This window comes from Callorhinchus milii, unplaced genomic scaffold, assembly GCF_018977255.1.
Source record: "Callorhinchus milii isolate IMCB2004 unplaced genomic scaffold, IMCB_Cmil_1.0 Scaffold32, whole genome shotgun sequence".
Taxonomy (NCBI): domain Eukaryota; kingdom Metazoa; phylum Chordata; class Chondrichthyes; order Chimaeriformes; family Callorhinchidae; genus Callorhinchus; species Callorhinchus milii.
In genome coordinates this window covers 887,257-1,031,435 of record NW_024704773.1, presented here as the reverse complement: position 1 = coordinate 1,031,435, position 144,179 = coordinate 887,257, and the positions used below count along the sequence as shown (strand labels likewise).

Genomic DNA, 144,179 nt, shown 5'->3' with positions numbered 1-144,179 from the left:
GAATACGAGCCCTAACACCGCAAGGCTCCCGACTCCACTCCTCCTCTGCTACTCATTGCATTTGTTGATCGCCCACTGTGTAAAAAACATCTTCCTGGTGTCTTCCGTAAACTTACCATTGCTGATCCTTAAGCAATGCCGGAAAGTTATGATTCCTGTAAACTGATTGTGGTGTCCTCCAACTGTTCGCCTATAAAATACAATATATCCTGTGAAGTGCTTTGAGATGTCCTCCCAACATGAAAGGTGCTATACAAATGCAAAGATGCTTTTACTTAGAATCTTACAAGACTCACTCCTGCCTTTTCTACCAGATTTTGTATTGGGTCTTTCTGTGACTTTTTCCCATAATGCACCAAATTACAAGATGTCGATTTAAATCCTAGAAGGTTTACAGCACTGTAGAAGACCATTTGATCCATCATATCTGTGGTGGTGTTAGGTCCTCCACTGGAGATGTACCTTCTGTGCACCACAGAAAACAATGTGAATTTTTAAAATGAATTTTAAATATTTGATTAATTTTGTGCAAACTTCATACAATTGGATGTATTCCATTATCAGTCTATAATTTGCGCTTTCTGTTCTGTCCCCCTGCTTCCTCTCCACCCTCCAGTGATGTGCTTCAGCTCCATGTAAGGCTTCCAAGTGGTCAAAATACCAGCTGATAAACGTTGAAAGAGTTTGTATCTGCTTGTTTTTTTTCTTTACGCTATTTCTTTTGTGCTCAAGAACTACAGAAAACTAACATTAAAGTTAAGACTGAATTTTAAAAATTGCCAAATTCTGGATGCTCTAAATTGCAAACCCCAGAGTAAGTTTAGATCCAGCTGGATTTTCTTCCCATTGTGGGTTTTCCTTCGCTCTCCATGTAAAAGCTGCTTCTCTTGTAAGATAAGTGCTTCACTGCTTGTCATCTCCATCCACTCTGTCAGGAAGCTGTTTCAGTTTCAGAAAAGTCACATTTTGATTTCAATAATGATAATAATCCTTGCATTTGATATAGCACCTTATTACGTCTTTGAGACATCTCAAAGTAATTCACAGAATATACTGTAAAGTGAATTGAATTGGCTATGTATTTTGTGGGCGAAACACAGCAGCCATTTGCACACAACAGTGTCCCACAAACAGTTGTGGATTGAGTGACCTAATTATTATTATTATTTTTTGAAGGGATTATTACTCCCAAAAAAGCAATCCACCAATCGATTAACAAGCGGGTTCCTAGTTACTGCAAGGTAAATAGAGCCATGTGGAGTAAGGAAACTTGCCTAAGATTTTGCTTTGCTCAGGAATTGAATCCAAGTCCTTTTGCTTGCAAACTGAGTGAGGGGTGAGTTGGAGAGACGCCAGGATGGATTTCCACAGAGTGGGGGGAGAGAAGTTGAAAGCATGACTGCCAATGGTGGGGTGGGCATTGAAGGGCAGGGGACATGGAGCAGACCAATGCCTGCCAAGTACAGGGAGCAGTCAGGTTGGTATGGTTTGAGATGGTCACAGAAGTAAGGTGGGGTGAAAGGGATTTAAAGGTGATCTTGAACTCAAATTTGAACACAATAATTTCAGGATTGCTGGGGGTTGGGAAGGGGTGGGATGTTTATGCAGGGAATCAAACCAGGGTTGACTATTGAAGATATCAGCTGTATGAATATTTTGAATATGAGTTTGATTACTATTGGTGTTGAGTAAGCATTTGGGAAGAATTTTCCTCTGCGGACAGAGTGAATAGCATGACATACACCTTCTTTGTGTGGCCTTTAAATGGATGGGCTTGATGGTCTTTCTTTTTCCATTTTATGTTTTCTCTGTTCCTAATTCAACCAACAGCCAAGCATCTAATATTTATTGACAAAAAGCTGATTACTTTCTATATGCAAAGATCAATCTTATGAATTTAAAAAGCACCTTGATGCTCTAATGAGGGAGGATGGTATGATGGGTGTGCTGGAAGGATTAGATTATATAGCCCCAAGGGCCTTCTTCATCTGAGCCAATCTAGTGATTTTATGAATTGAGATTCCATTTGCTATTTAGCAATTCTTTAGGGAATCAATCTCACATTTTAAGCCCCATTAAATATAATAGTGACATTTACATAGCGCCTTTTACATTGGGAGGACGTCTGAAAGCGCTTCACACTGCTGGATGGGCAACCTAGCCCAGGGTGGGAGCCAAGGCGGGGTGGGGAAAATGCAATTGGACTTCTTCATTTAATCTCTGCATCATCATAAATAAAATTTGTTTGATCAAATGTTCATTTTCCAGTGAGTTATAATCAATAATATGCCCAAACTATTCAATGCTTCTATTGCAGTATTCCAGAGCACTTTGATGGCAAACTAGTCATTTTGGCTCACTGATAGGACCTGGATGAGCAGACCAATTACTCAGGTTGGAATTCTTCACACTTGATTCCTGTTAACCCTGAAAGCCAAAACCTTAATGAGCAGAGTGGTCTTACGTAACAAGCAGCAGGGAACTTGCCAGTGTTTACACTGGCAAGCTGCATACTTTTAGTTGGTTAAACTCCAGCAAGTATGTCAAAGCTCACTCTGGTTTTTGGCTACATGGCTATTACCAACCTGAGGCAAAATTAGCCAGAATTAGGTAAACAGGATGTATCCCTCAGGGAAGAGAGTGCGCACACCATACCAGACAAATGCAAATTTCAATGCATCTGTTCACCTCTTAGTAGTAGTGGTATCTAATATCTTTCTTTTACAGGAGTGTGACAAATAACACAAATATCGTTTACACTGTTTAAACTGAAAGGCATATTGCAGGATTGATGGATAAAACTAATTTGTGGCTTAACCTTGTACAGATGTTTGGTTCAGGGTAGGTGAGCAACATTTATATTGTCCTTCACCTATTCATTCTATTAAGAAAGAGTGGTCATTTATTCCCTGATTAACAATCAGCCCATTAACAGTGCTGCTTTCGGCCTCTGCTCTCTTGTTACCTGTTCCCTCAGATCAGCTTTCAACATCCCAATTAGAATATACAGCAAACCAACCTCATACAGAAGATAGGGAACTGAAATGCCGATTTCAATTCTAAAAAGGCCTCTTAACCTTGTCATTCCCTTTGATTTTATCATTGTGCCAAGGGATGTGAGTTTGATGAATGTTAACACTAGTGTTAATTAAGGAACACATTTACACTGTTTCTTTACTCTCGTTCCTTGGGCATGTACGGAACAAATGTTAAGGACCATCACAAGTTATATCCCATATTTATCTGGGTGACTTTCAATTGGGAAGAAGTCATCATTGGATTCTAGTGACTTGAATGAGTGTATTTCTTGCATGCACGAAAATAACTGCACACAGTTGGTGTAAGAAATTGGATTTATGAGAATATTTTCCCAGGATATTTAACCCCTCTTTCACCAGAATGCTGATGTGTAATACAAGCTAAGGTGTATTCTTGAGTTATGCATTAAGTGGAATGCAGAGATTACGGTTACGTAATCCTAAATTTTGAACTACCGTATTTTCCCAAGGCTTCACACCTTACCTTATCACTAATTCCCTAGTCATTTTGCTTTGGTGTGAATTTGTTTGTACAATGGCTGCGAGGGAGAAAATTACCTTGTGTCAGAGCCCACCCCCCACCCTCTTCTTATCCAAGGAGATGTTTAATCACTGAATAAGACCATGTAATCAGAAAAAAACAAGGTGACAGCAGGGAAAATGTGCAGCACCTAATAAAAGGCTAAGGTTTTGCATTGGTGCATTGGGAATCAGCAAATACAATAGCGGGGTAAACACAACTATTTTGTAAAGAATTGCAGGTTACCGTATAATACAGCTTCTTAAAAATATACAATTTCATGTCCTGTACTATATTTCAAAAGGGAAAAGGCGTGATATTGTGCTGCAGCCACTATAGGATATCTGCATAATATTGCAGAGTGAGGACTGATATCATCACCAATAGCATTTGAGATGCCTGCAAATTATGAATGATATATGGTTGCTATTTTTAATTTATCCCTATTCAGTTCCAATAATAATAATAATAATAATCCTTGCATTTGATATAGCGCTTTTCACGTCGGGAGGATGTCCCAAAGCGCTTCACAGAACACACTGTAAAGTGAATTGACTGTATATTTGTGGGCGACGCGGCAGCCAATTGCGCACAGCAATGTCCCACAGACAGTCGTAGATTGAAAATGACCAATTTATTATTGTTTTTGGTTTTTGGAGGGATTATTATTAGGCTCTGTGTGGAGTAAGGAAACTTGCCCAAGGTTTCGCCCTGCCTGGAATTGAACTCGGGTCTCTCGCTTGCAAAGCAAGTGCTCTAACCACTGAGCTACAGGACTCCACTCCCCAATTTGTTCCCAATTCATAAAACTTGTTTTGATTAACAAGGGTAATGAAATGTGCACAAACAAACATTGAGACGTAATTATTAGTCATCACCTGAAGGAACGTGTGTGACATTTATTTATTTAAGAACAGAAAAGTTGAGATCTACAATATTAGGCTATAGTGCCCGGCGGGTAATAGTCTGGAGTCCTTCCTGTTCTTGTTACTGACTGACTCGCTATTTTGACAACCACTATCCAAAAGGATTGGCAGCACTGAAACTACAGCAATTTGATAGGTCAGCCCTTTAAATTAAATGCAGAAGGGATCACTGAAAAGCTGACATTACATAGAATTGTTGTCAAGCGAGAAATAAGTGACGCATGATACTTGTAACAAGTAGTTGTTCATGTTTAAGTTGACGGTTGTTCAATGCACTAAACCCGTAAATGACATTTCATTCACATTTCAATGGACACCTGAAGTCAGCTTGACCCATAGCCATTGGGCTGTTTGCCAAATGAGACCTCGCAATCTGCCAGCAATCCCCCAGCACTGCATTGGAGTGCAACAACAACAACAAAATGACATTTATAGCGACTTTCACATCAGGAAGATTTCCCAAGGCACTGGACAGTCCGTGTTTCGGACCTGAGCTGGGGGTCAGGATTGGGGAGGGTGGAAGGCAGAGGGGAAAGCAGGGTGATCAAAAGCACGGTCGAAGAGGAGGATCTTCAGATGGGTCTTGAAGGCGTATCAGCATTTATGAGTTCAAAGTGAGTCTTGAACCCACAATCTTCTGACTCAGTGCTGCTAACTGAGCCATACTAATGCATGAAGGGGATTTTATCAAGTGTCAGGTCAAGAATCCTCCAGATTAATCAGTCATTCACATCATGCTTGTTGGATCTTGTTGCTTGTCTGCATAAACAGTCACTACACTTGGCAGTGACTACTTTGAGATGTTATGCCTCATAAGGCATTGAAAAAAACACTGCATTTGCAGTTCCATGTCGTTGGATGTTTTTTATTCTCTTATGTTAGTCCAGTTAAATGATTGCTTTGGTTTCTTGAATATTTGTCAAATTGAGTATTCAATTAATAATCTGCTAGAAGCAGATTCTTCCCTCTCCAGAAACTATTCTCAACAGCACAATGCATTGGAATTTCAGTTCACAAATTTTATATTTTGACTGCTTCTGAAGTTAAAGGATGCTGAGATTATAATATCTTATAATAGTTTTGCTGTTTTTGCCAAGATACCAAAGTTTAAAGGTTGAACCTATTCAGTGATTGTCTGAGCCAAGATCTCAAGTGAAAAATCAGGAAGTCAGAAATAGGGGAAAGAGTGTAGAAGATACAAATAATGTTGTTTGGATCCAGGCAAAGAAAATGTCTCAATGTAAATCTACTTTGCCAGCAGTCTAAAGGTAAGACAGTGTGATCTAAAAAAAAGTTTAAAGCCAGCAATGTGTAGCATTGAATTGTACAACTCTTATTGGTATATGGTCATAAAAGGACAATGTATATTATGGGGTGAAAATATGAATATGTTGAATATGTTATGAAACATCACATTTTTCATCATTATAGAAATGTTTGAAGATGAACTCTAATGTGCTCCATCTTTTTGGTTTATTGAGTGTTACCTTTACCCCTCCCACTCGTTTGAGACCCATTGATTTGAATATATTATTGGAGGATGGGGAAAATTGAATTATTTGGCATTTTTCACCTAAATAAGCTACTAATCACATTACCCGTGCTCATTATCTATTTCCCTAACATAGATGAGATTTCTCTGCAACTTCAGAACCAAAGGTTAGCTGGTGTGCACACCCTTAGCAAACTGAAAAATTCTTGAAATTGATGTAACTGGATAAAGAACAAATATGTGCATCTTTGTTGACAGAACAGATTCTTTCAGTTATGCCTGTGCCAATGCTTCCCCTATGCAACGCATGTCATTGCTTATCCATTGTACTACATCTACCATTAATAAGAGTGCTGCCTACAATTTCATAGCAACAGCAACTTGCATTTATATAGCACCCCTCACAAGGGGCAACGTCTCAAAGCACCTAACAATGCCGTAGCCTGATGCTGAGCCGTAGTGAGGGAGGGGGTGGCCATAAGCACGGTCGAGAGGAAGCTCTTCAGTTGTAATCTAAAAGAGGGGAAGGAGGGGGTAAGGCGGAGGGAGTGAGGGAGAGAGTTCAAAGCTTTGGGGCATAGTGGCTGAAAGTGCGCCTCCGAAGGTGGAGCTGAGGGGACAAGCTGGGGGGAAAGGAGGTCAGAAAGGTAAGGAGGTGCCAGGGTGTGAAGGGATTTTTTAGACAGTTGAGAGGATCTTGAAATCGATCCGTTCTATGATTGGGAGCTAGTGGAGTCGGTAAGGTAGACACTAGTTAACTTACAACAGTTTCTCTTTTGCTAAAACATCCCATGTAGTTAGATTTCCAATAGGTTTCATAATGCAGAGATTTCCAATGAGATTCTTTAATTAAGGAACTCAAGTGGAGACGTCTTCCTGGAACCCACTTCCTTAATTAAAGAAATTGCTGTACTTTATGCCCTAATATGTATTTGAATATATCTAAACGGAAAAGAAGAAACACTAAGGTAAAATTTGCAGCACTCCATAATGCTTTCAATATGATTACAACATTTAATGGTAAAACATTGCAATTTTCAGCCCTTTTTTTTGCAAGTCTTGCATTGTTTTGCAACCTTAAATGTGTTTAAAACATTACTGATGCTTCTTAGCTTTGCCTCCTGGACTTTAAATTTCAAACATACTGAAAACACAGGAATTTTTGGAACAAAAAGAGAAACAAGTGAAAAGGACAGTGTAGAAAGTGCTGATTATTTAAATTTTAAATGATTAAATATGATCATAATTAGTATTCATAATTTGTATTTACTTTAGCCTAGTAATGATTCTTATGCCAGTGTTGGCAACTGTTTAATGTTTAAAGCAGAATGTGTTGCTTGATGGCAGCTTTATAACAGACTACCAATGACTAAATGGTTGTTCCATGTGTGAGGTTCCATGCTTCTAATCTCTGGAATTCCCTCCCACTACCTCTCCATCTCGCCCCCTCTCTAACTGCCGTTAAGTCCCACCTTAAACTCTACCTCTTCAACTGTACCTATGGTCACCTCTCCTTTCTCTCCTCTACCCAGCTCAGCAACTGACCCCGAAAGGTTTATTCAATGCGAAGGGCGCTATATAAAGACAAGTTGCTGCTGTCTTCACTTTGTCTCGACGAATGGCTTCTCCTCCACCCCCCGTACTGTCTCATGTGGTGTCCCTCAGGGCTCTGTCCTCGGTCCCCTCCTCTTCACCCTCTATATGCTCCCCCTCGGTGACATCATCCGCAGACATGGAGTTAACTTCCACATGTATGCGGATGACACCCAACTCTACCTTTCCTCCTCTACTCTCAACTCCACGACCACCGATGTCCTGACAGTCTGCCTGTCCGACATCTAGTCCTGGACGAGAGACAACTTTCTTCAGCTCAACGTGCGAAAAACCGAGGCCCTCCTGATTGGCTCACGTCAGCGCCTCCGCATCTCAGGCGCCGACACCATCAGCATCCAAGGCTGCACTCTCCACCTCTCAAAGCCAGTCAGGAACCTCGGTGTTCTGTTCGACCCTGACCTGTCCTTTCTCCCTCACATCCGCACCACAACTGGCACCGCCTTCCATCACCTCCGGAACATCGCCAGACTACGGCACTACCTCACCCCTCACGCTGCTGAAACCCTGGTTCACGCCTTTGTCACCTCAAGGCTGGACTATGGGAACTCGCTCCTCGCCGGCCTTCCCGCCACCTCCCTCCACAAGCTGCAGGTCATCCAGAACTCTGCAGCTCGTGTACTGTCCCACACCAGGAACACATCACTCCCACCCTCGCTCGCCTCCACTGGCTCCCCATCCCCCAGAGGATCGAATTCAAGATCCTCATCCTCACCTACAAGGCCATTCACGGCCTCGCTCCCTCCTACCTCTCCAACCTACTATCCCCCTACCTACCTGCCCGTACCCTCCGTTCCTCCGGCTCCGGTCTGCTCCACATCCCCCGCCCCAACCGCCCTACCATCGGTGGTCGGGCCTTCAGCCTCTCAGCCCCTAGGCTCTGGAACTCTATCCCCCAGTGCCTTCGCCGCCTCCTCCCTTTCCTCCTTCAAGGCCGGTCTCAAAACCTTTCTCTTTGACCGAGCCTTCAGCTCCCCTCTCGACTCTCTTCCTCCTCCTCGCTCCCTCCCTTCCCTCCCCTCACCCTGACCATTTCGCCCCTCCTCTCTCCCTCCCTTCCCTCCCCTCACCCTGACCATTTCCCCCCTGCTCGGGTCATGACCCAACTGTGCAGCGCCTTGGGACGTCCTCCTGACGTGAAAGGCGCTTTATAAATGGAATCTTGTTGTTGTTCTTGTTGTCTTACAACTCTGAACTTGCCGGTATCATTTTATTCGTGGTAAAAACCTGAATACTCAGATTTTCACATCATATCCTTGGCCCATATGAGGCAACTATGATTTACAATCTTATCAGCCTCATGAATTAAGTTATTTTAAAGGCTGAGGCATGCTTTTTCAAACCAATATCAGATTTGGTATCTCAGGTAAAGGTGGCTTGGAACAGGTTCATCAGATAAAACCATGGAGAAGGGTTTTGTTTGGATTTTTCTAAGCTTTGTTCCTATACTTTCTACATGGTTGTTGCAATCTAGCAATGTTTCAAACTGCTGCGCTGATTCTTATAAAATCTGTGATCTGACAGAATGCACCCAGACTTGCTCTCAGCTGACGGGCAGCGCTTAAGCACGGAAGGAATATTTTCTGACACTAAAATGTCCACGCAGCAAAATCACTGGCTAGCTTTTTACAAGATGGTACCCTGCTTGACGTACTTTCTTTAGACCCTTCCCCAGAGCAGTGAGGGTATACTTTCAGGGAGCTGTCAGCGCACCAGCCTCTCGATGTGGGTCCATAGAATCTAATCTTAAGAACAGCCGCTCTCGTTCCTGAAGAGAGATTAGAAATCAATGTATTGACCAGGATCTCCATAATCTTCCCCTTTTATCAAACTAAATGAAGCTACTCAAATCTTGGCACTTAACATGATAGGCGTTAAACAGAAAAGAGAAAGTGATTATTTAGCTTCAAAGGCAAACTTTAAAAGAAATATATTTTTTCTATGTTCAATCCCATTTGGATTTAGATATATTTCTTTCAGTTAACATTATACCATAACTTTTCAAAGAGCTTCACATGAGGAGTTATTTTGAAGTTTAGGGACACTTTTACTCATATTATTGAATATCAAAAAGCAAATGGCATGCTGTCACAAGTTAATAGGGAATGAATAGTGTAATTCAACAATCATTGGACTAACCTTATTGCTGCATTATCCTTCTTATAAGTTCCATATTTACAGTCCAAGAGAAGATACATTTTGAAGTAAAGCTTTTCATTGTTATCTGACATAACACAATCTCTTATCAAGCATTCACCTTTCCATTGCTATTTAAACGATCGATTGGGAAATTAATGTATTCTTGGAGTCAACTACACTGAAAGTGCTAGCTTAACTCAGAGCCAATAAACTACAATGATTCCTCCTACAATGAGTGTGGCGGGTTAAGGCTGTGCAATAGTGCATCTTGGTGTCCACATGCTTTACTGAAGATTATAAATAAATGCTCTCCTGTATTTTACATTTTGCTCCAGCCCTTTAAAAGCTTCTTTCCATGACTTTTCAAATTACAACAACAACTTCACATGGGGTACCGACTCGGAGCACTTAACAGTTGAGCTTGAAAATTTAGGGTGTTCATATGTCTTGAGACTTTTGTTGTGTGAAATGTTACACATCAAAAGGTGAAGAAATGTACACAGATTGTACACGCTTGTTTATTGGATATTTTTAAAAGGTATAAAGGTAACATTTTTAGTGTTTTTTGCTACATTTTTTGCATGGAGCTGGCATTAAATTAAGGTGTACATTAAGGAATGCCTCACTCCATCCCTTGCCTCCTTTTCAAGGCTCATTTCAAACCCTCCTCTTCAACCGAGCCTTCGGGTCACCTGACCACTTGCACAGATTACTGAGGGCGAGCGGGTGAGGGGCAGAAGATTCTGAGGGCGTGCGGATGAGAGGCAGAAGATTTGTAGTGAATGAATACAACATATTTTCTTTCTCTGGAACCTGAACCAAACCCAGACAGGTAGGATGAGAATTTCCTTTCTACCATTTACTGTGGATCCTCATTAAAATTGGCTTTGACCAGTCTAAATCTAGGTCCCTAGATTCACAAGTCAACAGGGAACAGGACCATAATTCAGCACTAACTGGTACTAAAACAAATACAGAGGCTATGGAGGGGTGGGGGCTTTGCAGTATATGGTATGTCTTGCCAGAGGTTTGCTAACTACATTGATGGGTGGAACTGTTTAATTCCCATGAATGTCATTTATTAAGGTAAAAATAATAGTAATCCTTGCATTTGATGTAGAGCCTATAATGTCGAAACATCTCAAAGTACTTCACAAAGCTTTCTGTAATGTAGTCTCTGTGCATTTTGTAAGCAAAATTGACAGGCAATTTGTGCACAGCAATGCCCACAAACAACCATGAAGTGAAAGGCTGACGTGAAGGGGGTCAAAGATTCACCCACAAAAAGTGATAAACAGGATTTCAGATTGCAACTCCACCTTTGAGCGACCATAGTAACAAAGCTTTATGTACCTCACGTACTTCACAGCAGTGTAACATGGAAAGTGTGAAGCTGCCACTGGCACTTAGATATCACGATATCACTGGAGTACATGATAAACTGGTGAAGAATGACTAAAATACACTTAATTCTTTCCATTCTTTAGATTACATTAACATACAGTAACATACTCTCACTGAAAAATAAAATGGACTGATTCAACCTGATATTCATAGAAAAATGCGAGTGGGCACCAAATGACCTAGTGGGTAAAGAGGCAGAACTAGTCCACACAGGTTTGAATAATGATTTTAAAACAAATAGGAAGAAGGTTGACTTTTGGAATGCCAAACATCTGCATAAAACAACACTCCAAAGCAAACTTAGAAGCAAAAAAGACTGTAATAATCCAATGGACGTTAAGATGCTGATATTTCGTTCAGCATGGAACGTTGAACGATTCTGACATGAAATGTCAAACAAGGCAGGTGGAATGGTACACCCTGCTCTGCTGCAGCTTGCTACAGTTGCTGGGAAAAGAGGAGGGAAGGTCAAAGTCCAAAATCCTCATCTCAAATGATCCTGAAAATGTCAGCTTCCAGCTGACACACCAAGCTGATACTTGGTGCCTGATGTGCTTGCATGAAGGAGCAGAGATAAGCCGATAAACCATGCCTTCTACACACATCATTTAGCTTAATGCAATGCTGAAAGGAGAAGCATTGAGGTAACTCTTCACATCCCACTGAATAAACATGAGTGGGACAGGGAGGCAGACTAGACGTTGTGACCACAACACTCAAATAAAACAACGGCCAGCTCCTTCATATTCCATCATTCATTCTATCAAAGTCTATTTGATTTATTGCAAGCATTTTCAAAATCTTCTTCAAAAGACATTAAAAATTTACTACCAGTCAATTGGATGAGATAATAAACTGAGGTGCTGTCTGCCTGTCTGGGTGGATGTTAAGGATCCTATTCGAAAAGACAAGGAGGCTTCTTAGTGTCCTGGTCACAGATCCTCCAGATAAAATTGGTCACTGGATCCATAGATGTTTGTGGGAGATTGTTGTATGTAAATTGGCTACCATGTTCGCCTACAACATATACAGATATTTCACAGTGTATCCTGTGAAGTGGTTTGAGATGTCCTCCCAATGTGAAAGCAGCCATATCAATCCCCTCCTAATAAGCTTTCAGGCCTTCCTTTCTCATGGAATAAATTAAATATTCTTCTGTTCCCTTTTGCTTTTCTTCTCCTAATTGGTTTATAACGTTATGGCAAAGGAAATCTGGTTCCACTTGCCTCCGCAAGTTGGAAACACTTAAGGATTTTTGAGGTAAGGGATTTACTGTTTATAAAGGTTCCATCCTGTCATGAGCCAAAACTATCAATATATTTTCTGTGCCCCTTTTTGTCACGTTTGCTATAGCAGTGGCTGACCCTTAACATCCAGTGAGTGCCTGAGAAAGATACATTACACTGAGAGAAGTCCTTTGTTTTATTCTCCACGCATTTGGCTAGAGAAAACGGTCTCTGCTTATTGCTTGGGATTCCATTCCTAAGTACACGTTGACAACCCTATCAGGAGCCTGAGCTGACTCCACTCTGCTCTTGTCAGGGCAGGTTGTGTGTGTGGTATGTAAGTGCAACTCTTCTGGTGGTCTTGATGCATGTGCAAATTATATGGCACCCATCAGGGCTCCACAGCAGGTCTAATGCCTGAGTGACAGCTAACAATAGGAGTTAAAAGAGGGACAGAAAATTGCTTGCTGGTATTAAGTAGAAGTTTAAACAGTGAGGTATGCTTTTAAAGCCACTGCATATAGAGAAAAAAGAGGCACAGGTTCAAATCCCATTTAGTTGAAGTATGTTGCTGTACAAAAGATATTGCAGTGTCTACAATTTTGTGCTTAGGTTTCTTAGACATGGACCATTATTCCTTTTTGATAAAATGTGTTGTACAAAAAGCAACAGAGTAGGAGCACAGCAGTCAAAAATATTATGAATATCCCTCTGCATTATGAGGCCTCGAAGCGGTAAGTTGGTTGTACCAATTCACAGACAGAAATGGAATGGCGAAAAAGTCACACTCTTTGGAGGTAGACAGTACATCTGAAAGATAACAACAAATTACATTTTTATAGTGCCTTTCACATCAGAAGCCTGTCTCAATGCGTTGGACAGTCAGAGATCCGCAGCCGAGCTGGTGTTTGGGATCAGGAGAGGTGGAGGGTGCGAAGCAGGCTGGAGCCCACTGAGCAGAAGAAGTGGACAGGTTGGTAGGGGATTAGGAGGTCACAGAGATAGGGAGGAGCAAGGCCGTGGAGGGCTTTGAAGGTGACACATCCAACAATGCAGTGCTCTCCTACTACTGCACTTGAGTGTCAGTCTAGATGTTGAGCTCAGAAGTCCTAACTTGGGGAACCTTCTGACCCACGTGAATGTTCCCAACTGAAGCAAGCTGCCATATACATGATGGAAAGTAAAATACACTTTGAATTCTTCAATACAAAAAAAAGACTTTCTGGGCAGATAGACAACCATCATTTTATCTATCTGAGCTCTTCAGCGCTCATCTTAAACAAACAATACTTGATGGTGAGCTGATGAGCAGTGTCCAAGCTTATATCCAATAGTCACAACTCTTTCAGGTAAAATGACTGATACATCATGTAATTTTTTTGATGATGGCAAAACATTGCACCACCCAGTAGGTTCAAATAACAAGTAGCCAAATGTCAGAAGGGAAATGTCACTTCTAAGCTCCCCTGACGCACTAAGGAAACAATCATGCCCCACATTGACAAACTCAGAGTGCTTCTCATTTGGGCATTCTCATTTCATGTTAGGATAATTGAAATCCATAATATCTTCAGTTCCACCTTCTTTTTCTCACATATACTCCTAATATTATTATAAAGTGATAAATCATTGTCCTTACTTTGGCCTGGAAATCTGTAGCAAATCTCAAATTTTATTCTGGCCTTTTTTCTTGGTGAAACCATCTAACCAGAAAATGTAATTCATTAGGCTACTGGAGTTTAACTAGCTAAAACCATATAGCTTGCCATTGAGAACACTGCCTCGCATTATTTTTCCAGGTAGGACCATCCTATTTGTTAGAGCTTTGATTTGAAGGATTATCAGGAGCAGAGTAAAGAATCCCTGTCCAGTGACTGGTCTGTCCCTTCAAGTCCCACCAATAAGCTGGGCTGGCTGGCCTGTCAGGAGCCATGCCCTGGAGTACCGCAGAACCACCTGGCTCAGGAACCAGATTGCCATCATCACAACAGAGGGTTGTCTTGATTCTGACCTTGCCATGTACATCATCTTCAAGGAGAACTTGCCCCTACGGAGGATAAATCTGGTTTAAATGAAACACAATTGCTGCTTTTATATCTTATCACAGTAGTTTAGCTCTCCATTTGTTAAATGTAAACTATCATTCTTAGGAATATTTTTGTCTGCTACAAAAAGGCTCCCCAGTTATCTACCTCCTCAATTTCCTCTTGCACACACAATTTTCCTAGCCAGTTACTGAAGTGATCATTCATCCTGATCATTCTTTCCAGATACTCCCAGATAATGCACTGAGCAATATGAGCAAGATAATGCACCAGAGACTAGGACCACCAGCTTCTTTAAACCTGCTCACCGGCCCCATGTTTAACTCACAGTTGAGGCTGACACAGCGATACTGTCCTGGAAGAGAATCATACAATTGTACGACATGTTCTTCAGATAACATGTTAAACCAAGGTCCAGTTTTCCTGATCAGGGAGACCTTAAACATCCCAAGGCACTGCTTGTTATGGGCAAAGTGACTGGCTTATTTGCCTACAAAATACAGTCACTACACTTCACAGTAAATCTTGTGTAGTACCTTGAGACATTGTCCAGATGTAAAAGCACTATATGAAATGTAAGGATTATTACTATTATTATTATTTATATATATTTTAGCTTCTCAGACCTTTGTCGCCAACTTATATCATTTGTACTCACAAGTGAAACAACAACTGCATTTATTCCCTCCTCCTTCACATTCTCATCTGTCTTTAACTTATTTACTTCACTTTTTTTTGCCCTTGGAAAGCAACATACAACATTATTAATGTTACCTTTACAAAACTTGATGTTATTAAAGAGTCCCGTAATACAATGACTTGTCTGACGATTACCTGCGTTGTTATCTTGTCTACTGTGACTCTACCAGATTCTGTCACATTGTCTATCTCTGTCTCTCCTTATGTCGGGTCTCCTCATATGTTTCTCTTACCTTATCCGTTGAGGTAAGTTATCCACATGTTCAGTCTCTTCCTGCACAAACAATTGTCTTTGAGTAGCTGACCATTTCCACTGTCTGCTCTTTTATGGTGAGTTTTTTTACATGTGTGTCACCATTCCTTTATACTGTAACATATTCATCAAAACACAAAATTGTCATGGAGTCCTGTAGCATAATGGTTAGAGCATTTGCCTCACAAGCGAGAAGACCCGGGTTCGATTCCCAGGCAGGGCAAAACCTTAGGCAAGTTTCCTTGCTCCACATACCTGTTTACCTAGCAGTAAGTAGGAACCCCGTTGTTAGTTGATTGGTGGTCACTAACCGGGGGCAATAATCCCTCAAAAAAAAATTTGGTCACTCAATCCACGACTGTTTGTGGGACACCTCTGCATACAATTGGCTGCCACGTTTTGCCCACAAAATAGACAGTCAATTCACTTTACAGTATATTTTGTGAAGCGCTTTGAGACGTCTCATTGACGTGATAAGGCACTATATCAAATGCAATTATTATGAGATAAGTGAAACTTCATTTTCTACTTTGAGAACTTTGATTTGACTTTTTAAAAATTGAGGTGTTCCATATGTAGAAATTTGCTTTTTTTAAAAAAAAATTAACATCCCAGTCACAACACAATCTTTCTCTATATCTGACACGAACAGATGCACGTCAGGACCTATCAGTCCAACCCCGCCCCTCCGCCCCCCACTCCCCCTTAACCACAGATAAGCATCTGCTGTTCAAGTAAATAAATTTCAGAAAAATGTGCTACCCATAGTGGTGCTCTGCATCTCAGCCATAAACTGTTTCACTTCTTGGAATCAAACAAAGCCAAGCAAAGCCAAATCTGCCTGGATAAGTGAGCTGTACAAATGCTGAACTAAATTCCATTCACAGTGAATGCACTGCTAAACTTTGATTCACGCTACATCCTATTCAACAAAGCGCATGTTTTTTTTTGTTGTATTTTTATTATTATTATTCTTTTGTCCCTGGTTTAATATGTTAATCTTGATAGCACCCCTACAATGGATCATATATCCATACATCTTCTATCTATCTTGCATCAGTTTTCATCCTTTTGACCAGTGTGTTTTATTGAGTGCAAAGCCATAAGAATTAAACCTTTAGGAGCCTGAATTATACTTTAAACAATTCACCACAAATATACCCTTCTAAGTATTTAATTAAAAATAAAACTTTAGCTGTCAATCCAGCTGTGAACTGTGCAATTGTGAATATCAAACTTCTAATTTTCAGATAAGATGCCCTTATGAGTTAGCTGAGTCAGTGCTGGAGTGAACTGGTATATATTTGGTGGTGGGGGAGGTCACATATTCTCCCACTTGATGACTTCAGGTATGATCTAAAGATGGGCAAGGTGGAGGGATTGAGGCAGAGATTTCTGTAGTTTAGGAACATAGTGCCTGAAAGCACAGTCCTTGATGATGGAGCAGGGGGGACACTGGGGATTGAACCTGACTCCTCAGTTGTGCTGGAGGCCAGAGCCATCTGAGTGGAGGTAGCGGGTAGTAAGTTGGCTGTAAAAGGTTTGGGAGGTAGGGAGGTGCCAGGGTATGAAGTGTTTTGTACATGAGTGAGGATTATGAAATCGATCCGTTCTGCAATAGGGAGGCAATGGAACCTGGTAAGGCCTGGGATCATTGGGATACAGTTTGGTGCGGATGAGGATATGGGCGGCGGACTTTTGAATTAGCTGGATTTTATGAATGGTGGAGCTGGGGAGACAAGCAAGGAGGTGATTGGAATAACTGAGGCAGAAGTGACAAATGTTTGGATAAGGATTTAGCTGTGTTGGGTGTGAGGTACAATGTGAGGTACAATGTTGCAGTTCCTTGTTCAGGGACCAGATGTGGGGGAGGAATGACACCGGGGATTGAAGATGACTCCTCAGTTGTGGATAGGTTCAGTAAGTCTGAGGAATAGGCTAGGGAGGTAAAAGAGGTCAGAGCTGCAGGTGAGATGGAATCCAAGGACTATGGCTTCTGCAACATTTAGCTGCAGAAAGTTGACACTTATCCAGGGCTCGATATCTGACAAACAAGCTGACAGAACATCAGCGGAGCTGGAGATGCAGCAGGAGAAGAGGAAGTAGATTTGAATGTTGTTGGCATACATGTGGAAGTTGATCCCATATCTGCAGATGATATCACCAAGAGGATGTAAATGAGGAAAAGAAGGGAGCCAAGGATGGAATCTTGGGATATGCCACAGGTGATTCAACAGTGGTGGGAGGAAAAAACATTGGCTGAGGCATAATGATGGCAATGGATCCAGTAGGACTTGAACCAGGAGAGTGCGAATACACTGAGGTGGATGAGAGAGTCAATTAGGATGGCAAGATCGCCTGTGTTGAAAGCAGTGGAACGGTCAAGGAGGACAAGGAAGCAAAGGGAGCCCTGGTCAGAGAGAGGCTGTCATTTGTGACTCTGATGAGTGCTGTCTGTGTGCTGTGGGCAGGGTGGAAACCGATCTGGAAGGGCTCGAGTAGAGAGTGGAAGGAGAGGTGTAAGCGAAAGTGAGGGAGAGGTGTGAGCAAAAACGTGGTATCATCTGCAGATTTAACTATCTTACACTGGCTCTGCAAATCCAAGTCATTAATACATACAATGAACAGGAAGGGTCCCAGTATTAATCAGTACTTCAGAGACGTCTGACAATTCATAACTATCACATCAATTGTGTTATGAAATTTTCATATTCTCATTTTCCTTAGAAGTGCTTTGAAGGGCAGATATTCTGTGAAAACCCACCCACTTATAAAGCTACCTGTACAATGTGGAAATGCCATTAAAGTAACTGTGGTCAAATGTACCAACTGATTTTCAACAGAGACTGTGAGATAGTGTATCAGATGGATGGTCAAAGTTGATGAAATTGTATTGGATTGATGTATTTACTACTGACACTAAACTAACGTAATATGACTTTGTCCTTTGGCATTTGAAAGAGAAAATAGTTTGATGTTTTACTATCAACGGTGGGAGTGGAGAAATCGATTACAGACCAACCAGTGCCTCAGAGTCATCAACAAAGGGACTGAGAAGCTTAAGGGATCCCTTGAGGATAACTTGCAGGTAAACCTTCTGGATAATTATTGCCCTGCCTGCCTGCCTGCCTCAGTATCTGTCTGTCCCTGCCTGCCTGCCTACCAGGAGAGATGCTTTTTTTAATAAGTTATGGTAAAAGCTGTTTACAAAAGCAGACACAAAAAGACTCCAAGATGAAGAGTAGCCAATGCATTAGGCTTTGGTTGGCCCCAATTTTTGCAAGCATCTGGAATAACGAAATATCTTTTCATGTGAAACTTGATATATATTTGTCCAAAGGAAAGTGTGATTTAAAGAGTCCTTTCCTTTGAACACAATATAATTATGCTGTTTTTTGCTTGTGCATGTTTGTTGACAGATGGGGCAAGGTTTGTTGTACTGCTAATTGGGTGACAGAACAATATTGCCAAAATAAACCAGTCCCCAATGGCAAATGATTGGTTGCCTAGTTATTAGCGTATGAAAGCGGGGGAGCTGATGGTGGAGACCATCTCTGTGATACATCAATTGCAGCAAAATTTGTGCTTACAAAAATCCCAAATTGCTTTACAATTATAAATATTCTAAATTCCATCCATTTTTACTATTTTGAGTGTCATATAAAATACGCTTATTTATGATGATGGGGCAATTATGGGCTTATTTTAGAAGATTTACATAACCTTACTTTTTACCATTGCTATGGTTGATTTTACAATATTACGTGTGTCTTAAAGGGCCAGAGGGATTGCACCAGGAGATTTTCACTGACCCATTTTCTGGAACATGGCAGAGGTTACAAGACTTATTTTTCCAAAGGATGTTGTTACAGTAAGAAACACTTTACCAAAAAAGTCTGCTCAAAACAACTTTAGAAAGGGAATTGAATAAGTATTAAATATAGCATTTAAGAATTGAGGGGAACAAACAGGAGAATGGAATGGGATGAGGTGGCACCAACACATAATTGGTGGGCTGAATGCCCTCCTTCTGTGCTGTAAACTTTCTGTGAATCAAGAAAGCACGAGTTTGGAGGGGAAGAGGTGGGAGAAAGCCAGGAGAAAGAAGTGATTTAAGATGTGATCATTTTCATACCTGATGATTAATACATCTATCTCTGGGATTTCCATGTGTAGGTGGGATGCATGGAATTCTCAGTTTGGTTTGGATACTCTTAAGCATGGGGATGGGTTTGACACCTGGCTGACCAAAAAAAGCTGCTCAAGAGTGGAGATGTCCTGTTCTTAACTCAACAATAGGCAGAAAATAGGCAGACAAAACGCACAAAAAATGTAGGACTTACGCAATTATTTCATTTTATACAGATCAGACTTGTACAAATTTTACTGTAATTGAAAGAAACAGTTTCCCTCATACACGCATTCATTACATCCAGGCTTGACTGTGCAAATTCCCTGCCTCCCAAACTCTTCCCTCCATAGGCTCCAGATCATCCAGAACTCTGTAGCTCATGTCCTTTCCCGCATCAGGCTCTGTGACTCTATCGCCCCAACCTCGCCCGACTTCACTGGTTTCCCATCACACAGAGGATACAGTTCAAGATCCTGGTCCTCACCTTCAAAGCCCTCCATGGTCTTGCTCCCCCCTACCTCTGTGACCTCCTAACCCGCTGCCAACCTGCTCGCTCCACTCAGCGGACTCCGGCCTGCTTCACCTCCCCCGCCTCGCTCGCCCCACTAATGGTAGGTGGGCCTCCTGCCACTCTGCTCCCACCCTCTGGAACTTCATCCCACAGTCTCTCCATTTCGCCCCCTCCCTCGCCTCCTTCAAGACCCACCTCAAGACCCTCCTCTTCGACCGTGCTTTCGATCTCCCTGCTTCCCCCCCCCACTGCCCTCCCCCACTCGGACCCGGACTCCAGCTCGGGTCTGAAACTCTGTCTGTTCAGTGCCTTGGGATGTCCTCCTGACGCGAAAGGCGCTTTACAAATGTCATGTGGTTGTTGTTGTTGTTGTTGTAATGTGCTTCAGGAACCTTCACCCTAAAGCTAAGAATTCAACCTAAGAAATGAATTATTTCCTTGTCAAATTCCAGTCTCCATTCAACTCGATATATAATTTGTAAAGAATTGTGTGGTAACACCACAGCAACAGTAACTTGCTGAAGACTCCTTATTCTTTATTGAAGTCGAACGGATCGCTCTTTCAGATGTTTGAGTGCAGGGATCAAGGAGCTTTTTTCGCTTAAACTGGCGCAGATGTGGCTGCTTGATCAGCCCGTTTTGCATTGCCAAATGAGAAACGTCAGGGTGAACAACATGTTTGTTTATTTTTTTTAAATAAAAGAAAACTTCTGAATAAACTGGGACGTGCTGAATCTGTAATATTTTGGTTATCACGCTGTAACATTGCTACAGTCACCTGAAAGATTGGTTCAAAAATACGACTTGATGGGATGTGTGAAAAGAAAGAATGCGTTTGGTTTATTTTACTGGCTGTGCATTTTTAGGGGTTAAATGCCTGCTTATTATATCATGCATCTATTGTTTATAGCTTCTCTGCTCTAGCTGAGCTCCAGGGTGTGATAATTGCATGTTTTATCTGTGAGACAGCATTAATAATTAAAATTGTGAATGGATGTAGTGATCTTGTGTTCATTAAAGAGCAGCTCATGCATGACAGGATTACTTCATTATAAAGATTTTTTTTATCATGTGATCTAAATAGTCTTAAGAATCGAACAGCAAGAGTTTTAGCAACTCATGTAAAACGAAATCTATAGAACATGTGGGAACCTGCACCATTTATTGTTAATGACACCCTACCTGCTGGTTAAACAAACACAGCTTAGTAAACAGTACTGGGGATTGCACTATTAAATAAAGACATTCATCTAATCCTTCCAGTTTGGTAATGTATATGTTATCCCAGAAATTTGAATCATAACGTAAATAATACATTCATAGTTTGATAAATGCAGTAAAAGGCGGTCGTATTCTAGGTGAGTATTGTACAGGTGCCAGGGTTACTATTATTCAAGTAAAGGTCTGATTATGTACCCAGCTAGTTACAGTGTCTCTAATAGTAAGAAATCATATTTTATTTAACATCAAGTGTTTTTTTTTAAGAATGCACCCAAGTTGGCAAAAACCAAAGATGGGCAAAAAGAATTGCAATGAGCCTTTTTTTTAAAAAAATATTTTAAAAAATACAGCATTCTTCAGAACAAAGTAACCGGGATTGGGTTATGAAAAGGACTATTAGTGTTTGGTAGCACCTCCGGGCTAATAATAACTGTGATGTATTCATGTTGTGCCCAGACCCGTGAAAGTGTTTGAATTCTAGTCATTTGCTGCATAAACACTATGCAGCCACGTTTAACCACGACAGAAATAACTGGCTTCAGCTCAAGGCCCGCAATTGGCATTGGTTTGGCAGCAATGAAAGCAAATGCAGCTTTGCTGTGGGACTCTGTGACCTCCAGGAATGTTCACCAGTCCCTGAAGTACTTTAGTATTATTGTTGTGAAAGCGCATCACTCTGCCTTGTCTCAATGAAGTCTTAATCCGAAAGTAGAGCTGCCAAAATATGTATTTTGCCCCCACTTTTTTTTCCAATATTTTCAATCAGTATCATAAAATGCAAAGCAATTATAACTACTGCGATTAGCACAGACGTTTTCTGTCATTTTGTGCAAAAACATGGCTGCTGCAGTCTCCAAAGTGTCAAAGCTGTGGTATCTATTTTCCTTGCTCTTTTATTGAATTGCTTTTCAGTCTATTGGAGCAATATCCAGTCTTTTTGCTGGAGGTTCTGCAATTAAATCGCGTCGATTTGGGAGCAGAGGAGGGAGGGAGAGAGGGGGGAAAACGGTTGTATTTAATTACAGTAATCTGTTGATTTAAAAGGTTTTGCCTCTGAATCAACCCGCACCGAAGAGTAATAACACCGACTGATTCATTTTACTTTTATATCAAACAAAGGATCGGCTGAAGGATCAGACACTGTAGATTCCCACAGGATGGTGATCCCTAATCATTTGACCTACCGGAGTTTGATTGAATATATTTATATATTTATGAAGAAAGAGGTCGGCGATCAAAATCATAACTGCTTCAATTCATTTTGATTAGTGTTCTGTCCAGTTTCCCATAACACACACACACACACATATATATATATCATTTGCCTGAGTTTTCTGTGCTTTCACGCACACTGACACTGACAGAAAACTCAGGAGCTTGTAGGTTATTCAAAGTAATTATTTTGTGATATTACCCTGACTGATATACAATTTATGATATACAATGTACACCATTATCATTAAATATATATGTGTGTGTGTGTGGGTGTGTGGGTTTGCCATATATAATATATATATATATATATTACAGACAGGATAAATACGATCTCATTTATTTTTGTTGGAATATATTTCCCCAACTGAAAAGATTTGTTTTAGAAATTGTGAACACTGTAAATGTTCGTTTCCAGGATTTAGACAAACACACACACACACACACAATGGCAAAACAAATACCTGCACTATCATCTTACAACAATTAATCATAGTCAAACCAAGTCCAATCAATACAAATAACACACGCACGAAATTGGTGAAAACGGGTCATTTTGAACGATGGATGTGGTTTGGTCGATTGACATCGTTTGGTTGTTTCTACAAATAAAAGAGCATCGGGTCATAAAAGCGATTGAGAAATGAAAGGACACAAACCGTTAGTTATATAGTTACTGTACAGAGTGAGAGTATTCCCTAACGCGGAATGTTGGCTGTGTGTTTGATGAATGTGGGAACAACACACTGTCCAGACTGAGACTCTGTGGAAGATTTTTTCCCCGTCTCATTTGGTCACCTTTTCAATCCACGAATACTTGCAGAATTTTATTAAATCATAAAATCTTGACTTTTATTTGTGATTGTTGTGGAATCCACGTCTCGGTTTACGAAAATCAATCGTTATTACAAATGACACATATATTATTATAACGGATTCATAGCAACTTCACACATACCAACTGCACTATGATTTACGCTTAACTTGATATGATACAAATAGTCACACGATAGAAGATTAAATCCAGGATTTATTCCAACAAACACATGCAGTCTTTATTATATAAATTCGACAATTTATATAAAAACGAATTCAATTGGACTTTGCACATTAAAAGTCCAATTTAATTCCTGTAATGTCATTGTCAAATGTATATAAATGTTTGGTTCTATTTAATATTTAACTCTTTTTTCCAAAGAAAACGAAACGAAACGAAGGATCTGCAAAACAAATCGATCACAAACACATTCAAAAAACTGTAAAATGTCAAAAGGATAACCTTGATATTCACCTGTTTATCTAAAGTATATTTACATTTTAAATATTTTAAGCTCACTTTATTTTAAATGAATTTAAGACAACACGTTAGATTTATGACAGAATTTTGCCCGTCCTATTATGAATGCAGAGAGCCTTTACCTTCATTAATCTAACAACTAATAAATAAAATAGGCAATATTCAGGAAGCGAATTCTGTTTATTTTGCTGACAGTTGGTTTTATGTTCTCACATTGAATAACACGCGCTTCCAGCCAGGATTGTGTGAACTTCACACCCGCAACTATAAAGTGAACATGATTATTCTTTTTGTTTGAAAGGAAGCATTAAAAAAATCCTTGCATTTGATACAGAGCTTTACCATAGGTCTCAAAGCACTTCCAGTAATTACGGTAAGTGTAGTGACTGTGTATTTTGTAGGCCAATACAGGAGCCAATTTGCACACAGCAATATCTCACAAACAGTCAGGAGGTTAATGATCAATGTAACTGAAGGATTGTCAGCCAACACAACAGGAAACATTCCTTTAGCAATTGTTTCATGGGCTGTTTAAGGTTCACCTGAACAGCCTGAGTAGACGTGGGTATAACGTCTCATCCTAAGGAAGGCGCTCTCAGCAATGTCACTCTCCTCTGGCACTGAAACCTGAAGCTTGAACCCACAACCTTGGTGCCTCCCATCTCCACCTCAAAGAGGTAGATCTTGAGATGAACCTTGAATGAGATGAGGGAGTGTATGAGTCGGAGGGATTCTGGGATGGAGTTCCAGAGAGTTGGGGCAAAAAGGTTTGAAGCCCGCCCACCGATAGTGGGGTACATAGGGTGGGGGACATGAAGCAGGCTTGTGCTCGCTGAGCGAAGGAGGTGGCCGGGTCAATAGGGTTTGAGGAGGTTGCAGAGGAACTGAGCGATAAATGGAGACGATGGACATGTGGATCTCAGTGTACAAACGACTACCCAAATTTCACCTAGTCTTATCATACAAAATGATTGTGTCTTAAAATTAAGATTGCAGAGTATAATGGAAAATTCTTCAATTTTTTTTAATTTGGAAGCTGGTTTCTTTTTAATAGCTCCCAAATTAAGACTCAATTTAAGAATTTTCCACAAACTGAACAAACTGATCTCACAGGTGGAATTTTAAACCTCTGTTGTCTACAAAGCACCTGGGCAGCTGGTTTAATTCCATAATTCTATCAAAATTCAACGATTAAATCCATAAGACTTCAGTTTGTATCTTTACAAGTTCCATATTATAATACTGGGGCAGTAGCTGAAGACTGCAAATCGTATCTCAATAAGAAAAAGGAAAGCCACGTCCAAGAAACTGCAGGCCAGTTTTATGTCTAAAATGGTGGTTTGATGCAATTCTCTATTGTATGAGATACAATTAATTTATGAATAAATGTATGTCAACTGGAGAAACCATTTATCTGTTCTTTGGTGCACGTGGTTATTTTGTTATAATAATACTAATAATAATCCTTGCATTTGATATAGCCCCTTGTCACATCTTCAAGATGTCTCAAAATGCTTCACAGAATATAATAATAATAATAATCCTTGCATTTGATATAGCGCTTTTCACGTCGGGAGGACGTCCCAAAGCGCTTCACAGAACACACTGTAAAATGAATTGACTGTATATTTTGTGGGTGAAACACGGCAGCCAATTGTGCACAGCAGCGTCCCGCAAACAGTCATGGATTGAGTGACCAAATTATTATGTTTTTAAAAAATATTTTTTGAAGGGATTATTACCCCCGGAAATGTGACCCGCCAATCGGCTAACAACCGGGTTCCTACTTACTTCTAGGTAAATAGAGTCATGTGGAGTAAGGAAACTTGCTTAAAGTTTCGCCCTGCCCAGGCATCAAACTCAGGTCCTCTCGCTTGTGAGGCAAGTGCTCTAACCATTAAGCTACAGGGCTCCGCAGGACTATATTGATATTGCCAGAATGATCCCAAGAATTCTACTCCAATAGTATTTACTTTGAGGTGTGCCCGAGCAAGGGCGGGCATGGCTCACGTAATTTGCAGACGGGAAGTTTCTATTTGCAAACTTCCCATTAGAAATATTGTGTTTTAAGTCCCAATATAAGGGCCAGAACGCATCTAGAAGCAACAGGTCATGTCTTTCTAACCGATTGCAACCCTATGAAGTGGTAACAAAGCGTGACCTATTGAATTTTCAGGCTTTTGACAAAGTTCTTCATGTGACTCTAATAAAGAAAGTGTGAGGCTGATGGAACAGATGGCAGATTATTATCCAGATGGATTAAAACTGGCTGAGCAATAGGAGACAGGGGGTGGGGAGATAAATGACAAATAGTGGGGATGGGAAGTAGAAAGCAATGATTTAAAATAAGGCTCTATTGTGAGACACCCGCTTCACATTCATTACACTATTTGTGAATGATGTAGAGCTGGGCTTCTTCACTAGTTTACTGATACCCTCAGAAGCTATGTCGCCAGAAAATAACAATAATAATAATAATAAAAATAGTCCTTGCATTTGGTGCAACGCTTTATCATGTCTTCGAGATATCTCAAAACGCTTCACAGAATATACTGTAAAGTGAATTGACTATATTTTGTAGGCGATAACATAGCAGTCAATTGCGTACAGCGGTGTCCCACAAACAGTCGTGGCTTGAGTGATCAAATTCTTCTTATTCTTTCTCTCTCTCTCCAATCTGGGCACTTTGGCTGCATTGTAACTTCACAGAATTGTAAGTGGGATGGACTCCTGAGCTGAGGTGCGGGAGGGTGCATTGGGAAACCCATGCAAATATCTGCTGAATTCAATATTTGCCAAACCTTTTTATTTATCCTGTAAATACAGTGGAAAGAAGCAAACGCAATTAAAGTTCCGACAATGGAGTTCATACCTATACAATTCCACCGGTGATTTCTCTCGTTGTGTAATTGAACTCCATATTACTACAATATAAATTTAATATAGAGATATATTATATAAACATATATAAACATTTAATAATCCTTGCAATTTGATATTGGGCCTTATCACATCTTCGAGACGCCTCGAAGCACTTACACCGTAGAAGCACTGCCGCCAAGTGAACTGAGTGCATATCTTACAAGAACAAAGCAAGTTGTGTGGCTGTACTGTACCGTAGGACAACGCGCTCGGGGGTGGGGGTGGGGGGGAGGGGGGGGCTCGGCTTCTGCTCCTGTTTGAGTGAGTGACTTGTGGGACCAGATCCGAAGTGTATCCAATGGAAAGGAGAGCTGCCACCAAATGGGCGGGTGGGCGCCGCGCAGATTGACGGGCACAGTGTTGCCGGGTCCGGGTATTTACCGGTGCCCTTCCCTGCCTGCCTCATCATCATCATCATCATCACCACCACCTCCTCCTCCTCCTCTTCCTCCAGCACCACCACCACCACCTCCAGCCTCGCACTGCGCGGCCACTCGCACCCGGAGTTCAAGAGCAGTCGTCTCTCTCTCTCTCTCTCTCTGTGGGATCTTAACGCACACCACCACCACCGCTCACAGCGGCGTTGACACCTCAGGAGGAGCCCAGAGACACCTTCGCTCCCGGTTTTCATGCGCTTCCCACTCACTCTGTGCCGCCGTCTCGTCTCTTCGAGGTGCCCCCGACTGCTAAAGCAGCAGTTGTTTCAGGTCAGGGTTCGGGGTGACCCCCCACTCCCCCCCCCAAAAAAATACTTATTTTACTTTTTTATATATATATACAGTACAAGAAACCAAATGTGGTTACATTGAGAGGCGTTTAAAACGTCTCTATTCTGCGCGTAATGCTCTCAGCAACTTTGTAAAAACTTCTTTTTGGGTATAAAAAAAATCTTTTTTTTTAAAAAAAAACATCAATCGGCCTCACCAGTAAATCGGTCTATTTTGTAAACGATTTTTTTTAATGGTTTATTTTGTGGTATAAAGAGGCTCTTTGTGGAAAAAAAAACCTCAATTGCCACAAACAAACAAATACATAAATAGATTTATTTGGAAACGATTTTGTCTCATATATATACAGAGAGAGAGAGAGAGAGAGGGAGAGAATCTGACGCGTGTTTTGAAGCTTTTAAAAGCATTTTTGGTTCTGTTAAATATTTTTTTTTGGGGTGTGGTGTGGTGTGGGGGTGTGGGGGTGTGGGGGGGATCATGTTTGTTGAGGTGCGGGTGGGGGGGTGTTGTGCGCCGTCCACTCTCCCGGTTCTGGCGACATTGCACAGGCTCTGCATTTGACTGGGAGTCGCGGCGCATTCCCCCCTTCCGATCGGGTCCCACAGCCCCACGTCCAAAGCCCTTCGCGCCCTCTCATTCCCAAAGCGGGGACCGGCGTTGCGACTCGCCATGGACGGCAGGTCCTCCCTCCCCTCCTCCTCCTCCTCTGCCCAGCCCGGCGGTGTGCCTCCCTGCCCTCCCTGCCCCTCGGCCGTGCCCGTGCCGGGCTCCCTGCTCCGGCCCCCGGCGCTGCTGCTCCGCGCGGCCGCCGCCGCCGCCGCGGCCGCCGCCGCCGCCGCCTCCGAGCGTTATCCGCGGACCCCCAAGTGCGCGCGTTGCCGGAACCACGGCGTGGTGTCGGCGCTCAAGGGCCACAAGCGCTTCTGCCGCTGGAGGGACTGCCTGTGCGCCAAGTGCATGCTGATCGCCGAGAGGCAGCGGGTCATGGCCGCCCAGGTGGCCCTGCGCCGGCAACAAGCCCAGGAGGAGAGCGAGGTCCGGGAGCTGCAGCTCATGTACGCGGGAGCCGGTGCCGGCGCGGCTGCAGAAGCCGGACTGGCCATGGCCGCCGGCATCGCCGCCACCGGCATCGCCACTCGGGGAGCCCCGCACTATGAGGCGTACGGAGCAGCGCGGGATGAGCAGGACCGGAAAACAGGTGAGAGTCGCGGAGGAGGAGGAGGAGGCGGCGGCTGTGCGGTGCGTGTGCGTGTGGCGCGGGGGCTCCGCTAATTCACTTTACAGTGTGTTCTGTGAAGCGCTTTGGGACGTCCTCCCGACGTGAAAAGCGCTATATCAAATGCAAGGATTATTATTATTATTATTACCCAAGAGGTTCTGGGGGGGACTGTTAGGGAGAGGGGGAGAGAGAGAGAGAGCGCCCGTAAAGGTGTGCATTCGGTCGGGGCGCGGATGGTTATTTACTCACGTCTGTTTATTTTGTTTTTATGTTTTATTTATTGACATTTATTCATTGACATTTATTTATTGACATTTATTAATTGATTGATTGATTGATTGCACGTTTATTTACTCTGGTCCCGGTGTGTGTCCGGGGGTTATAGTGGGCGGCACTCGCTCCCCAGCCTCCCCCCCCGGGACTTGAACTCGCGTCGCCCGTGCTGACCCTCCAATGCGGTGCTGGGCGGCTGCTGCATGTTCCCGGACGCTGTCCTTGGGACGAGAGGTCAAATTGTCACCGCCGCCGCCGCCGCAACGACGACAACAACAAAATTACGTTTATACCGGGGTGCCTTTCAGGTCGGGAGGACCCACGGCGCTCAGACGACTGAGGCTCGTAGACGTCGGTTAGGCGTGAGGTATCCGGGGATATTGAGCAAAGGCGGGTAAACAACAACAACAAGATTCCATTTAGAGAGCGCCTTTCACGTCGGGAGGACGTCCCAAGGCGCTGAGTTGAGATACAGAGCGGCTTTGACCCGAGTAGACTGGAAGAACGGGCTGGAGGGGGCTGAAATGCCTGGTCCTGTTCCTGCGTTCCGATTTTCCCATCTATCTGTTCTGGTGGACCTTAAAGATCCCACGGCACTATTCCAAAGGAGAAGGGAACTTCCCCCCCCCCCCAAATAAAATTGATCACTCACGCCATGGCTGTTTGCAGGACATTGCTGTGCGCAAATCAGCTGCTGCATTTGGCCACAAAATGCAGTCAATCTACTTTACATTATATCCTGTGAAGAGCTTTGAGTGAAGTGCGATATCGAAAGTAAGGACTATAAGGGATTATTATTATTTGTATCTTACCTTGGGAGGATATCTCAGAGTGCCTCAAAGAGTACTAGATGCAAGTGACCTCTGCCAAGCATATATGTTGTCAGAAGGGTCAATGTCTTGACATTGCAAATTTCAAAGTGCCGGGTAAAATCAACGTAATGATCCCGCTGTTTGTTACTGATTGTTCTGCACACGGTTAGCACCCACCCCGTTGCAGATTTCATATCGACTGCTGGCAAATCATTGTATGGGTGAAGCATCACCGGGTAGGTACATTTGCATCGATTATTTCGTGAGAGTTCTGTGGCAATTAACATAGCACTTTGCCTTCTGCGCATCTTGGAATCCAAGACTCGGTCCAATTATTTCCGTGCAGGTAACTGTAAAAAAAACACCTTTCCCGCAGAATAGGGCTCACCTCCCCTGTATTTTACACGATGGATCATTTATACAAGCACCTATTGTTAATCTGAATGACATAGTGCTGAAATGACAGTGTGACCAGTATGTAATCTTAACAGTTAATAATAATTGTTGCAGTTAATGTAATACCTTATCACGTATTCGAGACGTCTCAAAACGTTTCATTATATATATATATATATTGTAAAGTGAATTGGCTGTATATTTTGCAGGCGATCAATATCGAAATACTCATCCTAAATGGTACAAAGCATTGTCCCAACCTCATCCCTTTCATCTCAATTTGTAATTTTATTCACGTTTTTTAAAAAAAATTCTGGTTCATTGTTTGAGTAATCGTTTACATGAACTGGGCAGTACATTGTATCTTTATTTAATACATCGCCCTCAACAATGGTTGTAAAACATCCCTGGGGTCTGGCTACGTATCTCAAATGAGGTGCCAATTCTGATTGAAAGCTTTGTAGTGGACGGAGAGATACCTCGTGTAGATAGAGCAGCATTGACTTTAGTGCAAAGGATCAGCCTCAGGGTTTAGCTTTTACGTGTTTCAATCACTTTATAGGCAGCTTTACGAAGAGCCAATTAGCAGAAAGTCGGACCTTACCAGTCAACCGAAAGAGCCTAAAATTTGGTCACATCACCCCAGGCCCACCTACTCTTTCCTTGTTTCTGTAACTGTAAATAAATCAAAGGTCAGAGACTACAATCTTCAACTGCTCTCAATTCATATCTTATGAATGTATTAATTCATCCTGATAGCTGATGGGTTAAAAGATGTGTGGAGGAGGGAAATATCTTAGTAATTAATATTTGTAGCTTCAAATAAAATGTTGTTAGAATCCTAATTCTGCCCCCTTTTAAAAATAAAAATCAGGTTTATAATTTATCAGTATTTGTGTTGGGGGAGGGGGTGGGGAGGGGGTGCAAGGCAGTCTTCCTGAGACTGCATTTGATATAGCACCTTATGTTGTTGAGACGTCTGCTTCACACGGTGTACCGTAAAGTGGATTGACTGGGTATTTTGTGATAATTTTGTGATATTTTGACTTCAGTAATAATCTCGCTTTGAACAAATGTTATTCAGCAAATAATAAGTATTGTTTTGCTTGCTGTCATTTAAAGTTTATTCTTAGACAGATGTAGCAAACAGAAGTTAAAAATGTAAGCATACAAAAGTTAACATATGTGCTAAGGTGCTATATAAAATGCAACAATTATTATTAACTGTTAAGTTAAACTGTGCCGTTTCGCTTGTCTGTAGATATGTAACAATCTTTGACCAATTCATCCCCAAATGAGTGGACTTGGACTAGACTCAACGGATGCGGATCTGGGATGACAACTTTTACTAAGATTATTCATGTGATCACAATAAAAAATAAACTAGACAAATTAGACATTTATTTAAAGTTAAATAATCCAACGCAAGTCATAAGAGATTTGAAGAATGTGGTTCAAATGAATACAACAGATAATTAAAATGGCTTTGTATTTTTAAAGGCTCTAATTCAATCAGCCAACCATTGTGGTTATGTTCCTTTACATTATAAAAACCTATGCAATTTTTACTGCAGACCTAGATGTATTAATTAAGCAAATAACAGTGACAGGTTTAAATATGCAAGTGTAATAAGTTTGCATTACGTGTAATAATATTATCAAGGCTGGGTTAACTTCATCCAAAGTTTTTTTAAATATATATTCTATATATTAAGTTGCTCACTAAAGTGAATGTGGCGTCATTAACAAAAACCACCTATTTAGCTGTTAGAGTGCCATTAGAACAGCTTCAATCCTCTACATTAAATGAAGGCAGTGAAACCCTTGTACAATTAACAGCAATATCCCCTCGATGGCTTCTTGCAGAACCATTGTAAATGGATATTGTTCTAAATACTGAGAGATGTTGCCTGTGTTTGCTTGCTCGTTCATGTCATCTTTTTTGCTATTGAATGTTTTCACATTGGGGCTAATGTGGAACATATGAAATAACATTGATTTAAGCCAACTCGCTGTGGGTGTATTGTAATGCAATGTGTTTTGGTGGTTAATTGAAAGAGAGGAGGTAGATAGCGGTTAACACAGTGGTTGTGGATTTCCAAATGATAACAGGGGAAGTGGTGATAGGGAATTCCTGAAAGGGAATAAAATGCAGTTGTTTCCATTGTGTGGCCTGTTACCTTTGCAATAATGAAACAGAATATGTAATCCCCCCCATGCCCCATTGAATTTTTAACAAAAATATAGGATATATTAAATGATTTGAAAATAAATTGCAGTAATTCGCAATAACACAAGTCAGGAGAACCACTCTAATATCGGAATCTGTGGACTGAACAACATTTAGGGAGCTGAATAAAAATTGCGGAGAATTTAATTAGATAAATGGATCTCAGACTGTGAATATTCTGCCTGTGCATCCTTTTGGGGAAGGATCAGTTAAGCATTTTGAACGTTATCAAAAGTTTCACCCACAAAATATATACAGTCAATTCACTTTACTATATACAGTATTCTGTGAAACGCTATTAGAAATTTCAAAGGCGTGATAAGGTGCTATATCAAATGCACAATATTCTGCCTATTGTACACAGGCAGAATATTTAGTAAATCAGCGAAATCTGGAACGCATACGTGCATTTTAAACTGAATGATGCAAAATGAACCTTGTGTAATATTGCAAAGAGAGAAGTTCTTATTCAAGCCTTCTACAATAATGTTTTCTAACATAATAATCCTTGCATTTGATATAGCACCTTATCACGCCTTTGAAATTTCTAATAGCGTTTCACAGAATACTGTATATAGTAAAGTGAATTGACTGTATATATTTTGTGGGTGAAACTTTTGATAACGTTCAAAATGCTTAACTGATCCTTCCCCAAAAGGATGCAAAACACCAATTAAAATATAAAAAAACAAATACATTAAAACCTTTTTTTAATATTTGGTCACTCAATCCATGATTGTTTGTAGGACTGTGTGCAATTGGCTGCCACGTTTCGCCCACAAAGTATACAGTCAATTCACTTTACAGTATATCCTGCGAAGTGATTTCAGATGACTCGAAGATCCGATAAGACATATCAAATGCAAGGATTATTATTCCTCTAAACTGGAAGAAGCTTAAAATCTAAGTTTAAATTGTTGCTTTGCTGCATTACGACAGGCAGTTTTCTTCCCTGGTAGAATGAACTTTAAAAGTACATTTTTTTAATGATGCATTGTTTCGAATAAATTTTATTTTATACTTCAAAACGTGTTTGTGACAAAACAAACCAGAGCCGGATTAAAATATTTCAATTTGAACATGCTTAGGAAGCAGGGAATGCAACCCATTATTGTAGTTATCATATCAGTCTATCATGGTAACTGTGTGAATGTTTAAACTAAACCTCTAAGATTTGCTCAGAGAGTACAGATGCATTGAATAGGAAACTAACGGTGAAGGAAATAGATGGGTATGAGAGAGAGGAGGAGTGAGTGGAAACTCGTGTGGTGTACAGAAAAAGTATTCTTACATCCATCCTCCTGGTATAATTCAAACCCTTCTTTGATGCAATTAAATCAAATTGTAAACCAGAACGAAATCTGAGAAACTTTATGTGTGATGTCTAAGATCCTGCTTTTCACAAATTGCGTATGATTTAAATAAAAAAACAAATGTAACAGCTTTGTACTAAATGTAAGATGTGTTATGATACTTTTTCTAACCTCAGGTGTTTGTGCCTTGGATGTTAGTGCATCTTATTTCTTACAGTGGAGTCCCATAGCGCAGTGGTTAGTACTCCCGTAGCCTAGTGTTAGAGCACTCGCCTCACAAGCGATAGGACCCAGATTTGATTCCTTGGCGGGGCAAAACCTTAGCCAAGTTTCCTAACTCTACACGCCTCTGTTTACCTAACAGTAAGTAGGAACCTTGTTGTTGATCGATTGGTGGATAGTTTTCTGGGGTAATAATCCCTCAAAGAACAAATAAGAATTTGGTGACTGAATCCAGAACTGTTTGTGGGACACTGCTGTGTGCAATTGGCTGATGTGTTTCGCTTACAAACTACACAGTCAATCCACTTTACAATATACCCTGTGAAGCACTTTGAGACGTATCGAAGACGTGATAAGGCACTATATCAAGTGCAAGGATTATTATTATTTACATGACTTTGTCTGCCATCATTGATTTGTATGTCTATTTTGAATATTCCGTTTTCTTTTTTGCTAGAACAAAAGAATCAGAAATACCAACTCTTCTATAATGGGTTGGTGAGTCGATCTATCCTCCAGTCTTCACATCCTCTCATGTCCCCAACTCTGGTGCCTGTTATTCCGGACACAAATCTCCAGAACAATACAAGCAATTCCGATATTGTGGAAAAGGAATCTCCTTCCTCGGAACCTCCGTCAGAAAGTGCTGATAGCCCCCGGTCACTCACTCCTTCTGACATTGAATCAGGAAGTGAATGTGACAAACCTAAGGACTTGGCACAAGTCATGGCCAATCTCCCCAGCTCTTCCTCGAAGCACAGAGCACCCATTGACATCCTGACCCAAGTCTTCCCACGTCACAAACGTAACAAGTTGGATCACATTCTAGGGAACTGCAAGGGAGATGTGGTGCAAGCCATAGAGCAAGTCTTGAATGGAAAGGAACTCAAGGGGGATCCCAAACAAGCTGGGTGTACAGTGTCTGATTCTGGTGATCTTCAGCGACCTTCACACTTTACACTGCCTGGCCTTTCTGGTGGCTCTCTTGGGATGAAGTCAGCCTTCTCTCCTCTGCAATCCAACTCCTCCCCTTCGGTGCATCTACCAGCTTGTATGGGTTGAACCCCAGACTGGGCATCAATCCTCTTCGGCTGGCATACTCTGCCCCTGGCAGAGGACTCCCCACTTTCATGTCGCCTTATGTAACTTCAGGTTTGATGCCAGCGTTACCATTTCGCCCTCAGATTGACTATTCCTTTCCAGGTATCATGAGAGAGATTCCGTACTTTCAGAACAAGGAGGCACTCTGCTCCAATGGATTGTACTCGAGAGTTAATCAGGAAAATCAGTAACGGGTACCTATGAGTTAAAATTATTTGAAACAACGGACATAAATGGCACAGATTCTGAACACAAATAAATCTATGGATGCACAGAAGTTATAAAATCAAAAAGGTAGTTACACAACATCCATGAACCAATTCATCTCTTTGACACCAGACTGTTCATTTGATGTACTGTACATTGATGTTTTTTTCTATTGGGGCTAAAACATTATACTGATGTAACGGCAGAGAAACTGCATTGCTCAATTATAGGTACACCACTATAAGGATAAGCATAGACAATCTGCATTAATTTCCCAGGATATCAACTTAATATGAGAAGTTGCAAAGGACTTTAGTCGTTTAAAATGATCTCTCATCAGAAGATATTTTTGAATATTGCCACGATGAGCAATCTGTTACATTGGTGTGTCCATTATATATTTTTTTCTGCAGTGAAAATTTTCACTTGTTCTCATCACTGACTTCCAGACTAAAACATTGTATTCCTTTTTGCAAAAAGCATCAACTGAATGGATGAATATGTCCTAACCGAGGAACTAAGAACAATCCAAGAAACAGAGCGTGAAGTTCCTTGGGTGTACAGTATATTGACCCCACATTACCTTCGGTCAAACCTGAACCCAAAACACATAGTGTTGGATAAGTAGGAAAATCTCCAGATCCTTTCTGGACAAAGTGAATACATTTATGGTGCTATTCAGTCCATTAGAATCAATCTACATCTTTCATCTGATACTTTACCACAAATTGGCAGTGCATCAACTCCACACAAGACTTTACCTCAGTCCTTACTCTCTCTCTCCCCCTGCTCAATTGCTCAGTTCTATTGCATTGCTTTATGTGTTACCAGACTGCATCTTAAAATGTTTTGATTTGTTCATCCCAGGATATGGTATGGCATGGGGGAGAAATTAACTCAGGCAAATGAGTTATTATTCCCAGGGGTACATTAACATACCTCATTTCAAGGTATAGAAGTTGGGAAAGTAGGTGTTTAGTTGAGTTTAAAACCCTTTCAGGTGTCCAAACAATTTGAGGTTAGAACGAATCTGCAAATTGACAAAAGCTTTCCCCACACCATTACCTGCTGAATGTACTGAATAAAATGGAAGCTTTTAGAAGGGATTTCAAGTGGGCGTTTCAGTATGATTTACATGATCACATTGGGTGTTAGTGAACAAAGAAACAAATTCCACATTTTTTTTCAGGAAGACGGTGTTTCTTTATAACAGTTAACAGTTCTTTGAACTGTGTCCAGGTTCAACAAATGGACTGGTTAGCAATTAACAATTTTAGCAGTAATACAATACAGCACAAATTTACATTTACAACAATAACAAAATTACATTTGTATTGCGCCTTTCGTATCAGGAGAATGTCCCAAAGCGCTGGACGATCAGTGTTTCGGACCCGAGCTGGGGATCAGGATTGCAGAGGGTAGGGGGAAGGAGGGTGATCAAAGGCACGGTTGAAGAGGAGGGTCTTGAGATGGATCTTGAAGCAGGCAAGGGAGGGGCTGAGGCGGAGGGACTGCGGAATGGGGGCAGAGTGGCTGAAAGCTGGTGGGGTGGGCAAGGCAGGGGACGTGAAAGGTACTTATATAAGACCTTTCACATTGTGAGGATGTCCCAAGCAGTAAGAGCTACATATACATTAAATGTAATTCAGTCAAGTATTCCTTTGTGTAAAATGATGGAGCGGGTCACAGGGAACACATTTAAGTACCTAATCATGCCTTATGTTCTGAAGCTGGGTTGCTATTAAACAGGAAACTGTAGTACGTTTTTGTAGTCATGTTCCAAGACATATTTCAATGAGAAAAAGGGGCCTTATGATTGTTAACAAGAAATAAAATAAACCGATTTTTTTTAACAAAGCAGACTTATTTACTTTGTTCATTTATAAGATACTCTGAAGATGTCAATAAAACGTAAGACTTGTAGTTTCAGATTTACTGTTCAATGTGCAATCCTCACAGCTACAGAGAGACTGAGTAACAAATTGGTCGCAATCATTTGTGACAACATTATCATGAAACTTTCAGAAGAAAGTACTTTTTATATCTTCTTATCACGTCAGGGTGTCTGTCTTCACATACTTAGAGTCAAATGTTGGCTTTTCTAGGCAAATGAGGCACAGGGATCCATATACAAAGCTGGCTTCTCACACAACTTATGTATGAGAGACGTATGTCTGCCACATCACACCAAAAGATTAAGAATAGTTAACGTCTTATTAATTAAGGCTAGGTTGGGTATATTACCTGTATAAGATTTATTGATCAGATATCATTGATTTTTTTTAAAAAATCGGGTTTAGTATCATGTAGTATCATATAACATCAGTTTGTCTCAATAGGTTGCATTCCTGCCTGTGGGTTGGAAGGTTGTGGATTTAAGCTCAACAATCCTGGAACCCTGTTGCTCAGTGGTTAGAGCACTCGCTTTGCAAGCAAGAACCCTGGGTTCGAATCCCAGCAGGGTGAAACCTTGGGCAAGTTGCCTTACTCCACATGCCTGATAATAATCCCTCAAGAAAAAAAAACAATAATAAATTGGTTATTTCAATCCACGACTGTTTGGTTGCCACATTTCGCCCACAAATATACAGTCAATTCATTTTACAGTCTATTCTGTGAAGGGCTTTGAGACGTCTAGAAGACATGATAAGGCGCTATAGCAAATGCAAGGATTATTATTATTATTATTAACATCAGCACTTTGAGCTCCCAGTCTAGGTTAACAATCTAGCTGGTGTTGGAGGAGTTCTGCATTGTCGTAAGTGGCATCTTTCAAATTAGACATTAAATTGAGATCCTGTTTGCCTGTTCGCGTGGGACGGCCAGGGGGAGACATTAAATATCCCAAGACACGATTCGAAAAAGGGAAGGTAGTTCCTCCCAGTGTCCCGGCCAACAAACCTCCAAATAAATTGGTCGCTCTCTTCATGTCTGCTTGTAAATTGGCTGTTGGATTAGCCTTCAGATACACAGTTATTACACTTAACAGTAATTGCAGTGAAGCACTTCGAGACATTTTGTTGTTATATGTGCCCTATCAAATTTCAAGGATAATTATTTTGAAGTTTGCCTTCTCATATCGCTTCAAAATACAGAGCCATTACAGTTTGCAGCATCTTCTGGAAAGTGCTTTGAAATGTATTCCTGATAAGAAAGCTGCTGCATCAAATATAAGGATCGTTAAATTTGTTGAAGCACAGTGTTCATAACAATTCCACATGCCCAAAACTTTAGTTAATCCGCTAGCACCACAATGTGGATGTAAAACACACTGCATGTTGCACAGATCCAATAGTTCTGCAAACATTACAATTGAAGATTGGGAAGTTTGGTTTCACAACCAGAGGTACCTCACCCGAGTGTCCTTCTTCATCTATGAGTGGGAGTTTAAAGGTGATTCAACCATAGGAGTTATTCTATCTGAGACTGGTCCTGCCCTCACGCTGCAGCACACACATGCATTTTCAAGCAGGACTCACTGGACAGTGATAAGGTCCAGGAACTCTCCCTAATGCAACATTTACTAGCTCAGCATTTTAATCAGGAGCCCTGAGATTTTGACACTAACATCTCCAATGAAAGTAGTTAACAAAAGATTGGCCCTGGGAACTTTCTGGTGTATATGGCCCAGTACTATACCATTAGGATATGGCTTGCTTAGTTATAACAACAGCAACTAAATTAGGTGTGTGGAGTAAGGTTTCGCCCTGCCTGGAATTGAACCCAGGTGTCTCGCTTGCAAGGCGAGCACTCTAACCACTGAGCTACAGGATTCCATACGCCTAATAATAATCCCTCCAAAACAAAAAACAATAATAAATTGGTCATTTTCAATTCACAACTGTTTGTGGGACACTGCTGTGCGCAATTGGCTGCACGTTTCGCCCACAAATATATGGTCAATTCACTTTACAGTCCATTCTGTGAAGCGCTTTGAGACGTCTAGAAGATGTGAAAAGCGCTATATCAAATGCAAGGATTATTATTATTATTATTATTATTATTAACCAAATTGCATCTGTACTATAGTCCAGTACTGTAAGGTGAATAGGTGTCTCCTTACAATCACTTCATTTTGGTCAGCTGCAGGCTCAATCTATCACAAACTGGGCAATGATTAGGATTTTGCATTCCTAACCTGTGCACACCTACCCTAGATAAGGGACTCTTTCAAATCCTGAGTTTTAAATATAAAAATAACCCCTGCTTTTGACACAGCGCATGTAATGTCAAAATTGCTGTCAAGTATGGTGATTAGTATGGTATCAAATATAATTAATATTTACAGGAAACATGGCAGGCAATTTGCACACAGTAATGTCCCACAACCAGCCATGAAGTGAATAACCAATTATTCTGGCCAGGACACCGGGAGAGACTCCCTTCTCTTTTCAAATTGTGTCAAAGAATCTTTTAAGTCCACCTGAACAAATAGATGTGACCTTTATTCCAATGTCTCATCTGGAGAATGGGACCTCCAACAATGCAGCACACCTCTAGCTCTGCACTGTGAGCTTAAGTCCTAACTGGAACCCACAACTTTCTAACTCAGAGGTGAAATTACCATAAAAAAACAACCAAGTGAACCTATATCTATAAGGTTGTGCGTGAGCAGCCAGTGCCATCGCTTGCTGAAGACAGTCTAGGAGCAGGAACCCTGGCTGGTTTTCCCCTCTCTCGCTCTGGGAAGGTCGGAGGCCAATTTAGCTTTCCCATTCAACTCCAGCTGAGACCAGCAAACGCAGCAAAGACCAAGATTCAAGTCAGCAAGCTTCTGACCCACAAGAGAGAGCTCTATCTATTACATCAGTAGTGGCCAAAATGAATTTTCTTCATTGAATATTTCTTGATTTATGCCATAGATCAAGAAATGTTCAATCAAGAAAAAAACTGAAAACACACAATTGATTGAACACGGACTTACCTAGACTTGTGTGAATGTTCAGGGGCCACTTTTTTTATGGCCCCAGGTTGGCCACCCCTGCTTTACACATGGGGGAAGCCCACTGTTTTTGAGGATTGCTCAATAAGGAATCTGAGATGGTCAAACAGGGATTTAGCTCAGTACATTGTTTGCATGTTTAGATTGTAAAACAACAGGTAATGAGAAGAAAGTAATAAGAAACTGTTTTGACTAACTTATTGATCAGACAAAGTTCTGTCTTGTTCAGAAACCTGAGCCGGGTCAACCGTTTCTGTGAACCAGTGAAATCCAATCTGTGTGAAGAAGGACTGTTCAATAAAAAAAGGTTCTGCTCAGCCCTGGAATCCCCTGGAACTTTTCATTTGCCTTTAATTGGAAGGGTAGGTTTGTAAACATTGCTGTTGTGTTTAATCCATCACAAGCACAGACCTTGTGAAGCATTGTTCTGCCCCCACGTGAACCTTGACCCCACCTTTTGCCTGGCGGTGCCTCAGAAATGCTGCATATTTTTGCAGCCTTCACCTTGCAAACCACAATTCATTGGATTCAATGAATCCTTAAATTAATGTAAAATTATAACCTGTGTGGTTTTAGGAGGCATGCATGTGTAAGCACTCTATCCATTCCTTATCGGGGCTTTATACATGTGCAGATGTGGCTGTGTAATTATTTTGTACGGATGCTTGCATGTGTGTATATATAATATATAATAATAATAATCCTTGCATTTGATATAGCACTTTATCACATCTTTGAGACGTCTCAAAGCGCTTCAGAAAATATACTGTAAAGTTGAATTGACTGTATATTTTGTGGGTGAAACGCAGCAGCCAATTGCACACAGCAGTGTCCTACAAAAAGCCATGGATTGAGTGACCAATTGAGGGATGTCTAGAAGACTTGAAAAGCGCTATATCAAATGGAAGGATTATTATTATATCATATATATTTATCTATATGTGCATAAATTTTATATATATATAGCTTGTTAAAACATCTATGATGTTGAATTTCTAAAAGCATTTCACAGCAGTTACTTTCACATTTTATGACTTTTTGTTGGCAAATGGCACACAGCAAAGTCCCACACTCAGACATGAGACACACATAGACACACAGACATTTCACTTTATGGCTGTTTGTGGGACATTGCTGTTTGCAAATTGACTGTCGTGTTTTGCCTACAAATACACTATCACTATATTTCAATGTAAAAACTTGTTAAGCACTTTGGGATGAATCGGCAACATAGTAAGGCACTAAATCAACTGCAAGAATTATTTATTCATTCAACAATTAATCTGGAGGATTGTTGGAAGTCCCCTTCCCTTTTCAAATAATTTCACAAGATTTTTAACATCTACCTGAATAAGGACACTGGATCTTGGTTTTACATCTTATCCAAAGGAAGACATGTTCATTAAAGCAACTACCACTCTCACAGAGCGGCAACACACACTGTGAGCTCAAGTCAAACAGACGGCTTGAAAATACAACCCAGAGATAAGAGTGAGCCAAGCTAACAAATGCTTAAACGTTGCCTATGCATCCTTCTGTGTGTGGTTATATGAGTTATGGACAGGCAGTTTAACAACTATTTCAAGAAAGATATTGTCAATAATTTGGTATTTATATAATTTTGGGAAAAAAATCTCACTTTAAATCAGCTAAATAATTTATAGTCCACCTGGCAATGAAACAAAACACCAAGAAAATGGATAAATGCACTGAAATATGTAGAAGTTTAAGATTCAGCAGGTATAGATCGAAGATTTGGAAATAACGTTAATATGAAAGCTATGAAGAAGTGAAAGGATTGGAAGAAATTTTGTGATTTTGGTGGTAGAAATATTTGCCTACATGGCCACTGCCCTTTACAGTAAGTCCTTGAAGCACTTTGAGGTGTCCTCTTGATATGAAAGGAACTAAAACAAATGTAAGGATTACTGTAAGAAAGCAATAGACTGGTGCAAATCAACCTTTCAATGAGGCCGTGCTGATTTGGGGGACAAATTGTTTCAGAAAAGGTCTGGTCGTAAATTGAAACAAGCAATGCCATGACTTGGAGGGAAATAAAACATAGTATGAACAATTGAAGCCATGACCAGTCAAAGTGAAATTCTGACATATCTTTTTCTCAGTCTCATGTCGCCACTTAGTGGATGCACAGAAGATAGCTCCTAAATATATCAATGCACTAAATAACTTCTTCAATTTGATTAAAATTAAAATTTGATTAAGTGAATATCCAATAATTGAATATTTCCATTTATTGAACAGAATTTAGAAATTCCCAAACCATTTGCACACCTAATCGAATATGGAACAATTGATTGAATACTGGATATATGAATAATTTGGTTTATTGAATAATTTTTCCTGTGACCATTTGTACAAAATACAATGAATTGGAGTCAGGATAAATGCATTGTCCCAAATCACTCCATTCTACAGTGCAGTGGGAATGTCATTGGCCTCCTCTTCTCTTTCTCCCTCCCGTTCCTCGCTTCCCCAGGATGGTCGCTGATGATTTGTCGGTTGGCTAAAACATTCTCAGGAATGTTAGTTGCTTTTGTACATCCATGAGACATTTTTTTTTGCAATTTCTGAACCTGGTAGAAACATTGGAAACAATTTGTTACCACAATCTTAACTAGAATAACTTTAATAATTAGATGACTAATATTAATTATAGTAATTATTATTAATACTACAAAATGTTAATCACATGTATGTTCATTACTAATCATAATTACAGGAATTATTATTAATACCTTGGTAAACTTGTCCTTTTTCTGCTGCTGTCACTAGATGTTTCTAAGGTGTGTCATTTTTGTAAAATTATCAAATTGTTTGCAATTTGAGGTGATTTTTACAACATCATTGTGTTTTGTGTATTTTGCAGGAATGGTAATGGTTTAGAAATAATAATCATTATAATTAATAATTAATTTAATGTATTTGATATAGTGCCTTATCACATCATCGAGACGTTTCAAAGCGCTTCACAACATTTTTGTAAAGTGCATTAACTGTGTATTTTGTGGTTTCAAATATAATGCCTTTCACATTGGATAAATGTCTCGAAGCCCTTCACAGAGTCAGCAGTTAGGATGAGGCAAATCACACAGTTCAAGACATCTTACAATGTCAGGCACTTGTAACTGTATCGCTATTATGTGACTGGAGTGTTTGTACAGACACATAGATGTTATAATTGAGACTGCTCTTTCAGGTGGCATTATCAGTCGTGGCATCGTGGCACAAATTACTTAATAAAACTGCGATTGAGTAATAACAATAATTTTTGTTTTTGCATGTGACAGACCGCCAAAAATGTAATAACAATACAACTATTAGTCTGAAGGCTAGAATTATACTTTTAAACAGGTTCATGAAAAAGCCTGAGTTTAACTCCCAGGAGGCGGGGTTATGTATCAGTCTGGCCAATGTAAGAGACTTTCTGTTCTGTCACTGGTAGGCTGGGCAGAGCAGGTAAATACTGACATTGATAAGAAGAGGAACCACAAGGTTACCCCATTACTCCTCTGGGAGCCATTGTCCATGTACTTTATCCCAACATTTGATTTGAAATTGCTTCCGAGTCCTGCCACTTTGAGAAGTTGGGAGTTGTTTGCATGCTAAAAGGTACAGTTAGATCCAGTATTGTCTCTTATGTGGTTGGTATTAACCTATTTGTGATTTTCCAATTATTAGCCATTGATAGACAGACAGACAGACAGATTTACTTACTTGGTTTGGAATTGTCCGAGAATTATATTTAACAGACTATTCAAGCAGTAACATGTGGGAAATTCAGTTGTCAAGTTATATTTAAGTAGGTTGTGTGTAAAAATAATAATAATTATATTTGATATAGTGCCTTTCAAGTGGGCAGGGCGTTTCAAAGAGCAGGATTGACAATATTGTGCAATGCCTGTGTATAATAATAATAATCCTTGCATTTGATGTAGACGCCTCAAAGCACTTCACAGAATATATTTTAAAGTGACTGTATATTTTGTGCACGAAACACATGTGTATGTTGCAGTATTTAGTTATTTTTAGTAATGCACAGTATGTTTCATGTAGTATTGTTAATCCATTGCAGATTTGCATATAGATATTTAGAGTACAAAGCAGGGAACGGCAAAACTTTTGTTTTTTTAACAATGGGGACAAACAGAGAAGCATTTACAGTACCATTCATGAATTATGTTTTGCCCATAAAATGAGGTAAATTCACTTTACGGTATATTCTGTGAAGTGATTTGATACATCACAACATGGTAAAGATGCTATATCAAATGCGAGTGTTATCATTATCATACAATTATTCCAGGAAGCCGGATCACCTCGCAGTGGGAGCAACATGAAGCCTATTCTGATGGCTGGCTCCACTGTGGAGAAGGGAGTCAGGAAACCCAAGTGTGCGCGGTGCAGGAACCATGGCGTGCTGGCTTGGCTGAAGGGCCACAAGCGGCTCTGCCCTTACAGCGGTTGCGCCTGTGTCAAATGCATCCTGATCTCAGAGAGGCGGCGGGTGATGGCGGCCCAGGTCGCCCTGAGGAGGCAGCAGGCAGTGGAGGATGCCATGTCCCTAGGCTGCTTCTCTCCAGGCCCAGTGCTCCCCCAGGGAACAACAGCGCAGCACTACCAGGTCTCAGCCCGCAGCAAGCAGAGAGGAGCAGCAATGATTGCAGGTAAATAAATAGCAAAGTTTTAATGTAAGAAACTGGCTCACATACAATTTGTAAATAAATCCGTAAATAAATTTTGATTAAAATGCTAGCTACAAAAAAATTAAAATACCACTCATGTACCAAAAATAAAATAATAATGTAGAGTCCTGTAGCTCAGTGGTTAGAGTGCTTGCCTCAGAAGCGAGAGACCTGGGTTCAATTCCCAGCAGGATGAAACATTGGGCAGTTTCCTTACTCCACACGCCTCTGTTTACCTAGCAATAAATAGGAACCTGGTTGTTAGTCAATTGGCGGATCGCATTCCGAGGATAATAATCCCTTCAAAAAATAATTAATAATAATAATTTGATCATTCAATCCATGACTGTTTGTGGGACGCTGCTGTGCCCAATTGGCCGCCGTGTTTCGGCCACAACTATACAATCAATTCACTTTACAGTATATTCTGTGAAGCACTTTGGGACATCTCAAAGACATGATAAGGTGCTATATAAAATGCAAGGATTATTGTTATTATTACTCTTATTATTAGAACAAAATAACCACATGCACCAAACAACAGGTAGCTGGTTTCTCCAGTTGACATATACATTTGAATCACACCGTTTATATTATGAGCACAGAAAACAACACAATCTGCGTTTAAATATATTGGAAACATATAGATATTTAGATTCATAGATGTTAAGACTGCAACACCAACCAGGTCTCAGCCTGCAGCAAGGAGGGAGGATTGCAGGTAAATAAATAGCACAGCGAAGTTTTAATGTAAGAAATTGGCTTAGACAATTTATAAATAAATTTGCATTGTCTCTGGATCTGGGTTGAAAATAAATAAAATAAAGAACAAGCCAACTATTTGGATTGTTGATTAAAATGGTGCTCAGAAAATAAAAATAACACACATGTATCAAAAACAAAAGTAATAATAAAATAACCACAGAGGTTTCCCTGGTTGACATACACATTTCAATCAGCCTTTATATTATGGTCATAGAAAATCACACACTGCTTCAAAATTTATAGATGCTTAAATTAGGGCCATATAGATATCAGGGTTTTTCAAAATACTAATAATCCTGCACTGTAGCTCAGTGGTTAGAGCACTCACCTTGCAAGCAAGACACCTGGGTTCAATTCCAGACAGGGTGAAACCTTGGGTAAGTTTCCTTACTCCACACGCCTAATAATAATCCCTCCAAAACCAAAAACTATAATAACTTGGTCATTTTCAATCTACAACTGTTTGTGGGACACTGCTGTGCGCAATTGGCTGCTGCATTTCGCCCACAAGTATACGGTCAATTCACTTTACAGTCTATTCTGTGAAGCGCTTTGAGACGTCGAGAAGACGTAAAAAGCGCTATATCAAATGCAAGGATTATTATTATTATTAAATAATGGCACAGATATAAAGCAAATGTCAGTAACATGAGGGAAAGCAATCTTTAATTCTTAGGTGCCTACTGATTATTATACTATTATTGACTATTCCTGCTTCCCTGTCGTTGTTGCGTTGGAATACTGCAGGGTCCCTGACTCAGTCAGGCACTATAGCTTGTGAGTTAATCTTCCTCAAACCTTTTTTTTGAAGAGGAGCAAATTGTAAAGGAGATCAGGAAGTTTGGACTTGAATTAAAGACTACATTTGGTCAAATCGCATTTTGATGTTGCAAAATGTTTCTCACTTTAACTATCCACTGAAGTCAAGGGGGAATCGAGGAGCTGGTTAGTTCCCTAAAAGCAGCTCAACTAGTAAAATTGCTGTGTGTGTTTCTTTGTGTGTGCAGATGGACCCCAGCTGGAGGAGATCAAGGAGGAGGGCAAGGGAATGAAAGGGGAAAGACTGCAGAGTCAATGTGGTTGGAGGTGGCCAAGGAGTGACCTGAGCACAGACAGGTTAAGTCACTCTGAGATCCTGCAGCGCCTGTTCCCTGCTCAGCCTAGCTCAGGCCTCGAGCTTGTGCTGCAGGGCTGCAATGGAGACGTGGTGAAGGCCATTGAGCACTTTCTGTCAACCGGCGATGATGCCCGAAGGAATGTCCACTTTCTCTCAGTCATGAAAGAGGCGCGTTCTCCTATGCACAGCCCAATGAATCGGTTACATCCTCATTTGGTTAGAAAGGCATCTCTAGGCGGTACCAATTCTGCTTTCACACCACTGCAGGGTCCCCTGGCTGCCTTCACTTCAGCTGTGGGTGTCTCTGCAGACACCGTCTTCAGATCTGGATCAGGATCTGCCTGTGTTGACTCCAGAAGCTCATTCCTAGCTTCTCAGACTTTCCCTAGATTCAAATGTTCACCTTTAGGTCTTCTATTACCTCTCAGTGCCATGCCTGCTTGTTATCCAGTCACTTCCAATGACTCCTGTCTAGACAGACTATCCCAAAGTCTGTAATTCACCCACAAAATGTACAGTCAATTCACTTTACAGTATAGTCTGTGAAGAGTTTGAGATGTCTCGACGATGTGATAAGGCGTGTAACAAATGCAAGGATTATTATTATTAATTACTGCTTCATCTCTTTCAGAGACAAAAAAAATCTTAAAATGCAAAGAAGTTATGATTATTGATCAGATTTCCCAGGTAAAAATAATAGATTTAACTGTTTGAAACCAGTGCTGTGAGATAGTTTATAAAGTACACTCCTCTAATCTTTTTGAAATCCTTTATGGCTTATTGTTCTACCACCCATACTGTTAGAGTTAAACATCTGTCACCCTTTCACTGCAATACAAAGGGAAGTAATTTGGTCACTCAATCCACGACTGTTTATGGGACACTGTAAGCAATTGGCTTCCGCATTTCACCCATAAAATATTCATTCGAAGAAGTGATAAGGTGCTATATCAATTGCAAGGATTGTTCTTTTATTACAAATATGATGTCATTGTGTCCAGCATCAAGCTCTCCAAGAAACTATCCCGCGTGAAGCGATTCATATATATGCAAGTTGTTGTTGTTGTCGGGACATACACAAAAAGACCTGACCATCACCTATTTAAGACTGAGTATTACGAATCCTATCACATGGCTATCATGCTTTTACTGACTCCTCCATGTCCATTTTTAAGAAGAGAATGCAAGATGCAAAATCATTGAGTTTCGCTCCCATTATGTGGCGATACCAATTCAAGCCTGACAAGAATAGTTAACATTGCAAACAAAAATATTTCCTACCTCAAGTTTTAACATCTCAGGATACAAATGTGAACACTACAGCAAGTCTTTCGTCACTGTATTCCTTATGTAAAGAAGAAAAAGTTCTAATAAAATTCTAAGAAATTTAACTTGCTTGATGGTATGTCAAAATGATACATTTCATTTCATCGTCAAGGTTTATGCAAGAGTGGAAATGTGTTTTAAATAAATAACGCGCTGTGTTTATAAGAAAACAATATTTGCCTAGCTTATCACACATAATGAATTACTTTTAACTAGACTGTAATGTGAGCTAATCTGTACCATTCTACATATACCCATGAGATGAATGATATTTTAGCTGCGGTTTGTTTTGATGAATTTGCATGAGGAAGAGATATTGACCACGACACTGGGATCTTGAAGGGTACAGACCATTTACGGTGAGATAAGAGAGAAGCAATTTCGCTACTGTTTCTTCACAAAGTTCATTTAGTAGCATTTATGTCTATTTTCATTAAATAAACTTCAGCTTCACATGGTCATAAATCAATACAGTGGAAAGTAATGGAATGGATGCCAACTGAGATAAACTCATAGGGATGAGCAAAGCTGAAATGGCTAGACTGTGTCTGGGAAGGCATGAGTAGGAGAGTGATAATAGGCTGAGGGAGCGCCAGAAATAAAGCAAGATAGCAATACTTAGTGGTTTCAGGTTGCCTGCCTGCTGTGCTATTAAGTGGTTAATGGTTTGTGCTGCTCATTCTATTTTAATCAGTGTGGGCACCTGTTTATCGCAGCGAATTTACAATTGTGATCTAGAAATCCAAGCTCACACTACCTGTCTGGGTAGGTGTGTGTGTCAATCTGGTAGCACTCTAGCCTCTGAGTCAAAAGGTTGTGATTTGAAGCCTCATATTGGGACTTGGAATTATACAGTCTAAGCCAGGGTGGGCCAACCTTTTGGCTGCTGAGGGCCAGATTTGAGAAAAGTCCGTGGGTTGGAAGAACAATATTTTATCCTGATTGGCCAGTCCCATTGCCGAACAAAGCCTAAGTCCGTGGTACCGTCGCCTGATTGCCTCGGGGCCTGCGTGTCATTGTCTTTGTGGAGTCCTGTAGCTCAGTGGTTAGAGCACTCGCTTTGCAAGTGAGAGACCTGAGTTCAATTCCAGGCAGGTCAGGGCGAAACCTTGGGCAAGTTTCCTTACTCCACACAGAGCCTAATAATAATCCCTCCAAAAACCAAAAACAATAATAAAATTGGTCATTTTCAATCTACGACTGTTTGTGGGACATTGCTGTGCACAATTGGCTGCCGCGTTCACCCACAAATATACAGTCAATTCACTTTACAGTGTGTTCTGTGAAGCGCTTTGGGACGTCCTCCTGACGTGAAAAGCGCTATATCAAATGCAAGGATTATTATTATTATTATTATTTGTTCATTAGACAATGAAGGTGGAAATGGTTCGTGGGCTGGCTAAAATCATCCATTGGGCCGGATGCGGCCCATGGGCCACCAGTTGGACCACCCTAGTCTAAGTCAACACTCCAATGCAGTGCTGTGTGGGGGGGTGTTGCACTGTTAGAGATGCTATCCTTTGGATAAGATGTTAAAGTGAGTTTCCATCTGCCTGTTCAGATGGACATTAAAGAATCCCATGGCACTATTCAAAAAGAGAAGGGAGTTACTCCCGGTGTCCTGGCCAACAATCCCCTAAATAAAATTGGTCACTCATTCCACGGCTGTTTGTGGAACATTACTGTGCGTAACTGGCTGTTGCATTTTGCCCTCAAAATACACAGTCAATCCATTTTACAGTATACCCTGTGAAATGCTTCAAGACATCTTAACAACATGATAAGGAGTTATATCAAATGCAAGGATTATTATTATAATACACATTTCTTGGCAAATTAATTTATTAGTGCCCCCATTATACCCATAGTGGATTTTTGCAAATTGAGAGGGAAAAAAAAGGTCTGCTATAATCCATTCAAACTGACAGAAGTGGTAATTTCCTTGATGGCCAACAAATATCTGATAAAACCTTTCCGCATTTATTACTGTGACCCATGTCTCCAGGCAATTCTAGTCCTTGAGTAAAATATTTCTCTCCTTAGGTAATGACTAACTGCAGATGCTCTGGGAATGTTCGACTGAAGATGATTTATGAACTTATTCTGTTTGCACAAAGATACTTGAAAGTATTTTACCAGCCTGTGTAATATTTACTGTTTATTGCGGTATGGGGCACAAGTCTTGTTTGATTTTGTATCCATGTGAATAGAGCAAAGAAGGGGGGTTTACAGATATTATGCTGTATCTCTGAAGAAATCGAGAAAATTGGTATTGGGGAATGATGTCTCTCCCAATAAGTGGATTTTTTTTGTAAACCTTTATCATGATAATAATAATCCTTGCATATGATATAGCACCTTTTACATTGTGAGGATATCTCCAAGCACTTCACAAGATGTACTGTAAAGTGTAGTGACTATATTTTACGGGCAACTAATCTTGCAGCAATGTCCCACCAACAGCCATAAAGTTAATGATTAATGTTATTTGGAGGATCGTTGGTCATCACATCAGAAGAATCTCCCTTCCCTCCGCCCCCTGAGAAGCTGTTTTACCCTCGGATTAAAAAATACCTGAAGACAGTTGCTTAACTTACTTTCAGAGAATAGTGCCATGGGATCTTTAATGTCCACCTGAACATTGCCTCTATTAAAAATTGCCTCCTGTAATGAACCCCCTCATTGAATGTTCAGTTGGGTTTGTGAGTTTGCATACTGGTTTGTTTGCTTGCTATATTAAGCATTAACCCCTCAAACTATGCCCTCTTTATCTCTATATGGTTCAAGAGCAATGTGAATGGTAGATTAATAGGTATACTGTATATCAAGCGCTTTAGGACGTCTGAATAATTTGAAAGGAGTTATGTAATGGGATGGGATGCATCCTAGGTTGCTGAGGGAAGTAGGGTGGAAATAGCAGAGGCTCTGGCCACAATCTTTCAATCTTCCTTGGATATGGGAGTAATACCTGAGGACTAAAGGGATGCAAATGTTACACCCCTGTTCAAAAAAGGGGAAAGAGATAAACCTGGTAACTACAGGCCATTCAGCCTAACATCGGTGGTGGGGAAACTATTAGAGACCATAATCCGAGACAAAATGAATTTTCACTTGGAAAAACATAAGTTAATTAATGACAGTCAACACAGATCTGTTAAAGGCAAATCGTGTCTGACAAACTTAATTGAATTCTTTGATGAAATAACGGAGAGGATTGATGAAGATAGTGCAGTTGATGTAGGATATGTGGACTTTCAGAAGGCGTTTGATAAGGTGCCACTTAATAGACTAGTTGGCAAAATTGAAGCCCATGGGATAAAAGGGACATATAAAATTGCCTGGGAGACAGAAAGCAGAGGGTAGTGTGAATGGTTGTTTTTCAGACTGAAGGGAGATATACAGTGGTGTCCCCTAGGGGGCAGTATTATGTCCACTGCTCTTTTTGATAAATATAAATTGCTTGGACTTGAGTATAGAGAGAAAAATGTTAACGTTTGCAGATGACACACAACATGGGAGAGTAGTAAACAGTGAGGAGGATGGTAGACGACTGCAGGAGGACACAAACAGACTAGTGAAATAAGCAGACACATGACAGATGAAGTTTAATGCAGAGAAGTGTGAGGTGATGCATTTTGGGAGGAAGAACGAGGATAGGCAATATACAATAAACGGTACAGTTTTAAAGGAGGTTCGGGAGCAGAGAGACATGAGGGTTCAGGTCTCTGAAGGTGGCAGGTTGATAGAGCTGTTAAAAAAGCATATGGGATCCTTGGGTTTACAAATAGAGGCATAGAGTACAAAAGCAAGGAAGTTGCATAGCAAGGAACATTCAGCATAATTCAAAAGAAAGGAACATTCAGTATAATGTTGCTTGAAGAGGAAAAAATTGCAAGGATATGGGGAAATAACGGAGGGGTGGGACTGAGTGGGTAGCTATTCCAAAGAGTCTGCACAGCCACGATGGGCTGCATGGCCTCCTTCTGTGCTATAATATTCTATGATTCTATGATAAGTGAAAATTGCATTGTTTTGTAAATCCTTGCAAGTACTCTGCAACACACTTTAAGCACTCTGAGACGCTACCCTGCATGGAAGGCGCTATATAAGTGCAAGTTGTTGTTGTTGTTGTTGTTGTATCCTTGTGCTATGGGTGTTAATTCTCTATCTCTAACTAATACCTCACAACTTGACTTTTAGTAAAAAAAATCATTACAGTTAACAGTCTATGGGAATGTATCATTGAACTCTAGTAGATGTTACATTCCTAAGGTTTACATTGTAAAGATGAACTGCGTGCAGAATTACCAAAAAATGTTAAAGAAAGACATTCATATTCACACATTAGTATTTTTCAAATCACTTTTAAACAATCTTCTTTTGCAATACATTTAGCTTTGCAAATAGATGCACAGATTTATCAGCATCAAAATTGAGGTGTAACATAGATTGGGTTTTCCATATGAGCTGCTGTTCTTTCTAAACTGTGTGTAATCTTGTGTTAGTAGCTTCCAAGTCAATTTGCAGCAAATACAATATTAAGACAGAGTCATTTCTTGATCAGCATTTTAATATATGTAAATCCTACAGATCCACTTAAATCAATATTTAATCAATCAATAATTTGAACAAACAACAACAGAAAACATGTTTTGAATGGTTTTGCAATTAACCAAAATATATTGGTAGTGCCCTGGTTTCAAATAATTGTACTCTGAATCTGCATGCCAATTCCCCTGTTTTACACCTTTGTGGTAAATGGTGAGAAGAATAACATTAGTGTTCAGGCTGAAAGTGCAAATAAATGTAATTTGTTGTTGTTTGTTGTAATCAAACCATCCGTGTGTATGTATGGCACTTTGGGACGTTCTGCGGTGTTTCTGGTTTCAGTATAATGTTCAGTTTTGGATGCGGTGTGTGCTGGTTAAAGAGTTCGAGTCCATGTTTAGCGCAGACAAGTGCAGAAGGGTAATTATTTTTGTTTAAAATTCACAGCTGAAAATCTCACCCATAAGCCTTTATAGCAAGTTATTGTATTCCAAATGTTGATACTGAGTGATTCTGACTTAAGCAAAACTGATCAGAAACTGGCATTTCAGCAGTTAGTTCATTTGCTGTCTATGGGAGATTAAAACTTTCCTCAGAGCTACTTTAACATATGAATGTGCGTCTTTTCCCCCTTTGAAACCTAGAGCAAATCATTTGTAAATTTAACAGCTTGCTGAATAAAACGGCCTCTTCCATATCCCTTTCTTCCGAGGGTTACGTGTGGACCCAAGGCGAGGAGGATGGACGTCATCCCGAGGGAATTCCTAACACTTCTTTATTGAACTAAGAATTTGTCGGGCAAATTTTAAAGTGGCCGTGAAGTAGCTTTCAAGAGGAGCATCTTACCATGAACAGCCTCTCCAGCCCCTCAGCGTGCCAACAGTTTACTTCTGTTACAATAATACTCTCATTCAGAGGAGCCGAATGTGTAACATGCAGTATATGTGGCAATAAAGCATTTCAAGCCTGAACACTAACGTTATTCTTCTCATCATTTACCACAAAGGTGTTAGACAGGGGAAGTAGCCTGCACATCCAGATACAATTAGTGAAACAAGGGCTGCCCCAGTATATTATAGTTACAGAATTGCTAACACGTTAAAAAAAGAACAATTTTTTTGTTGTTGTTTGTTCAAATTAAAGTTTTGAATCGAGAAATAAATTAATTGTGATATAAATATCTATGCTTTTTTAATTACTTGAAACATTGCTTGCTTGGTCCTCCCGAGTGTTGAGATCATAACAACATAAGAATTGCTAGATGAAAGAAGACCAAGGTCCATCCAATTCACTTTCCACCATCCTGGCAGTCACATGCACATGACATGTCCCAAACTGTATAGTGTATGTGTTCTGAGACGTTCCTTCTATGTGATTGGTGCTGTATAAGTGCAAGTTGTTCGTGAGAGAAGAGATGCTTAAGGGGAAATCTAATAGAAGTGTTTAAAATTATAAAAGGATTTGATAAGGTTTACATGAATAGGCTGATTCCACTGGTTGAGGAGTCCATAACCAGGGAACACAAGTATAAGATAGGATCTAACAGAGAATTTAGGAGGAATAACTTCACGCAGAGGCTAGTGATATTGTGGAATTTGCTGCCTGAAGTGGTGGTTGAATCAGATAGTGTAGTGATAGCATGGTGATAGTTGGGTGATTCACATTTCTATCAGAATTCCAGCTGGTCAAAATTATTATATGTTATCTGCTAAACTACTGATCATAAACTATACCACTATGTGATAGACTCCAGCCATTCACAAGTGGCTGGAGTTGGGCTGTCAATCAATGAGGGGGCGGAGGAACAGGGAAGAACAAGAGAGGGAATGGGAGGAGTCAAATCATGATTGATTGACAGGTGGAGGCCCTTGTGAATGGGTGGAGTAGGTATCTATTCACAAGCAGCAGCATTACTATTATTATTATTAATTATTAATTATTATCAGCATGTGGGTGAAGGGATGATTTGTTGAGTTTAAAGATTGAGCGCACTCTACTGTGCCAGTAGATGCAGTAAAAATAGTGCTGCAAGATTCACATGGATACTTCCACAAGGGATAATTTATGTCTGTGACATAAATATGCAATTTTATTTTAATGACTCAGCCAAGCTCAGGTCCTGGCACTCTAGTGTCAGTGCTTTCTTGTGTTCTCTGTTGCCAAAGGTGTTGTCCTTCAGATGAGACATTAAATCGAGGTTCCATCTGGCTGTTCAGGTGGATGTTAAAGATCCCCAGGCACTATTACAAAAGAGAAGGGAGTTACTCCCAGGTGTCCTAGCCAACAAAATAAATTGGTCATTCACATCATGACTTTTCTCTTTGACCGTGCTTCTGGCTACCCTCTCCCTCCACCCTTGCCATTTCCAAGACTGAGGTGGATAGATTTTTGTTAGGTAAGGTTATCAGGGGATATGGGGAAAAGGCAGGTAATTGGAATTGAGGTACAGATCAGTCATGATTTAATAGAATAGCAGAACATGCTCGAGGGGCTGAAGGCTTACTCCTTTTCTGAAGTCAATAATAATAATGATTCTTGCATTTGAAATAGCGTCTTATCACGCCTTCAAGACGTCTCAAAGCGCTTCACAGAATATACTGTAAAGTGAATTGACTGAATATTTTGTGGGCGAATTGCGGCAGCCAATTGCACACAGCAGTGTCTCACAAACACTCGTGGATTGAGTGAACAATTTTTTTTATGTTCCTTCATGATTCCAACCCTCAGCTCGGGTGCAAACTCTTAATTGTCCAACGCCTTGGAACATCCTTCTAATGTGAAAGGCCCTATATAAATGTAATTTTGTTGTGGTGTGCAAATTGGTGTGCAAATTGGCTCTCATGTTTGTCTACAAAACACACAGTTACTAACTACACTTTATAGTAAATCCTGTGAAATACTTTGAGACATCCTCCCAACATCAATGATACTATATCAAATGCAAGATTTATTATTATTAATATTATTATTCACCTCAGGAAGTGATCACCATCACCGCGTCATTTGATTTCAGTCTGCTTCTGGAGACAGCAAGCACCTGGATAAACAGTACTGTTTGGCTGCTGCTAGATAAATTTGCTGCGTTGTTTTCAGGCCCTGGCTTAGCTTTGCTCATCTGTGTGAATGTTCCCTGGAGATTACCCAGAAAATGAGCCACAAGTCCTGGCGAAGAAAAAAACTGCCATATGTTAGTGTGTGCATGAGCACTTATTTCCACAGAGCCATTCAATTCAGTTCTGCAGTGTCAACGTGGCCGGAACGTCAGCACCAACAAGCCGCAAGTTACTTGAGAACAGTTTTGTTTAATTTATTTAGTCACTTCTCAGACTGCAAGTTAAAACTAGCAAACGTGTATCATCACAGCATCACTGCTGGGAACAAATTTCCACACACAGCGAGGTGACTGGTTTGCCAGAAAAAAGATGCTCTTTCTCCTTGCCTCACTGCTGTCAAACAATTTGCCTGGCTTGGAAACAGCTTACTGTCATCACAAAACAGCTGAGATCAGTCACTTTGGATTTGAGGAAGTTCAGACCCAAAATCGAAACAAAAACTAAAACTAATTTTGGGTGAGAGAGTTCTATTTTCAAACTGTTTTTACATTTATACAGCCTCTTTCACATAAGGAGGACGTCTCAAGCATTTCACAGTTCTGGTTGGGATCACTGAGCTGAGGCTGGGGTGGCCAAAAGCCAGTCGAAAAGAAAGGTCTTAAGGTAGACTTTAAAGATGGGGAAGGAGAGAGGTGAAGAGGTGGACCTCTAGGATGGAGTTCCAGAGAGCAGGGGTAAAATAGCTGAAATCCAGCTCATCAATGATAAAGCAAACTGGGAAGGCCACATGAAACAAACCATTGTTCACTGAGCAGAGGGAACGGCCGCTAACCACACTTCACAGGATTGCAGACATAATTGTTTTAAGATCTTTCATCCTATTCATTGATTTCTGGACTTGGGACATTAACATTAATTTAAAAACAAATCTAACTTTTCTCCAAAGTTTTTCTCACTCATTTAGCCTTTCTTAGGTGCACTTTGCTGATTGTACTTCAGGACTGTAATGTGACCTATGTTTTAGAAAAGTTGATAAAATATGTCCTTATTGTGCAAAGCAGAGGAATAAAGCAGCATTGTTCTCCGGGTCTATAAGCACAATCAAGGACTCATCACATTAATGGCAGCCTGTAATAGCAGTGCTGAACGTTTAGGGAGGAGTATGTTGTTGAGTACTTGTGGTAGTGCAATGAAAATAACAGAGCAGAGATTGTACTTTGATGTGATTCTATTCTGCACTGCACTGTACTGTGAATTGGAGCCAATAAAACAACTGAAGATGGGAAAAAGATGAGTCAGATGAGGTTAGATTACAATCTGATTCCTGGAACTTGAGCAGAACATGTCCAAGCTCATCTGTGTCATTACAGGATTCCTCAGATGCCTTTTTAAAATGTCATTTTGTTCTTTCCAGTTTATTTTCCTTTTCTCCTCTTCCTGAAGCTGCTGACTCTTGCTGGGTCTCTAGCTCCGCTACATGCCAGTGAATTCCTAGACCATTCTTCAAGAGTGAGTCTTGACAGTGAGTGTCAGCAGGTAACTTAATCTTGATAGGTATCACAGCCCAATCCTGTCTTTACCAGAAATCTGACATTTATCATAAGCCTCCCTTTTCTGCTTTATTAGACAATGTAATGGTATCACAACTTTTTGGTCACCCTGTATAATGAAATGCATTTCTTGTTGACTGAATTTTACTTTTTTTAAAACCATGTGCTTCATTTCAAGGTACATTGCAGCTATTATCTATTGCAGTTGAAAAACGTATCTCTATTCATTGGCATTTAATGCAGTTTGTAATTAATATGCAGAACTACATTTTATAAAGTTTTGGCAAACGTTTATGATTTCCATACTTGTAAAATTTAACAGGGAGGAAATAGCCTCTGAGAGTTTAATGGACCAACCTTTTCCTGATTAAAAAATGTAAAGACAAAAAGGGGTCATTAATAATAATGATTATAATACAGTAATAATATTCCTTGCATTTGGCATAGAACCTTTCACATTGGAAGAACATCTCCGAGCGCTTCACTTACAAGGTAAACCAAGCTCCGAAATCTCTATATTCCCTGACATATCTCAGATATCACATTAATACAGACATTATGCTGTTTATCATGGCGCAGCAAAATGGAGGAGAGATATGCTAAAATCTGTGTGTGCTTCAGACTGTGGGAGTAAGCCAATTTTGTGGCACTGCAAAATAATAAAATCTATCCGGCCTAATACAATTGATAACATTCTCACCTCCGAATTGGAAGGTTTATGGGTTCAAATCCTAAGTAAGGAAATGGAATTAATTCAGTCAAGGCTGCCACTGCACATTCGCTTACAAATATGCCAAAAACTCTGTGAAATTGTTTGAGAAGTTTTGACATGATATGTTGATATATGAAATACAAGAGGTATCATAATTTTTAGCAGTAAATTACCTTCAATCTTAAATGAATGGGATTTGCTTAATATTCTCATTTAATGCTGCAAGTTTTATATCAAAGTTTCTTGCTAATTTATTTTCTTTTGCTTTATTACTGTTAATCATCTTTCACTGGCAGCTGGGACAACAATAAATGACCCCTCCACAATTTAATAAAATAGATATTGTCTGCTTATTGGGAGGCTGCTTAGGATGATCTTTCTTGCTTATTGTATTACAGGACATAACAAGGGCAGATTTCACTTTCCCAAGAAAAGCATTTCATTGTTTCTCCATCTTCGCAGAACTTGGGCATCACAAATATCTAGCAAAAGAGCTTGAGGCAGTCTGTGTGTATCAATAAAATAATTAATTCGCAACTCTTTCAACAAACGGTCTGTCTTGTAAGAGAATATACAGAGATGCACTGTCATCAAGCGTTATACAATTCTTAATAGTCTCTTTAATTTTCAGTCCTGACTGCAATTGTGCATTTGGAACTTCATTTTCATTCATTGTACAATAGCGTATCAACTCCAGCAACACAATGAACATTTTGTTCAGTTGAATATGTGTTCATTGTTTATAATAATAATCGTTGCATTTGATATAGCACCTTATCATGTTGTTGAGATGTCTCAAAGCTCTTCACAGAATATATTGTAGTGAATTTGTGGGTGAAAATATTGTTTATTTGCACCGAAATTGACAATTGCAATTGAAGTGATTGCTATTGCTTCTGTTATTAGTTTTGAAATTTCCTCCCCATATTATGGATCAATATTATAAGTCACAGGCAGAAAATTCCTCCCCTCATACCTATCAGAAGTCTTAAACCCTATTTGATTTAAGTTATTATTATTTTTGTTGTTATTTTTGGGACATTTAGCGTAAAAGGCCACCTGAACAGAGAGGCGGTGATTGATGTGAAGTGGGGACCGATGGACGTGAATGGGATACTTTCTGTAAGTCAAACTGCAACTAAGTACAACTAACCCAAAGCAGCAGCTGACACCACGTATTCCAGTCAGCAGTTTGCAGCAGCTTCTGCCCATCACCTCTCCACACAGGCGGCAGGTTACCATGGGGGCGGGGCTGGTGTCAGTCAGTCAGGGCCTGGGGGCGGGGCTGGTGTCAGTCAGTCAGGGCCTGGGGGCGGGGCTGGTGTCAGTCAGTCAGGGCCTGGGGGCGGGGCTGGTGTCAGTCAGTCAGGGCCTGGGGGCGGGGCTAGTGTCAGTCAGGTCAGTCAGGGTGGGGCCGGTGTCAGTCAGTCAGGGCCTGGGGGCGGGGCTGGTGTCAGTCAGTCAGGGCCTGGGGGCGGGGCTGGTGTCAGTCAGTCAGGGCCTGGGGGCGGGGCTGGTGTCAGTCAGTCAGTCAGGGCCTGGGGGCGGGGCTGGTGTCAGTCAGTCAGTCAGGGCCTGGGGGCGGGGCTGGTGTCAGTCAGTCAGGGCCTGGGGGCGGGGCTGGTGTGTCAGTCAGTCAGGGCCTGGGGGCGGGGCTGGTGTCAGTCAGTCAGGGCCTGGGGGCGGGGCTGGTGTCAGTCAGTCAGGGCCTGGGGGCGGGGCTGGTGTCAGTCAGTCAGGGCCTGGGGGCGGGGCTGGTGTCAGTCAGTCAGGGCCTGGGGGCGGGGCTGGTGTCAGTCAGTCAGGGCCTGGGGGCGGGGCTGGTGTCAGTCAGTCAGGGCCTGGGGCGGGGCTGGTGTCAGTCAGTCAGGGCCTGGGGGCGGGGCTGGTGTCAGTCAGTCAGGGCCTGGGGGCGGGGCTGGTGTCAGTCAGTCAGGGCCTGGGGGCGGGGCTGGTGTCAGTCAGTCAGGGCCTGGGGGCGGGGCTGGTGTCAGTCAGTCAGGGCCTGGGGGCGGGGCTGGTGTCAGTCAGGGGGGGGGGGGGGGTGTCAGTAGGGCTGGGGGCGGGGCGGGACAGTAAGATGGCTGCGCGGGTCCGCGGGAAGCGCAGAGCCTGAGGCCGCCCTGAGACACACAGAGAGAGAGACCCCCCCGGCCCAGAGAGAGAGAGAAACCCCCGGCCCCGGCACAGAGAGAGACCCCCGGCCCCGGCACAGAGAGAGAGAGACCCCCTCACACACTTCATATCCGTGCAGTGGAGGAGCCGCCGCCGGTCAGTGACTACTCTGCTCTCAGTCTGTCTGCTCTGTGTGTCTGCACTGCTCTCTCTCTGCTCTCTCTCTGCTCCTCACCCCCTCCGCGCTCTCTCTTTGCTCTCTCTCTCTCTATTTGCTCTCTCTTTCTCTCTCTCTCTCTCTCTGCTCTCTCTCTGGTTTCTGCTCAAACGGCCATCCTTTTCCCTTTGATCTTGTGTCTGTTACACCCACTGCACACGCAGCACTGCGTCCTTTTCTTTTGAGGGGTTTTGGGAAAGGTTTCTGGTGACCTCGGTGTTCAGAGTGAGGTTTGTTGTTGAGCATTATTTGAGGCCATTTACCGTATTGAGTTACACTCTCAGAATTCACACCTGTTGCTTTACAACGACGGCAAAAAAAATGCAGTAGTTTCCAGGTTGTGGTGGATTGCATACAGGCTTTAAGGATTGACATGTATGTGATGCACAAATGGTATATAGCATTTTATTTTATAGGTATAGTTTGCTGTGTGTGACATTGACAGAAGAAACCCACAGATGCGCTTGAAATTACAATTTGCCAAATTCACTTTCTGTTTAACCCAATTTTGCATAGTTCTGGACGAACCTCCTTTCAGATCAGTTTTCAGATCCATGAAATATCACACATGGGTCATTTTCTGTTTGGAGTGAGCCTCTGGCCCACACCCAAGTGTGTTTAAGTTAGCTTTAAAGCATTTGGATACAACTTGAATGCACAAGTTACGCACACAACACCTGTATTTCAGGCCAATTTGTCCATGGGAAGACATTGTGAATTTATGAGAGGAAAATGTAGCAAGTTTATATCGCCGACTTATCTAAAGGTAGATTTAGAGAGTTCACTTAAAACACTCGTCTTGCTCCGTACCCATTTATACTTTCTCACAATTTGGATTTCTAGTTCTAAGAATTCAATTATTGTGCAGATCACCAGCTGTGATTGTGGGTGGGTCATCAAGAGGATAACAGGTTGCGATGTGTCAAAGATAGTTAGCTTGAGTTACTAAGAAGTTGTGAAATCTATACTGATATGCAACCCCTTAAAGAAAAGCGTACTTGTATTTGATACTTTAATGTTCTTTAATGTCGGAAGGTGATCTCAAAGCACTGCACAGTGTAATGATTCTGTATTTTGTAGGCATTTTAAATGATTTTAGACCATCTTGAGGAGATTGTTTGCCGGGACACCACGAGAAACTCTATTCTGTTTTTGAATAAAGAGGAATATTTTAACATTCACCTGAACAGGCAGACAGAATGTTTCAAAGTTTTTTTTTGAAGGACTGTACCTCCAACAATGAAGCATTGCATTGGAGCGTGAGCCTAGACTACATAAATTTCAAGTCCCAACATGGGGCTTTAATCCACAACCTTCTGACTTGGAAGCAAGAGAGATTATTTGTGCTGCAGGTGCCATACTTTTTCAAAAGCTGTTCTCATTCTGCACAAGTGACCAGAATATTTCATAATATGCCACAATGTCATTGATCCAAAACTACATTTTAGGTCATCATAAAATGTGTAATAATAATCCTTGCATTTGATATAGCACCTTATCATGAAATTTCAAAGGGCTTCAGAGTGTCTTGTAAAGAATAGTGACTGTGTATTTGTAGGCATAAGAGGTTGCCAATTTGTACACGTTTCGCCCTCAAAATATACAGTCAATTCACTTTACAGTATATTCTGTGAAGCACTTTGAGACGTCTTGAAGATGTGATAAGGCGCTGTATAAATGATCATTTTTTTCTCTGAGGAATTGTCAGATGGGACATCAAAGGAAATCTTTTCTCTTTTCAATTACTGTAGTGCTAAGGAGTCTTTAATGTTTCCACAGACAGACAGGACCTTGGTTTAACACCACTTAAGGATGGCACCTCCGACAATGCAGTACTTTTCTCTTCCTCCTCCTTTTTGGTTGGCTAACAAAGTAATAAAAATAACAAAAGAGCATAGATTTATGCCATAAATAATCAATCAAAAAACATTTATTTTGTTGGCCACTGTTGGCCTAGACTCTGGGTTCCAAGTCCCATGAGTATTGGGGACAAAAACTATTGGTTGTAATGTGTGTAATCATCTCTAGTTTACATTTAGGCTGAAAGGATTCAGTGATGCAACTGCCAAAGTGAGATTTCTCTGTACATTGACTCCATTTCAATTCAATTTGTTTAAGTTTGGAAATAAAGCACTAGTTCTTGTTACATTGAAATGTATCAGAAGTGAATTAATATACATCTGTACAGGAATTATGATGATAAATGTAATATTTTTGCTGGAAATTCTAGGTTAACTTTTGTTTTTTGATGGAGGAAAGAGCTGGCATTGCTACAGCACTTTATCATGTCAATGTTTCAAAAGTTCTTTCCAGCAACTACTGTTAATCTGAATAATGCTACAATGAGAGGATTAAATGTTCTCACTCATTTCATCCTGAGCAGGGTTGCCCACCAGGCAGCTCGCAGGAGTGCTATCCATCTAGTGAGGACCCAACCCCGTGCTTGTCGCATATCAGACAAAAAACTAGTGGCTATGTATCCTCCTTTGGGGGGTAAGCAGGGTCTTCTTAGAGTTGAACTGGCTCCAAGGTGACATGTCAGGCAACAGCAATTGGAATTGTGTCAGCCCTCTGTGGTGGTCTCAGTAGTCCAGTTCCTGAGCCAGGTGGGTCTGCCATACTCCAGGGCAATGCAGATGACAGCTCAGCAAGGCTGGCTCATTGGCAGGACATGAAGGGCAAACCAGTCACTGGGGGCAGGGAGTTATCCCACTCAGCTCCTGCTAACCTTGTAAGCTAAAGGCTGGTTAGGGTGGTCCTAGCTGGACAAGCAGTGGGAAAGCTTGCCAGACAGTGCTATCGAAGGCAAGCTGTGCGGCTTTAGCTGATTAGACTCCAGCAGTATACGAACACACATTGGGGTCCCCAAGTCTTGGCTCCTGCCAATCTGTGTCTAATGCTTTCCGGAATTAGGTAAGCAGGATGCATCCCTCCAGGGAGAGAGTGCATTCCATCTATCTCTGGAATTTCCATGTTTAAGTGGGATGCATTTATATAGACAATCAATGAAACCACAAACAACTATGAAGTAAGTGACCAATTACTCTGGAGAATTCTTGCCTAGGACATTAGTAGAAACTTATTTATTTTGAATAGTGTCATGAAATCTTTAACATCCAACTGCATAATAAGCAAATGCCTTCTCAGTTAATATCTCATTTGAAATTGAGCACTTAGAACATCGCTCCTCTCCTCCAATGCTGCATTGAATGTCAGTTTAGACTATGAGCTCAAGTGTTCGTAAATTGGGATTTGAACCCACAACCTATGTACCGTGCACAGAGGTGGAAGTGGGTTGTACAGTGTTTCTTCAGAACTTCTGTTGTTTTCTGGCTCATCTTGCCCAGCCTATGAAAAATTTTAAAAGCAAATTCAGTGTTGACCTGGTTTGCAAATACACATTTGTATTCTGTAACCATCTTCAAGCTCTAGTTTGGCAGCTAGGCTGAAAAGCTTAAATCCACGTTAACTGTTTTAACTATCATTTTGTTGGTCCAGTTAATGATAATCCTATTTTCTGTGTACTTTAATGCTGGCACTGTATATGATTCCACGAGTGTCAAGTGCACTCCTGTACTTGCAAGTGTAGGGACCTTTCACCTGTGAGCCAAGAGTGCTAGGCAATTTGACTGGAGAGGGGAAGGACCTGCTGTTAAATTGATTTTCTTTCCCGACCCCCCACCCCCCCCTCACACACACAAACACACACACACACACTTTCCATTTCTTCAATGGATGGTGATGGGACGGGAATGGGAATTCTGGTTGATTTTGCCCCCTCGCCCTCCCTCCTCGCCCACCACCAACACCACACACAAGCCCAGGAGCAATTGAATCATTTGTAATAGTTTTTGAACAATATATAGTGATATCGTACAGTCTTAATTTTTTTCAAGCTTGCCTGAGAACACAGCCTAAAACTTGCTTCAAATGCAGAATGCTTTGAAAACGCTTGGATCTCACAAGTAAATAGTTGCCAATTCCTAAATGGAGGTGCTTTTTTTCACCCTCACTGATGTAAATTTTGTAAAATGTTTATAGCCAGAGAACTCAAAAATTTCCAATGATTGTGTGTGTGAAGTAAGCGCTCTGGGATTCTACCCCGAGTGAAGGGTGCTATATAAATGCAAGTTGTTGTTGTTAAGTGGAATTTGTATTCTGTGCTTCTACTGTCAATATTAATTTAACAAAACGTTCTATTTACTGAGACTCAAAAATCTAGAAAGTAAGGGCTTGGAAAATAGTTTGTAAGAGTACAGAAATTGCTGTAAGATGTATTTGTAGTTTCATGACCAGACATGTAATCAACTTTAATATAGTTGTATTGGTGTCAGCAGTACATGAGAGTTTCATTAAGGAGGAGATTCCATAAACAGAACGAATGGAAAATATCTTCAAATGCTGCAAAGCCAGGAAAATTGTGTGGGTGGTGGTTTGTGGTTCTTAAATAAATTTTTCATTCAGCATTTTTGGAGGAATCTAAATCTGTAATGTCAAATGTGGATCCAAGTCTCATTAAAATCTGTTTTTAGCTTGGACAGTCAAGTGTCTAAAATATATACTATATGCTGTACAATATATAGAGGGTATGAAAATTATATTTACATGCTGGACCTCTAGAATTTAGCAATTCATAAAGACTACATTTGAGCTTGGCTCCAGCACTCCGTCTGGGATGCTAGGTCATGTGAAGGGCACTATATAAATGCAAGTTGTTGTATTTTTTTCATTCCCGTTTCGTGCATTGAGAGAATTCAAAATGCCACATGGAAATACCAGAGTACTACAGTGTGTAAAAGTAGTGCCAAATGATGGCGTGTGGAACACTGAGCTAAGCTCTTGATTGCAAATTGCATTCTGCTTGTTTACTTTCGTCCAAGCACTTTGATCTTTTCATGAAAAGTCAAACTCAGTTTATTTAGTACTCAGTGAGGTTGGAATTTATTTGTCCTCGGCACAGATGCTGAAAATGTTGAACCTAAACTCTCTTATGAGTTTTGGAAACTCGTATGCCTATTTGGAAATGATTGGAAAGTTAAACTTTATTTGAAACGCAATTTGAGTGGTAAAAAAAATGCGTTGCTCGATTCTGTGGCAGCCTTCTGATTTACAGTCGGTAGAGTACAAAGAAACTTTGTTGCCATGGTGTTTTGAAGTTGAATGCTTTTTTTGGAGTATGTTATTGTGTTGGCTTGAGATAACATCTCACAGAAGAATCCCCCGTAGAAGGCAATAGCAGTACGCATTCAAAGTTGACATTTTCAGTTTCAAACTTAAAACATATATATATTCACGAGCCAAGTGATGTTATGGTCGAGCAGTAGCAGTATGCCTTGCAAAATAGAGAGGCTTCTGTTTACATGTTCTGATTTTCTTATCCCCGTAAACTGAATTTAAATTTTGTTTGCTTAGTATGATCTAACATCCCGGAAAGCTCACAAAGTTCAGGTTTCAAATCCTGGTAGGCTTACTCGGCCCTTCACCCATTAGAGGTTGATTTTTTTTTAAACCTACGTCCTCAGGGAGTAGAATAGAGATTGGAGAGCAAGATAGACAAAATCTCCCTGGATTTGAACAGACTCCAGGGAGCAAAGTCATGCAGGATTACACTAAATGGGTTGTTTTTAATAGTGTACCAATGAAACTTGGAGATGTAAATTTACTCAAACCTGCAAGCTACCACGTGAGTAGGTAGGACAGTTCCAGCTGAACAAGTATTGTGAAAGTTCCTGGTGCAGATGAGCTGCATGTTGAGCTACAATTAGTGTTTGTTTCAACAGAAAAGACATTCTGTGTGAATTCTGTATGAAAATGTTAACAGTTCAAGAAATCATTACTTGTAGTCTGTGGTGAAGCTCTCACAGATTATAAAGTACTTCTGAAGTGTTAGCTTCACGTCCCCCGCCTCGCCTGCCCCACCATTGGTGGGCCTTCAGCCACTCTGCCCCCACCCTCTGGACCTCCGCCCCGAGTCCCTCCGCCTCGCTCCCTCTTTCAAGACCCATCTCAAGACCCTCCTCTTTGACTGTGCCTTCGAAAACCCCCCTTCCCTCCCCACTGTCCTCAATCCAACCTGATCCCTACCCCCAGCTTGGGTCCGAAACACTGAGTGCCTTGGGATGTCCTTAATGACATGAAAGGCGCTATACAGATGTAATTGTTGTTGTTTTTGTTTTGTTTGTATGTGTTGCTGTGTTTCCTGTTTGTGAGGAGTTTTCTCATGGCAGTGTGGTTTAACCATTGTTTCAAGGGCTCTGAGACACTGCCCTGCTTGAAGGACAGTGTATAAATGCAAGTTGTTGGGGGAGATGGGGGTTGGAGGGGGTCTTGAACATTGCGGGTTAAAATTCCTGAACTGTTCTTGAGCCCAGTCTTTGGATTGCAAAATTGTTTCATGGCTAAGAATAGACTGAGACAAGCATTGCGATTTAATCCCTCATTCCGTTTGAAGGGGAAAAGAGTTACTTTTCCAAATTGAAACAGTCTTTAATGTTGTACAGTCTTCTATCAAATAATATTAATTCTATTGTAGCCAAATCATCAAAGTTGTCCTTCTGCACATCAATCCACTGGGATCTTGTGACTGAGGGTATCTTTTATTAAGTAATTGGTGGTAATTAGCAGCAACCTTGTTTATGTATAATCCATGAATGAAGCAGTGTATGTGTTCTTGATGGAGACAAACTGTTAAACTAACTTAATAATGATAATAACTTGAGATAATACTGCAGCGCTTCAATTTTACATGCGAATGCCTCGTCCCCCTCCAAATGCACTGCCTTGTTCAAAATGTATTACTTGCAAAAAACAAAGTTCTGAAGGTTGTGGAGATGAATCATCAATGGGATTGCCATAGTTCAGAAATTATCTGGGAATAAATGCAGAATTGAAGTCTTTGTGAATAATTGCATTGTACTGTAGAAGAACATCTTCAGCTGAAAGGGAGGCAGCAATAATAGGCGTTTCCCTTTAGGCTATTTGCACTTGGTGGAAGAAACCACATATCCATGGTTGCATGCCTAAACCTCAAATATCCTTACGAAGGGATAGGGGCTTCAAATTTATCCACATTTGTGAAGCTATTGCACATATTTAATTACTGTATTTGTTTTGTGGCAAATCTACATATACTCTAGCAATTTTAATTGTGCTTTTTCTTTCTCTTGAGATCTTAGATTTCAATTGGGCAGGATAGAAGAGATTCCTACCTATATTGGCTGTTGTAAATCACTGTCTGGCTTCAGCTTGTTTTCCCTGTTGATTTATTGCCTCTGAAATCCCCCCCCTCATTGTGGTTGGGTTGGGAGATTCCACATTACCCAGTGGTGTTCCCAGTTCTTGTCAGAAGTAAAATACCCTCTATTCAAATCAGAATGGAATTGCTTGCATAGGTGTCTTAGCCAGGTACGTGTGTGTGTGTGTGTGTGTGTGTTGGGGGAGGGAGGAGGAGGTGAAATTGGGAGGCAATGCCTCATTTGTAGCTTGTTTAAATTGTTAGACCCTTTTAATAACAATAATAATCCTTGCGTTTGATTTTGCACCTTATCACATTATTGAGATGTCTCAAAGCGCTTCACGATTATATTGTGAAGTACATTGACTGTATTTTGTGAATGAAACGGTTGCATTGAAGGAATTGGCATTAGGATGACAAATGTGAGATAGCTACTTATCTATATATGATATGTGGTGACCGATTGAATTGTGAAGTGTCAAATATGCTCATAGTCAGTTGTACACTACAGTGCCCTGTTGCTGCAGTAGATGCAGCTGTAGAAAAGTTGCTAATGTATGTAATCTATTTCCAGTGTTCCCAGTAGGTAACTGATCATACAGTTGTTTGTGCACACGGCTTGTCTTTAATTTAATTCTAAAGTTAGGCCAAGACTAGGAACTGTTGTGAAGAAGTTGGTTTCCTGGACTTTGGTCTCCATGTTGCATCAAGATGTTTGTAAAGATTTCTCTTATAATTGTATTTATGTATTTTAATGCAATTAACGTTGATTGCGTTTACAACCGTGGGTATTTTGGGGATATTGCTAGTGCAGTTAGGCTGCTGCATTTGCCAATATAACATTCACTTACAACGAATTAGTTTGTTGGACACTGCTGTGTGCAATTGGCTGCCACAAAAATACGCAGTCAACAATAACTTGTATTTACTTGCACTTACATAGTGCCCTGCACTCAGGGAGGTCTCAGAGCGTTTAAAATTCAGTCAATGCATTTTAGAATATATTCTGTGAAGTGCTCTGAGATGTATTAACAATGTGATAAGGCACTATATCAAATGCAAGGATTATTGTTATTATAAAGTATTTAGTTGTTTATCTACATCAAAGATGTGATATGACTGCAAATTATCATTACACATTTAATATAACTTGTTCAGTCTTCTAAGGGGGGAAAATACTCCGCAGGCAGATAGGTCTTTAGAGCAATGGAAAATTTTTCACTCCGGAAACCATTGTCAGTAGCACAATTTTGTATAGGTAGATAGGTCTTGTGCAATACTGTGAAAGCTAAGAGGGTGGAGGGAAATGTAAACTGATCTTGTTCAACGTAGATTTGAAGCTTTTTGTCTAATGGTTAAAATAAAGTATTGAATATTAATGAATTACACACTGTAACAAAGGGCTGAACCAACAACTTTCTGACTCGGAGGCTGAGCCAGACTTTCACCTGGACTTGCATTCATGTCCTTGTACTCTATAAAATTGCCTGAGGTGGTAAAGAATGCTCATAACACGATTCCGGTTATAAAAATTGTGGTGATGCACTATTTGGGAATACTATTTTCTTTACTAAAATTAATTAATTTTGACACCAAAATGGAGGAAGTTAAGTAGGTCCACTGGTTTTCAATTTAATAAGAACTGATAACTTTTTTTGAAAATAATTCAACACACTTTTTACTTCTCAAAGGAACTATTGCAAGAACATGGTTTACAGGAAGTGAAACGTGCACATAGCGTTTTCAACTTGTAGAATATCTGATTTTCAGAATAGGGAGACACAACAGCAATTTTGCCAACTTTGTTTAACCATCTTAACTGTGGAAGAAAATGATTCCTGCAGTTGATGTGGGGAAGAAATCTCTAAGTGCTTCACTGGATTTACGATGATGTATATATGTATCCACATGTATGCGGATGACACCCAACTCTACCTTTCCTCCTCTGCCCTCAACTCCACGACCACCGATGTCCTGACAGCTGTCTGTCTGACACCGAGTCCTGGACGAGAGACAACTTTCTTCAGCTCAACGTGCGAAAAACCGAGGCCCTCCTGATTGGCTCACGTCAGCGCCTCCGCACCTCAGGCGCTGACACCATCAGCATCCAAGGCTGCACTCTCCACCTCGCAAAGCCAGTCAGGAACCTCGGCGTTTTGTTCGACCCTGAGCTGTCCTTTCTCCCTCACATCCGCACCACAACTGGCACCGCCTTCCATCACCTCCGGAACATCGCCAGACTACGGCATTACCTCACCCCTCACGCTGCTGAAACCCTGGTCCACGCCTTTATCACCTCAAGGCTGGACTATGGGAACTCTCTCCTCGCCGGCCTTCCCGCCCTCCCTCCACAAGCTGCAGGTCATTCAGAACTCTGCAGCTCGTGTACTGTCCCGCACCAGGACCACATCACTCCCACCCTCGCTCGCCTCCACTGGCTCCCCATCCCCAGAGCATCGAATTCAAGATCCTCATCCTCACCTACAAGGCCATTCACGGCCTTGCTCCCTCCTACCTCTCTAACCTACTATCCCCTACCTACCCCCGTACCCTCCGTTCCTCTGGCTCCGGTCTGCTCCACATCCCCCGCCCCAACCGCCCTACCATCGGTGGCCGGGCCTTCAGCCTCTCAGCCCCGAGGCTCTGGAACTCTATCCCCCAGTGCCTTCGCCGCCTCCTCCCTTTCCTCCTTCAAGGCCGGTCTCAAGACCTTTCTCTTTGACCGTGTCTTCAGCTCCCCTCTCGACTCTCTACCCCTCCTCGCTCCCTCCCTTCCCTCCCCTCACCCTGACCATTCTCCCCCCAAGGCTCGGGTCCCACCCAACTGTCCAGCGCCTTGGGACGTCCTCCCGACGTGAAAGGCGCTCTATAAATACAATCTTGTTGTTGTAGTGACTGTATTTTGAAGGCAAACAATATAATACAAAAATTACATTTGGACACTGCCTTTCACGAGGGGAGGACATGGCGAGTGGGGAAGGAGGAAGGCGAAAGGAATGTGGGATGGAGTTCCAAAGTGTGGGGGCAGAGAGGCTGAAGGCCCGATGCTGCGACGGGTTGGGGGTGTGGAGCCGGAGCCTGCTGAGCGGAGGGAGAGGACAGGTTGATATGGGATTAGCAGATCACATATACAGTACGTAATTTAAGCAATGTTGAATACAGAAATAACATTATATTAACTTTTCAATATTGACTTTCTTCTTGCTGACCAGCAAGGCTACATCATTGATGTTAGGCAAATGCTTAATTTTTAACAGCCTAAATTGAAGAACCTGTTTTGTTCATTAAGATTGCCAAAGATAAATATTTTGTAGAAATGTATTTGTCCTTTAAACACACAAACATCTTATGAATAGGTAGAACAGTACAAATTATATTAAAAGGAGTTATACAAATGTAATTTTGTTGTGGTTGTTACATACAATAGAAATTTACATTTAACTATCACCTATCACATTGGGAGGACAATGATTTTTTTCACAGGAGGAGCTTAAATCAAGGAGCGCTTCAGTCCAATTTTAGCAGATTACAATCTGATTTTTGCAGAATAGAATACAAATCCTACCATCTTTGTTGAAATATTTGAGTTGCTTAATATTACGATGTGTGTGTATTGCATCTATCCTTTCATCAAAAGTTTATTTAATCCAAGTCTCTTGGCTTTAAGATTGGCTCCCATTTTTCCTCTTTAACTCCCCTCCCCTCCCCTCAATAAATTGAAGATTCTGGCAATTAACAGATAACAATATAAAGGTAGTGTTTCAGTTCGTAGATGGTGTAGTATTTTCAATTTTCAAATCTGTCTCTAAAAACCATACATATGCATCTGTTCAGAAACGTCAAAAAGAAAGTCACTTTCTGTACCCATTCTTTCATGACAGTATGACTGAGTGACCGCATGACTAAATTTATTTTATACCACCGTGAACTTACTCAGTGCTATTGTGCTAGTGATCTGCATGACTGACTGGATAAGATTTCCTGGAACAAATCGCACCTTGCTTGCACTTTAACAATAAAACATGCAGAGCCTCGAGACTTTGAAATGTTGCTCCAACACAAAGCAGTGTGTTCTGTTGATTTAATTTCATCCAGAGGCGTGGCAGTGACTTCATGCTGTTGCTATGTACCTGGGTTTTTGTGTGCGTGTAACCATAGCTTAGCGCAGGTGTTTTGGTAGCAAAAATTGTAAATGCTTTGCATAATGTTTAAAGCAGTGATTTCAACATTATTAAATGTTTTCCATCGGAAGTGTATCCTGCCTAAAATGGTGTTTTATAGGGATCATTTTACCTATCATTTTGTATGGATTTTGTCTCTGCAATGGGATCCTGCTGAGAAAACTGTAGCGTGAAGAGCAACTTTGGTGTTAAAGGTGCACACTTAAATTTTTAAAATTATATCATTGTATTTTACAGGTAATGAATGTAATATTCCTTGCATAGCGTTTTATCACGTCATTGAGACGTCTCAAAGCGCTTTACAGAATATATTGTAAAGTGTATATTTGGTGGGTGAATTGTGGTGTGAATATACTCTATTATAACAAGGCACATAAGTGCGCTGGTATTTAATCAAATCTTGTATAAAAATGTCAAAGCATTTGGTGGCGTAGGGTGCAGAGAGGAAGGGAAAAAGGGGATGTGCTCTTTATTGCGTGTTTTTTTTTGGGTGTCTAGAAGATAGCTATATTGATCCAGATTTCTGTGTTGAACCAAGAGACGTAGGTAAAAGTGGGTGAAGAAAAATTTTCAAAGTTGCATAAGCAAATCTAGTTAATTTAAAAAATTGTTTTGCACAGTTTTCTTGCCAATTCCCCCCACCCCGATGTTTGACTACTACTCCTCCTTTGGGATTATGATTCCATGATTGCTGCACTCCCAATACCTCACCCAAGTAGCCATGTGTGAAATTTCATGCTCTGCTTGTTGGCATGCATTGAACCCTAAGGGGCAATGTAGAGAATCAACAACAAATTGCATTTATACAGTGCCTCTGTGTTGGGAAGGCGACCCAAAGCTACAGTTGTTCACTTGGGGAGTTGAATAACATTTGATGCTCGGTATACGCCATTCTGCCTGCTGTACCGAGAACATTGCTCGAGCAAACTTGCTGATGCTTTTCGCATCATTCCGTGTGCAACTCCAGTTTTAAACTTTCAAAAATCCATTTATTTTTCAGGTTAGCTTCTGTGAGTGTGCAGAATCGACAATATTTTGGCACATCCTGTACTGTAGTAGTTTCTGGTCCCTTGAATGCATAGTTGCCGGCCTGGCTCAGGCAGGAGCGCTCTCAACTCCTGAGCCAGAGGTTGTGGGTTCAAGCCCCGCATTAGGACTTTGAGTACCTTGTCTTGGCTGACACGAGAATGCAGTGCTGGAGGAGCATGGCATTTGTACCAGTTCAATGAATAAACCAGCGACAACAATGTTAATCTAACCAAATCACTGACCAACAGGAGGCCCTTTCAAATGGAGTTATTTGTGCCCTGAGATGAAATGCCCTTCCTCTGTACTGCTCCATTGCTGACCACAGTTGAACTGCCGAAAAGCCTCTTAAACAACCTACAGAGTTGTCGCAAACCTGAACATTGATTCATGATTACTTGAGTTAGTCAATTGCTTGGCTACAAAGTTGCATTTGTTGAGATACAAATTATAAATCAATATTGTAACTTCTGCTTGGCATCTTCCCAGAAGCTTGTGACGAAAACACACACATGGTGTTGCAGTGAGAGAACCTCGTCGTGCTCATCTGTAAGAAAGGCTGTCATGAAACAATTCTCGTTCTGTGATACAGCTGCCCAAATAGTGTTTATATTAACTATTGCATTAAGCAATTAAAATTAAATTTGAAATTGAATTTTTTAAGAAAAAATAAGCTCAACTCTGAGTTCCCTTCCTGAGAGCAAGCAACTATTATAAAAAGTGGCCTTCTGACAACCACATCCGCTAGCTAGCGTGTGACTGATTTCCCATCTAAAAGAAAAGTGACAACTCTATTATTGCAGCCTGAATACAACTGAACAGTGTAGCATTGATGAGCTTTTTTTCTAATTCTCTCAAGAAAGGTGCAACCTCTACCTCATAAAGTATTTTAAGTACCTGATGGGAACAAACAATATGGAAAGCTTAGGCAAGCAACAGAGAAAGCTCTCTGACTGGACTGTCACAGTCCAAAGGCAGAGGTGACTACCTGTTCCATGTTTAGGTCCTTCCCCCTATAACATTGAAGACGTGTAATTAGTTGGTGTGACTACCACAGGAAGATCGCAGGAGTTGCTTACAGTTAAACAAAATCTTCAATGTTTACACCAGAAACACAACTGCCTTGAGCAGTGGCTCCTGAAACAATCCCAAATCTTCATATCAAAATACTACCAGAAAAGCTTCACATATTGCTTTTGGAACTATTTGAGCCAGGGTTGGGGTTCTGGAGAATACGCTTGACCGAGAATTTGTAGTATATTTGTACTCTAGTACAACTTCTCCATCTTTCAACAATCAAAGGCAATGTTCTGTTTGGCAGCAGCTGTATACTGCCATAATAATAATAATAATCCTTGCATTTGATATAGTGCCTTATTTCTAATCTTGCACATTAATTTAGCTGCCCCTCACTTTGTATTTTTATATAAATGCAATTCTAGGATTGCTGTTTTGACTGATTGCCTGTCAGATATCAAGTCTTGGACAAGTTTCAACCTTCTACAGCTCACTGCCTACAAGACTGAGGCTCTCCTGCTCAGTTCCCGTCAATGCCTTCCTAACTCGGGTGCTGACTTCATTGATCTGCAAGAATTCTCACACAAGTTTTGTGAAACCTTAGTGTCTTGTTTGATTGCCACCATTCCATTATATCTTTATCGAGGCTCTCACCCACCCTGATTTCTCTCATCAGAGCAACATTGCCTGCCTCCAACTTTCTCTGCCTTCCTCGGGCTGCTGAAACCCTCGTCCATGTCTCTCCTTCATCACCTTTAGGTTTGACTAATTTAACACTTTGTTTGCTGGTCTTCCTAGCACCTCGTTCCAAAAGCTGCTGACTATTCACAATTCCAGAGCCCTTGCTCTCTACCCCACCTGACTATGACTCCATCCTCGCTCAGCTCTACAACTCCATTCTTGATTGACTCCCCATTCCCACTTCCAGCATATCGAATTCAGGATTCACATCCTCACTTTCAAATGCCTTTATGTCATTTCTCTTTCAAATGTCTTTATGCCTTCTTCTCACGCCACTCCCCTCACGAACCCCTCCAATCGGGTTTCTGTGCCACCCATAGTACAAAAACAGCTTTGATCAAAGAGACAAATTACATTTTGTCTGTTCTGTGAGCAGGGCTCCCTCTGCCTCCTCGTTCACCTTGACCTCTCTGCAGCCTTCGATACCGTTGACCACTCTATCCTCCTCCACCGCCTCTCCTCACCTCAAACTTCATGGTTTTGTCCTTGAATGGTTCAGATCCTACCTCTCACGCTACCTCCACTTCATCTCCACAAACGACTTCTCCTTTAGCCCCTTGCACCATCTCGTGGGGGTTCCTCAGGGCTCTGTCTTTGGTCCCCTCCTCTTCAATATCTACATGCTCCCTCTTGGTTACATCATCCGCAGACATGGGGTCAACTTCCACATGATTGTGGATGACACCCAACTCTATCTCTCGGCCTCTACCCTCGACTCCAGGACCACTGCTTCCTGACACAATATCTGTCAGACATCAAGTCCTGGATGAGAGCTAACTTTTTACAGTTGAACGTCAACAAAACCGAGGCTCTCCTGATTGGCTCCTGTCAGCACCTCCGCACCTCAGGCACCGACAACATCATCTCCAGGTTGCACACTCCACCTCACTGAGCCAGTCCGGAACCTTGACGTCTTGTTTGACCTTCAACTATCCTTTCTACTCCACATCCGTACCATGACCTGCTTTACCTTCCCCACCTCTGCAACATCGCCCAGTTCTCACTGCTTCACCCCTTCGGCTGCCGAAACCCTCATCCACACATTCATCACATCTAGGCTCTACGACACTAACTCTCTGCTTGTTAGTCTTCCCAACTCTCCCCTCCACAAGCTGCAGATCATACAGCTCGTGTCCTCTCCCGCACCAGGCTCAGTAACCCCTACACCCCCACTCTTGCCTGGCTCCCCATCCCTCAGAGGATAGATTTCCAAATCCTCAACCTCGCCTTTAAGGCCCTCCATGGAGTTGCCCCTCCCTACCTCTGGGACTTGCTGACCCCATATCAACCTGTGCACTCCCTTCACTCAGCAGGCTCTGGCCTGCTCCACGTCCCCCACCCAGCCCGCCCCACCATCGGTGGTCAGGTATTCAGCCTTTGTGCCCCCACCCTATGGAACTCCATCCCATATTCCCTTCGCCTCGCTCCCTCCCTTGCCTCCTTCAAGGTGCGTCTCAGAGCCCTTCTCTTTGACTGAGCCTTCGGCCATCCTCCTACCCTCCCTGCCTTTCACCCTCCCCAATCCCGGTCCCCAGCTCGGGTCCAAAAAATCCAAATCTCTTGACTGTCCATCACCCTTAGACGTCCTCCCGACGTGGAAGATGCTATACAAATGTAATATTGTCTTGTTTGGCCCGCCTAACCCTTATCTCTGCAAATTTCTTCACTCTTACTGCCCAGGCCACTCCCTCTGCTCAGCTATCACTGGCTTCCTTAGTGGTGTTGTGTGCTCCACTCCACTATCACCAGGTGAGCCTTCAGCTATTCTTCCCCAGCAATTGGATCTCCATCGTAGACTCCCTCCATCTTCCACGTTACTTCACCTCCAAAACCCATGTTAAACCTACTTTTGTGACCATGTTTTTGACTACCTTCCCATCCCATGCCCAGCTCTACTCCTCCAGCTCAGGCTCCAGTCAGTTCTATGAAGCGCTTTGAGACGTTCACCTGACATGAAAGGTGCTGTATAAATGTAAATTATTGTTTAATACGGACAGAACAGCTGTCAACTCACCAATGGTTCTACCAAATGCAGCATTGTATGAATTTGAAAAAGGGTAATGCTCATTTCTTGTAATGTTTGAGAATGAGGGAGAGTCTCACATGCCAAAGTTTTCTTATCAATTCAACCTGCAGTCGCACAAATGGCTGAAACCAAGAAGTGGGGTGTGGAAGGCGTTTACCTCTTATTCTTCTGCAGTCGAAGAAATTTAAATTTGTCTGAACAAATCTTGTTTACACAGCTTGCAGCAGATTCTCTGGTATTTTTTTTTCAGTTGCAGACTAACCAAGCACAGAAAACTACCTTTTCCTGTAGAAAATAAACCAAAAAACTGGATAACTGGAAAATAACTTATGTTTAACGCAATTTGCAAATTGGTTTGGCTTCTTCATTAGCTTCCTGTCACCCAGATCAGTGCAGCCATGACAAGAAACTGTGGACGGTATCAATACAAATGCTAATAATATTACACAACCAGAAAAGTGTATTTTAGGATCCCCATGGTTATTCTTTATGGAAGAGCTAGGGCAACAACTCAAGGTATTCTGGTAGGCAGTTGGCCAGAATTTGTGGGCTCCCAGAAAGATCCTCAAACTATGCTTTTGAAATTCTTGTTCCATTGCCTGGTAACCATAGTGCAGGATTGAAAGCAAAGTCAGATCTTTCAACCCTGTTCCAGGTGTGGCTAGTGTAAAGCCCACATTATTTATTTCAGGGGCAGGTAACTTTGTTTCATATAAAATGAGACTTTATGCCAGCATTGAAATATTCCTGGCAGGGTAGATGCAAATGACAAGTAAAAACAGAGTCATTACTTAAAAGGAGAGAGATGACAATTCTAAGTCCTTAGTAAGTCCATTTTAAGAGAGGGAGGTCTTGTTAGGTCAGATGGATAGATAAGAGACAGTTGGGAAGAGTTATCCCCTGTATGTCACGGATTTTATCTGAACTTGGGTATACTGATAGAGTAACAGACTGTGCTCCTGGATTAATTTAGCATTAATCTTCAAGGAGCTGTTTTGTTACTTTATTTTGAAATGCCCAACTGTTGAGTCTTTCCCCCCTCCCCTCAGTTAGTTTGTATTGCAGTTTACCATTTTAGATGAGGCCTTTCAATGAATCATTGAACGCAGTAAAATGTGCATAAATCTTATCATTATAAATCGTATAATTGTCTAAGTCGTACATTCATCTGAATCCCATGCAGTTTCCCATCAAAACCACTTAGATTTCGTTGCACTGGTTGTATTAGTCACCTCCTAAATTGTCGTGCTGCTCCCCTGCCCTGCATTGCTCCTGCACTTGCTGGCTGCAATGGTTGGATTGTGGGAAATGTAGTCCTGATCCATTGTAGAATGTAGAGAACTTCATTTCCCATGATTCAATGCGATGCCAACGCTTGTGCATGCAGTGACGAGTCAAGAGCGTGCATCATGGGAAATGTAGTCTTGACCCTTCACTGCATGCGCATTCACTGGCTGCATTGAGGTCCGCATGCATAGTGCAGATTATTGATTAAATTGGATTTTATACGAATTGTACAGTTTGCCTGCAACTCAAGCGCCACATAAGTCACATTAAATGGTTTAGTGCTGACTGATGCGATTTGTGTTTATTATTATATTATTACCTCCACCCTTGTATGCTAAGCAGTGTGGTTCCATTGCCTTGGGATGTCCTCCCGATGTGAAAGGCGCTATACAAATTAATTTTGTTGTTGTTGTTGGTTATGAATATGCCACTGAAGCTTTTGCACTGGAATGCTGAGTAACTGGCGCAGTTGTTAAGTTGTGTGATTAAGTGACTGTAAAAAGCATTTAATGGTGTTACAAAGGTAAACAGTAATGTAACACACAGAAGATAAATGTGAAGTTTGATACAGAATAAAATTGCAAGTGTAGTTGTTTTAAATAAATATCAGTGTTTGAACTGAAATCAAGCTCCACACTGTATCCTCAAGTAAACTGCATTGTGTGCAGCTTATCTGCCCCATTACCAACTAGATCAGAGTTGGTTTTAACCAACTGTTTGATATTTGCTTTTGGTAATGAACAGGAAGTACCATAACCACATAAACTGAAATGTTTTTCTTGTGCTATCTGCAGTGAATTGAACATCATAACAAAGCATTGGAGGGGAAAAACAACACATTCACATTATTTCAGTGATGCATTATTTTTGTTGTAAATGAGTTGAAGGAGCTTGGCTCTTTTGTCATTCTTTACCATGTACAATTGTTTTCAAGAGTGTTTAAGTCTGTGTAGTGTATTAAGACATAATAAAACTGAGAATCACTCATAGCAGATGAAAGGAATTTTAGAAATTGTTTTCTCCACAGCATAAATAACTTGGTAGGGATGCAAAAGAACAAGTTTTGAGTTTTCTGCCCCACAGGGAGAGAGAGGGATCGTTTGGTTATTACATAAACCCATCTTGTGCACAAATGGTATTCGCCAACACTGGTAATTAAAAGCTACTGAGGAGCCTTGCAGTAATGTGATCCTCTAGATGCCAGATCCTCCAAAAGCTGAGGGGCCATGGTCATAGAATTATACAGCACAGAAGGAGGCCATTCGGCCCATTTTGTCTGTGCCGGCTCCTTGAAAAGAGCTGTCTAAATCAATCCCACTCTTCCACTCTATCCCCACAGCCCTGCAACATAGTTACAATGAAGCAAAGAAAAATGGATCTTCCAAGTTATCAGGTTGCCTCACTTCCTGTGCCGAAATGCCATTGCAAAGTAATGTCAGCAATAGTAGAGCACAGGAAACGTTGCTGACATTACTTTGCAGTGACACTTCTTGCACATAGTATGCATGTACAGCACACACAGGAAATAGTGCTATGTGCAAGAAGCACCACTAAAGGAGGTGATGTCCTCAGTGCTTTCTGCACTTGGCAGGCATGAGCAGCACATCGACTTTGCTACCTGTGCATTGTGCAGCGAGTGACTTCAGTGATGACCTAGAAGGCTCACTTTTTTTTAGTGCAGGAAGTTAGTTGGTCATCACTGGGAGCTGGATGCACCCTGTATTAAGCTATTGTGTGTCCACAGGGCACCAGTGGGTGTTATATCTGCAGTACTATTTGATCATCAATGAGCTAATGAGAATTGAGGGTACTTTCTAGAGAAGTTATCATTTATAACATGGCAAATGTGTGTTGATCAAAGTTTTGCCAACTTAAACTATTAATTCAAGTTTGAAATAAAACACAGTTGATCACTAATAATTCTTGCATTTCATCTAGTGTCTGCTCAGGTTGTTGAAATGTCTCAAAACAGGATTTGGTGTGAAGCAGAGTGACTAATGTCAATTGACGCTGTTGTACTTGTATCTTTAAAATTTCAGAAAATCGCAATTCTTCATGATAGCCTATATGATTATGTACAGAGTATACTCCTCTTCACGATGTAGCACACTTTTTTGTGTCGGATATTGAGTTCAACCCCACTTTGGGGTAATGGAGTGTTGGAGGTGTTGTATTTTGGAAGAGACTTTGAGCCAAGGTCCGTCTGGACTGCCTATTTAGATTCAAGATCCCAAGACTCTATTTGGAAAGAGAAGAGTTTCTCCTGGTAACCTGGTCAACAATGCTCCAGATTACAACAACAACAACAAAATTACATTTATAGAGCACCTTTCATGTCGGGAGGACATCCCAAAGCGCTGAAAGATTATTAGGCCATTCGCCTCCCAGCTATTTGTGGAATACTGCTAAAGCAAATGGATGCTTAATTTGCTTTTAAAAATGTTGCACTTGTGTGTACAGCTTTTAGTGGTTTTCAATGTGATAAAGTGCTGTAGCTATGGATGTTACTTGTTTCTCTTATCTGCAATTAATGTTTCAACATTTATGGCAAAAGCGTTCATATTTAAAGTAATGTCTCAGGGTTGAGATGACATTGATAAACTCATTAAGCACTGCTCTTAGGTTTACGTAATCACTTAAAACCGGTTTTGTAACATACTCCATATTTTATCTGTTGTTCATTTTTGGAAGTACTTTGCTCTCCTTGCCCTTCTTTGCTGAAAGCAGTGACGCATGTTTCAAGTGCTGATCCACAAAAAATACTTTGGGTATTTTTTTCAAAAGAGCACTTTGATGTGCAGACCGACAGTGAAGATGGGCAGATTTATAGATTGAGCTTCTGATTCTTGGTTTTAACCGACAAAACACGCCCAATACAAAACAAATCTACGTTTATCCAATAAACCCTGGATATGGTTACTCAACTCCAAGATGAGGTGCTGGTTCTCTCTCTTTTTGCTCTCCGTGGCATCCTGGTGTGCCAAGTACACATGCATTGCTCTATACCTGTCCCTTTCCTGAGTGTGTGCCGGTGTGTCTGGGACAAGTGAGGCACTGTGCATGTGGGAGGGAGACTCTCTGCCCTTCGTGTGCACAAGCGCAGCTTCTTGTTACAAGAATTAAAGCCTCCAAAACCCCGATGTTAACTTAGCATTGACCAACCTCCTGTGCACCCCTGGGTGCCTACACACCCTACCTTCACTTAAGGTTTGAAGAAGTTAATGTTCAGTACCAAAATGGGAACTGACGCTTCACTTTAATTGAGAAATTTAGGATGTTTGGCCTTTTCTTTAAAATAAGAGCTAATTTTATGGAAGGAGTGCAGAAAAAAAAAACTTTACACAACAGGCAATGAGCGTATGGAATGAACAGCCTCACAAGGTCACAGAGTTTGTGGTTGTCAAACGAGACATGCTTATAATAATAATCCTTGTATTTGATGTAGAACTTTAGCATATCATTAAGACATCTCAATGCTTCACAGGATATACTGTAAAGTGGATTGACTGTATATTTTGTGCACAAGATGTGGCAGCCAGTTCTTATTTATTATTTGGTAAGTTACAAATATTAAGAAATGTGGAGAAAAGGTGAAGAAGTGAAATTAAAGTTGCAATATAGACTTAATGGCTTATCTTGATGTGTTCCTAGAATGAAGTAGAAGTCGGTTAATTTGTACATTTCTGAGTTTGAACAGGAAATGCTCCACTTTATCAGGAAGTGCTTGGTGTTAACTGAATGGCAAAATGTGAGATTAGAGTTGGCTGAACATTGCTCTTGCAATGTAGATGTTTATAGCAGAGGCAATTTGTTTCCACATGTTAATTATTTCTCGGTGAAGTGCCTGCTTTTCCCCTCCTTTCTGTCTCAATTTTAAAACTGTAAGGATTTTTCAAATTTGGCCTGGATCAGAATGCATTAGTAAATGACCCTTGAGAAAAATAAAACCACCTTACTTTCTGTGGGGTTGATCTATTAGCTAGGTTCTGTGTTTTGAACTTTTGGGGGGAGGGGGAGGTAAAAACTCACTCCCGCCTTGTTTTTGTTTCAGTTTGTAGACATATATATTTGGAATCCTAATTGCCTCTCAGCTGGTGAACATTAGAATAGTGGAAGGTGGGTATAAAAGAAGTGGAAATTATTTTCTTAAATTCTGAAAGTTTTCAAGTTACTAATGTGTTATTTTACTTAAAGTATAAGTTGTTCGACTTTGTGAAATGGCTTTTAAAACGGTCAAACACAAAACTGTACTGGTGATATTTGTGAAGCAAACGTGACCATATTTAGACCACGTTGTTTCCCAGATCAGTAAAAAATGTATATCTCACTCCTCACATGACCAAAATCCTTATCTCTATTCATCACTTTGAGGTTTGACTTCTCCAATGCTCTGCTCACCAACTTCCCTAGTTCATTGAGTTCTGCAGCTTGCATGTTCTCTGCCATTAGGTTCTGCAAAATGTTTTCCTGCAGCCTAGCCAGGCTTTGCTGATTGACGGTGCCCAGAGGATCAACTTTAAGATCCTTGTCCTGGCCTCCTTTCACTTTTCCTGTCAATGCCATCTTCTGCAGCTCTAGTTTGCCCAGATCCTCTGCTCTTCTGACTATCTTCTGCTCCTCACTCCCTCTGTCTGACCATTGGTTGAGCCTTCAGCTACTATGCCCCACTATCTGAAACTCTCCACAAATCGTATGCTTTGTATTATTATAATACGTGCATTTGATACAGCGCCTTATCAGATCATTGAGATGTTTCAAAGCACTGCACATAGTATGCTGTATCTTCTCTCCCTACCTTAAATGCTCTTAAAACTTCCAAACATCTATCTCTGTTACTCATTCTCCTTTCCTCCTTAGAAGTGCTTCAACAATCATAGTAAAAGACATTTATGAATGCAAATTGTTGATGCTGAAAACTAATTAATGGGTTCACTTGATGTTTGTGGTAGAAGGTGTGTTTATTCATTGTGTTTAAGAATTAAAATAAGTCCAGATTTGTGAACTGGAAATGCCCACTTTTATTTACATGGTAGTGAAAGTTTTTGGCAGTTTCATCAAATGAAGTCAGCTATTTTTGGCAGATATTGGTTGTTTTGGGACATAATGTTTACTGCATTTTAAATGTGTTATCCAGTGCCCTGGTAACACTTAACGGTACAGACCACATGAAACAGGAAAGAACGATTAATGAGGTATCGCCTTATTGACACATTAACATGGTTGATTTGGTTGATTTGCAATGCATCAGTTTATTTTTAACTTGAGTATGGCTCTCATTCTGAGAAATGCTGGTTAAAAAGGAACAGTTGAATTTCAAACAGATCATTTGATAGCCTGCATTTCAGCCTGTATTTGCAGTGGGGGGAAGGGGTGGAAGAAAGAAGAAATTGTTTTTAAGTTTAATTTTATTCAGGTATTGGTACATCATATGCTCAAGTTGGAGTTGATGCCAAAATGACTTGAAACCAAACAAATATATTGCTTCAAATGTTCCTATTATTCCAAAATTTGACTTGTATCAAAATAATCTCCCAAATTTTGTTTGTAAATATCACTTTTTGATGTTTTTAACTTTTAAAATTTAGATAAACCTACTTGTAACAATAGAAAGTTCTGTTCAAGTAGTTGGGGAAATGGGGTGTGTTTGCAGTGTTTTTATTAAGGTTTCCTCACTAAGGTTACTGCCCCTACCTTGCTTTAAATACCACTCAAACTCTTATCTGTGCCTTCGTCACTTCCCAGCTGAACTTATCTAACTTGCTTCTCACTGGTTGTCTTAGCTCCAGCACATAAACTTGAACTTCTCCAAAACTGCCATCTGTTTCTTTAGCCTCAGCAAACTCCATATATCTGGCACCCTAGTCTTTGCCAGGGTTCCACTGGCTCCCTGTCTCTAAGTGGTTTGCTATATATTTTTTACAAGGTCCTAGCCTTGTTTCTTTGATCTCCTCCTAACCCACTCCACTTCTCGGGCTTGCTACATGTCCCTCGCCTTACCTATGCTGCCATCAGTGACCTTCATATTCTACATCCCTAGCCTCTTGAACTGCTATCTTTGACCCCTCCATCTCATCCGCTCTGTCTTCTAGACCCACCTTAAAATCTACCTCTCGAATAGCGCTTGTGGTCGCTTCCTCTTCCCCTTGCTTGGGGTTCGTTCCCACCACTGTAAAGTGCTTTGAGACATTATTGTACCTAAACAGCATCCAGTTTGCTGGAGTGAGAGATATAGATAAATTGGAGACTATAATTCAGGTTTAAGAGTTGGAGCAAAGGAGAACAGCAGTGTGCATGGTTTAAAAAAAAGTTAGTCTATCTCTAGCATGTTGAATTCTGAAATTAGGACTTACTTTTGATTTTTATTTCCCCCTTCATCGTTTTCTGAAGTTAATTCTTGTTGCAATTTTCCACAGGTCTTGCCAACCCTGTCTGGCAGGTTGCTCAAAGGTGTTTTTGAAGTTTATTTGCCCACGGTGGGATCACATTTAAGTCTAGCTCTGATCTTATCTATAATTCACAATATAATTGCCTTTTTTAACTGAGGTCAGTGGTTTGTAAATTGCAGTGTGAACCCTGGCTTTACTTTCTTTGCCAGAGTCGCAAAGGCCAGTTGTACCACCTTCATCATTATCTTAGATATCTTAGTCTATCTTAGATCTGCAAATTCAGCACAAAATGGAAATGACCAGATTTTTTCTGCCAGATGACAAATATTCCGACATAACTTGCCAAGATGAACAATGGTTTGAGAGAAAAAAAATAGAATTGATCTATTTCGATTTGTTTTGCTTCCTGTGAGGTGGAATACCTCATTTTATTCAGCACATGATTTGGATACACAACTGTTGGCGAATAGTAAACTAGTCCAAAGACCAACATTATTTCAATCCTATTGTCACTCCCTACTACGATGACATGAAGTTGTGATCCAAAGTGTCCCCATGTTTCTAACCACCTGTTTTAGGAACGATCAAAACATTTGTTTGGATAAAATTAGATTCCACTTGTTAAAGGTTTAGAGTTCTGGATCGTCTCCATAGAAAACGTTGGGGTGCTTTAATTCCTATGAATTCTAAGAGCAACTCTGAGATTCCTTGGTGTGAATAGTTGTCATAGAGGTGAGGATAGGAGGGACATAATTGTTCCTTTGCCAGAGGGCTGCTGATCCCCTTAATCCACCTTGTCCATTAGCTGAATTCCTTTTTATTCTTGTGAGATGACCCGTAGATAAATGGTGTGCCTACCATTACCTTCCTGAACAGGTTTTCTAAGGTTGGGGTCACATCTGCTTCATTGGTTGGACTGCAGATTAATACTTAACCTGAAAGGGCTGAGGCTATGATGAGGCTCAGGTTCTATTCTTTAAAACAGAGGAGGTGAAGGTGTGATTCGATTTAAAATAATGAAAGGAATTAATTGGTTAGACAGTGGGCAAGTTTCTTTTTGTAGAGGGATCTATTACAAAGATATTGCCTTAAAATCAGAACCAAGACAGTTAGAACTGAGGTCAGGAAGCACAGAGGGTTCTTCACATGTAGGATTGTGAAAATGTGAAACTCTCTGCCTGAGAAAACTGTAGATAATTAATAGGGGTGTTTAAAATAGAGATACTTGTGTAGTAGAGGTATTAAGGGACACGGCAGAAAGAACAGGGCAATTGGATTAAAAGGTCTGCCAAGATCTAATAAACCAGTAGGAACAGACTTGACAAGCTGAATGGTCTCCTCCTGTTTCTGTTCCTAGGTTTCTATAATATTAAGTGTCTTTTGTTTGCAGGCATGTAATATCACAAACTATTGTTGCATACTTTTGTCTCAATCTTCCCCTTATTATGTTGAAACCATTTCAAGTAAAAAAGATTTGGATAGGTGGCTGCATTTGGGAGGAATTTGCAATAAAAAGGTGACTATGGGAAAGAAAATGGACATTTATTCTAACAGGAGATGGGGATCTAGATGAACATGCTCAATGGTTTTATGTATTAATAGCATGGTGACTATTTCAGGCAGCAGACTATTGATCCATCTAGCCTACCGATCCAACTTTGCAAAAGAGTCCATTAATACATTGCAGTATCTTATCTAGTTCCTGTTTGAATCTGTTCATAGTTTCTTCTTCCAACACCTCTGCTAGTAGCTTGTTCCATCATTTCATCACTGCCAGAAACAAAGTCTCCCGCATTTCCTATTTTGTCCTGAATATCCTTCGAAGCTATTCTGTCTGAATGTTTTCACGACTGAAAAGTTCTGTGTGTAACAAATAATTTGAAGTTTAGTTATTTGCTTTGAAAAGTGTCTGAATCACTTTTTTGCTTGTTCTCTATAGGAATAATCAACCATGATAGAAGATAAAGGCCCAAGAGTGAGCGACTACTTTGTAGAGGCAGGGCTTACGGACACGTCTACACCTTTGGAGCAGGAAATTAACATTTCAGAGACTAAATCAACAGGACCAAAAGCACCCATAACAGATCTTGCTGTCATTATCACATCAGCAGGAGAAAATATTCCTGAAGGTTACACTTGTATTGAAAGCACACCTACGGGACTTCAAGCAAACTTGAATCATGGCAGTTTAAAAAGTCCAGAGATGTACCTTTGTTACAAGAGGGGTCGGAACAAACCACCTCTAATTGATATTGGGTAAGTTCTTGTATTATGTTGTCAGTCTTAGATAATTTGCTGTACTTGTCCAATAACGTGGTAGCATTGAATTGTGGCTTATTGTGTGAATGTCTAACTTTCAGTAAATTCAGTGTATTATGGTAATGGCTCATTTAATGTTGCTTTTGGCAAAACAAAATGTGACTTCCTCGACCCCTGCTCACTAGTTTCCACAACTCCACCTTCTTGAGCTCCTGAACTCACTGCTTGAATTCTCTTCCGCACAATACTTCCAAGCCCATCATTGCCCATTCTTGCCAGATTCTACTGGCTCCCTATCTCGCAACAGATCAACTTTAAGATCCTCAAAACTTGTACCTACAGCCATGCCCCACCCTAGGTCCATGATCTCCTGTGACTCTATTCCCCTGCCCCTCCCTCTGCTCCATTAACTCTGGTTTGCTTCATGTACCCTAATTCCTATCCCCACTCTTGATGGAGTGTCAGTCATTTTGCTCTATGGAACAGACTTTCATCCTACCTCCTACTTTGCTGCTTTCCTCTGGTTGCAAAACTGGTTAAAAAAAAAATCCATATCTACGCCTATCTCCTCCACAACCTTGCTCCTTCCTAGCTCTGTGACCTGCTAGCACCATATCAAGCTGTCCACTCTCTCAGCTCATCAGGCTGCGGTCTGCTCCACGTCCCTTGCCCAGCTCACCCCACCATCGGCGGTCGGGCCTTCAACTTCTCTGCCTCCATCCTTTAGAACTCCATCCCACATTCCTTCGCCTCGCTCCCTCCATTGCCTCCTTCAAGGCATGTCTCAACACCCTCCTCTTCAACCACCATCCTACCCTCCCTGCCCTCCACCCTCCCTGATGCTTGGGTCCAAATCTCTGACTGTCCAGCACCTTGGGACGTCCTTCCAATGTGAAAGTTGCTATACAAATATAATTTTATATTGTATCCTGTATTGCTTGCTTTCCTGTTCATTGTGGGGTTTCCCTGGCTCAGTGGGTAGTGCACTGAGTTCTCAATTAGAAGTTGGGGGTTTAAGATCCTCATCAGGGCTTTGAACTCGTAGTTTAGGCTGACACCCCAGTGCAGTGCTGGGCATGTGCTGCATTGTCAATGTCGTCCTTCGGGTAAGACATTAAATGGAATCTCATGTGCCTGTTCAGGTGGACATGAAAGATCCACGTCACAGTTTGAAAACAGAAGGGAACAGAAGGAAGTTTCTCCCAGTGTCCTGGCCTAATAATTTCTCAACTAAAATTGGTCATTTATTTTGAAATTCTTTGTAAGATAATAATAATCCTTGCATTTGATATAGCGCTTTTCACGTCGGGAGGACGTCCCAAAGCGCTTCACAGAACACACTGTAAAGTGAATTGACTGTATATTTGTGGGCGAACTCGGCAGCCAATTGCGCACAGCAATGTCCCACAAACAGTCGTAGATTGAAAATGACCAATTTATTATTGGTTTTGGTTTTGGAGGGATTATTATTAGGCTCTATGTGGAGTAAGGAAACTTGCCCAAGGTTTCGCTCTGCCTGGAATTGAACTCGGGTCTCTCGCTTGAAAAGCGAGTGCTCTAACCACTGAGCTACAGGACTCCACAACCACTGAGCTACAGGACTCCACTTGATGCTATATCAAGTGCATCATTAAAAGGATCATTAATTATCATAGTACCATACAACGGCATATAAAAACTTTTGATTCCAGTTCCTTCTCAATCTTCTTGAGAAATCATACTGCCCCCTGACCTTTTTCTGATGGCTGTGCATTCCTCTCCCAGTGCCTCTCAGTAAAATTGACACCAAAGTTGCCTTAGCAGTCTTTGCTTGGCTGCACAATCCATCTTTTATTTTATGATTCATCCACTTACCTCTTGTTTTCAACCTCCAGTTGAAATCTGGTTGCTTTGTACTTGTATTGTAACATTCACTTCATCTAATGAATGGCCAATTATAATGAATCTGCTAATTTAATGCCAATAATAAACTTGTGTACACATAATCAACTTATAATTTAAATTGTGATGCTTCGATAGTGATGAATAATACTGATGCAGTGCTACCACGTAGAATATATCAAACTGAAACAGACTATTGTAATCCGTCTAAGACAATTCCATTCATCACTTATTTTGCCAAAAATGGTTCCTCTGTATTCTCTGAACTGTATTCTTTAAAATTTCATATTCCCCTTGTACTCCTTACCACAAATGTTCGAGTCCAGCCCTTTCATTCTGTCAAAGTTCACTTTCTTGAAACTGAATGCTTCTGTTGTCTCGCTTTTGTCATCTGAAAACTTACTAACATTAAATCAACCGTATTGTGGTTGCTGATTCCAAGGAGTTCTTTCACTCAAATTGTTTCACTACTTCCCCATTGCTCTATTACAAAATTTAATATTATGCTTACCCTGGTAAATGACTTAACTCTTTGATTCACATGACAATTTATGTTCAAGTTGCCAAAAACTACAGTATTAAGTTAACTTTAAATGTCTTGCAAAAGATTTATTTAAATGTAATAAGATTGTTTTGGTTACAATATCAGAGTTGATGAATCTTGGATTCTGCTTAAATTATAGCATATGTAAGTAACCCATTTACAAGGTTCCAAAATAATAATTAATAATAGTTAATTATCTTATTTTATCTGTTTGGTGTTCTGGACAAGCTGTTTTATCTTGTCCAGAACAGTGGAACTGGAGGACATAGCCTGTGATTGAAGGGGGATAAATTCAAAACAAACCTGCGGAAACACTATTTCAGTGAGCAAATAGTGTGTGTTTAAAACAGGGCTCCCTAGAGAGATGGTGGAAGCAGAAAGTGTTGATTCTTTCAAGAACAAATTAGATAGATTTCTGTAAGGAAAAATATTGCAGGATACAGGATATTGTTTTTGTCTTCTTTCATCTAGCAATTGTTATGTTCTAATAATAATTATAATCGTTGCATCAGATATAGCAACTTTCACGTTGAGGATGTCTCCAAGTCAGGATTTACTGTTAAGTTAGTGATTTTGTAGCTAACGATGGAGGTTGATGAACTTGTCTTCATCTTGGAACTTGAGGTTGGTTCCTACCTTGTGCATTAATTTAACACTTCGCATTCTGTTTTAGCTCGAATGTCATTTCTGGCAGTAGCGCTGTAAATACTTATGCAGAGTAATCTCGTTGGACTGAGGAAATCTAATTGGCAGCATTCTTGACACATTTTTTCAAGCTAAAACCTGTATCCATAAATATTCAGAGATCTAAATGATTTTTTNGTAGTGCAACAAATATTCTTCTATTTGTCTCCAACCAAGATGGCATTTGTTAGTGCTCTTAAAACAAGTCAAACTTCGCCTGAATCCACAACTGTTTGTGGGACACTGCTGTGCATAATTGGGTGCTGCGTTTCATCCACAAAATATACAGTCACTACACTTTACAGTATATTCTGTGAAGCGCTTTGAGACTTCTCGAAGATGTGATCAGATGCTGTATCAAAATCAAAGATTATTATAGCACAAATACGACATATAGACATACAGAGCATTTCAAAGGAGTGCTGTTTTGCTTATACTTTACATTCTACTGTGGATCCACATTAAATAGGTACATCTGGCTTCAGGAGCTGACCAACTGGTTTCCCATAATATAAAATGGCCGATTTCCTGTTCAAGTCCGCTGACCTCACTTTCTGAGCATTGCACGTATGTGTACTGTGTGTAGGAAGTGACATTGGGCTGCTCCCTGCATGTAGTGCACAACAAACAGGAAGTGGCGTTGGTGACAACCCAGAATTTGGCCATTTTTTCGTCATTTGTTTCTATCTTGATCAGGGAGACATTGGATCCAGCCATCGCAGGCTCCATCAAAGTATATTTTCCTGAGGCTTTGGCTTTCTGTAATGCTTTCCTCTCAGTTTCATTGGGTGTTTTTCATAACAGTTTTATGAAAGCGGTGTGGAAACATAACAACATTTATTTTGTAGGATTTGCACTTGCTCTTGATTGATCTTGATTGATCTTGCATAAATTCATGAGTCTGCTGATTTATAATAATAATCCTTGCATTTGATATAGCGCTTTTCACGTCAGGAGGACGTCCCAAAGCGCTTCACAGAACACACTGTAAAGTGAATTGACTGTATATTTGTGGGCGACCGCGGCAGCCAATTGCGCACAGCAATGTCCCACAAACAGTCGTAGATTGAAAATGACCACTTTATTATTGTTTTTGGTTTTGGAGGGATTATTATTAGGCTCTGTGTGGAGTAAGGAAACTTGCCCAAGGTTTCGCCCTCTGCCTGGAATTGAACTCAGGTCTCTCGCTTGCAAAAGTGCTCGAACCACTGAGCAACAGGACTCCACAAGGCAAATGGACAAGTTATTTTCTGACTTTGACGACTGCCTTGTTGTTTACTTTACACAACTCCAAATGAAAGACATTTTCATTATGTTGATGATTAGAGAGCAGTTGAATTTCATTTAACTAGAACGGAGTTGATCTGGAAAACTTGGAGATTGTACCATACAGGCCTAAAGTGCCTGGGAAATGGTCCAAACAGCTGCTGAAAATAGCAAGTTCATTTAGTATTATTATAAACTAGCTGACAATGAAGATTTATTCCACTTGCTCTGCAGCTGTTTCCGGGGCAGCACTATAACAAAACTCTATTGATAAATTTGTGATGTTGCTACTGGGAGCAACAACCCACATACTTTTACAAAATATTCTGCCATTTGCAGCTGCAGGAACAAATGACAATATAGCAGGTGAATCTGGTCAGTGACGGAGTTCATCATTTAATGCTTTTTCTGGAGAATGTCAAAGAATGAATACCTAACTTTTGATATTATTCTTCAAATTGAAGATGGCTTCCACATGCAAGCTTTTTCCAAGCTATCTGCTCAGGCACTTGCAAAGCTTCCGAACCTCAAAACAATTGTCAAAAGAAGACTTGTCAGGGAATTTTGCCTCTTGAATATGGTTGAGACGTTGTGTGGTGTCATCCTCTGTATTATCTTAATTAAAATTGTTCCTTTGGACAGATTTACCCAATAGTTCAAACCTCATCCTAGATTGTATGGAAGATGAAGGTAGAATCATAGAATATTACAGAAGAAGGCCATTCTGCCCATCGTGCCTTTGCTGCTTCTTTGGAAGAGCTACCCAATCAGTCCCACTCTCCTGCTCTTTCCCTATATCCTTGCAATATTTTTTCATTTTTGAGTACGTATACAATTCCCTTTTGAAAGTTGTTTTTGAACCTGTTTCCACCACCCTTTCAGGCAGTGCATTCCAAACCGTAACAATTCTCTGTGCTTATAAAAAAAATTCATGTATGGAAAGGAACTAACGTTGAATAATTAAGATGTGGAAACTAATGTATTATGATTTCCTTTTGAGATTTTGGAACAATTTATTTCAGGAGCTAAAGAACCTGGCTATGAATTATGAACTGAATGAAATATGTCATGATTCTTGATGAACTGTTTCCCTTGAGTTTCTTTTACCAAATGCAAACCTAGTCCACCACACCTGTAATTATCGGCATTGAACATTTCTGTTTCAATAGAACCAACCATAAACGCTGAATATTTCAGGCTCGTGGCCAAAATTCTAGCTTTTGTGTTTTTATTGGTTATCAGAATCCAGTGATGAAAAACATTTGCAAAAAATATTCAAGGTAGTCAGAGCAGGTATACATTGTTCCGTATTGAATTTGAATTCCTATCCAGTGTTTCTTGCATCAGGGTGGTCCACCTTTCGGCTGCGGAGGGCTGGATGCCGGATTTCACAAATGTGTAAGCAATAAGCCACATAAGCGATGTAAAATTCATACATATTTTAAAACAATAATACAACCAGTGATGAGGTCTCTGCATTTGTGTGTGTCTCTGTATCTGTTTGTCTGTATATATATCTGTCTGTGTGTCTCTGTATCTCTCTTGTGTCTGTCTCTCTCTCTCTCCTATTACTAGTTTGAAAGTGACTAATAGGTTCTGCTGGTAACCCTGCCTCGTACCACTGTTTTTCCTGCTGGATCAGACCAAGCCTGAGCTCCGGACACTCAGTGCGACTGTGTTCGTGGTTGTATCATTACATCCTTGCTTACCAAAACTAGAAAACCGAGAACATGACTATTGAAAATTCATTACATAGCATAAGTCTACAGCTTGTTTTTTTAGGAATCCAGTTCAGGCTGAGGTACTATTAATATGTCATTGAAACTACTCGCTGCCTTGAAATGTATAGAATTAAGAAAATGCGAGAAAGATTTTTGTTTAGGTATGCATAATCACCATCAGTATAAACAAGCTAGAATTTGTTAAGAATCTGTTTAGCTACAAGAAAAACTACTCGTATATAGAACAACACAAAACTGGTATTCTTTCCTTTTTATCAAGTAAGTTGCAACCAATATTAATAGATACACTCCACTCCGTAACAGTATGCTAATACAAATTCCTGATTTTTTTAAAAAAAGACCGGTTATTCATCAGTGAATAAGACTACCTTTTCATGTACAACTTGGGTGTTAAAAAGGAATTGACTGTTTTTTAATGGGTGAATCATCTAAAGGCAGTTGGTTCCCTAAGTAGTACATTTAGCCAAGTCCCATTTAGTTTCCTATCAAAACCACTTAGATTTCTTTGCACTACTCATGTTAATCACCTCCTGATTCGTAATGCCGCGGCCCCACCCTCCATTACTCCTGCACTGCCTGGCTGCCTTGAATTGCGGGAAATGACGTCCTGACTCATCAATGCAAGTGCACTTACCATCCGTCTGCACTCAACCGGGGGAAACGTAGTCATGATACATTTCTTCTCGATCGCGCCTTTGGTCACCTTCCTCCCCCTGCCCTTGGCTCGGCCCTGGGATCCGTTACTGTGAAGCGCTCTGAGACGCCGTCCGGAGTGGAGGGCGCTATATAAATCCAAGTTATTGTTGATGTGTGCGCAGAAGAATTCATTTTCTGCGATTCAATGAGATTCCAAAGCTTGCCGGTAACTGCGCCTGCAGAGACTGGTCAAGAGCGTTGAAACACGGGAACTGTTGCCTTAACCCATTATCACATGTGCACTTACCGGCTTCGTTGAATAATGTGCAATGCAGATGATTGATTAAATCAGAATTTATACGACTTCCACAACACAGGAGTAATGGAGGTTAGGGGGACGGCGTTACGAGTTAGGAAATGATTAATATGATTAGGCACTCTGGGACGCTACCCGGCGTGAAGGGAGCTATATAAGTGCAAGTTGTTGTACAGTAACTCGGACTTCGCACACAAGTAATATTAAATGTTATAGTCCCAACTGATACAATTTATGTGAATTTTACTGCAGTACAAAATTACTATTTCGTGCCTTGCAAATTGTTACTCTTTTCCATGTGATGAATTTACTATTTATTAACTTATTTTGATAAAGAAAGCAATGAACAACCTAACACATTTTTGTATAATATTACTTCAGACTTTTTTTGGTCAGCCAGGGGTCTGACACATGCTTAAGAGTATCCACATCAAACTGAGAGTTCCATGCATCCTACCTATATATGCAATTTCCACAAATATTTATTGGAATGGAATGTGCACTCCCTTTCAGAGTCTTAACAAATAAAACCGCATAACTAGCCATTGATAACACAGTCCGGCAAGCTTTCCCACTACTTGTCCAGTTAGAACCACCCTATCCGTTAGGGCTTTGGTTTGCAGGGTTAAGGGAACTGAGTGGGATGACTCCCTGTCCTCGGTGACTGATCTGTCCTTACAGGTTCTGCTGATCAAGCAGCCTACCTTAGACAATAAATTGAAAATGTAATATGAAATATTGGCAGTTCACCAATTGATCTCACCGTCCATTTAACTTTTACAATGTGTATTCTGTCATTTGTGAGCAACTTGTCTGGTCAGTTACATAAACGTAAGGAGCAAGGTTCAATATAACGCTGGCAGGATTAAGTAAATATTCCCATTTGTTTATTCTAATGTACCGACTCATTTTAGGGTGAAAAAATCACAATTGAGTTCATGCAAAACAGAAAGAACAAACAAACATTTAAAATCTAGTAACTAATGGGTTGTAAAAAGTAAATGCTTCTGAGAAGTCCTTCTAATGCAAAAGGTGCTATACCAAATGTAAAGATTGTTTACTCTTATGTCGCATTATTTACAGTTTGTTCTTTCCTTTGTTTTGCATGAAGTTTTGCCATAAGAATAAATTCATAAGGGCCTTAAAATGCTCCATTTTCACTCCATGATATTAGTGTAGTTTCTTTGAAGGACTTCCAATTTTGTTGATAAAGTGGAGTTTTGTTGCAGAACTGCTTCAAGTGGTTGTTCTGGAATGTTGCAAAAAGAAATGCTACGAGAGGATCTGGGTAATGTGAAATCTGCCCTGTTTATCTTGTGCAGCTGCATTCACAACCACTAAATGTCAGTTTGTAACTTCTGATCACCATACTGCACTTTTCACAATGACTTGTGAAAGTCTGCAAAACGACATCAAGTGGGGGAAAAAAATCCTATTGCTGGACGTCACGTAAGCTGGACGCCAGAAATTGTGACAGGAACTGCTTCCAAGGACAATATATTTCAGATCAGCACCAGCAGAAAAATCACCTTGGTTGTGTATTGAAGCCTGTGACACAGTAATGCTGCCTCATTTACTTGGCAGACTTGTTGCTGAAGTCTATCGCCATTCGTGACAGACTGTTGGTGTCGAGAGGGAAACTAGTGAACTCACCTGACCCAGGATGGGTAGTCGGGAGGAGGGCTTATCTAATTAAGAATGAAGCAGGAAGGACCTGTTAGTAAGCGAGTATTAGCATTCTTTATCTGTGAGTCTCTTTTCTGCTTATTTCCATGTGTCTGCCTTTCTTCCTCACTTCGTCGTCTTATCCAGTCTCTCTGTGTGTTTGTTCTCTGTTGTGTGTTTGCGTCTCTCTCTCTCTCTCTCTTACTCTCTCTTTCTCATCAGTCTTTGAGATTTTTCCCTCGGTCTTATACATTGTCTCACTGTCATTTCCCATTCGACAAATAATAATCCATGCATTTGATACAATGTACTTCACACAGAGTAATGTCTTAAAGTGCTTCACAGAGATGATGCTCTCTGTACGCAGTGTGTGGGAGAGGAATGTGGTGACTGTAGGCTCAGTTGAAGATGTAGGTTTTCAGGTGGCTTTTGAAGACTGAATACAGAGCGAACGCATGTACAAAGTAGTTCTAAAGGATGGGGCATTGTGACTGAGGCTTGGTCACCAAATGTCAGGCAGAGGGATCAAGGAACAGATCTTGAGTTTGCTGAGTGGAGTGGGAGAGAAGGAAAGTGAGAAAGTGAGGCCGGAAAAGATCAGAGGTACCAAACATGTGAAGGGATGTTTCTGCACAAACACAAAAGCTACAGATTTGCTGCAAGTTGAGGTGCTCAAATAAGGAACTTTAAATTCTCTCAGTGAAAGTCTTGAGATGAACTTGATTCTTGAATGTATTTGAAGATGATTTTTTTTAACCCCAGTTGCTCTTGGAATTCTGGAAATGGGGTCTGGATTCACAGTCAAAGTAAGTCACTAATATTATTTTACAACACTTAAGCATCTCTTTTTTCCATTTTAGGATATTGTATGAGGGGAAGGAGCGAATAATTCAAGGCTGCGAAATCCTGGACACTACTCCTTTTGGCCGTTGCGCCAATGTTAACAACAGTTCAGCCACCTCTCAGAAAATCTTTATTACTCATCGAAGGGCTGCATCGAACAGACCTCAGAATTCTTTGGCTGTGACTGATATCTGCATTATTGTTACCAGTAAAGGAGAGACACCACCCCATACATTCTGCAAAGTAGATAAGAATATTAACTGTGGCATGGTAAGGATAAAATTTGTGGTTTTCTACATTTTGGTGTCTGGAACAGTAATGAAATTGATACAGAACTTGTTCCACAGCACTGTCTTTTGTGTCTTTTACTGATTAGCTGCATCTGAAGATCTATGATGTAGCTATGGGTGAACTTGAATTGTGTGCAGACATTCGGAGACATTCTCCACAACCTGGTGATTTGTACACCATGAGAGGAGGGGAGGAAAGAGAAAGAGGGAATAAATTGAGTAGTGTCCCTTTAAGAGGTTTACATCAACTGTCTAGTCAAAGTGTGTCCACACTGTGCCCCAGAGCAAAATATTTTGCTTTATGCCTCTACTTTTTGATAGAATTTTGAGTTTTTGGTAAAGGGGGTATTATAGTTACATGCACACTAAAGACTCATATCAGAGCATTTTATGTACTGTAATGTAAATGTGCAACCTTGCATGTTGATTTTAAAAGTGGGGGAGGGTTGTACTCTTAGTTAAACATGTTAGTAGGTGAAGCAATGTTTTATAACATCAATTATTATTCTCATCTCCCCGCATCCTAAATAAAGATATTGTTTTGTTTCTACCTTCATCTGAAGTTCCCAGATGCACACTTTCCAGTGTAGGCTTCTCAGAAGCAAGGAGCTTGCATAATTCTTTCTAGTTCCAACCTAGGGGCACTGAAGTTAGCTCTAATGCTAATATAGCACCCTCGGTTAAAGTGAACTTACTCAGCACAGATCTGGAGATTGAATTTAGTCTCTATGACTGTTCTATACTAGGTAATGAACTTGGTTTCTGAGCTATTGGAAAGATTTAAATTTTAAAAAATCAATATCATGCAATTTTAACTGTCCTAATAAGTTGAAGGCTTTCTAGAGACTGGAAGGTTTGAACCACAATTCAATTAATTAAATTTGAGATATAGGTGCTAAACATCAAATATTTTACACTAGTGCATTGCTAGAAAAAGCAAGCAGGGATTTAATGCAGCATTTTGGGGAATGTGAAAATAAATTCAGTCTTGCATATGAATTATTTTCTGTGATAGACTTGTATAGATAGCTGCTTTTTTACAAAATGAGTTTACTATAGGGGAACCCTATTCCTAAAAAAAATCAAATCAACACTGACATCACTTGTAATACTATGTGCAGGAAGTGCTGCTGATGTCACTTTGTGAAAGAAATTATGTCGATGGCCGTCAATGCTTCCTGCATGTAGGAAACGGTGTTATTGTTAGCAAAAATCAATCAGCTGAAAGTTGGCCATCTTGCTGATAATGCAGCTGCTAAGAAATTGGACCCCGGTGACCATGCTGTGATGAGATTTTCCTCTATTTAGCAGAACTGTCAACCGATTCTGAGACCTGTGCACAGTTGCTTGGAAATACTGTGATGATGCAAGGCCTCGTTTATTTACATAGAGCTAGTGTAAGACCTTTGAACTATGATGTTTAATAAGCAGAACAAGGAGCTCTACGGAAGCTTGCTTTGTTTTCTTACTCACAAAACTTTTAGATACCTGTTCCACCAATTATCCTAGTGGAGAGAGTTTATTATAAGTTTCAAGCCCACTTTCATATTATGGCACTGAGCACAGGGGAAACAATGAAAGGAAACTTGGCAGGAACGACCTGTTGTCGAACTCTTTAGTTACTTTTGAAAATTGGATCCATAGTGCGTTTGTTTCTCAATTATTAAACTTTCTTTCAGGTGATTGATTATAGTTTAATGACATCATAAAATAAAGGGATACTTACTATCGTACTAATTTCTTGAGGAAGAAAGAGTTGTTTCTTAATTGGACTATTCTTGCATGTGTAGATTTGATAATAAATTAATAATCCTTGCATTTGGTACAGAGCCTTTTATGTCGGGAGGACATCCCAAGTACTTCACAGGATTTACTCAAGCATTTAAAGAAAGTGCTGAAGAATTATTAGTTGCCTGCAGCCTTTAGGAACCTTTTTTTTTCGTAACAAGAAATGCTCAATCAGTGTAATTAGCAGGTTCATCAGCATGTAGCTCTCATTGAAGTAAAATGTATTCTGTTCCATTCCTGCAAACCAAAGCCTTGATGCATATAATAATCCTAATTTAACAAGCAATGGAAAGCACACGAGAAAGTGTTCTCAATGGCAAGGTATGTGGTTTTAGTTGGTTAAAGTCTATCAGAAACCTATGCACACTCTGGGAACCCCAAACCGTGGCTCTTACCGAAGTATATTTAATACTGGTCAGAGTTAGGTTGCAGAGTGCACTCCCTCTCCCTCCCCACTCCCCCCCACCGAGAATGTGCACTTTGTTCCAGGCACAGGAAAATATCCACGTGTGGGTGTCTTACTTATGTGGATACTCTTAAGCATGGTGCTGGGTTTCTGCATGTGTCGAAACAGCCAACTGAGCAGCAGTTGCAGACTACAATTCACAATATTTTTCCTTTTTTTTGTGTGTGTCAATACTGAATGTTTTTACTTTTAGGTTCAATTGGGAGAGAAAGAGGTTTTATGTAGTTTGTAACTGTTTGTTTCTGTTTACAGTGGGGTTCCAGTGTGTATCTTTGTTACAAGAAGTCTGTTCCTGCTTCTAATTCAATAGCATATAAAGCTGGTATGTAACCTAACTAATCACTTTTAAAAAGCTTTTAGAACGTGTGCACAACTTTCATTTGCCCCCCCCCTCCCCCATTAAAGATGAGTCAAATATTGTTTTAAAATTAACCTCCCAATCTATCTCTCTTGCATCTACTATTGCACTTTTTTTTGTTCAGCTGACAATGTAGAATGTAAGAACTTGAGAATGAAAATACAGGCATCATCTAAAGTTGGAGGAACTAGCCAAAATGCTAACTTTGTAATCTCTTTAAAGTTCACCTTGCCTCCTCCTGACTTTAGTATTGCCTGAGTTAAACTTGTGCATATATCACAGTATCTTATTTAGTAATTAACTTTTCAACAGATGGAATTAATCCTAAGCTAAGGATGAATTTTTGAGTGAGACGATTGCTAACAGCAGCCATAATGTAGGCTCCAATCTGTCTTTAGTAATATTAGTAAATTAATAGTATCAAAGGGTGGAGGGAAATTGATTGCTTGTTCCTATGTTCAATACTCATTTCAGCAGTAACCCTCACTGTTGTACAGGAAAGTTGTTCTCGTGAGGAGTCTAAATAGCTAAATTAAATATGTTATTGCATAGGTTTAAATCCAAGAAAAATTCCAAATAAACTTTCCAGATAGCCTTTAATAAGAACACTGCGTGGATAGTGACTTGAATTGTTATGTTGTAAAAGTAACAAAACTACTTTATACAGAATAATTTGTTGCCCACGTTCTATGAGGCTTATTTAATAACTAACACACTGGTTACAGAATATTTAGAGCAAAGCAAATCAAAATGAGCCAATAAACCTGCCTCCTACTTTTTAGCTGACCTCAAGACAACTTCCTCCCTATTTTTCACTGGAAATACTCCTTTTTGGTTAATCACTACCCACATTCCTACTTAGTTACCAGAAATCTCTCCACCTCTATCTTTCTCTAGAAACAATCTACGCACTTGTTTCTTAAAACCGTTTCTTAGGTTCCAGCTCTTGTTCCATACGTCTCTTTCTTCGGTGTGAGGAATTCATTTCTACCTGTTTACCCATAGTTTCTTGATTTTGAAGTTTTGTTTCGTTCTTCAGTATGAAGTTTCTCTGGGCCAACTTTCAGTCTCTTTCATCATTTTGTAAAATTCTCTTGGGTCACTTCAAAGTTTATTCTTTCAGTGATGTTGATTTCTAATTTCTATAAAATAGTTTTGTAGATTTCTAATAATGCTACTGGCATTATCTGGCTGGATTGCCAGATGAGCACCCTGTGAACTGAGCTGAAGATTAGTCTTTTAGTCTTCTCTGATCTGAAAGTTAGCTCTTTAGTCATCTCAGTAAGAGGACCATTAGATGAATGTCACTGATGCCACATTCTTGATTGGCCATTAGGAGGAAGCCTTCTACTTGCAATCAGATGGGTATTCCATTGGATGAGTTATTTAAACTGATTTATTTTGATGAATTCAGAATAACACATACATCTACTGTACTGTGTTCATTTTTTTAAATTTGCAGCAAAAGGCTTAATTAAAGACTTGCAGCTAATATTTACTGAAACACTCACTTCTACTAATAGATTTAAAATTCATGTGGAACTGGAATGGAATATGCTAATTAAATTGGCGCAAAATAACACTAGTGCTACTTTGTGACCTGCAATAATTTGACATTCAGTTGATTTTGGCATTTGAGGTGAACGTTTATTAAACACTACAATTTCAGGCACATGAATTGTTAAACACGCTCAATATGCTAGTTCAATGGTGAAGCGTTCCGAGACTCTACCTCGTGTGAAGGGTGCTATATAAGTGCAAGTTGTTATTTAGTTGTTATTGTATAGTAAACTCCTGATAACTCCCCACTCCAGGTGAAAAGGGCCTATGACCAGTTATCTGGAGTGGCAAATTAGGTATCGGTATAAATACATAAATGCGACTGGAATATTGACCGAATGAAGATTTAAGTGGTTGTGACAAGTTAAGCCAGAGTCAAGTAATCAGGAGTTCACTGTAATAGTAGTTAGTGGTAAGCAGTGGTAGTAGCCAGTTGATCACTGTGAAGGTTGAAAGACACTTTCTTCAGGGAGGGATATCTGGAATGGTTTTCCCATGCCTTTAAACCTGCGTTCATTTCATGGATGTTGCTAATAACAAATTGACCATGTCAGAATAATTCTGAGAAAATATTTATGTACATAAACATTTTAAGGCTTAGTAACTGGGGTCAGTTCATAAAAATGTGAACCTGGATTAAACACCACAATGGAGCAGATTCCACATAATGGATAATTTAATTTGGCCAATCAAGTGCCCCCAAATAAATCAATCTACTAACTTGAAACATACCTTGTGACTGAATTTTGCATATCTGTGATCTTCCATTTTGTGAATCTGATCAGTGTGTTAGGAGAGCAAGATTTTATTCATTTCTTGGGTTCCAATTAAGCACAGTTATGATGAGTTTTATTTCTACTAATAGTGAATTAAGAACAGAAGATTTTTAATGATTATCAGACCATTTCAAATATTTGAAAACAAGCGTATCTGGACAACAGATTGTGTACGAGATGAGTTTCTGTATAATTGCAATTTAGTGTTGTGCACACTTGGAAACGATTATTGAAGTTTTCTTTATTTTGTTGGTTGGAAAACCTGTTGGAATATATTTATCTAAGATGCATTGGTTGGTAAAAATCTAAATGTAGATTCTATTTTCAATGGGGAAGGATGTTGCATTTTAATAAACTTTCTTTTCATGTTCCACCTTTTTATTGCTTTAGGGTTGATCTGCAGATATCCGGAAGAAGACTATGAATCATTCCCATTGCCTGAATCAGTACCGCTCTTCTGTCTTCCCATGGGAGCTACTATTGAATGCTGGGCTCCCAAAACCAAATACCCATTGCCAGTTTTTTCGACCTTTGTTTTGACTGCTTCATCAGCAGAAAAGGTAAATGCAGGGAAGCTGTTATAAATAGTTTATTTCTGCTGATATTAAAGTGTTTGTTCCAGTTAACTAAGGGCCATTAGTTTTTAAAAAAATGCATTATAAAGGTATTGGTACATGTTGATGCTTCTCATCATTCCCTGTGTGAGGCTCTTCAGCCGGGCTATTGACCCACCATATGCCACTTTTTGCACATTTTGACATGAAGTGTATCGGTCTGGTTCAGTTGGTAGCATTCTTGTCTCTGAGTAAGAAGGTTGTCCCTTGTTGGGTTTGAAGTGGAGTCCTGTGGCTCAGTGGTTAGAGCACTCGCTTTTCAAGCGAGAGACCTGAGTTCAATTCCAGGCAGCGCGAAACCTTGGGCAAATTTCCTTACTCCACACGGAGCCTAATAATAATCCCTCCAAAACCAAAAACAATAATAAATTGGTCATTTTCAATCTACGATTGTTTGTGGGACACTGCTGTGCGCAATTGGCTGCCTCGTTCGCCCACAAATATAGTCAATTCACTATACAGTGTGTTCTGTGAAGCGCTTTGGGACGTCCTCCCGACGTGAAAAGCGCTATATCAAATGCAAGGATTATTATTAAGGTGCGGCCAGTTGAACTAACCACTCTGTTGAAGCCTGGGACCAAAGGTGCGGCCAGAAAAGACCAGCTTACTCTGTTTAGCCAAAATATAAAGTTGAGAACAGAGAAACTGAAGTCGCTTATAATCTATGCTCAATAATTTATTTACTTAATAAAGCAAAAAGACACACAATTTTGCATTCATTCAATAAACACGGCAGGGTTACGATAAGCAGTTTGATGCTATTATGCTCACGTCTAGCATGTCACTGTTGTGATGATATCAAAGTTCATAGGCAATAGATGAACTCTTACTTCTTTGGGAACTGATAATAGTGTACATAGACATTTGAATCTCTTGCAGCTGTGTTCTTGTATTGTTGAAGTCTACTATTTTCTTTCTTCTGATGTTATTGGAATTGCTGAAATTTCAGGCAGTCGAGTGACTCAAACCACAGAACCTTGGTTGGTAATTCTGCCTTCCTGGAGGAGTGGAAAAAATGGTCAGTCTCTCACTAACTCATCGGATGACTCAGACTGAACCCTCAGGCTGAACTCAGAGTAGCTCAGCTGCCCTTTTTTTAACACCAGGATGCTCTGTCCTGGTCTGCAAGTCCTCATGCACCTGCCAATTGTTTAATTAAGCCAGGTTTGGGCTGACTCAGATTAAGACAATACAGGACCAGTGCATCAACAATTAACATAACAAGCTACACTAACAAGCTCACTTTTTCTCTTAGCCAATTTAACTCTTCAAGTCACAGCTTACTGACATTTTCTCCTAACACTTTTATCTGGAGTTATACCAGCTACCCCGTATATGTCAGGTGTGGATAGAAATTCTGCAACTCGGCATAATTTAATTAGGATTGTAGTTCTACAGGTCAGCTCGACACTTGCTAACAAGCATAAGTATATTTAACTTCACCAAAACAATTTAAGCAATAATTCATTTTTGATCACAACACTATTCAGCCTCGCAGTCAGGACTTTAAACTCTGTCAGGCTGGCATTCCAACACAGTACTGCACTGTTGGTGATGCCGTCCTTCAGACAAGACTTTAAACCAAAGTTCCATCTGCCTGTTCAGATGGATGTTAAAGATTTCATGACGCTATTTGAAAAGAAGAGTTTCTTCCATTATCCTGGGGAACAATCTTCCAGATAAAGTTGGTCATTCCCTTCATGGCTATTTGTGGGTCATTGCTATGCAAGTTGGCTGCCATCTTTGCCCACAAAATTCTACAGTGGAACCTGTGAAGCACTTTGAGACATTCTCCTGATTTGAAAGGCTCTATCAAATGCAAAGATATTATTATAATAAAGTGGGGTCTGAGTTTATGGATCTGAACCACCACATTCAAACTGGTTCATTCAGCTTAAATTGCCTAAAATATTGTACGTTTGTCTTTATTTTGAGAAAATTAACTTTTTACAAAAATTTATTTATTCAAAAAACAGGTGTATGGTGCCGCTATCCAGTTTTATGAGTCTTACCCGATGGAGTTGCTGACTGAGAAACAGCTCATGCAGCTTGGCCTTATCACTGCTGTGGACAAGAAATTAATCACATCCAAGACTGTACACACCAATAAATGCATTTGCCTCCTCTCACGCTGGCCTTTTTATGAGGCCTTCCGCAAATTTCTGATGTTCCTGTACAAGTTGTCTGTCTCTGGACCTCATCATCTGCCTATTGAAAAGTATGTATTTAATGTGATTTATACCTTTCAGACCTTGAACTACACTGCAACTACCTATATCTGCATGCCTGCAAAACCAATCAAGATCCTCCTGCATCTCAAGGTCTTGAACTGCAGAGTACAATGTTTCGCCCACAAAATATACAGTCAATTCACTTTACAGTATATTCTGTGAAGCGCTTTTGAGACATATCGAAGACATGATAAAGTACTATATCAAATGCAACAATTATTATTACTACATGAGGGATAAGCTTCCTCACAGAAATGTAATTAAGAATGCTTAGCATGATAATTACAAATGGTAAAGAATATGTTTTGGTTGAAATGGGAAGTAATTAAACAAATTTCCAAGTCGACTAATCTGGACTGTATAAATTTAATAGATTCAGCGATTGAGATTGCTTATTCCTTCCACTGCCAAATGTCAGAAGCTGCCTTCATGCTGCCCAGCAATGGCATAAACCACCATCAGTCCACTGTACGAAGTGAGAAAGGAAAGGCCAGTCGCTCCTTACCCTCTGACGACATATTCATTATCCATCAAGTATCCGATGGAACAGACTAGTTTAGCAATTTCCTTCCTGACAGAGCCCACACGATGCCCAGTCGCTCCATTTTACAGTGAGTCCTGTGAAGTGCTTTGAGACAACCTCCCAATATGAAAGACGCTGTATCAAATGTAAGGATTATTCTCCTTCCTGATTGACTGCGTCCTGACCATCATGACCAGGCTCACAATGCCTGTTCCCATTTCTCTCTTTGACTGCTAATGTAGTTGAGGGAAGTGGTTACTGCCAAATACTGCACTCTCTGTTGATGTTGGAGCTGCCTCATGCAAATACACTGGTGTTAAACTGAGGCGGCACTGTTTCTAGATAGGCAAAGTGCCCAGGCATTAGGAATTATCTGATAACTGCATTTTTTTTAGAATTGCAAAGGGTTCCCTCCCTTTTGCCTCAAATTGGTATTGTGGAACACTTCATCTTCTTTGCTTGTTTAGTTAGCTTGGAAGGTGGGGTTGCAGGCTTGTGTGAAAAAAGGTTATTACTCAGAAGCTATGTGGTCCACTGTTACTTTTTTTTTAAGTCTCTTAAGCCTAGGATTGAATTGCTGAATCATTCTCGAAATTCAATGCCTAAAAACCCAACAACAAATTGCATTTATATAACACCTTTCATGTCGGGAGTACCTGAGTCTATTAACCCAAGTTAATCTCCTATCAGAAGGCCAGGGCATGAGAATCACAATTACTGATGCACGATGGACAAGAAGTGGATTTTGTAAACTACTCATTATTACTACAATAGTTGGTTTTGACCAAAATCAATACAATAGTCATCATTAGCTCTGAACAAAATCAGTTTGAATCACATTACTTATGAATGTAATTGTCTGCATGAATAGCTACCTCACAAGACCAAAATATCTATTCTCTGTCTTACCCTGAATCACTGAAATTTCTAATATTTACTTTTCAGGGTTCACTGCCTTTTACTGCTAGTTTATAAGTTGGTGTTGCCTTTTTAATTGGTCTTTCTAACCTCCAGTAAAAGTGTTTGAGGTTTGCATCTTGATAATCTTAGAAATTTTGTATTAGTGATGTTTGATTGTGACTTTTAAAGAAAAAAATTCGAAGTTTAACATTTGAATTTTTTTTGTCAGAAGCTTAACTAAGCGTGACTGCTCAATATGTTTGTGATTTGGATTTGTCTTCAGAGGTTAGAGATTTTGTCACTGTGATAAGGAGAGCACAAGTATGGTAATTTTTACCCATAGTAAGCATTTTGAAATCTCAACAGTGTGTGACAAGACTCCATTATTACTCCAAACTTCAAACCCCAAGAGTTCAGGGAATGATCTTCTGATTTAACCGCACATATGTTTTTTTTATTTGCAGTCAATAATTTGGGTGCAACTGCTGTTATATTGGCAAGTGACACATCACATTGTCGATGGATATTCATTATTTTAAAAATGCAGAAATGCTCAATTAATGTAGTTGAATTGATACATTTATGTAGTTGAATCATAAAAATAAGGACACTATTTTATTCTAAATACTAATAGCAGTTTTATATTGACTGTTGATATATCCCAGAATATGAAGCTTTATCAACCTTAAATTGCTGCTCCTGTGTGTAATGGAATTATCCTGATGTCATAGTTGAATTTTGATTATAAACTCATGATAATTAAAATAAATTGTTCATGTTCAAAAGAAACAAGGTGACTTCAGTAATTTTTGTTGCAGGATATCCATGTAAAATTTAGTATGCTAAATCTTTTTAAGATCAATATATAGAATATCTAATTGAGCTCTAGGGAAGTAAGTTCATCTGTGTAAGTGGAAAAATGCAGTTTCATCAATTCTGAACATCATTTGAAACCTGCCTTTTAGCCATGGTTTTTAAGTCTATAGTAGGATTTGGTTAATTGCAGTCATCATAACATCACTTATACTGAGTAAATGTGTTTTATAGCTGTTACTATTTAAAATACTGTAGTTAACAATTTCTGATTGTCAAATTTTGTGGGCTGATAAGACACTAGAGAAATACAACGGTAAAACAAAATTAAGGGAATTTGAGAGTCTAATGTATTATTATTGTGTATGATGGCAGCAGTTGGTAAAGTAAAAAGAATAAATATTCTAAACAAACTGCAATGTATTTACTTTAAGCACATTGGCACTAGCTCCTCATGAGAGAGGTGCTATATGTTAATTGTAAAATTGCCTTTGATAAAGTCTAACAATAAACCATTTTTTCAAAATTTCTGTTCTGCCTGATTTGGTCTTAAATTGAATTATAGTTCAAGTCCAGCAGAATTGTTTGTACAGTATTACAATTTGGTTGCAAATTAGCATAATAATGGTTGCTGCCTGCAGATATTTACGTTGAGATCTGTATTGTTTCATCTGCACTTTGTTAAATGCATATTATTTTATAATCACTTTTGTTTTGCCATTTTGTCACTTTTGAGATTATTCTTATATTTTTAGGCACATATCCCACTTCATGCATAATGTTCCCTTCCCATCACCTCAGAGGCCAAGAATCTTGGTTCAGGTAATGTGTATGCACATTGCTACTAGTACAAAATTAGCTGCTGAGAGTTGTCTCATTTTGTTTTTAATAAGAATGTTATCTGACTTAAATTTAATATTGATCTGTTGCCTTTCTTATAGCTATCAGCACTTGATCAGCTTATCCTATCTCAACCAGTTTCAACACCCTTACCACTCAGGTAAGCTGAATTTGAATATTTTAATGGTTGGTGGCTTTTCTTAACCAATTCACGGTTATTTTGTGCTAAGGGTGGGGGCTAAAAGTGGTGGTGGGGAGGGGAAAGAAGACTAAGAGCATGTTCAGGGAGGTATGTTTCAAGATGTGGCTCAATACATTTTGAGACATGCCTTAGTAATGAGCAATTCTGATGAACTTTAGAATAAATGATTTGAACCAATAACAAAATGCAATAGGAATTGACATTTGAAAGCAAATCGCCCATAAAATAAACAGTCACTCTACTTTACAGTATATCCTGTGATATGATATAATTTTTGAGATTTCCTCCTGACTTAAGGCCACTATATCAAATGTAAACATTGTTGATTGATTGGATAGGTTTTCTGAGTCAGCTAATGTGAATTGTTTAGTGTATATTGTCAGGATATGAGAGTTGCTGTGCAATGAGTAATTGGAAAACTATTTATATTACTTTTAATCAAAGAAAATTTCCAAACCCTCTTGGAGAACAATGTGAATTCATTTCTCACAGACAAATCTGTGAGTCTGATTGTACCAGAAAACCTTCTGACAGTGGGTTTCAAGTGATTTTTTGATCTTATTATATAACCTTGTAGATCATAGTGTATTCCCAACCTAATATACCCTTATTCCTATTTAGTGGAGCTAACTTTAGCACCTTGCTAATGAACTTGGGATCTGAAAACTGTGCGATTCTCCTCTATTTTGTCTTGATGGAAAACAAGATTCTGCTGCACTCTCTCAGGCCTGCTGTGCTGACTGGTGTGACTGAGGCTGTTGTAACTGTGAGTACAGGTGTATTTACTCGAAAATATTTATACTACGTATTTTTAATTAATATTTCTGCAGATTGCTTACTATTCTCTAAAAAGTTGATTAACTTTTGTTTTTTGGTTTCTTGATTCAGATGATCTTTCCATTCCACTGGCAGTGTCCGTATATCCCACTCTGTCCACTTTCACTAGCTGGAGTCCTCAGTGCACCATGTCCGTTTATTGTAGGTGTTGATTCACGATATTTTGATCTTTATGACCCACCACAGGATGTTGTTTGTGTGGACCTGGATACAAATACAATTTATTTGTAAGTATTTACTACTATTATCGTGATTTCTTCAATACCCTTTCAGATTAACAAGATGCATGTAGTTGTGGACACTAGCTTTTATGGTGACAAAAATTTTATTCATCCGAAGAGTGATAGAAGTGCAGTGGAGAAACAAGGCAGAAATGGCTGGAAGAAACTTTGTTGGACATTTCCTCAGTAGATTCAAAGTGTTGGGTAAAGGTCATGATGGAGCATAGATATGGGATACGTTATCAACATTTGTGAATGATGCCAAACTAGGAAGTACAGTGAATAGTGTGGATAAAAGGCAGACACTGCCTTCTTAAATAAGATGGTGCGAAACCTTGGGCAAGTTTCCTTACTCCACACGCCTAATAATAATCCCTTCGAAACCAAAAACAATAATAAAAAATTGGTCATTTTCAATCTACGACTGTTTGTGGGACATTGCTGAGTGCAATTGGCTGCCGCGTTCGCCCACAAATGTACAGTCAATTCACTTTACAGTGTGTTCTGTGAAGCGCTTTGGGACATCCTCCTGACGTGAAAAGCGCTATATCAAATGCAAGGATTATTATTATTATTATGGTGGAGGCAGGAAGACTTCATTAGATTGGAGCAATCAGTGTCAGATGAAGTTTAATGAAGTGATGCATTTTGGCAGAAAGAATGAGGGGAATATATGTTGAATGTAAGTATCTCGCAAGGAACATAGGAGCAAAGAGACTTGGGAATGCAGGTGTACTTCTTTGAAAGTGGCAACAACACAAGTGAAAAGGGCTGTGGAAAGCTAATGATATTCTGTGTTTTATACGTGAAGGAAAGAGTACAAAAATGAAGCAATAAAGTTTTTTTTTGGTTAGGCTACAACTGGAGTACTACAATCATTCTGGGTACCTTACGTCAGGAAGGATATTTGTGCCTTGGAATAAGTGCAGAGGAGATTTACAAGAATGATACCGGGGTGATGGGCTATAACTATGAGGAGAAATTGGAGAAGTTGATCTATTTTCATTGGAGCAGAAGAGGTTGATAATGTACAAATTGAGGAGTTTTGACAGGGTGAATAGGATAGGGGAGTTGGTGATTAGGGCGCCATAGTTATAATTATAAGAGTGAAAGTTGAGCTTCAGAGAATTTTTTTGGAATGTGGAACAATATGGCAAGTAATTTGTGAGAGACAGAGTCCATTGTTGGTTTCAAGAGGGACGTAAACGGGTAAATGAAAGGTAGAGGCTTGAAGGGTTATGGGGATAGGACAGGATATTCATTCGTCACCTCAAGGCTTGATTAAGGGAACTCACTCCTCATCAGCCTTCTGAACTCTTCCCTTCACGGGCTGCAGATCATCCAAAACTCTGCAGCTCGTGTACTCTCACGCACCAGGCTCCGTGACCCCATCACTCCCACCCTCGCCCGACTCCACTGGCTCCCCATCCGCCAGAGGATCGAGTTCAAGATCCTCGTCCTCACCTTTAAGACCATCCATGGCTTTGCCTCCTCCTACCTTTCTGACCTGCTGACTCCCTACCAATCTGCCCGCTCCCTCTGCTCATCAGGCTCGGGCTGCTCCATGTCTCCCGCCCGACCTGCCCTACCATCGGTGGCCGGGCTTTCAGCCTCTCTGGCCCCACGCTCTGGAACTCCATCCCGCGGTCCCTTCGCCTCGCTTCCTCCCTTGCCTCCTTCAAGGCCGGTCTCAAGACCCTTCTCTTCAACCGCGCCTTTGGTCTCCCTCCCACCTCTCTGCCTTCCCTCACCCTTACACCACCCCTCCCCCATGCTCGGGCCCCGACACCTGACTGTTCAGCGCTTTGGGACGTCCTCCCAACGTAAAAGGCACTCTATAAGTATACTTTTGTTGTTGTTGTAGTGCAGTTGAAAGAACATCGTGCTCTGATAGATGGTGCAGAATTGATGGGCCCGATGGATCCTTTGTGCTCTATATTTTTATGATTTTATGACAGAATGAGCTTGATGAACTGAATGGTCTTCTTTAAAATCCATTCCAGAGTCCTTTAGTTTTTCTCTTCTCTCATTCAAAGCACAATTCAAAATGTACCTCTTTGACCGTGCTTTCGGTCATCCTTCCTCTCCGAGCCCCAGCTAGGCTGCCCATCCAGCATTATGAAGGGCTTTAAGATGTCTGCTCAACGTGAAAGGTGCTGTATGAATGTAAATTGTATTATATAAATGTGTTAAAAAGGTTCTTTTTTTTATAGATCTGATGACCGGAAGAATTTAAACTGGAAGCAGCTTCCGAAGAAACCTGGGAAGAATCTCTTTGGTTCCTTAACAAACTTACAAACTCAGCTTTCATTAGGTGTGTGTATATTTCTTTTTAAAAAAATCAATCTCCCATTAACTCTCAAAGCATATCACATATTATTTTTGAAATATATTGACTTTTGTAGGCAAATATGGCAGGCAATCTGTACCATTGCAACCTGCAAATAATAATGAGATGAATATTCAAAGTAAATATAGTTTTGATGATTTGGATGAGGGATTAATGTTGACTATTACACCAGAGAACAACCTCCCTCCTGTTCTTTGAAATCATGCCACATGGTGTTTAACTTGCAACTGAATCTGAACATGTTGAATGAACCTCTGACTATACAGAGCTTCCTCTTTACTGCACAATAATAATAATTCTCAAAGTGCTTCACAGAATATACTGTAAAGTATATATATATATATGTGATATATATATATGTAACATATGTTGTGGGTGAAACAGGTATTGGAGTGTCAGCCCAGATTCTGAACTCAAATTTTGCTAGTTAGGGTAAAGAACTAAAGGGATAAAAATTCTAGGTGAAAAAATATATTAAGCAATCAATATAGCATCATTTGGAGTTTAGTTATTCTTTGTTTCTTCTGTTCCCTCGTTTGTTTTTTTGAACTACCAAGATGCGACTTGAAATCTAACAAATGTTTTTAAGTTGATCACCGCTCATGACTCCTTTTACACTCAACACGCTTGTTTTTGTAATGAAGATTTTCTGCATGGTTTATTTTACATCCTTATTTAGAACATAAGAATTTCTGCTTCCACCGTCTCCCTAGGGAGCCTGTTCCATAACTACTAATTGCTCACTGAAGTAGTGTTTCCACAGATTTGTTCTGAATTTAACCCCCTTCAATCGCAGCCTGTGTCCTCTGGTTCCACTGTTCAGTAAAAGATAAAACAGCTTATCATGGTCTACATTATCTAGTCTCTTCAGTGTCTTGGGACGTCCACCCGACGTGAAAGGCGCTATATAAGTGTAATATTGTATTGTACCTTAAAGACCAAATTCATATTGCCCCCCAACCTTCTCTTCTCCAACGTAAACATGCCCAGTTTATCTAATCACTCCTCATAGTCCAGTTCCTCCATTCCCGCCATAATTTGGTTGTCCTCTTTATCCTCTCAATTGCTGCAGTATCCCTTTTATATTGAGGTGACTAGAACTGCACAGAGTATTCCAAGTGCGGTCGCACCAGTGATTTATAAAGTGGTTAATTACCCCACTATTTCGGCTCAATATTGCCCTTTTTAATACAACCCAGCATCTGGTTTGTCTTACTCACTGCTATCGAGCACTGTTGCAATAGCTTCAATTTATTATCAATCAGGACTCTTCATTTTCCATACAGATTATTTTTCTTGCCATTTAAATGATAGTCCCTTCCTGGATTTTTTGTCCCTATGTGAAGCACTTTGCATTTCTCTACATTGAATTTAATCTGCCATTGATCTGCCCATTTCTCAAGAATGTTCAAGTCCTCCTGTAACATATCCTGTTCATCTTTGCAGTCTACTGCCTTCATTAGCTTTATGTCATCTGCAAATGTAGCCACTGTGCTTGTGACTCCTAGCTTCAGGTTGTTTATGAAGATGTTAAATAAAAGAGGTCCCAAAACAGACTGCTGTGGAACTTCACTGGTAACATTCTCCCAACCTGATGACATTCCCTGTAGTACCACCTTCTGGGTTCCGTCATTCAGCGAATTATGTATCCACTGCAAGATACTTCCCCTGATTCCCATTTTCTTTATTTTCAGTACCAGCCTTTCATGTAGAACTGTATCAAAGGCCTTACTGAAATCCAAATATATAACATCCACTACATTACCCTTATCGATCTCCTTTGTCACACAGTCTTAGAAAATCAGTAAATTTGGCAAATAAAAGATATTTGAGTATCTTTTGAATGCTTGGCTTGCCATTTTATAATTGCTGCTTTAAGGAATGTATTGTTTAATTGGTATTGCTGGTAGCAGTCATTAACCTTCCCCACGTGCAAAAGACTGGCAACCAAAAAAAAGTATAATTAAATTTCCAGCAGAGTTGCACTCTGCTTAGACTTCATCTGTGTATTCTGCTAACCTGCAGCATGACCCCCATTTAAGAAGTTCTCCACAGGCCATTAACAGAAGTAATAGGCTCACTACAATTGTTCCAAATAAGCTGCAAATAATGGAGCACCATCAGGGTTCCAAGTGAACTGAGCAATTTCACTTTTTTGAAGTACCCTGTGAGTTACCACAAGTGATTATTTAAGGCCAGTCACCTGCAAACACTTGAAGAATAGACATAATGAACTGGAGATGGAGAAGCTATAAAAGTGATGATGACTCCAGCGAAAACTAGCACTGAGATTAGGCCTTGGCTGCTTTATGCTGTAACTTCCTATGAGTTTATGAAATAACCATGCATTCTTCTGATCCAATGGCTGATTGATATGCCCCCATTTTAAAGTAGTATTTAGGCTGTAATGACCTTTAAGGGTTGATGCAAATAGGTTGTACTTATCTGATTGCACATATAAATGACCTAAGGCAGTGAATAAGGGAAAGGCCCTCGTGCAAGGAAAGAAATGCAATCCTCAGGCTTCCACATTGAAAGCATTCATGAAAATGCACTTCGGGCACTGGAGTATATATCACCAGCTCCTGAAAGTTCATTTGTCCTGATGAATCCGTAATGTAAGGCTTGACATTTAAAAAGTGATAACTCTTGATTTTCTTACCTAGTGAGTTTCCAGCATTTTTTTCCTATGAGAGGTTAAGGTACACAGAGTAAAAGCATAAAGAAATTAAGAATATTAAAATGCTGGGCAACAATGCTCACCATTATTCTTTTAATGCAAATCTATGCCCACTCTGAGACTCAGAGCTGTCTTGCCACACTTCATTTAGAATAAAGTTCATGTTTTTTCAAATGGTGATTTCCCCAGTGATCTCTTATCTGGCTAGGCAAATAATCATTTGCTTTTTTAAAAATTTGCGATGGTAATTGCTTCAAATACTGATCTTCCTGTTCCCCATTACAGGATTACAAAATACATTTGCTTTGTGTTCTGGAGGGAGATGGACAGCAGGAAAAAACTGGCTTGGGAGAATGCTTGATTCTTGGAGAGGAATAGGAAGGCTACTTAAAAAGATCCAAATCAAAGATTATTTTATTTTTTGAGGGCAAGGGAGATGAGGATTTAATACCCCATTTAAAACTACTGCAACCAGTGGGCCTGACTGACCTTTGTTTTGTTTATAGTTCACAGAAGAGCACAGGAGGGATCTGCTGTGGAAATGACACCCATAGAGGCTGATTTTACCTGGCAAAAAAAGATGACTGCAGTTGAGATGGAAATTCAGGAAGCCTTTTTGCGTTTTATGGCATCTATATTAAAAGGATACAGAACATACCTCAAACCAATTACACAGGCTCCTTCAGAAAAAGCCACTTCAGCAGGTTCACTGTTTGATCTACAAGGTACAAAAGGCTGTTATACATCAGTATCTAAAGGAGATTTATTAATTTCTGATCATGAGTTGAATGTTGGTAATATCATGTTTTGTGCATCTATTAAATTGGCCTTTACAAGAGCCTCCATGTTATTCTGCTGCCTTGTGCTTCTTACTAGGCAGCCATGGCTGAGACAACTGCAGTGTATTTTCAGTCTCTGCGTATTTGGACTGTAAGATGTCATCACATATTTGACATGTTGTATTCCACATATGTGCAAAATGCAGAACATGGGCACTTATTGCAGAAATGTCATGATGGGATCCTACATTTCACATGTATGGAACATTTAAGTATTTTTTTTCCCCTAAGGCTATTTCCATTCAGCGATGTGGGAATAAGCAAACTCGCCCAATATTCAGGCACATCCCTGGTCTCCAATAACCTTATTTTGGAACTTCGCCAGTTCTGACGAAGGGTCGTGGACCCGAAACGCTGACTCACTTTCCTTTCTCCATAGATGCTGCCTGACCTGATGAGTTTTCCCAGCTCTCTCTGTTTTTTGTACCTTATTAGCTGATTGAAAGAAAAATGTTGTAAAGTTCCTGCACAAGTGGAAAACAAGCAATTATATTGCGCCCTCCACACAGGGTAGCATCTCAGAGCGTTTAACAGTTGCAGAGCCTGACTCCGAGCCAAAAGGTGGGGTGGAGGTGGCCATAAGCACGGTCGAAGAGGAAGATTTTCAGGCGGGACTTGAAAAAGGGGAGAGATGGAGGGATTGAGCGAAAATATTCCAGATTTTCGGGGCTTAGTGGCTGAAAGCGCAACCTCCGATGGTGGGGCAGAGGGTGCAAGGGACAAGCAGGAGGCCGGTGCCAGTCGTTCGGAAGCGCCAAGTGATGGATTGGGGAGTAAGGAGGTCGGAGAGATAGGGAGGTGCCAGAGAGTGAATGGATTTGAACATGACTGTGAGGATCTTGAAGTCGATCCATTCCATTCCAGTGGAGCCTGGCCAGAACTGGTGATATGTGGGTACAGAGTTTGGTCTGAGTCAGTATGTGGGTGGCAGAGTTCTGAATGAGCTGGATCTTTTGAACAGTGGAGCTGGGGAGACCGGCGAGGAGTGTGTTTGAGTAATCCGGGCGGGAGGTGACAAAACGCATGGATGAAGGTTTTGACTGCATTTGGCGTAAAATACGGTCGGAGGAGTGCAATGTGGCGAGGTAGAAGAAGGTGGTCCTGGTCAGGGATCTGATGTGGGAAGGAAGGATAGCTGGGGGTCGAACCGGACGCCTAGAATGCACACTAATTTGGTGAGTCAGGGAGAGCCCAGGGAGGTTGAGGAGTTCAGATCTGCAAGAGTGAAGCGGTTGATAGGAGCCAAGGAGTACGGCTTCCTTCTTGTCAACATTCAGCTGCAGGAAGTTTGCATTCATCCAGGCCCTGATCCCAAGGACATCTGAAACCCAAGAATTTCTCATGTAAAAGCTCTCACTAAAGAATCACTTCCAAGTGGTAACACTTTCTTCTGAGTATTGCTCTGGTGCTGTAATGTCGAGTAAAAATCTTTACATTGAATAAACACTTGTGATAGCAAAACATCTCAAAGTGTAATTGACAGGTAATTCTTGTCAATAGTGACTATTTTTAGGAAAATGTGGCAGAAATTTTGCGCACAGCAAGACCTCACAAATTGTCATGAATGATTAGTTTGCCTGGAGGATTATTGGCCCATACTCTGTGATGTTATCCTACATGAGGGAAACGTTATATCAACATATATATAAAGTTGATGTTGTATACTTTGGAAGAAACTCTTTTTGGGTCGTGTTATGAACAGACGGTTGAAAGCAGCATTACTGATGCTTGCACTTCTGACCTTCCCTCGATTTCCATGTTGTCTTGCACAGTCTATTAGCACCTCTCTGGCCCTGTTCTCCATACTAGTGACTAAATTAGCTGCCTTATTTGTGTTTGTGAATAGTGCTTTCAAATATTTATCTACATAATACTTTTTTTTTGCTCCTCATCTCTCCTAGCTTTTTCCTTTCCTGTCCTTTAAAGCAGCTTCTCCAACTTGATTATTCCAGTTCTACTTAAATGATTCACCTGAAATGGCCACTTTTTTCTTTTTGTCCCGATGTTGACGAAATGATCTATGTTCAGTATTATCAATGTTAGAATATCTCACATTTTCATGTTCAAAGGTTGTTGCTAAACAACAACTCAGATGAAAGCAGTTGCCCTTGAAGCACGAGTCTCACAGTTGTGTAGTTTGAGTGTTTTACTTATGCTAATTGCTTAAACTACATTTATTAAACTTTATTTGCACTGTTTGGCTTTCTGTTAGGCTTCTTGAAAACTCGTGATCGGGCACATCAAAAGTTCTACATTCAGCTGACAAAAACACAGATGTTCATTCGTTTCATTGAGGAGTGTTCATTTGTGAGTGACAAAGATACCAGCCTAGCCTTTTTTGATGACTGTGTAGATAAGGTAAGAATTGTTTGGGTTTCAAATATACGCTTTCACTTTAACTATTACATTTGCTATTTAAAATCTTTGATGGTAAAAATATTATTCAGCCACACATCACTAGCAGCAAGTATAGGGAAGCCCGATTATAGCGAGGCTCAGCTATGTCCAGTGTCTGAGTGGCTGTGTTATCAGCAAAGCAACAAAAAAGGTTAACTTTCAGGTTGCTGCTGACATCACTTCCTGTGCACTATATTACATCACTTTCCTTCTTTCTCCTGTTTGCATCATCAATGTTGTAATAAAAGCTCATCAAACAATCTCCTGCTCTGACATATTTCTCAGGCTCTTATGTTTCTTAACTCAGCTTACTTCCGTCCTCCATTTCTCTTAGAATCTACAGGCTTTTAAAATGCAAGATTGGAATAACATCTTAATTTATCTGTTTTCCGCTACTCTTTTTGAACTTGTTGGTGTACTGCGATATGAATTGAACCCTTCCTTGGGTTTCTCAATTAAAAAATTCTAATACAAATGCTTACATTTTGCCTACAAAATATACAGTCATTAAACTTTACAGTGTATCCCATGAAGCACTTTGATATGTCTCAACGACATGATAAGGCACCATCTCAAATGCAAGGATTATTATTACGTTTAAAGTAGCTCTATTGCTGAATAAAGTGTAGCAGTAGCTGATCAGATTGATTCCACTGTATTCAGTTATGATTAATTTGCAGTTTAATGAAGAATTATTTTCTTCAATAACTTAATTTCCTGTAAGACTCGGGTTGTAATCTCCTTGTATTGGAAAAATATGGTTCAATGGATTTGTTTATAACCTTGCTTATGTGGGGGAAAGGGTGCTTATATAGATTTTGTAGGTCACTGAGTGCATGGATGTTTTATGTTTGCAGTTAGCCTTGGGTAGTACTGAGTATAATTGAGTTCAAAAAATGAGTTTGCATGAGCAAATGGGTTACACACTTTAAAATGTTCTAAAGATTTAAGGAATTTGTTAGTCATTTAAGATAACATTGAACTTATTTTTTAATTCAGCTTTTTCACTCTGACAAAGAAAAGGGATCAAAGGTTAGAATGATTTATTTTTACTTTCTGCTCAAGTTTGGTTTGGTATTTACAATGTTTTGTTCTAAACCGATGCAGTAGCTCACCTCTTACTATCCTTCTGGTTTGCATGATCTTAACTGTTTTAAAGTGACATGAAGAACAATATTTTTGTAACTTTCATGAAGGGAAGACTGCAGAAGCAAGATAGGTAGAAATTAGTCAGAAGGATAGCACTAGCTCAAGCTAGCCATGTGGAGACATTGAGAACCTGCAGGAAATTGAAGCTGATGTTTGTAGTAAAAGCTAAAGTTAACTAAAAATACAGATTTGCAAGGTTTTCAAGAAAAAACGACCTTTGGAACTTTGAGAATAGCTTTTGAAAGGATTGAATAGAAGATAAAATAAGAGAAACAAATGATGCTTTTAATCCTAATGGGGCCACCAGCAAATATCTATGTCACATTGAGTCACAGGAACACAAAGCTTATCTGAGTCCATTTTTGTTCCATGGAGTTGTAATGTGGGTGACCTGTATAGATTAAATGTAGAATAGTGACTATCTTGCCCTTTTTGGAATGTGAAGTATTCTTTTTCAAATTGAGCTAGGTATGAAAAGTATGGTATAGAAAATAATTCCATTAATTATAAAACAACTTTTTGGTGGGAACTGAGAATGTAACATCTTGAAGTAGCATTTAGAAGCTTGTGTTATATATGCAGGAATAGAATAAGATGAAAAGTTGAAGAAACTTAATTTGTTCATTTGTACACATGAAGGTTGATGCTGACTATGCTGAAGACTCTAAGCTAATCGAGCTGGATGAGTCCCAGAAAAGCGAGCACACTGTCTTTGTAATGCCACTGGAACCTCCAGCATCTGATGGACTAGAGACAGCACGGAAATATGGGTATTGTAGTCATTGTGTGGAGTTTGAGTAGACTAAATGCAAATGAAAAATAATTAACAGAAGTTGAAGATTGAAGACGTACCATGGTTATTTTGTTTAAATTAATTCTGAAAATATTTACCTGAAGATTTTTTGGTGCACTTCTAAAGTTGATGGCTAATCATTGTATAGACCTTTCAACTTGGTCCAGGGAATTCATCAATGAGTTTATGAGCCTTTTAAATCAATGGGGCAACACAAGATTTTGTCAAAATGATGAATTGTCCAGCAATATTTTGTAATTCATTTTTCATTGGGGAAAGTACACTTAAATAGATACAATACAAAATTACCTTTGTATAGTGCCTTTCACGTCAGGAGGATACAATTTAAAGTAAACTTAATTGAGCGTAAAGAGCAGCTTTAACATTTTCCAAAAAGTTTCATATGTGAAGTGCAGATCATTTGTTCTAATAACCAGAATGAACAGATATACAATACAAAATTGCATTTATAAAGCGCCTTTCACGTCAGGAGGACGTCCCAAGGCGTTGAACAGTCGGATTAGGAGCCGTGTGGGGGTAGGAGGGTGGGGAAGAGTTGGGATCAAGGAGGGTGGAGGACAGAGAGGGTAGGAGGTTTGCTGAAGGCACGGTCGAAGAGAAGGACATTGAGGCTGGTCTTGAACAAGGCAAGGGAGGGAGCAAGGCAAAGGTAATGTGGGATGGAGTTCCAGAAGATGGGGGCATAGAGGCTGAAGGCCTGACTGCTGATGGTGGGGTGGGCCGGGCGGTGGACAAGTGTAGCAGGCCAGAGACTGCTGAGTGGAAGAAACGGACAGGTTGTTAAGGGGTTAGCAGGTCGGACAAGTAGGAGGGGGCAAGGCCATGGAGGGCCTTGAAGGTGAGGACGAGAATTTTGAACTCGATCCTCTGAGAGATGGTGGAGTCGGGCAATGTTTCGGAGGTGGGGGAAAGCAGAGCGGGTCTTGGCACGGATGTGGGGCAGAAATGACAGTTGAGGGTCGAACAAGACGCCTTGGTTCCTGATTGGCGTGATGAGGTGGATTGTGCAACCGTGGATGCTGATGCTGTCGGTGCCTGAGGTGCGGAGGTGCTGGCACGAGCCAATCAGTAGGGCTGACGTTCAGTTGCAGAAAGTTAGCTCTTATCCAGGACTTGATGTCTGACAGACATTCTATCAGGACAGCAGTGGTCCTGGAGTCAAGGGTGGAGGCAGAAAGATAGAGTTGGGTGTCATCTGCATACATGTGGAGGTTGACCCCATGTCTGCGGATGATGTCACTAAGAAGGAACATGTACAAGTTGAAGAGGAGGGGACCGAGGACAGAACCCCGAGGAACGCCCCACAAGACGGTGCGGGGGCTGGAGGAGAAGCTGTTTGTGGAGACAATGTGGAGCTGGTGTGAGAGCTAGGATCTGAACCATTCAAAGACAGAACCTTGAAGGTTGAGGTGAGAGGAGAGGTGGTGGAGGAGGATAGAGTGGTCTACAGTGTCGAAGGCAGCAGAGATGTCAAGGAGAATGAGGAGACAGAGGGAGCCCTGGTCACAGATGTACAGAATGTCATTTATCACCTTGACTCAGGGCTATTTCCGTGTTGTGGGCAGCCCGGAAACCTGATTGGAAGGGTTTTGTAAAGGGAGTGCCAGGAGAGGAAGGAGTGAAGCTGGGAAGCAAAAACTCTTTCAAGAACTTTGGAAAGGAAAGGGAGGTTGGAGATGGGGTGGTAGTTTGTGATATAAATAACTAATGAAAATATGCTGATGTTTTGTTTCTGTTTTGTTTTAAATTTAATTTCAGCTACAAATCCTTCCCAGTGCTTAAGAAGGAGCTTTTTGAAAGACCACAGGAATTAAGATTACCCACCAGACTTGCAGCTGGGACAAGCATTCCCAGCAGTCCAGCCCTCATGGCAAAGAGAACCAAACAGGTAGGGAATGTTATATAAAAAAACATTCAGAATACTACAGATGCTGGAAATTTAAAACAAAACAGAAGCACAATCGCAAGCACAACCTTGAGCTTCTGGTTTCTTACCACTCTCCCTCCCACTCGCACTCTGACTTCTCCATCCACAGTCTCCTACGCTGTTCAAATGAGCCACAGCGCAAGGTTGAGGAGCAGCACCTCATTTATCTGCTAGGCACTTTACAGCCCTCTGGCTTCAATATTGATTTCAACAGTTTCAGACCATAACAGCTCAGCTTCCCCCTCCCCCTCTTATGTGACCATTAGCACATTATCTGGGCCCCAGACACACCTCTTCTCTCTCTAGTCCGCTTATTTTGTTGCAATGTTCCCCCCCTTTGTTTTGCATTATTAACACTTCTATTCCCGTTTTGTTGCAATCCACCCCCGTTTGTGTTAATTTAGCTCAGTTTGTCACTCTTGTCTGTGTAAAAGGTCGTAGGTTTGTGTCTCCATAAGACTTGAATTTATTATCATGTTGACACTCTGATACAGTAATGAGGCAGTACTGCATTTAGGATCCTGTCTTTTAGATTTCTTTTTGGTCAGCCAGGTGTCTGTCGTCTGCTGAACCCCATCAACATGCTTAAGAGCATTAAACTATACTGGAAGTTCCTCGTATGTATGTTACTTGGATATAGAAATTCCCCTGTATCTTGAATAAAATGTGCAATCTCTCCCATGATGGCTGCATCTTGCTTAACTAATTCCAAACAATAGGCATAGGTTGGCAAGAGCCAAAGCTTGGGGTTCCCAGAGTTTGTGTTGGGGGTACTGAGGAGTCTATCAAGCTAAAACCACACAGCTTGTCACTGAAAGTGAAACCATGTTATAACCAAATTTGCACAATCAAGAGGCATGTCGAGCCAAATTATAAAATTCAAAAAGGAATTGAACAGATATTAGGCACATAATGAAATTTAAGGTTTGCAAAGAAAGATTAGGATTCATTTTATAATTTTAAAAAAATCTTTGGATTAAAATGGCTTGCAATGATCTTTTTGGCTCTTGTCTTTATTTGCTGTTCATGAGTTGGTGACAGTGCATATTATGTTTGCCTATATAACAGTCAGTAGCCACTGCACTCCAAAATAATTTATTGCAAGGTTTTAAGTCAACTTCAAATATTATATTATTATTTCACAGGAGATAAAAACTGCCCAGAAAATTGCAAAGAAATATTTCTCAACACCAGAACTCTGGGCCAAATGCTTGTTTAGCCATTGCTACAGTCTTTGGTTCATTTGCTTGCCAACCTATGTCAGAGTCTCCCATTCCAAGGTCCGAGAACTGCAGCAAGCTTATGATGTTCTCATCAAAATGAGAAATATAAAGGTGAATCCATTGGATGAGGTAAGTATCACTTAACCCAAATAATCCTTTGCTTTATTAGATTTATTTAGTAATCGTATGGATGTTGGATGCTACCTTTGTAAAATGCTAACATTATTTAAAATTTCTTTAGCTTTTCAACCAAAATGTTTATACAATTATGAAAAGACAATGTAATATTGAAGTGAGATGTACTTTGTTTCTGTTTACAAATGGTATATCTTCCTGCACTATTTTCATACAGTTGTTGGTTTGCATAAGTAGAACATCTTTTAAAAAATGTATCGCACACAGGTATGTTACAGAGTTGTCATGCAGTTGTGTGGACTCTTGGGACACCCAGTTCTTGCTGTTCGGGTGCTGTTTGAAATGAGAATTGCGGGTGTGCAACCGAATGCCATTACTTATGGTTACTACAACAAAGTAAGTCAGAAGCCAAATTATGTATTGTAATGTGAGATGAAACAAATATGTTTATTTAAGAGACTCACAAAGCCTCAAAACAATAGCTAACAGATTAAAATGGTTGTCTTTGTCCTGACCACTTAGATTTAGTATTGATTTTGAAGTGTTTGCCTCCCAAACAGGAATTTGTGCTTTGAGATCAAGGGTTACTTCTTGCTTAGAATCGACTCGTCTTCTTGCTGAGTTGGCTTTCATTGAATGCTATCAACTGAAGAAGTGATGTGTAGAAGCTAAGGCTTTTTTTTAGGGGAGGGAAAGAAAGTAAATTGCATATGGTCTATCCTGAGTTATATGGTTAATATACCACATGATCAGAGTGATGAAACCACTGAATCTTTCAGTCAATCCCCATTATTTGAACAACACTGGGAATCATGTGCATTCACACATTGAAGTTTTTGAGGTACCGAAGTGTCAGTATTTCATGTTGCAAGACTTTGGTGTGTTTGGCACAACCGGGTATATCAAGGCTGAGGATCACTTCTGCTTGCATATTTTGAAAATCCTTGGTTCATTCTAGACACAAGAAACTGGCAGAAACCAGTTCATATCTCTGAATTGCTTTGCGAATATCATTGTTGTTGCAATGTTTGTTACCTAAATAATGCAATTGTTGGCTGATGGGAGATGTGTGGAGTTGGTGATCTAGTCCAACATGTACGGAGGGAAACAAGGAATGTTATTAAAAATACATGGAAATGATAAAGCTATAAATTCCTTAACTGACAAAGAGAACTTGCATCTCTCATTCCAGGCGGTTTTGGAGAGTACCTGGCCCAGCAGTAATCGTAGTGGTTGCTTTTTGTGGACAAAAGTGCGGAATGTCGTTCGTGGGGTGGCACAGTTGCGTCTGACACTGAAAAAATCAAGGTCTCTCGGTCCCCAAGTGCCATTGATCTCAGGTACCCTTTTAAATGAGGAAAAGTGATTGACGTTGACTTTTGGACACAAAATTGTTTTAAAAGGCTACATTTGGTACATTAAAGAATGTTGGAAGTTCATTTTCCAGGTATATCCATTGAGTATCTTGGCTTTCTAGACCAGGGACATTCAGGTTTGATCCTTAGTTACTTTGTCACAACAAGACTTTGTACTTACACAGACTTAAAGGTAATCATCACAAAGTGCTTTACAGAGGCCAAGAGGAAGCCTGCGCTGGGTGGGATATCGGGGCTGGGGAAGGTGACTGAAAGTGCAATCAAAGTGAGTGGCGCACCCTCGGCAAGGATGGAGCAGATGGTGGAGTTCTGGATGATCTGGGGCCTGTGGATCGTAGACCTGGGGAGGGGAGCAAGACATTGAAGATGGGTCTAAAAAGTATTTTGAGATTATCTAATTTGTAGTTAGACTATGATAGTTACTAACTGATAACCCTGTGCCAATGGGTAGGGTTGTCCTTGCTGTACAAACAGCCAGACATTTACTAGTGGTTCTCATTTATAGACTGGGTAATGTGGCTGGCTTTTTTCCTGCAATAACCTAACCTTCATTTTGGGTGACTTGCTTTGGCTCTGCTAACCTGTTCTGTAGTCCTAGGCAAATGGGCTGTGTCATTTTAAACTGGGAAATGGAAACTGATTGAGTTTCTTGGTGGCTGGAACACAAATTTTTTTTATGCAGAGCATTGAGGTTTCTATGCTTCAGGCATGTGGCTTCTATGCTCCTGGCTGACCAATGTTGTTTTGTTCAAAATTGTTCTGTTTGCCAGGTTCTAACTTTGGTGTCTGTCTTCCCTTCAGTTTTTTCTTTCTGCAAGTTCTTCCATTTTATTTACATCCCCATGTCTCATTTGATGTACTGTACAGGTGGAAGTGATGTGGATGCTGTGAGCCATGGTAGCGTGGATAGTTCTAATGATGCTAACAGTGGAGAGCATGTACTGTTCGTCAGAGACCTAATCATTGATAATCACTGTAGTACAGGTACTGGCTTTTGTTGCTTTAGCACCGATGATCCTCCTGCAGCCTTCATTAGATCTGGCTTGCTTTCAGTAGTAACTGTCTTTCCAAATGTCATCAAGTAACCAAGCTTTCTAAAGCTTTCTTCTGCTTTCTTGTACTTTGGCTTATACTGTAGCAGAGACTAGTTGCCTTGGATACAGAAGCTCCTCTTGTCTGGACTTTAATTTTTCCTGCTTTTGCTATTTGCTGTCACTGAATTTTGCTGCATGAAGCATTTGTCGTCATGTGGTGGACACAAGGCCTTGTTTGAAGTGGAACTTTGGCTTGGCATGTGGGTTCATTCCTGCTGTTAAATGGAACAGCTTCAGGTAATAGTCTCTCTCGCTCTCTTTGTGACTGTTTTCCTCTTTGTGTACGTAATTTTTTTTGTTTTTTTCCTTTTGTCTGTCATGCTCCTGCTTCTATTTTTGTCTCTATATGGGATCTTTTCCATCTTTTAACCTTACCTTTAGGATCTAAGTGTCGCTATCAGACATCTCAGTGCTATATTGTTTTCCATTCTGAAATTTAGCTTAGAATAACTGATTTTTCGTAATAGTATCCTATTTGTAGACTGTTTGTGGCTAATGTTGTGTCCTTATTTGCTCTTAAAGGAGAAAGTGTATTTTAAAATATTTTTTAAGGTATTATTTCCTGATAGGAGTGTCACCATTTGGATTAATAGTCATTAATAAAATGCTTCATTGTACCTGGGATCACTTGCCTTATGCATTTCAGGCATGAGGGGTTGGCTTAAGGCACAAGTATAATTAAAGGCCCAAAATTCCAGATTTCAGTAGTATCTCCTGTCTTGCGAGAACACTTTCACTTTTTGTTTTAAAGGTGGAGGATGATTACCCTCTCTGCTTTCTTCTTCCTTTGATGGTATACAGATATTAATCTTATTTAGGTTAACAAGAATAGTTCGCCATACACTATCTATTTTTTATAGTGGGTTTAGTTCCATCATTGCATATTCTTAAATGACAAAACAAATTCAAATATTAGCTGTAAAATCATAAATGTATATCTGAAAAATATGTTTTTATGTGTTGAGCAGAGAAGGTTGGTAGCATATGATTTTTTAAAATATTACATCTATAAACCAGTAAAAAATTTCCGGTATCCACATGGATATGTTTAATGTATTACTGTCTATTGTGTATTAATGTATTGTTACTGTCTATTGTGTATTAATGTATTGTTACTGTCTACTTGTACTGAATGATCAGACCACTCTTAGCTCATGTTAACTGAAATTCAAAGGAATGCATAAATAAATATTCTTACTCCTGTAGAGATTCACGCACAATAATCAAAGAATATATCAATGCTGCTATAATGTAATTTACTATAGGACAGTTATAAAAAGTTCCTGAGTTCCACTACACTCAATGCATATACATACAGCAGTTATCATATATTGTGTGCATACTGGTTAATGGCCTCTCCATCATTGTCGGTTCAAGTAACCTTTAGAACTTACAATATAATTTACTACACAGCATGGTTGTCTTCTGTTTAGAGTTAAAGATAGAGAAACAATATTTTAGTTGGAACAATGGACTTGTTTTTCCTGCAGGTGCTCAGTCTGACCAAGGATACGGTTCTAAGGATGAACTCAGACGTGACGACATTGATCTTCATGGTGAAACGAAACCCTGGTAGAAATTGATTCATCTCATACCACCAAAGAAAAACGAGAAGGTGAAAATTGTGGCACATTTGACATGACTTAATCTATTGAAAGTTTGGAAGGAGGCTCCTGGCAGGAGTCCTGTAAACAAGATTTTTTTGTCGTAATTCACCACGTGTTCTTGCTCGTGCCTCCTCTCATGGGGCAGAGGGGTTGTTTCCTGCGCCACCTTGTGGTCCATTTGTAGAACTGAATTTGGTAACCCAGAATAGAGTGGGATGATGTGTTGATCTCGAAGAGGAGAAAATAACTTTTTAAAGGCATCTCGCCCTCTTCTGCCTTCCCTAGGTGATACATATGAAGTAGGACAGAGGTTCCCAAACTTTTTTTTGCTGAGCCCATGCCCCTCATTTTAAGAAACAGTATTTTTGCATAGAATAATACAATTTTATTTTCTCAGCTAATCTAACATTGCTTAAGACAGAAAGTAACATAAATAGCACAGTACCACTACTCTGCTACCGAAGAAACTTAGTGTGTTTCATACATCTGGTACTAGGCCTACATTTTTTACAACATACATTGACCATAAACCCAGCTAATATTTAATATAATATTGTAAATATTGTATACAAATACACTTAAACTTCAGCTCTGACTCTTTTCCACTGGTTCTCCGCATGGAGAGGTGCTAACATAAATACTTATACAGTAATATACTTAAAACAGGTGCTAACACAAATACAGTCAAGCCTGTCTTGAACAACGTCTCAGGGGACTGGGCTAAAATGACCTTTATATAAGGTTGGCCTCTGAGGGAAGTTTTGTGAACCACTCTGAAGGGTCTGTTCCAGGTGGTTGTTAACAGACGGTGGTTGTAGAATGGAGTTGGTTGAACAGGTTTGACTGTACTGTGTGGCGTGCTGTAGCTAAGTGTTTAGAGCACTCGCCTTACAAGCGAGAGCCCTGGGTTTGATTCCCAGGAGGTCGAAACCTTGGGCAAGTTTCCTTACTCCACACATCTGATGATAATCCTTCAAGAAAAGACTCACCGAACCAGTGCGCAATCTAGGCGTCCGGTTCGACCACCAGCTGTTCTTCCTTCACTACATCCGATCCCTGATCAACACCGGCTTCCTCCGCCATATTGCCCACCTCTTGTGCATGCGTTTGCTACCTCCCGCCTGGATTACTCAAACGCACTCCTCGCTGTTCTCCCCAGCTCCACTATTCAAAACATCCAACTCTTTCAGAACTCTGCCTCCCACATATTAACCCGGAACAAACTCCATATCCACATCTCACCAGATCTGACCAGGCTCCACTGACTCCCCATCACCAAACAGATCAACTTCAAGATCCCCACACTCGTGTTCAAATCCATTCACTCCTTGGCACCTCCCTACCTCTCCAACCTCCTCACTCCCCAATCCACCACCCGGCGTTTCCACTCGACTGGCACCAGCCTCCTGCTTGTCCCTCACGCCCTCCGCCCCACCATTGGAAGTCACGCATTCAGCCACTACACCCTGAAACCCTGGAACACTCTCCCACAATCTCTCTGCCTTGCCCACTCTCTTCCCCGGTCACCTCCCCCCGGCTCGGAGTCAGGGTCTGCCACTGTTAAGTACTCTGAGATGCTATCCTGCATGGAGGATGCTATATAAGTGCAAGATGTTGTTGTATAGGTATTACTAAATAGGGGGATATGGGGGAAAGAAATTTCAAACATTGACTTGCCTTTCATCTGAAGACCTCCCCGCCACAAAACCCATGCATGTGCATTGCCAGGTTCTCTCCTAGACTTGTGTCTCATGCTGTTGCCCTGTGCCTGTACGTCCGCCTTGTTTCTCTGTCCCAGGTCCGCACAAATCCAGACACTAAAAAGCCAGTAAAGGAGTAAAAAAGCCGGCTAGGAAAAATCAGCCAGGTCATAACCCTAACATGCACCCCTGAGCATATGACCTAGGAGACCAAGGCAGCAGGATATGAATGACTTATAAATAACTTGTCCACAATTCACAAAGACTATCGTAAATTTATGTCAGTATTTGATCATATTCAGGATAACTTTAACATTCCTTTACTTATTGACTTTGAGGTCATTCTTCCTGTTGTGTGAAATACTTCTTAGATAAGTTATTGCTCTTTTACAAGTATTGAGAACTTCTATTGTGCTACAGTGATTCTGTTTATATTGCTTGGCAAACAAATTTGCTTTGTTCTTTTGAATATTTTGATATTTCCGCTCACTGTAAAATGTATTTTGCATCATTTTGAATGTATAGATTGCTTCTAAAACACAAACATTTTTTATTTATTTTTCATTTTGATTATAAAAATGCTCAATTATTATGAGAATTTCATTTTTTTTAGCAAAATGTTTTGCAGCAGGTATTTGAGTGTTTGGAATGCTTTGGTATTTTTGTGATTAATACTGTGAAGTTTCTACAAATTTCCCATTGTGGTTTTCTTGTTCCATTGAGTTTAGAAAAACGGTCTTACTTTTGTCTCAATTTATATTGCATTTGATCAACAGAGCAAAATGTTGGCAGTATCAGGGAAGAACTAATGGTGAGCTCCGAAATTAAATCAAATGCTTCGGAAAGACTCCATACAAGCAGCAGCATTGTTAAACTCTCCTGCACTTCTGTTGGCAGCAGAGAAAGTAATGGTAAGTTGCTTTTTAAAAAATATTTATTTGCATTATTTTGGCTTTCTCTTATTATCATTTCCCATTCTTGCCATTTTAATCCAATTTTTTCCAAATGCATCACCAGTCATCAAGCCTGATTTTGTACCATTAGAAACAACAAAGGGATGAGCGCTCTAGTGCTGTTCGTTCATCTATGAGCACTGGCTCTTTGTCTAAACTTTCCTCAATTGATCCTCAAAGCCGATGATGAATTTTTCACATAAACCAAATTTAAAAAAAAACGAAATGGAAATACTAAGAATTGTTGTTTCAACTTTATGTTCACCTTCTATACTTGTAGAACTATCTATTTTAATTTATTTAAGTGGAAAATTCTGCATGCGTAACAACTGAAATGCTACTTGCAAATGAAACAAGCTGACAAGAAATACGAAATATGTAATATGTTCATCCATTCAGTAATCTTAATTGTTGGCTCAGTTGAAGGCACTCGTGCCTTGGGAGGTTGTAGGTGAAAGTCATTTATCAGGAACTTTGACCTCAAGATCTATTCTGACACTCCAGTGCAGTGTTGAGGGAGAGCTGCATTTTCAGAGGCATCATACGTTGGATGAGACATTAAACCGAGTTTCCTTGCTCCACACGCCTAATAATAATCCTCCAAAACCAAAAACAATAATAAATTGGTCATTTTCAATCTACGACTGTTTGTGGGACATTGCTGTGCGCAATTGGCTGCCGCGTTCGCCCACAAATATACAGTCAATTCACTTTACAGTATATTCTGTGAAGCGCTTTGGGACGTCCTCCCGACGTGAAAAGCGCTATAACAAATGCAAGGATTATTATTATTATTATTATCTGCCTGTTTAGGTGGATATTCGAGAACCCAGAGGATTATTCCTGAAAGATCCAAAGGCACAGCGGTTAGCACGCTTGCAAGTCAAAGGACCCGGGTTCGATTCCCGGGAGGCGAAACGTTAGTTGAGTTTTAGGCAAGTTTTCTCTCTGGCATTCCAGAAAGCAGGGCCACAATAGGTGAAACCCACCTGACATTGATGGGGTGGATAGAGAAGGGCATGAAGCAGGCCGATTCTCACTGAACAAAGGGTCGACTGGGGTGAAGGAGGTTGCAAAGTTAGGGTGGGTGGGGAGAGATCATGGAGGGATTTAAAGGTGAGAGTAAGAATCTTAAAGTCGATCCATTGGAGGATGGAGAGCTAATGGAGCTGAGAGAGGATGGGGGTTAACAACAACAACAAGATTACATTTGTTTAGCGCCTTTTACGTCGGGAGGACGTCCCAAGGTGTTGGACAGTGTACAGCCTTTCAGACCCAAGCTGGGGTCAAGGGGGAGAGGGGAGGGGAAGGAGGGTGGCTGATGGCATGGTCGAAGAGGAGGGTTTGAGGCGGGACTTGAAGGAGGCTAAGGAGGGGGCGAGGAGGAATGATTGGGGGATGGAGTTCCAGAGGTTGGGGGCAGAGTGGCTGAAGGCTCTCCCGCCAATGGTGGAGCGGGTGGGTTGGGGTTGTGGAGCAGGCCAGAGTTGGCTGTGTGGAGGAAGAGGGCGGGTAGGTAGGGGGTTGGAAGGTTGCAAAGGTAGGGTGGGTGAGGTCATTGAGGGCATTGTAGGTGAGGACCAGAATCTTGAACTGGATCTTAATGCAAGAGAGGACACTTGCTGAAGAGTTCTGAATAATTTGCAGGTTTTGTAGGGAAGAGCTGGCTAGTCCAGTGGCATAGACGAGTGTGGGCATGTTAAAGATGTGGATGAGGGTTTAGGGAGAGGTAATGGCGTAGGCGGCCAATGTTTCAGAGGTGTGGGAAGTTTGAGTGGGTTAGCGTACGGATGTGGGATTTGAAACACAGTTGAAATGTGAAAATTAAACTATTGAATAGTGAAACATTGTTAAACATTTACTGTTTTTAACTTCCAGATAATTTAAATAGCTTACTGCTTACTTCTACTGACAAGTATGACGATGCTGTGTGTGGCAAAGATAGTGACTCCAATGTGCGACAACGTAGGAAGAGCTCTGACAAGAGCCAACAGAGGCAAAAGGTTTGGGCGGAGAGAAGCTGCAGTTTCAGTGCTGATACCCGGACGAACATGTTGTTAAAGAAGGGAAGTCTTGAAAACGATCCAAGTGAGATAGCTGAGATGATGGGCGCTGATGCCAGAATACTGGCTGCTGCTCTGTCAAGTGTCAAAATACAATCTCCAAAAAACAAGACCTTTACAAACCTTGAGGACTTGGGAGATCACTTTGTACCGTTTCATGAAACTGATGATAAACACATCGACAGTTCAGAGGTTAGTGAGTCACCTGAAATGGAAACCCCAGAGCAGCCCCTTTATCATCAGGTTGGAGCTGGGACAGTGAATGACAATGAGGTGTTTACTGATGTCGATGGTATTCATACAATGGAAGAAAGTGAAGATGAAAACCCCAAGCAAAAGAGGACTAGCTTGTCTTCTGTAAAAGCTGTAGAAAGAGAAGGTGTTGAGATTGGTTTTGACCCATTGTCATTGCTGGTCTCAGAGACTGAGAAGCCATGTCCTTCAGATGTTGAGAAGATCGTACCACCAGTTGTATCGCGAAACCTCGCTGATGAGATTGAAATGTACATGAACCTCAAGAGCCCTCTTGGTGACAAATCAGCCAGCATGGAGCTGCACAAGACTGAGCATGAAGAGAAGCCTACAGTAGACGCTGTACTTTGCCATTCACAGGAACGAAGGTCAAGTCTCCCTTCTAGCTCACTTCCACCAGAAGCTGCACAAACAACACCCGTATCTGTATCCAGATCCAAAACTTTCGCTGGCCAGCCTAAAATTCAAAAGCCTGTTGTTGCACAGAAAATGCGTTCAGCTTCCTTAACTGCCTTGGTGAGGAACTCTCCACATGGCTCCTTGGGATCTATGGTTACGACAATATCAGCATTTAAGTTTGACAATCTGCTCTCAGGACCCAAGATGGATGTACTTAAGTCTGGTATGAAACAAGCGGTTAATGTCGCCAATAAGGTGTGGGGAGCCGTAGCATCAGCATATTCCTACTCTGACGATGAGGTAAGAAACTTTTACTTTAAGCACTCCCCTCTCTTCTCAAATAGTGTCACAAGATTTTTAGCATCCTCCTGAACAGGCAGATGGAACCTTAGTTCAACGTCTCGTCTGAAAGATATCTTGTCTTAAAGAAGGGAAGTCTTGAAACCGATCCTACGGTGCAGTGCCCCACCCACCACTAATTAGACTGCCAGCCTTCACTGAATTTCAAAATACCACATAACTGTATTCAGTATGCCAGGTGCAGTCTACCAGAGCACTGTATAAACAAAGGATGTAAATACAACCAATTTAGCAATGTAGCCCAGCATTTTGTACTAACTGTAACTAGGTCAAGAATTGGGTTTGTGAGATTGTAGATGTATACAGACTGATGCAGTCTGTAGCATAGTAAATTGGTATAGGAATACCATCAGGTGGTTAAAAAGCATTTAAAAAAATCCTTTTTGTTTCATGTTTTGGAAAATTAAATGAGCATTACCAATAAAATGTAACCCTTTTCCTGACAGCAGGGAAACCGAAGGATCTTTCAAGAATTATAGTGGCAGAATTTGGCTGTTATCATTTTTAATTGTCTCCTTTAGTAATGGGTGTGCCATACTTTGGTAATCTTCAATGTTTGTTTCTTCTCCACATTAAGGAAGAACATCAACGTGATCAACCTAGCTTCAATTTTCCTCCAGGAATTGAAGACTATGGGCTTAGTCGCAGCCCAACTAAAAGGATGGGTGTTCCTGGGACAATGGCGGCAAATGGCCTTACTCAAAGCAACACGAGCCTTGGCAGCAGCAACAGCAGTGATACTGGCAAACAGCAGCTGGCTGGTGAATAACATTTATAGTATTTTACATTTTCATTTTAAACAGTCTCATCATTAACCAAATGAAATGCGTGTTCTTCAGCTGTTGCATAGGAATGTGCGATTGTATTACGCACATGGCTTCAGTGCGGAAGCTGACACATTCCACAATGAACCAAAGAGTATCTTTCTGTGCTGTAAATGTATTGATTTGTATCGCACCTTCTATTGGAGTAAATAATAATCATCCTTACAATCGATCTAGCGCCTTTTACGTAGCAGGATGTCTGAAAGCACTTTGCACGATTATTGTAAAGTGGTGTGACAGTATTTTTGTGGGTACTTTGTCCAAATGAACGATCTTCATGTGTGAATCTAAAAACTGGATGGTGGGGTGGGGGGAGGTGAAGCAATTCTGATCAGCATTGTGTACGACACATCTAAAAACCAATTACTGAAATCCATTATACCCACGTATGCCACCTACACACAGAAATTCTGTGCATCTGGAATGGAATGTGCATTCTCTCCCTGGAGTGATGCCCTGACTACCTAATTCCAGAGAGCATTCGGCATTGAGCCAGGGCCCAACCTCTTAATCGCTTCATTCTTTAAAGTTACTTTCAAATCTACTCGTGCTAAAGTGCACTTTGGGTTACTGGTGGTGTTTAACCAGCTAAGATCACACACCTATTCACTGAAAGAACTTTCCGGCACATTTCCTGTTGCTTGGGCAGCGAGGACCACCCTACCCATTAGAAGGTTGGGTTGCAGTGCTGATAGGAGAGCAGTTTCACGGGTGCTGAGTGCCCTCCAGTACCACATGCAAATAACCATTAACATGTGAGTCTTGTCCGTGTTCCTATGTTTCTATTCAACCAATGCAACTGTAAGGTGATTCTTTAGGAGGTGTGCAACAGAAAATTTCTAATTTTAGCCAAGTCCGAGTTGCAGAATCTCATGTTTTTTTTAATATGAGCAAATTACTTAAAGTGGCCACTTTGGCCTGACAGTCAGTCCATTTAGCTCAATATCAATCAGTTTTGCTTGAGGATCCTTTGTGTCTTCCCTGGGACCTCATCTTGGATCCCAAGAACTGATTTCACCATTAAACAGAGCTCGAATGAGGTTTATCAGTCTATTTATCTATCTATAAAATCAATATCCGAGGGAACTTAATGTACAAGACCGTAATTGCTTCATTCTTTAAAGTTCCAATTTGTAGATTTGAAAGAGTTCCATATTTATTCCAGTAACAAATTGAAATTTGAATTGTTATTCAAAGCACCAAATAGTGTATAGTCAGCGTTTATAAAACAGTTTATGCTGTGGATTTTCTAGGTGTTTCCCATTCATCTAGAGTAGGAAATGAACCTGAAAAATCAGAACATGGATCATCTCACCGTGCTAGTACATCAAGTATCTTTCAGAATTGTGCAATGGAGGTAAGATTAATTTTAAGATGATGAGTTCAAAGAAAAAAATGTGGCTTGTGTATCTCTTACAGGTTTTTATTTAAGTGTGGAGGATTGCAGTACGAATTTTCATTTGAGCTGGTCAGAGATAAAATTCTGTACATTGGAGTTGAGGGTATACTATATGTGTGAATCTTATATGAGAAGCCGGAGTCTATTCGTGTGTAAGGCAAAGAGCAGCTACATGGCGTAAGAGTATGGACCAGGAAGAGCTTTCTGCATTTTATTTGTCTTCTACAAAAATTGTATTAAAAATAAAATGTTACAGATGGGCTCGCGATTTGGGGATTTTAACATCCCGTTTGTCTGTCAGTTCCTTGTGCTAAAATATGTATGAAAAAATCTCAGATCTAAAATTGCACAGAAAAGATAATGCATGCAAATGCAGTATTTAATCATTTTGAATACTTAATGTTGTACAATTATTTCTAAAGGTTTTGATGTCCAGCTGTTCTCAATGTCGGGTCTGTGAAGCTTTGGTTTATGATGAGGAGATTATGGCTGGGTGGACCGCAGATGATTCAAATCTGAACACCACTTGTCCATTTTGTAAAAACACCTTCCTACCTGTTCTAAACATTGAGTTTAAGGACCTGCGAGGGTCTGAAAGGTACTGAATTATTTTTATTTTCCAGCTCTGTTTTTAAGTTCTCCCCCAATCTTTGGGGTGTTTTGCAATCTTCCCTAACTGAAGATATATGGGCAGTTTGCTAATAATGCTGTTCTTGAAACAATGGGTAGATGTACAAGAGTGGGTTGATTCGCTCTTACACCAGCTTTGGTGGTGATGGGGTGGGGGAGGGCTTCAATGATGAGACTTGTGACTTTGCAGTGAGGGAAGATGGAGTCATGCTCCAGTCAAGTGCATTGAGGGGGAGGATAAATTGATTAGCATTTATTAAATTCTAATAGATTTCAATCAGTCTTGTATGTTCCTGCGGCAATTAGTATGAGGCTTACCAACAACAATAAAATCACATTTGTATAGCTCCTTTCACATCGGGAGGCTTCCCAAGGCGCTGGACAATCAGTGTTTCGGACCCGAGCTGGAGGTTAGGATTGGGTGGGATGTAGGGTGATCGAAGCAAGACCATGGAGGGCTTTGAAGGTGAGGACAGGAACTTGAACTATATCCTCTCTGATGGGAAGCCAGTGGAGTTGGGCGAGGATGGGATTGATAGGGTCATGGAACTAGGTGGGGGAGAGGACATGGGCTGCAGACTTCTGGATGATCTGCAGCCTATGGAGGGAGGAGTTGGGGAGGCCGACAAGCAGGGAGTTTGCGTAGTCAAGCCTGGATGTTATTGGATGTGTGTATGAGGGTCTCGGCGGCCTGCAGTGTGAGACAGTGGCGGAGCCGGGTGATGTTGCAGAGATGGGGGAAGGCCGAGCGGGTCATGGCACGGATGTGGGGTAGAAAGGATAGTTGAGGGTCAAACAAGACACCAAGGTTCCAGACTGGCTCAGTGAGGTGGAGTGTGCATCCACCTCCAATCCCTTCACTCTCTGGCACCTCCCTACCTCTCGATCTCCTCACTTCCCAATCCACCACCTGGAGCGAACTCCGTACCTATATCTCACCAGTTCTGGCCAGGCTCCCCTGGCTCCGAACGAATCGACTTCAAGATCCTTACACTCGTGTTCAAATGCCTTCATTCTCTGGCACCTCCCTATCTCTTCAACCTCCTCATCACCCGGCATCTCCGCTCTACTGGCACCTGCCTCCTGCTCATCCCTTGCATCCTGCACACCATCGGAAGTTGCGTTTTCAGCCAATACGCCCCTCAATCCCTCTGCTTTGCCTTCTCTCTTCCCTTTTTCCAGCCTGAAAACCTTCCTCGTCCACCGTGCTTACAGCCACTCCCACCCCCCCCCAGCTCCGAGTCAGGCTCCTCCACTGTTGAGCACTCTAAGATGCTACCCTGCGTGGAGGGCGCTACATAGGTACATGTTGTTGTTGTTGCACCTTGGATGGTGATGCTGCCAGTACCTGAGGTGTGGAAGCACTGATGGAAGTCAATCAGGAGAGCCTCGGTCTAGTTGACGTTCAACTGTAGAAAGTTAGCTCTCATCCAGGACTTGAACAGTAATTTTTTTAAAACTTCTTCCTAAAACAATATAAAACTATCAGTGCTTCAAGGAAAAACTGTTTCCAAAATGAACTGTCATTTATTTTATTCATCACAGTTTTGTAATTTTGCTTCCTTCAATGTTATGCTTGGTAGCTAAAGCACAGTCTATTATCTATCATTGTTGCTGTTAGTTTCTTCTTGAAGTCTAGTGCATCAGGAGACAGTTTGCATACCAACAATGTGACCGTGCCAGCAGAACATGTGGAACAGAACACTGGGGATGTCCCAACAGCATTAGACCTAATCAACTTGGCAGATTCACCAATTCCCACAGTAACCCAAGAGGAGACTTCGGAGGATAAAAGGTGGACAGTTTTTAAGACTTTAATGGCACATTGAAAATCATTTTTCTTAATGAATTGTAACTTCTGCTGCATTCTCTTTGTATTGTGCATCAACCCAAGGCCTGCACTCCTGATCACCTGTATGTGGACCTGAGCTCCATAACTGTGTGGAGGTCTGCATACATGAGATCAACACGTGAGGTGGGGTATCACCCCAGCCCATACTTGCCCATTTCCTTGTGGACAACTTTAGAATTAGAAATTCCAAAGTGTTGCAAGCAAATTACCATTTGTGTCTCCTCAATCTGATATGATTGTAATATGGGTAAATCCAGAAAATGATGTATTTTAAACAGTCTTGCACTAAAGAAGAGGTTTGTATATTTGTATATACAGTATGTATGAAATATAGAATTTGAGTTGGTGAATCTGCAAATTCAAGTGCATTTTTACAGCAGGTTTTTAAATAGGTTTTTTTTCTTTTCTGGAACCAGCGCTTCATCAAAGGAACCTCAGGAGTCGCTAGACAAAATCAATGCTAACGATGAACCCCCTAAATGGACGGCTGCTTTGATTCGAAGTTACAGTACAGGTGGCCCACTGCAAAACCTGGATGTGTCCCAGAGACCAACGCATGGCATCTCAACAACCAGCCTCCCGAATAGCCTACAGGAAACTGCGGTAAATAATTAGTGTAGTAAGTCGTGAAAATGGACCAACTTGACTGAACTAGCTCACTGTATGATTCCACATACAAAATTGACTCTTTTGCTTTTTAAACTATTTGTTACTACTCTTTTTTTTCCATGTTGTATTTAAAAATCTTTATTAACTCAGAACTAGCCTGAAAGGACGGCCCATTAGTGGATTAAAAAATCTGTACAATTGGTAGGGCTGCTTCATAGAAATTGCTCTGAATGGATGGAAGTGTAAGACTGGTGGCCAGCCACAAAATAACCATGACAATCCATCAGCAGTGGCACCAAGAGAAAATTGCATTCCCAATATAAATAATACATTGCAGCTCTAAGGGATTAGGATGCGTACATATTTGTTGGTATGTATGGTGTACCTGTTCAACATCTTAACAGGAGCGCCACCTGCTGGATATTGAAATGTTGTCAAATTGCAGTGTTTTTTTCTTAACGATTGGAGCTATACATTCTTGAGGCTAGTTCCATTGGTTGTGTATGGACTTGATAAAGGAAGACAGGCCTTATCTGGTTTTGATGTCGTAACAATCAGTTGGGGGACTGCAAGATGGCAAAAGTTAAAAAAGCTGGTTGCATACTGATTTGTAATTCGGCGAGGAAATATTGGGCTAATATTGGGTAAGGGCTTCTCTGCTTGCCATTGACTTTCAAATTGGAATGGGATGTAATTCTTAAATTTTTCAACACTTGCATTGTGGAAATATTTTATGTCTGAAAGTGAAAGTGTAGTTTTTACCAGAAGTTGTCAAGTCAATATGTGCTTAACATGCCATTTCCTCTCAAGTCACCACCATTGTGAACATTTGGGTAAAACTTTATAAAAATGTTGGTACAAGTTCAGCTTCATCTCATCAGTTTTAAATAGAGTTGATCTCCTGTTAAAAATCCTGCATGAATTTAGACTTTGATTTCATCATTGTAGTCTTGTCTATTACTTGTTTAAATTTGTTTAAAACTTATTCAAAATGCTACCCTGCATGAAGGGCAAGTTGTTGTTAAACACAAGAATAAGGCATGAAGTTTATTTTTGAGTGTATAAATGACTGCCTTTTGCAAACCAAACCTATATGTTTATCCTTTCAGTATAAATATAAATGATCTGCCAGAGAGAAGAAAGGGGTACAACTTCATCATCATTATTTGAAATTTACTTCAAGTGCTTAACACCTAATTTCCCTTTTTATTTTTGAAAATGAAGGCTACGTTCTAGACAACAGATATTGAAGTACATTTGATGTTGCAACTGTTTAAATTTGTGCACTTTGTCCTAGGATACTGTGGGGCTGGGAAATCGACCTAATCCCACGCCTGTGTCTGTACCATATCTGAGTCCTCTTGTGTTGCGTAAGGAGTTGGAGTCTTTACTGGAGAATGAGGGAGACCAAGTGATTCACAACTCTACGTTTATCAACCAGCACCCAATCATTTTCTGGAATCTTGTTTGGTACTTCAGGAGGCTCGATCTGCCAAGCAACCTGCCTGATCTCATCCTGACTTCTGAGCATTGCAATAGAGGACTGCAGGTGTGTTGGATCAGTGGCACTTGCCTTTTACCTTTTACCACATTTTCACTCATTGATTTCTACCTGGTCTGGAAACCATCCATCCATTTTGTGTTCACACTAGTAAACTCCATTTAAAATAATGTCTCTCTTAATAATTTTCTTTTGTGTAAGTCTTTTTAATGACTTTTAGGAATCCTGCAAAATCATGTTATTTTTTACAAAAGAAAATGTCAGTGGGAGAGTCTTGAACACCCCATCCTTGCCCGGCTCCATTGCCTCCCCATGTCGCAGTGGATCGAGTTCAAGATCTTCATTCTTGTCTTGAAATCCCTCCATGGATTCACTAGGTCAACCAGACCTGTTGGGATCTTGACTTGCAGGGTTTTCAAGAGCTGAGTGGGAAGAATCCAGGGACCCAGTGAAAAGTTTGTTCCAGGTCATTTTATTTGAAATGGATGAGCTAGTTATCAATCATGTCACAATGGAATTGGGGAGTTTCTGCTTATCTTCTCTCTCCCCGCCACGCTCTGCCCGATAGTGGATGCTATGTATGGGAATCTGGGAAGAGGTTGTGCTGGATGAAGTTCTCAGGTTCCAAAGCCCTTAATCCTTTTTTTTCTCATCTCAGATACCTCAGTCGAGTTTTCCCCAGGACAGTAAATTGGTCTACATACAGTTGCTTTGGGACAACACTAATCTCCATCAAGAGCCTGGTGATCCCATGTATATATGCTGGAGAAACCGGAGTAAGTAACTGAGATTGACTTCATAAAAAGACTTGTTCACCCTCCTCTTGTCTGAAGTATTGAAGCACAGAATATTTTAGATTAGCTTATTAAGTTAATTCAAGTTGAGTTTGCATTCTATTGTTTGATCATTATTGATGCTAGTTGGAGCAGGGGAGCAATCTTAAAATGCTCAAACAAGTAGTTACGAATTAATGTAAAGCAAATATGTGTGTCAATAACATTCCTAAGTGGACCTGTTCACAAAAGGAGTATAGAAAAAATAAGTCCAAACTGAATATCCATCAACACCCAATAAAAATGGACAAAAGGTTTATTTGATTTTTGAAAGGAGGTCTTTAAATAGAATGGTTTGGGTTGTTCTATTTAAAGCATACCAAACCAGCTATTATTATCACTTATACTGATTTCAGAATAATGTTTGTAATTTTAAACAAGCCTACGGAGCAGGGGAAAGCAAGAAGCGAAGATTTAAAGCTGATCAACACATTGTCCTTGAAAGTGAATATTCTGACAAGTTATATTTTGGATTTCTACATTACAAAGTTTCTTTCCATGATATTACGCAATTTCATTCACATTATTTGCACAGATCCAATGGAGCAATCTGGCTTGCAGACTATTGAATTAGCACATAATAATAATAATAATCCTTGCATTTGATATAGCGCTTTTCACATCCAGAGGACGTCCCAAAGCGCTTCACAGAACACACTGTAAAGTGAATTCACTCTATATTTGTGGGCGAACGCGGCAGCCAATTGCGCACAGCAATGTCCCACAAACAGTCGTAGATTGAAAATGACCAATTTATTATTGTTTTGGAGGGATTATTATAAGGCGTGTGGAGTAAGGAAACTTGCCCAAGGTTTCGCCCTCTGCCTGGAACTGAACTCAGGTCTCTCACTTGCAAAGCGAGTGCTCTAACCACTGAGCTACAGGACTCCACTATATTGTTCAATAAACTGTCTGTACATTCTCACATAATTGGAAAGGTAAATAAAATGCTTTTCATTTACCCTCTTACTTTCAAATTATACAAAAAGAAACTTCCTCCTGCTAAGATTATTGAAGAATTGATTTTGTCTGTGTAAACTGCAGAAATACAGAACAGCAAACCAAATTTCCGATGATCTTTATTTTTTATGTACAGACAAAAACCTGGAAGGTGGATTAGCTCCAGACAGTCAGGTAGAAAAGAGTCCCCTGCATAGTATTGTGAGAAGCATCCAGACGAATGATGTTTTTGGTCCCATATGCCTACTCTTGAGGGAGATCAGCAAACATCCTGGAAATAAGCAACAAAGGTCAGAAATTCTGCTTGGGGTTTCTTTGTATTTTTCATCTGATTTCTTGTGGTGGGGCTATTTTCATTCCAAATGCAAATATTAAACTAAATATCTAAAATAAGTCTGTCACCAAGTTAAACAATCTATGTTAATGCCCAGGTTGTACTGGGCCTTTGTTGTTTGCACCTCCTGATGAATGTAACAACTTCAAACTAGAAGCATCTTTTTCCTGTTTGTCATTGTGAACAATAGTAGATTTAGTCACGAGATGTTGTATCAAATACTAATTATAGTTATGTCTTAATGCTGGATTGTCATTGGAGTTTTGTTTCATTGTAGGAGCATGTACAGAGAGATTCTTTTTCTTTCCCTGGTGGCCCTTGGGAAGGAGAATATTGATATAGGTAAGTAAAGCTAGATGTAATTTGACACGTGTATTGAGCTAAGAATTTTCAGTTTTGTAGCAGACTTTATCCATCCCCTTCTTAAAATTATTCTTTCTCCTCCCGCCCCCCCCCCCCCCCGACCGCTTGCTGTAAGCGAATGATTTGTAAAATCAAATAATTGCAGCAGCAGTGCTTCAGTGGTGCTGATAATAATAATCTTTGAATTTGTTATAGTGTCTTATCACATCATTGAGGCGTCTCAAAGCGCTTCACCGAATATACTGTAATGTGAATTGATTGTATGTTTCACGGGCGAAATGCTATTGACCGCCAATGTCCACAACAGTGTGTTGCACATCAAGTAGTATTGAACTTTGTCATGAATTAAGACATTTTAGCTGTCAACAGCAACAACTGCCATTTATCTAGAGCCTTCATGCAGGGTAGCATCTCAGATTGCTTAACAGCGAGCCTGTCCTTTACTCCTGCTGAATATGTCTGTTCCTAAGAGTTTTCCACAAGACCTGACACTAAAAGAAGGTTAATGCAGGGCGCAGTCTTTCAGTGTGGGTATGCTAGCATTGAACCCCAGGAATTGATCCTTGGCCAATGTTAACCGATTTCAGACAGTGCAGCAATGAGGGTGCTAGTTTTGAACTCCTTGACCCTGGGGTAGAGAGGCAAAATTAATCAAGGCTATCCAGTGAGAATAGGCTGAGTTGCGATTCCTTTAGTTTCACATGAAAAATACCCCCTGAACAAAAGTCTGATTTTAGCTTTCATTCTAGTGCTCAGAAATTTATACCCGTTGGCTGTTGTTCTGAATGACTTGACTCTTGTGGTTACAGATGCTTTTGATAGAGAGTACAAGACGGCTTACGATCGCTTGACACAAGAGCAACTCAAGATCACCCGTCCAATCGACTTGCCTCCCAGCACCAGGACAGAGTGGTGCCGGAAGTCGTTTGACCCGCCCTTCATCTAATCCTAAAGAATTGCAGAAACCTGGAATATAACCACTATCCTTAATTATGTCTGAAGTATGTAATGTGAATACTTTGAACTGGATGTTTAGAATTAAGATGGAAGGTGTTTTTCCATGAATTGAAGTGAGTGAGACAATAAGTGCTCATTGAGACTTGGATGAACAATTTATGGAGCATTGTTGTCTCATTATATTGAACAGTATGTATTATACACAAGAATAATGAAAAAGTTTTATTCAATATTACTTTGGAAGTCTTAATTTGCAAACTGTACCTTCCTAACACTAAAAACTGTCTTAAGGCAAATCTGCTGTTACTAAAATAAAGTACCAGATATGGTAATGCAGTGTTTGTACAAACAATGGTTCCAACCATTTTGTATTTTATAGCAGAGCGTCAAAGACTAGATTTTAAGTTGTAAGTTGGTTTGCATCCTGTGTAAATTAACCTTTGAAGCTCTGCGATTTAGGATGAAATAATCAGCTTTACTGCAGTAGGTTTGCGGATTGTTCTTGGTTAGTCAAGGTATCCTGTTTGACAGTTTAGTTCCTACTGTGTCCGAGTACTGAGTTTACAAAGGCATACTGTAATTTTAAAATGTTTAATAGATTTTCTGCAGTGGAAGCACTGTTAGTAATTATACTGATGCCCTCACACAGATGAATGTTTGAAGCCTTGGTTGGGGATTTAAGTCTGACGCACAATAATACGTGCACTGGGTAATTGGTGGCAGTACAAAATCCTGTTGAGACAAAAATTCTATTTTGATATCTGATATGGCAAAGATGTGTAATCTTGTATTGAACCAACTTTACCATATTAAACTGTAAAAATAATGAATTTTGTATTTTAACACTTTTTCTAGAAAAGGCAGATTGCACCTATGATCCAAATCTTGTACAGTTACATATGTTTTAACAGCTATTAGTGTGATTGTCTAAATGAAATGTTTGTGAATGTATACAAAATTACTTGTTCAATAAAGAATAGTATTGTACAAATCTTGTTTGGGGGAACATAATGTTGAGTCTATTTAAAGATGAGTGAAATTTAAAATCGTGATTCCCTGGCCCACAGTCACTTGGATATTTCCTGGAGCATTTTCTCCACCCAATGGATTATTTATCAAGCATAAGCCTTTCTTGGCTCAGTTGGCAGCAATCTCCCCTCTGACTCAGAAGGAAGTGGGTTCAGAGTCCCACTTTGGAACTTCAAGCTCATTGCTTAAGCTGATACTCCAATACAGTGTTGGGCAATGGCTGCATTATTTTCCAGCCAATTAGCATAGTAATGTAAGTTCACCTGCATTGAAGGACTGTGAAAGGTGAAACTTGCATTTATATAGCGCCTTGCCTCTGAGCACTTTGAAGGGATAAGGTTGGGTGCTTTAGCTTGCAGGATTAACTGAGTGGGATGCTTTCCTCACCCCAGAGACTGGTCTGCCCTTCCAGGTCTTGCCATTAATGAGCAGTGCCCTGGAATACTGCAGAGCCACCTTGCTCAGGAACCAGACTACCAAAACCACCACAGAGGTTTGGCTCGATTCCAACATTGGATTACCAGGCACGGTCACCTTGGAGCCAGATCAGCTCGAAGGAGATCCCACAAATTTGGTGGAGTGCAGTAGAAGAGTCACTAAGTAAAATGATTTTAATCTCCCCCTCTATTAAAGTTAATTTGAAATTTTTCACAACCCATTTGATTACATACAAAAACATTGATGAAAATAGCAAAATTATATGGATTGTGAAATGTAGAGCAGCTGATGAAATTCTGAGGCTCATTTCTCAATGGATTAAGATTCTCGCTTCACCTTTAAATCTGTTCACAACCTAGCATCAGGCCTGCTGGGCATTGCTAAGCCTTCAGCAACTATTCCTTCTATCATCTGCCTTTAAATCCCACATCAAAAACTACTGTGACCAAGCCTATGGTCATTTTGCTCAGCTTCCACCAAAGTGCTGACATTATCCTATGTGAATAGTACTATATAAATCCATGCTCTCTTGATTTTTCAGGCCCATTCTCTGGGAAGCAGCAACTTGCATTTCTGTAGCATCTGAGCACGTAACAATGTTGGAGCCTGTCACTGAGAGTCCAAGCATGGTCTAAGAGGGAAAGGCAGAGATTGAGGGAGGGTTCCAAACTGTCAGGACTTAGTGGTGAATGGGGTCTGTATCCCTTGTAGTAATTCACCTCTGAATAGAGCAGCTCCCAGAACTATTACAGAAAGGTTTTCTAATAGGTCAAAGATTTACA

General features: G+C 40.4%; 3 protein-coding genes and 1 non-coding gene across 4 annotated transcripts; all 4 read left to right on the top strand.

The window, feature by feature from the left end:
• Positions 1-28,045: 28,045 nt before the first annotated feature.
• Positions 28,046-36,493, top strand: LOC103182871 (doublesex- and mab-3-related transcription factor A1). The gene is given in 3 exon segments (XM_007900045.2): positions 28,046-28,574; positions 34,299-34,868; positions 34,871-36,493. Coding segments are annotated over 3 exon segments (1,362 nt in total). The 3' UTR covers positions 35,134-36,493.
• Positions 36,494-43,572: 7,079 nt separating this feature from the next.
• Positions 43,573-47,174, top strand: LOC103182870 (doublesex- and mab-3-related transcription factor A2). The gene is made up of 3 exons (XM_007900044.2): positions 43,573-43,721; positions 44,416-44,776; positions 46,567-47,174. The coding sequence occupies exons 2-3, from the start codon at positions 44,446-44,448 to the stop codon at positions 47,172-47,174; spliced, it is 939 nt and encodes a 312-aa protein (XP_007898235.2). The 5' UTR covers positions 43,573-43,721; positions 44,416-44,445.
• trnal-cag lies at positions 44,919-44,990 on the top strand. The gene has a single exon. It is a non-coding gene; the product is annotated as a tRNA-Leu (tRNA).
• Positions 47,175-60,053: 12,879 nt separating the features above from the next.
• dennd4c (DENN/MADD domain containing 4C) lies at positions 60,054-142,921 on the top strand. The gene is made up of 34 exons (XM_042345174.1): positions 60,054-60,136; positions 86,035-86,351; positions 95,949-96,201; positions 98,728-98,797; positions 101,560-101,729; positions 103,760-104,001; positions 107,006-107,072; positions 107,192-107,250; positions 107,914-108,058; positions 108,181-108,356; positions 110,564-110,664; positions 113,887-114,105; positions 116,432-116,577; positions 117,616-117,648; positions 118,405-118,535; positions 120,338-120,467; positions 121,652-121,858; positions 122,132-122,260; positions 123,057-123,204; positions 124,108-124,224; positions 125,825-125,906; positions 125,993-126,090; positions 128,418-128,552; positions 130,473-131,608; positions 132,246-132,429; positions 133,746-133,849; positions 134,314-134,489; positions 136,143-136,316; positions 136,790-136,976; positions 138,280-138,531; positions 139,142-139,259; positions 140,413-140,566; positions 140,888-140,952; positions 141,783-142,921. Exons 2-34 carry the CDS (start codon positions 86,047-86,049, stop codon positions 141,917-141,919), a joined length of 5,850 nt encoding a protein of 1,949 aa, XP_042201108.1. The 5' UTR covers positions 60,054-60,136; positions 86,035-86,046; the 3' UTR covers positions 141,920-142,921.
• The last annotated feature ends 1,258 nt before the right edge of the window (positions 142,922-144,179 follow it).

Excerpts from the sequence above, each read along its gene's own strand:
- LOC103182870 (XM_007900044.2), top strand. The coding sequence starts at position 44,446 with ATGAAGCCTATTCTGATGGCTGGCTCCACTGTGGAGAAGGGAGTCAGG. Across the intron at positions 44,777-46,566 it reads AGGAGCAGCAATGATTGCAG|ATGGACCCCAGCTGGAGGAG; the intron begins GTAAATAAATAG and ends TTGTGTGTGCAG.
- dennd4c (XM_042345174.1), top strand. The coding sequence starts at position 86,047 with ATGATAGAAGATAAAGGCCCAAGAGTGAGCGACTACTTTGTAGAGGCA. Across the intron at positions 108,059-108,180 it reads TGACTGAGGCTGTTGTAACT|ATGATCTTTCCATTCCACTG; the intron begins GTGAGTACAGGT and ends TTCTTGATTCAG. Across the intron at positions 110,665-113,886 it reads ACAAACTCAGCTTTCATTAG|TTCACAGAAGAGCACAGGAG; the intron begins GTGTGTGTATAT and ends TTTTGTTTATAG.